Source organism: Agelaius phoeniceus, assembly GCF_051311805.1.
Source record: "Agelaius phoeniceus isolate bAgePho1 chromosome W unlocalized genomic scaffold, bAgePho1.hap1 SUPER_W_unloc_1, whole genome shotgun sequence".
In the NCBI taxonomy this organism is placed as follows: Eukaryota; Metazoa; Chordata; class Aves; order Passeriformes; family Icteridae; genus Agelaius; species Agelaius phoeniceus.
In genome coordinates, this window is record NW_027509866.1 from 1,786,515 (window position 1) to 1,890,568 (window position 104,054).

General features: G+C 52.2%; 1 protein-coding gene and 1 pseudogene across 1 annotated transcript; both read right to left on the bottom strand.

Annotated features, from left to right (window-relative positions):
- Positions 1 to 239: 239 nt before the first annotated feature.
- On the bottom strand, positions 240 to 100,434 carry LOC143692433 (uncharacterized; annotated as a pseudogene).
- On the bottom strand, positions 21,220 to 22,152 carry LOC143692364 (olfactory receptor 14J1-like). The gene has a single exon (XM_077172599.1). The coding sequence runs from the start codon at positions 22,150 to 22,152 to the stop codon at positions 21,220 to 21,222; it is 933 nt and encodes a 310-aa protein (XP_077028714.1).
- Positions 100,435 to 104,054: the final 3,620 nt, after the last annotated feature.

Consider the following 104,054-nt stretch of genomic DNA (forward strand, 5'->3'; position numbering starts at 1 on the left):
CGTGGCAATGATCTGACGTGGGACTGAATGTAATGACACAGCCATGGCCAGAACCTCATGTTCTTCAATTCCACATCATCTCACTGGCAGGGGCAGTAAAAGCTGCAGGTGTCTTCCCAGCCTGGATAACAGGTAACATGGATCACCAGGGCTCTTCCCAATGCGGGACCTCCAATGGGGGATGAAGCTGGAGCTGGGCACGAACTCCTCCTGCAGTTGCGGCACTTGCAGGGCTTCCCTTACCGGTGCCTCCATTGGTGTCTGGTCAAGTGAGAGCTGCTGGTGAAGCTCTTCCCACACTGGGGACACTCGTAGGGCCTCTCCCCAGTGTGGATGCGTTTGTGGATGACGAGGGCAGAGCTGCAGCTGAAGCCCTTCCCACACTCCCCACACTCGTAGGGCCATTCCCCAGTGTGGATCATCTGGTGGTGGATCAGGGTGCTGCTCTGCCTGAAGCTCTTCCCACACTCCAAGCACTTGTGGGGCTTCTCCCCATCATGAAACTGCCCATGGACCACCAGCTCTGAGCTCTGGCTGAAGCTCTGCCCACCATCCTGGCTCAGAGTGGGTCTTTCCTCCTCAGAGCACCCTGGGCTGGGCTTTGAGCCCCTCCTCCTGTGAGATCTCTGCGGCTTTTCTTCCCTGTGGGATTCCTGTGTCCTGGAGTCACTCAAAATGGCCTCTTCCATGAGGTTGTGCCACAGGGATTTGCCTTCCCTGGTCTCCATCCTCAGATCCTTCCCGGGGGGAGGAAGGACAAGGAGAGGATGGGGTCAGAGGGAAGGGGAAGGAGATCCCTCCAGTGCATCCCCGGCAGGACGGGGTTGGCAGCAGGGTTGTCCTGCAGCCGGGGGCTGTGCTGGGCTGGGAGATGGAGCAGGAGAGAGGGGGAAAGGGGCACTGACTTCCTCCTCACCTGCCTGGGTGTGCAACGCTCCTTCCTCTTCTTCACAGCCTCCTCCTCCATCCAATCAAGACTTGGGAATGGGAAATCCTGTTCTGGGAAGAAAACAAAGGGTGCGCACATTGTCGTCTTTTCTGGTTTGAAGGCAAACCTGGGGGAGAGTCTAAGCCAGAATTACAATTTAATAAGAAAATGAAGATCAAGGCAATGATGCAGAAACACTGCCTTAAACTGACAGAGTCAGGATGTAACCTTACACCCTGTTGCTGCTCAGGGTGGTGACTGCAGTCCCATTAAATGGTGTCTGCAGTCCTGTGGGAGTGATGAACGTGATTCTGTCCAAGCAGTGATCCTGTAGAAGGGTCTGGTCTTCCTCTGAAGGTCCAGGGGTGGTTCTGGAGCTCTTGTCCTCTGGGAATCCAGTAGGCAAGCTGCTCCTGCTGTTGCAAGGCTCACCTTATATGCAGGTAGGAATGCTTGGATCCTCCCCCTGGGCGGAGCATCCCACAATGGGAGGATGGAATTTGATCAGTCCTGCAGTGACACTCAATGGCCCATTCCCAGAAGATATCTCCCCTGGAGGGCGTTATCAGGGCTGAGTCATGGAAGAGATCAAGAACACTGCCCCACCTGTTTCTAGCAGTTGATGAAGATGGAGATTGAAAACATGCATTTGGTTCCATCTTACACTGCAACCTGAAACAGTGGGGGAATCCCTGCTCAGGGGGTGAACACCACCCCCCTTACCCAAACTGGCTCAGGTGTAAAACCCCCACCCCGGGAAGGCCACACACACAGGGGACAATGTCACACTTGCCCTGCCCCAGGGGAGGTCTCTCTCCCTGTCACTCCCTTGCTCTCTCCCCTTTTCTCTTTCTTTCCATCTCTCTCTCTACCTCACATTTACTGTTCAATAAAATCCACCTTGGATTTGGTCTTGTTAGCACCTTAATTGAGACGGAGGCATCTCTCTGAAAATTTTCTTATCCAGATTGCAAGATTATTTTGGCACAGTGAGTTTAGGCACTCTTCTCTGACCCCCACGTGCCTTTGACAACAGCATGGTTCCCTCCTCTGAGGAGGTTGTGGCTCTTTCTGGAAGAACTCTCGGAAACTTGGACACTGTCCCTCCTTCCTCCTAGGGAACCTATGGGAGAAATGATGAGGAAAATGGGTGTTGTGGGTGGCCAGTGAAAAAGAAAATATTTTGTTGTCCTTCCTTGAAAAGTTTGTTAAAATCACAGGAGGAAAGGGAGCAAATGATACCAGCGAGACTGACAGGGTTCATCCACCCCATGGTGAGGAACACAAGGCTGCTGAAAGTCCCAGAGGAAGCCCAGCTCAAGTAGCTAAATTCCCAAATAACTCCAGCCAGGGGTCTCTGGGAGGATTTTTTTGGAGCGTGTTCGGAGCCGGCAGATCCCGGACTCGAGCCCCGGGTATCTCCGGGCTCCCTAAGAGGAGCTTTTTCGGGGGCAGAGGAGCCGCGATCGCCCCTCGGGAGGGTCCCGGGGGGTCCCCGTGGGGATGGCCCGGTACCGACGGGGCGGGACATTGGTTTTGGGGATCCCCGTGAGAGCCGGGGCTGTGGAACGGGGGACCCCCGGGGCGGGGAGAGGGGAAGGGGCGATACCGGAGCTGGGGCACCCCCGGCAGCCCGGAGATGAGGCGGGGACGGGACCCCCTGACCCTGACAGGGGCGCGTCCTGGGGTGACTTCTTGATGCTCGTGCCCCATCGGTCCGTTTAGCCCAGAAATGAGTTCTGCACCTTTAAGGCTGGTTCTGAGAGCCAAGGGGAGGAGGAAGAAGCTGCAGTTTGTTTTCAGACACTGCACTCACTCCTCCACATTCCGGCTCCTGGATGGGCAGAGGGCAGGATAGAGCTCTCCTTTGCTTTTAGTTAGTTTTTAGCTCTCTGAGGCAGAGAAGTTCCCTGGACTGTGGTTTTTCTTTTTCTTTGGAGCTGTTTAAACCTGCTCTGCACTGAACACCCAGAACACCACCAGCAGCTCCCACCTGTGGCCCACCAGGCTGAGCCTGGGCCGCTGGAAGTGGCATTTCCAGCGCTGGAGGGACTGATAAGAGACTGATAAGACACTGAGTGAGCCGAGCTACAGCCCAAGGAAGGACTTTCAGAGTTTCCCATCTATTTTGGAGCAGCTGGAGGTTTATTACTTAATATTGTTCAATTTTTGTGCTGGTGAATGCTTTGCCTGTTTAATAAAGCATTTTTTTCCACTTTTCTCCAAGGAAATATTTTCCCGAACTGGCTGAGGGTGGGGCTGCTGAATCTGCATTCTAGAGGAAACTCCTTTTGGAGGTTTTCAACCAAATTTGCCCTAAAGCAGGACAGGGCGGTGGAAAGAAGGGGGAACCCCAAGTGGCTGGATTGAGGGGAGGCTGGAGAGGGGGACCCTGGGACTCCAAAACCTCCCAGAATCCAAAAGCAGGACCCTGTAGAGGGGGGATCCCCAGGACATATGGGATCCCCTCCAGCCCTGAGATGGGGGACCACCAGAACCCGAGAGGGATGAGACTGGATATGGGAAACTCCTGCTGAACTTCTTTTATTCACTCTTGATTTTTGGAGGTTTTTATTGACATCAGGTGACTTCTAGAGATGGACTTGTGTGAGAGGAATCCCCAACCCAAGGCATTCACACCTTGTTTTTCCCCAATCCAGGATTTTCCCCAAACCTTCCCACAGTGACATCCCCCCTGTCCTGCTCTGGGTGAGCTCAGTCCCAAACCTGACCCTGATCCGGGTCTCAATCTCACTCCATGTTTAGACACACTCACAGTTCTGTATTAAATCACATCCAAGCCCCAGACTCGTCTAGCCCCAGACCCAATCCCAACCCCAGCCCTAAAGCCAATCCCATGTCTAGCCTTAACCCCAATCCCAGCTCTAATCCAAATCTCAGCCCCAACTCCAAGCCCAGCCCCAATTCCAGCCCCTTCCTAAATCCTCAGCCCCAAACCAAATCCCAGGTTCAGCCCTTCTGGGGGTTTGGGGGTGTCTCTGTCCCTGTGACCCCGATGATGTTTGGGTGGGGTCCCAGCAGGGCTGAGAGGGACAGAGACCCCCCGGCCTCCCCAGGGGTGAGAAGGTGGCAGAGCCCCCCCAGCCCCGAGCAGCCTCAGCGGTGAGAGGGACACAGAGCCCCTGGTGCCCAGCCCTGCACAGGCATTGCCTGAGGCCAGAGGGATGGAGACCCCCCGAGCATCCCCCAGGGCCAGGGGATAGAGAGCCCCGAGCATGCCCTGGGCTGAGAGGGACAGAGACTGCCCCGAGCACCCCCTGGCACAGGGGAGAGAGGGAGGGAGACCCCCCAGGCATTCCCTGGGGTGAGAATGATGGAGACCCCTGGGGAATGGCCTGGGGTGACAGGGACAGGGACACCCCTGGGGAATGGCCTGGGGTGACAGGGACAGGGACACCCCTGGGGAATGGCCTGGGGTGACAGGGACAGGGACAACCCTGGGGAATGGCCTGGGGTGACAGGGACAGGGACACCCCTGGGGAATGGCCTGGGGTGACAGGGACAACCCTCCCAAGCCCCTCCCAAGAATCCCCCAGGGCAAGAGGCACAGAGACCCCTCGAGGATCCCCAGAGCATTGGACAAAATAAACTTGGCAGAAATCAAAATTAACTCTGCATAAATCACTTTCATGAATATTTGATTTTCCCACAAGTCACATGTAATGAAAACACAAACAAATCCCAAACATGAATAAACTGACAATAGAAGCAATTCTGTGGCAATTCCAAGTTTCATTGGTTCCTGCACAGCTCCAGATCAGCTGCTGGCAGGTTCTTAGAAAAGAAAAGAGGGAATTCAGCCCAATACAGATTATGAAAAGGAAGGGAAAGTTCTGTGTAGCTGTCACAAAGGTGACAAGGATAATGAGAAAAATGATTCTCACATTTGGCAAAGCCCCCAAGCCTGGGAATTCAGGAGTTATTTGGGAATTTAGCTACTTGAGCTGGGCTTCTTGTGGGACTTTTAGCAGCCCTGTGTTCCTCACCTTGGGGTGAATGACCCTTGTCAGTGTCGCTGGGATCTTTTGCTCCCTTTCCTCCTGTGATTTTAACAAACTCTTCAAGGAAGGACAACAAAATATTTTCTTTACACTGGCCACCCACAACAGCCATTTTCCTCATCATTTCTCCCATAAATCCCACAGGAGGAAGGAGGGATTGTGTCCAAGTTTCCAAGAGTTCTTCCAGAAGGAGCCACAACCTCCTCAGTGGAGGTAACCGTGCTGTTGTCTAAGGCACTTGGGGTCAGATAAGAGTGCCCTAAACTCACTGTGCCAAAATAGTCTCGCAATCTGGATTAGAAAATATTCAGAGAGATGCCTCCGCCTTAATATAAGGTGCTAACAAGACCAAATCCAAGGCAGATTTTATTAAACAGTAAATGTGAGGTAGACAGAGAGATGGAAAGAACGAGAAAAGGGGAGAGAGCAAGGGAGTGACAGGGACAGAGACCTCCCCTGGGGCAGGGCAAGTGTGACATTGTCCCCTGTGTGCGTGGCCTTCCCGGGGTGGGGGTTTTACACCTGAGCCAGTTTGGGTAAGGGGGGTGGTGTTCACCCCCTGAGCAGGGATTCCCCCACTGTTTCAGGCTGCAGTGTAAGATGGAACCAAATGCATGTTTTCAATCCCCATCTTCATCAACTGCTATAAACAGGTGGGGCAGTGTTCTTGATCTCTTCCATGACTCAGCCCTGATAACGCCCTCCAGGGGAGATATCTTCTGGGAATGGGCCATTGAGTGTCACTGCAGGGCTGATAAAATTCCATCCTCCCATTGTGGGATGCTCCGCCCAGGGGCAGGATCCAAGCATTCCTACCTGGACATAAGCTAAAGCTTGCAGCACCAGGAGCAGCTTGCCTACTGGATTCCCAGAGGACAAGAGCTCCAGAACCACCCCTGGACCTTCAGAGGAAGACCAGACCCTTCTACAGGATCACTGCTTGGACAGAATCACGTTCATCTCTCCAACAGGACTGCAGCCACCATTTAATGGGACTGCTGCCACCAGCCTGACCAGCAACAGGGTGTCAGGTTATATCCTGCCTCTGTCAGTTTAAGGCAGTGTTTCTGTATCATTGCCTTGATCTTCATTTTCTTATTAAATTGTAATTCTGGTTTAGACTCTCCCCCAGGTTTTCCTTCAAACCAGAAAAAAAGACAAGGTGTGCACCCTTTGTTTGGTTCCCAGAACAGGATTTCCCATTCCCAAACCTTGACTCAATGGAGAAGGAGGCTGCGAGGAAGAGGAAGGAGCCCTGGGAGCCCCAGGCAGGTGAGGAGGAAGTCAGTGCCCCTTTCCCCCTCTCTCCTGCTCCATCTCCCAGCCCAGCACAACCCCCGGCTGCAGGACAACCCTGCTGCCAACCCCGTCCTGCCGGGGATGCACTGGGGGGATCTCCTTCCCCTTCCCTGTGGCACGGAGGCCAATCCCATCCTCTCCTTGGACTTCCTTCCCCAGAGAAGGAGCTGAGGATGGAGACCAGGGAGGAGAAATCCCCACAGCAGAACCACCTGGAAGAGGCCATTTTAAGTGGCTCCACACTGCAGAATTCCAATGGGGAGGTAAATCACCAGAGATCCTGCAGGAGGAGGAGCTCCAAGCCCAGCCCAGGGTGCTCTGAGGAGGAAAGACCCACCCTGAGCCAGGAAGGTGGACAGAGCTTCAGCCAGAGCTCCGAGCTGGTGGCCCATGGGCAGCTTCACAATGGGGAGAAGCCCCACAAGTGCTTGGAGTGTGGGAAGAGCTTCAGGCAGAGCAGCACCCTGATCAGCCACCAGATGATCCACACTGGGGAATGGCCCTACGAGTGTGGGGAGTGTGGGAAGGGCTTCAGCTGCAGTTCTGCCCTCATCAACCACCAACGCATCCACACTGGGGAGAGGCCCTACGAGTGTCCCCAGTGTCAGAAGAGGTTTCGGGCCAGCTCCAATCTCCTCCAGCAGTAGCGGATGCACACCAAAGAGAGGCCCTTTTTGCCTCCCTGATTGCGGGAAGGGCTTCAAGCGCAACTCCACCCTCATCACCCACCGGCGCATCCACACTGGGGAGAGGCCCTACAAGTGTTCCCAGTGTGGGAAGAGCTTCTCCTGGAGGTGTAGCTTGACCCAACACAAATGGAGGCACCGGTAAGGGAAGCCCTGCAAATGCCCCGACTGCAGGAGGAGCTTTGTGCGCTGCCCCAACTCAATCTCCCATAGGAGTACCCATACTGGGAAGAGCCCTGGTGATCCATGTTCCCTGTGATCCATGCTGGGAAGACACCTGTCCCTTTTACTGCCCCTGCCAATGACATGCGGTGGGACTGAAGAACATGAGGGTCTGGCCATGGCCCTGTCATTACATTCACCCCCACTTCAGAACATTGCCAGGGGCAGGAAAGGGACCCTCTCTCTCACTCCCCAAGGAGAAGGTTGTCCTTTCCAGGCAGGGAAAATTGTGGCCGGGAATACCCAGTGATGTTGTAGTTTTCTCTATAAATAGTTTTTCTTATCCCTTCTCTTATCAATATCCTTTCTGTTTGTCCTTTATCTTGTTGCTGTTCCCAATAAATTGTTCTCATCCCAGCCCGGGATCTTTGCCTTTTGTGCTTTCCATGGGAGGCGGGAGGGCAGCGCGGTTTTAGCGGGAGCAGGAAATTGGGGAATCCCATTGCTGAAGCCCGGCCCGTGGAAAGCGAGCATCCCAGCTGGTGCCAGCCCTGGTGGCCATGGCAGCAGCCTTGGGAGCGGGTCCCTGGCTGGGGCTGTGGGAACCTCTTCCCTCTGGTGCCCAGGGACAGGAGTGGAGGGAGCGGCTGCAGCTGAGTCGGGGCAGGCTCAGGTTGGATGTCAGGAAAAGGTTTTTGCCCAGAGGCTGCTGGGGCCCTGGCCAGGCTCCCCAGGGAAGGGTCCCAGCTCCAGGGCTCTCTGAGCTGCAGCAGCGTTTGGCCAGCGCTGCCAGGCCCAGGCTGGCATTGTTGGGGTGTCCTGTGCAGGGCCAGCAGTTGCACTGGAGGATCCTGATGGGTCCCTCCCAGCTCAGCCAATTCTGTGCTTCTGGGATCCCATCAGCCTGGGGATGGGGGCTGCCAATGGTTGCCATGGCAACGGGCTCTGGCTGCAGGCCTGAGCTGGTGTCCATGGCAACCACCCCTGGCATGGGGTCTCCATGGAGCTGCCAAGGGACTGAGCATAGCAACAGGGGCCTGGTGATGGTTGCCATGGAAACTGACCATAGCAACAGGGGGCTGGGGATGGTTGCCTGCTAAGGATCAGATTTGTCACAGGCCCTCAGAGGGGCTCCATGGGGACATTCCAAGAGTCTCCAGGCTGTTCCAGAGCTGGAATGTCACACACAGAGCCAGGGGCTCCATGGAGACCTCCCAGGGCTTTCTGGGGATGGTAAAGAGCCCTGGGGTCAGAGGCAGTCACAGCCATCCCATGGTGACATCCCAGGAGTCCCCAGGCTGCCAAAGAGCCGGGATGGCGCAGACACTCACAGGGGTTCCTGTCATGGGCACAGTGGGAGCTTCAGGCAAAAGCTTTATTAGAGGAGCTCCTGTTGGGTCACAAGGGGCAGAAAGGATCCCCAATAGCCCCCACAGATCCCCAAATGTCACCTTTGAGTCAGAGATGACACAGACTCAGAAAGGCTAAGGGCTAAAAGCCACCTGTTCTTTCAATCCTCTTCTTTTATGTCATGTTTTGCTACAGGTAGACGTCACTGGTCATTTAATCAACACATTTCACATGATTGGCCAATTAAGACAACACCCTTCAGTAAACAACATTCTGGAAAAAAGTCAACCTATTACAAACATTTTTGGGGCACCAGTTATTGATGTTTGTTTTATGTTGGGCCTTTCTGAGGGCTCCCTGGATGGGGGAAACCCTCCAGTAGCAGTTCTGTGCCAGGTGAAAGGAGATGCACGGGACTTTTTTGGTCTCCAGCTTTGTGTTTATGGTTATCTTATCTAAAGTTTTGCATTGCTGTCCACACCAGGCTCAGCGCGCTAGAAAAGCACCACAAAATGGCTCCAAAATATACAGTTTCAAGGTCTTTTAAAGTTGTCTCCTCCAATTCACTCTTAAAACCTACATTATTTCTACTTATCTACCAATAACTCATTCCTTGACTGTCCATATGACCTCTGCACTGTGCTTTCCTTGACCAATCACCCTGTGCCACCAACACTGCAGAAAATGGAGTCGATGAAGGAGACAGGGACTACACCCAAATCCCTGCATCTTGCTTCCTATCTACACCGTACTAAAAATCCCAAAACGTAATTTCTCACCCAAGTGACCTGCTGTACTACCCTCTAATCTATTTCACACTTTGGTAAATTCTAATCTGTCTCAAAGTCCTGGAAGTCCACTCCATTGGCAAAGGTGAAAGGCAGCGTTTCCCTTGGGGTCAGGACCCCTCAGAGCAGACAGAGAAATATACCCTGTGCCCTGGATTCCCACACATTTAACCTAAAAAACTTTAACCTTTAAGATTTTAAGTTGCCCAAAAATGATCCAGGTAAGTAGGATTAAAAGGAGAAGAAATAGAGACCAACAGGAAGACAGAAGATCCATAGAAAGACACGCACATGGGTACCAACAGCTCAGGTTCCAGCATCACCAACAGAGAAACCCCAGCAGAAGGCAGGATCCAGACCCTGGGCCGGCCTCGTGCTCCAGCTTTTAACACCCTGGGCCTTCATGGCCCCGCCCCTGGGGTGGGACTGCCAGTTGCTTGTCCAATCAGAGACAGGGTAGCACCAGCTGCTGGTGTGTGATTGATTGACAGCTCAGCCAATCAGAGCTGGGTTAGCAATGCCCCTGCTGTGTGATTGACAGCTCTGCCAGGCCAGGGCTGGGGGCGGGGCTCTGTCCCACCACAAACCAAGGCCTGACCCAGCCTGGGCCCCACATGGGACAGGTCTGCCTGGCTTTGCCTCCTGGGGGCTGTCTGACAGGTCCCACTGAATTTGGCATGTCAAGGGCCACTTCCCATCTGACTGTGAAGCACTGGGGCTCCGTGCTTTTATTCCTATGGGAAAGAACTGTCTTTCTTGTCTAGGCACCCATGGCCAAAATTGGGATTCTGCATCTAAAATTCCCTATATCCAAGGGTTACTCCCAGACAAAATCTGCCCATAGAGACAAGTCTGGGCAGCCTTGGTCTCTGGTGGCTGCCTCTCATCTGCCCCTGCACCACTGGGGCTCACTTGTTTCCTTCCTATGGAGACCATTGTGACACTGCGGGGCGTTGTGGAACCAATGGGCCATGGTGATACTGCAGGCCCTTGTGGACCCTGTGACACTGTAGGAACTTGTGGAACCAAGGGGAACATTGTGACCCTGCAGGGTACCATGGATCCAAGGGGCCACTGTGACACTGTGGGGCCTCGTGGAACGAAGGACATCTTTGTGGCTCTTTTGGGCCGTATTGTCCCAAGGGGCCAGTGTGAAGCAGCAGGGCTTTGTGGAACCAAGAGGCCATTGCTGCATTTCAGGGCCTCATGGAGCCAAAGGGCCGTTGTGATCCTGCAGGGCACTGTGGATCCATGGAGAGCATTGTGGCATTGCAAGGCCCCATGGAATCATGGAGACCCTTGTGACACTGTGGGGCCTCATGGAAGGAAGGGGCCGTTGTGACACTATGGGAACTTGTGGAACCAAGGGAATCATTGTTGCACTACTGGGCCCCAATGGAACCAAGGGGCCATTGGACACAGCCAGGCTTCATGGAGACAATAGACAATTATAAGACTGTGGGGCCTTGTGGAACCATGGAGACCATTAGGATCCTTAAGGACTTGTGTAATCAAGGGGCCATTATGACACCTGGGGGCATCATGGGAGCCAGAGAACCATTGTGACACTGCAGGGCCCTGTGGAACCAAGGGAACATGAAACAGGTGTGGCTGCCTTGGCCTCCCAGGGGTAACCTGACAGGTCTGGCTGACCTTGGAATGTGGAAGGCCACTCCCATCTGCCCCTGAAACACTGGGGCTCTGGGCTTTCCTTTGCATAGAAAATAACTATCCATCTCTTCCAGGTATCCATGGCCAAAATTAGGATTCCACCTCTAAATTTCTGTGTATCCAAGGATTGCTCCCAGACAAAAGCTGCCAGAACAGACAGGTCTGGCTGGTCTTTAACTCCTGAGTGCCAGAACTCACCTGTTTTCCAAACACTGGAAAGGGCTGTCTGCTTTTCTTTGTATGGAAAAAATCATCCTTCTCCAGGCACAAATGTCTGAAATTAGGATTCCACATTCATAATTTCAAATATCCATGGGTTGCTCCAGGCAAACCTGCCAGGACAGACAGGTCAGGCTTGCCTTGGCCTCTGGTGGTTGCTGTTCATCAGCTCCTGAAACATGGGGGCTCCGTGGTTTCCTTCCTATGGAGACCAATGTGACACTTGGGAGCCTTGTGAAATGAAGGGGCCATTGTGACACTGCAGAGCACCATGGATCCAAGGGACCATTGTGACACTGTGGAGCCTCGTGGAACCAAGGACATCATTGTGGCTCTGTTGGGCCACATGGTCCCAAGGGACCAGTGCAAATCAGCAATGTGGGAGTTGGCCCAGCTGTAACTCAGAGTCAGACAGATTTTACCCCAAAAGAATTGGGCATGAGTTTCAAGCCCTGGGAATCATTTGTTTAAATTAGGTGAGCTTGAAAGTTCTCCAAAAAGCCTTTAGTGTTGCTATGCTAAGTTGTCCAAGTTCTCCTCCCCTATTGGTTACTTGTTTCCCCTATAGGGTAGTTGTTCTAGAGTGTTCTACCCTCAAGTGTACATGTTGTTGCTCCCCTTTGTCTTGGGTCTTTGGATCCTGCCCCTCATACTGTTCTTGACTTCTCCATGTTTATTGTGTTTCACCCTGTTATTAAAGTTCCTTTTAAACAATTCCATTGATCCTGCTCCTTTCCATTTTCGCCACCCTTGCCCTGAAGTCAGGGAACCAGAGAGGTTTGTCACAGCCACCCTCATTGTGACCTTTGGCGCCCGAACAGGGACCAGGACACTCAAGGCACCCTGTGTCAGTCACGTGAGCTGGGGTTAGCTGATGGATAGGCCAGGGCTCCCCGGGATTTTGGATTGTGCTGGGCCCAGCGGATTCATCGTTGCTTCGAGGGACCTTGACAAGGATTGGCAGGGACCAGAACGGTTTCACCTGTGTAGGATTGCAGGTGGGTTTGGGGAAATGCAAGACATTTATTGCCCTTTTTGCCACTGTGTTTTTACACTATGCACCCATGTCCCATTATTGATTTGGGGTGTTCTGATGGCTCTTCCCCATAAGGCAGAGAAAGAGAAAAATGGGCAGCCAGATGTCCAAAGTAGAAAGGAGCATATATGGATGCTTTAATTCTCACAGATCATGACAAAGTATTTTCAAAGAATGAATTCAAATCAATCATGAGGTGGATCATTAAAAATTTTCCAGATGCCTCTGCTGACGAAATCCATACCACTGACATTTTGGGACACACTGGGAGTTAAATTGTACAACCTTTCGATCAAAAGAGACCCAATTGCACCCCACACTCTCCCCGTCTTCCACACCATCCTTGATCAGCAAGCAGTGTGTTGAAAACTCAATCCGTTGCTCACTCCTAACTTGGGGCCACCCCTCAAACCTGCCTTTCTCAGACCTTCCACAATGGTCCAAGATGGCAATGGCCACGCTGTCTTGGAGCATCATGCCCTGGAGACTCAAGATGGAAGGAGCCTGAATGCGGCTCGGGAGCCTGACCATCCTCCCTCCATCTTGGCTCCTCCACTTCCTGCTACCACAGCCTTCTCTTCCGCCCTGAACGAACCTCCAGACTCCACCCCCACAACTGCGGGTCACGCCCCCACTGTCAATCATCCTCTCTACCCTGGGCCATGCCTCCAGTTAAGGAAGGAGACTGGCAAATAACCTCGAAACTCCTCATTGTCCCCATATGTTATAAAACAAGAGGGCAGAATCCCAGGTGTCAGCCATTGGTTTACGGGGAACTCAGGGAGCTCTGCAGGGCAGCTAAAGACCATAGGAAGGACTTAGCTTGTTTTAATGGCCTAATGAGGGCCATGTTTACAGCATGTCTTAACCCCCTTTGATTTAAAATATATTATGACCATGTTGTTGTCACCTACAGAATACACCCTGTGGGAAGGGGGATGGAAGTGTTTACTAAATCAATTAATAGCAGACTATGCTATAATGAGGCAAGGGCAGAATTGACAATCAACCATTTAGCTGGAGAAGGACAACACAGCCTACCAGATGATCAAGTAGCAGGTAGCCCCAGAGAAGTATTGGATGATATCAAAGAGATGGCTTTGCAAGCTTTAATCAAGGTATTGGATGGTAGCATCCCCAGTTTGGACTACCTTGGGTGGCTGCAGCTAAAGCTTTAGGGCAATCAGACCATCCTGGGTGCCTGTTAAGTAAGCAAACCAATGCTGCCTCCCTCACATTGAGTGGCTGCTCTCAGACACAGAGACCATCAGACACGCCACCTTGCAGAACAGCGATAGAGTTTTTACTCTGGGCACATGGGCATGGCTGTGTAGACTCTGAGGCCATGTGCTGCATGAACCTCTCCAGCCACAGTGAGTCAATCCACAAGAGCATTCAGGTACTGAAGGAAGGGTGCAAGAAGCTTCAAGTGGAAAACAAAGTCTGGTTCAATAAACTCTTCCAATCCAAGGGACTAAAGGGTTGGGTGATGTCTAGCTGAAACAGGACTATTGATTCTCTTATTGGTTGTTGTTGTATTGTTAATTGCCCCATGTTTGTTTGGATGCTTTTAGGAAGTGTTACAAAATTCTTTCATTTCCATCTTCATTATAAAACGGAAAGGGGGAAGATACCCAACACAGGCTCCTCATGGACTCCTTGCAGGAGACATTTGGAGGCCAGGATGGCACAAAAACCTCCCAGAGACTCAGGGTGGGAAGGAAAATCCTTGAAAGTACCTAAAAGTATTCTTAGACCCAAACTACCTTAAAAACCTTGAGTATCTAAAGGCATTAATGAGCCCCACTGAGTGTCAGTACAAAGCTCTCAAGGGACTCATTAAAGCAGATAATTGTAGCCATGACTGCACAAACCTCTCAGAGTCTGTATCAAAAGGGAAACACCAAGAACCTTAAAATAACTAAAGTACCTTGAAGCATTAATGAGCCCCACTGAGTGTTGTTACTGATAACGGCTCTCCAGGGACTAATTACAGCAGATAATTGGAGCCTGTAAATGCACAATCTTTCTCATAGAGTCTGTATCAAAAGGGAAAGGGGAAGTAGCTTAAAAAACTTAAGTACCCTGAAGTATTAATGAGTCCCAATCAATGCTGCAACAGGCAGAGAATCTCCAGGGACTAATTACAGCAGATAATTGGAGGCCATGATTGCACAAACCTCTCAGAGACTCCAAGGCAGAAGCCAAAGCCAAAGTCCTTTGAAAAACCTGCAGTCCCTGCAGGGAGCATGAAGGAGCCCCCAGGGCCATTGCTGAGCAAGGCTCCCCAGGGACTCCTTGCAGCAGATCCTTGAGGCCACTGGGATGTGGGCTAGGGGGGGATGCTGAGGGCAGCACAAGGGGCTGACAGTGCCCAGCCTGGCTGGGGCTGTGCCAGGAGGCCCCAGGGCCTCAGCACAAGGTGTCTCCTCCCAGCCCTTGCTGGCACAGACCCTGCTGTGCCCCAGGGCACCCAGACTTGGCTTCTCTTTGTCCCCACCTGTCATCACTGCCTGCAGTTCTCTGCTCTGCTTCGGGCCTGGGGACACTTGCTCAGTCGTGTCCATCTCTGGAACCCATTAAAAGTCCAAGAAACTTTGGAGTTGGATTCTGCCTTGGAGTTCTGCAGAGGTTTCTTCAGCTGCCTCTCAGGGCCTGATGTTCAGGGCCTGAGCACAAAGCCCCAGAGGCTGATTAAAGTCCTTGTGCTGTGTCTGTGCTGCTGAGCTGGGCTGGGCTCCTGGCACAGAGGCAGCTCCTGCTCACCAAGAAGAGCTTCAAAAGCACATTTCTCTTGATGAGCAGCTCTTCTGCCAGCCCAGCAGGGCTGGGGCACTGCCTGCAGCCAGCCCGGGCACAGCACAGAGGCACAGAGAGCTTCAAGCACTCAGGGCTGGGAAGGGGCTGAGAAGTGCCTGGGGCACAATCACTGCCAGCCCTTGGCACAGGAACCTCTGGCTGCAGGACAATGCAGCTGCAGCTCCTGGAGCCATCTCATTAAGCTGGAACATCCCAATGCCTTCAGACTCTGTGAGTACAACTCTGGGTATTTCTGCTGCACGGGAGGTGAAATGCTCATGAATCTCTGACATGCTGAGGGGTTCTGATCAGTCATAGAATATTTCCAAGACAAGAACTTTGTAAAAAATGAGGAATCTTTCAAAGACTTTGTATTCAGTTTCCTACTATTGGAGAATGGCAGGGAGGGGGGGATAAGTACAAAGGTTGATTATGAACTATAATTATGAATTTTGACAAGTGCCTGAGACATCCCAACTGTTTCTTTTAGTGATCAGTAGGAGATCCCTAATGTGCTTTCAGCCACTCTGCCCATGGACAGCAGCAGCATCACCTTTGCTGGAGCCATCAGGCTCAGTCTGAGCTCTCCTTTCTCCAAGCTGCAAACAGAACCTGCCCCCAGCCAGTGCCCTGCAAACAGGCAGGGTTCTGTAGCGCCAAGGAGAGTGCACAGAGATTTGGGGTCTGTGAGTGCTGGCAGGGAGAGATCAGGCACAGGGAAACACCTGCAGGAGGAAAATCTGCAGGAAGCAGAGAGAAGATCAGGCAATGAGAGAAAACAAAGCCCAGCAATGCTGAGGCAGGGAGAGTTTAGAGATGCCCACAGGAGCCCCTGCAGTGTGCAGTTTGAATGGATATGCAAATCAAGACCCTTCATGGCTGACAATCAATCAGACTCTGTCCCTTTTCCCACCCCACCATTTCCCCCATCCAAGCCCTGGCACTCAGAGCAGCCTTGTGCAAATCTGAGCTCCCTCCAGCCCAGGCTGCACCTGCAGCTTTCAGCTCCTTGACTCCAACTCCCACCTGCTTTCCTTGGAGAAGGAGCTACCCGAGACACAGAGGGATGTTCATTTCTTGTCAGCCAACAAAGCCAAGGGAAGGCACAGCTCCATCAAATGCCAAAGTCATTCTTCTCCCTGGATCTGCCCCTGATCCCCCCAGCCTGTTCTGTTTCCTTCATCCCTGCATTGCCAGGGACTCTCTGGGACAAGGGAATTCTGCTCTGGGGATGGAGGGAGGTCCAAGTGCCACCACTGGAGTGGGAACCACAACTCATCAGGTTTGTGTCCTTTGGGGGTCAGGAACTGGTGAGACTCAGAGGAACAGAAAGTTTCTCCTAGTGCCCTAGAGATCACAGTTGAACAGGACACAATTTAATAACAATCACGCTCTTCCCTGAGCTATGTGCAACGTCCCAGCAGCATCTGATGAGTCCTCCATCCACAAGGGATTTCCATACTAGAATTAATTTTAGACAAAACGTGGTTCTGTGACAGATATAAACACAATTAAGTTCTTGTATCAGGATGCTCATCCTGGAGTGGGTGCAAAACAGCTCCAACAATTCCTGATTTGCAAAGCTGTCAGTGGTGGATGGAGAAGGGAGATCAGGCTGCTCTTGGTGTTGAGGAAATGCTGAAACCAGCCTGACTCATTTCATCTCCTCCTGTCCTGGCTGATCTCCCCTCTTTCCCCTCCCACCCATTGGCTTTTGTCTCCCACCAGGCCCCCGGTGAAGAGCCTGGCTCTGTGTTCTCCATCCCCTCCTCGCTGGCACTGCCAGGCTGGGATGAGGAGCCCCTCAGCCTTCCCTGCTCTGGGCTGGACAAGCCCAGCTCCCTCAGCCTCTGCTCACAGCCCAGGGGCTCCAGCCCCACCTTGGGGGCCCTTCCCAGACCCAGCTCCAGATGCCAGACATCTTTCCTGCCCTGGGCAACCCAACCCAGGCCACAGTGACCTGGATAATCCCCATCCTTGATGTCCTGGTCACACAGCCCTGGCCCCTTGTCCCCATGTCAGGCTCTGGGGTGGATCCTGTGGAACATCCTTTGGTGGAGGCTGTGGCTCCAGGTGGGCCGGGGGGATCCCGGGGGACAGGGACCCCGCTGGGCATGGACAGCATTGGACTTGTTGGGAGAAACTGTGAGGGGGAGCTGGGGCAGAGTGACCAACCCAGTGACCTGACACAGCCCTGCTGGGATGTCACACAGCCCCTCTGGGATGTCACAGCCTGCTCTGTGATGTCACAGCCCCTTCTCTAATCTCGCACAGCTGGTCTCTGATGTCACAGCCAACTCAGTGATGTCATAGTCTGCTCTGTGATGTCAGACATCTGCTCTGTGATGTCACAGAGGCAGCCTATGATGTCATAGCTTCTCCATGACCTCACATGCCCCACTCTGTGATGTCATATCCCACTCTGTGACCTCATGTTACCAGATGATCAATTGCCTACACCAGGTGAGCTCACACCTGGAGCTTGTTCTCCACATCCCCAGGCCTATGGAAACCACACAGTGCCCATTGTGTGAGAAGGGGAACTGGAAGTTCAGCAGCCTCAGGGTTCTGCCAGCTCAGCCAGGCCCACTGGAACATTGGGGTCCACGACCACCAGGGACCACCAGAGAGACCCCCAGGACAGAAGAACACATGGGTAAAGGGGAGGGGAAATATGTTAATGATTTTGGGGAAATGATTATCATATGTATGTTTAGTCCAGGACAATCAATGGATATGTGTGCAAAATACAGAAAATAAACAGAAACTTTCCTGTACTCAGCATGCAGGGCTTTGGGAGGAGCTCTCCCCTGTGCATCCAGCTGAATAAAGAATGCTGCTTCTTAATGCTACACTGGGGTTAAAAGGAGTTTTCTGTTTTACTGAATTTTTGGTAACACTCCCACTGCCAAGGAAAGCTCTGTCTGCTGCTGCTCACAGACAGAGAAGGGCTGGGGGCAGATGTGGGGCTCAGAGGCTGCCTGGGGCACAGTGACCATGAAATAATCAAGTTTTCAATGTTCTGTGAAAGAAGGAGGGGCAGCAACAAAACTTCTACACTGGAATTAGGAAGGGCAGACTTTGGCCTGTTTAGGATGCAGATTTGGGGAGTACCAAATCAGGCACTGATTTTTTTAAAGAGAAACAGCCCTTAAAAAAAAAAGGGTCCAGGAAGGATGGATACATTTCAAGAAGGTAATCTTAAGGGGGAAGGAGCAGCCTGTGCCAGTGTGGAAAAAGATGAGCTGGTGAGGAAAAGGACTGGCCTGGCTGCCCATGGAGCTTTTGTGGGAACTCGGGAAAGAAAAGGATGCATGAACTTTTGACAGAAGGTCAGGCAACTTAGGAAGTTTTTAAGGATGTTGTTAGGTTATGCAGAAAGAAAAGTTGAGATGTGAAAGCTCAGTTAGAGCTTAACCTGGCCACTTGTGTGAAAAATAACAGAAAATGTTTCTATAAATAAATTAATATCAAACGAAAAGATAAGGAGAACCTCTACTCTAGATTGAGTGCAGTGGGGAATACAGTAACTAAAGATAAGGAAAAGGCTAAGCTACTTTACACTTGTTTCCCTCAATTTTCAGTATTAGGGCAGGTTGTCCTCAGGACAAGTGTTCTCCTGAGCTGGTGGATGGGCACAGGGAGCAGAACAGCCCCCTGGAATCCAGGAGGAAGCAGCTGGGGACCTGCTGAGCCACTCAGATGCTCACAGGTGTGTGGGATCAGATGGGATCCATCCTAGGGGGATGAGGGAGCTGTGGATGAGCTCCCCAAGCTGCTCTCCATCATTTACCATCAGTCCTGGCTCAGCAGGGAGGTCCCAGAGCACTGGAGGTGCCAGTGTGAGCCCATCCCCAGGAAGGGCTGGAAGGAGGAGCTGGGGAACTCCAGGCCTGTCAGCCTGACCTGGGTGCCTGGCAAGGTTATGGAACAGATCACCTTGAGTGCCATCACAGGGCACCCACAGGATGGCCCAGGGATCAGAGCCAGCCAGCATGGATTTCAATAACTGCATTGATGGTCTGGATGAGGGGATTGAGTCCAGCATCAGCAAATTTGGAGATGGCACCAAGCTGGGTGTGAGTGTGGATCTGCTGGAGGGTAGGAGGGCTCTGCACAGGGCCCTGGACAGGCTGGATCCAGGGCCCAAATCCAACAAGGTGAGGTTTAACAAGTCCATGTGCTGGGCCCTGCACTTTGGCCACAACAACCCCTGCAGCTCTACAGGCTGGGGACAGAGTGGCTGGAGAGCAGCCAGGCAGAAAGGGACCTGCAGGGACTGATGGACAGCAGGCTGGACATGAGGCAGCAGTGTGCCCAGGTGACCAAGAAGGCCAATGGCTCCTGGCCTGGATCAGGAATGGTGTGGCCAGCAGGAGCAGGGCAGGGATTCTTCCCCTGTGCTTGGCACTGGTTGGGCAGCACCTCGAGTGCTGTGTCCAGTTCTGGGCCTCCAATTTAGGAAGGACATGGAGGAGCTGGAGTGTGTCCAGAGAAGGGCAACAAGGCTGGGGAGGTGTATGGAGCACAAGTCCTGTGAGGATTGGCTGAGGGAGCTGGGGTTGTTTATCCTGGAGAAGAGAAGGCTCAGGGGACAGAAGGCGGTGTCAGGGCACAGGTTGGACTTGATGATCTCCAAGATCTTTTCCAACCTTGCTGATTCTGGGATTCTCTGAAACCACCACTGGAGCAGTTGCAGGATGAGCCCTGGGCCTCCTCTGCAGAAGCTCCAGCAGCCCAGGTCCCTCAGCTTCTCCTGGCAGCCCCAAAGCCCATCCTGTCAGTCCTGCAGAGCCTCTGCAGCTGCTCCTCATTGCCCAGAACAGGGAGCCCCAGAGGCAGACACAGCAGCCCAGATGTGCCCCCCTGGCCTGGGGTGCCTCTGGCAAGGGAGCAGCACCAGGCACTGCAGGAGCCTGCAGACAATTCCTGCAGCACTTGTAGGATGATCCTGCTGCCCAAGGGACGTTCCCATGGGGCCAAGCCAGGAACTGCAATGGGGAGTGGGGCCAGAGAGGAAAGGGCAAACAGGGATGGGCTGTTTGCAGGGGAGGGAACAGGGCTGGGCAATGGGAAGAAATCTGAGTTAGGAAAGAGTAAAGAAAGCAAAGGTGAAGCCAAGGAAATGCTGAGGGCAGTTTGGGGGTGGCTGCCAGGCAGCCCTGGCTCTGAGCAACAGCGTCTGCAGTGGCACAGGAAACTCCCAGCTGATGGGAACAAACTTTCTGGCTGACTGCAGAGGCCAGGACAAAGCTGAGTGGTTTCCCTGGTGTCCCGCAGGCCTTGCTGGCCCCAGGGGCTGATGGCATTTGTGCTCCCTCAGGTTCATGTCCCCACAGCAACAGCATGGGGGTGCTGGCCCTGCTGTGTGCAATGCAAACAGGGGCTGCTGAGGCAGTGCTGCTGTGTCTGTGCCTGCAAGGATGGGGCACCTGTGTGAGCTGGGGGAGAGGCCAGGGCTGCAGAGGGGGGATGTTGTTGGCAGCTGCATGAGGACGCGCTGGGACGCTGCCCTGGGCTGTGCAGCGCACTGGGCATGGATCAGCCCCTGCTCTGCTGCTCCTTCCCGTCTGGCCCAGGGCCCTTGCAGAGCCCCAGCCATGCTGTTTGCCCCCAGCCTGCCCACGGCCAGCCTGGGGCTGCTGACGGGGGTTTCTGTGCTGAGCATTGGCCTGGCCGTGTTCTTGAGAGAGCCTGGGCAAGGAGCCTGGAGCCCCCAGGGCCTGGCCTGAGGCGTCAGCGCTGCCCCAGCAGTGCCCATGGCCTGTCCCTGCTGCAGCCCCGGCACTGCCACCCCCAGGGCTGTGCCCGGCCCCGAGAGCACTCAGGCCCTGCAGCAACACCAGGGCCACCAGGGCAGCGGGGCAGGGCCACGGCAGCAGCACTGGCAACACCAAGTGCTGCTGCTGCTGCTGCTGCTGGGCACAGCTGCTGGGCCAGCACTGATCTGCCCCAGCTCTGCACACAGACATTGCTGCTGCAGCTCCAGAGAAGGCAACACAAGGGCATCTCTGCAGAAAACTCTGCTGGGACATCCTTTAGTTACTTTAAAGCCACCAAGAGTGCAGCCCCTCATTGACACAGTCTGTGGCCACAGGGAAGGTGGAGAGAAAGAGAATGAGAAATAGCACAAAAAGTGACATTTCTCTGTGGACAATATGGAAAACCTAAACTTAGGAAAAAAACCCCACAATCAAACTAAAAGGAAGTATAGAAGATGGCTTTTATTTCAATTGATTTAGAGAAACTGTCCAGCAGTTTAATATTTGTGAAACCATCCAGTCATCAGTCTCCACACTGCAGCCTTGAGCTCCTGGTTCCTCAGGCTGTAGATGAGGGGGTTCAGGGCTGGAGGCACCACCGAGTACAGAACTGACAGGGCCAGATCCAGGGATGGGGAGAAGATGGAGGGGGGCTTCAGGTAGGCAAACAATGCAGTGCTTACAAACAGGGAGAGCACAGCCAGGTGAGGGAGGCAGGTGGAAAAGGCTTTGTGCCGTCCCTGCTCAGAGGGGATCCTCAGCACAGCCCTGAAGATCTGCACATAGGAGAAAACAATGAACACAAAACAACCAAGAGCTAAGCAGATGGAAAACACAAGAAATCCCAATTTCCTGAGGTTGGAGTGTGAGCAGGAGAGCTTGAGGATCTGTGGGATTTCACAGAAGAACTGGCCCAGGGCATTGCCATGGCACAGGGGCAGGGAAAATGTATTGGCTGTGTGCAGCAGTGAATAGAGAAAGGCACTGGCCCAGGCAGCTGCTGCCATGTGGGCACAAGCTCTGCTGCCCAGGAGGGTCCCGTAGTGCAGGGGTTTGCAGATGGACACGTAGCGGTCGTAGCACATGATGGTCAGGAGGCAAAACTCTGCTGAGATGAAGAACATAAAGAAAAAGAGCTGAGCAGCACATGCAGTGTAGGAGATGCTCCTGGTGTCCCAGAGGGAATTGTGCATGGCTTTGGGGACAGTGGTGCAGATGGAGCCCAGGTCAGCGAGGGCCAGGTTGAGCAGGAAGAAGAACATGGGCGTGTGCAGGTGGTGGCCGCAGGCTACGGCGCTGATGATGAGGCCGTTGCCCAGGAGGGCAGCCAGGGAGATGCCCAGCAAGAGGCAGAAGTGCAGGAGCTGCAGCTGCCGCGTGTCTGCCAATGCCAGCAGCAGGAAGTGCCTGATGGAGCTGCTGTTGGACATTTGCTGTGCCTTGGCATGGGGATCTGTAAGAAAAGTAATCATGGAATAGTTGGGTTTGTAGAGGACTTGAAATATCCCAGCACAGCCTGGGGGCACTTTCCCCCCACTGCCTGCCCAGGGCTCTGCTGCCTGGAGCTGTCCCTGCCAGCAGCTGCTTCCCTGTGCCCAGGGCTGGGCCCTGCCAGTGCTGCCAGAGCCCAGCCCAGCCCTGGGGGCTCAGCTCTGCCCTGCAGAGCCCTCCCAGCTCAGGCACTGCCCAGGGGCAGCTCTGGCTCTGCAGGATCTGATGGCAATGTCAGAGCAACCCTGAGGAGGCTGAAAAAGCAACACTGATGCTGCCTCTCAGGGGCCATCTGTTGATCTCTGTAAATGCGCAGTTTATTCAGATCTAAGAGAATATTATTATTTATTTTTCTCAGCCTGAACTGAGATATGAATATCTATGGGCAGATTCCCAACCAGGAAACCCAGAGCAGTAGATTAAAAAAACAGGATTTTCCCCTTTACGCAACCCCTGCCTTGCTGTGCTCCCTGTATAATCTACTTGGAAATGTTCTGAACCTAAATGCCATGCTGGGAGCAGTCCTGAACAATGCAGCATCCTCCCCACACAAGGAGAACACTTCCAAGCCTCACCAGCTGTCTCCTCCCAGCCAGATCTTGTCCCCCAGTGCTGGCAGCAGCTGCCAGGGCTGGCTGAGAGCTGTCCCTGGCAGGCAGCAGAGTCCCTGCCCCAGCACAGCGCCCTGGGCTGCAGGACCCTGCTCTGCAGGACAGCCCTGGGCACCCCTGGCTGCTCTGCACAAGAGACAAGCAGAGGATGGACTCACAGGCTCTGCAGGCATTGGCATGTTCCAGCTGCAGGAGATGGCTCCAGGAGCTGCAGCTGCATTGTCCTGCAGCCAGAGGTTCCTGTGCCAAGGGCTGGCAGTGATTGTGCCCCAGGCACTTCTCAGCCCCTTCCCAGCCCTGACTGATTGAAGCTCTCTGTGCCTCTGGGCTGTGCCTGGGCTGGCTGCAGGCAGTGCCCCAGCCCTGCTGGGCTGGCAGAAGAGCTGCTCATCCAGAGAAATGTGCTTTTGAAGCTCTTCTTGGTGAGCAGGAGCTGCCTCTGTGCCAGGAGCCCAGCCCAGCTCAGCAGCACAGACACAGCACAAGGACTTTAATCAGCCTCTGGGCCTTTGTGCTCAGGCCCTGAACATCAGTCCCTGAGAGGCAGCTGAAGAAACCTCTCCAGAGCTCCAAGGCAGAATCCAGCTCCAAAGTTTCTTGGACTTTTAATGGGTCCCAGAGAGGGACATGACTGAGAAAATGTCCCCAGGCCCCAGGCAGAGCAGAGAACTGCAGGCAGTGATGACAGGTGGGGACAAAGAGAAGCCAAGTCTTGGTGCCCTGGGGCACAGCAGGGTCTGTGCCAGCAAGGGCTGGGAGGAGACACCTTGTCCTGAGGCCCTGGGGCCTCCTGGCACAGCCCCAGCCAGGCTGGGCACTGTCAGCCCCTTGTGCTGCCCTCAGCATCCCCCCCTAGCCCACATCCCAGTGGCCTCAAGGATCTGCTGCAAGGAGTCCCTGGGGAGCCTTGCTCAGCCATGGCCCTGGGGGCTCCTTCATGCTCCCTGCAGGGACTGCAGGTTTTTCAAAGGACTTTGGGTTTGGCTTTTGCCTTGGAGTCTCTGAGAGGTTTGTGCAATCCTGGCCTCCAATTATCTGCTGTAATTAGTCCCTGGAGAGGCTTTGTCAGTAACAACACTCAGTGGGGCTCATTAATGCTTCAGGGTACTTCAGTTATTTCAGGTACTTGGTGTTTCCCTTTTGATACAGACTCTGTGAGAGATTTGTGCAATCATGGCCCCAATTATCTGCTTTAATGAGTCCCTTGAGAGCTTTGTACTGACACTCAGTGCTGCTCAGTAATGCTTTGAGATACTCAAATTTTTTAAGGTACTTTGGATTTTTCTTTCCACACTTAATCTCTGAGAGGTTTTTTGTGCCATCCTGGCCTCCAATTCTCTCCTCCAAGGAGTCCATGAGGAGCCTGTGTTGGGGATGGACCTCAGTGGGGCCCATTCATGCTTTGAGGCACTCTGAGTTTTTCCTCTTACTTTGACTCCTGGAAAGGTTTGTGCAATCTCCTCTCAGGCCCTGAGGTTCCAGGGCTCAGCTCCAAATGCACCGCGGGGCTCATTAGGATGCAGCAAGTTCTGACAAACCATGGCTCTGCCTTGATTTCCCTCTGGTCTTTTGCAGTTCAGCAGGAAGGTTTCCTTTTACAATTATGGAGAAATATTTCAAAGAGCTTCTAAGTAATATTTAATACTATTTTAAAGAGTGCATTTTATTACTGTTCTCTTTAGAGAAGAGCTGATTGCAGCTTTCTGTTATTGATATTGATCCAGGGTCTCTCCCGAGGAGATCTGGCCAGGTCAGTGAAGTTGTACTTTGGAGCTGACCCAGTGTGGACAACCTTGACCCACATTCCCCAGTCCCCTGTTAGAAACGATTTTCACTTTAAAAAATTTAGATGCTTTATTAAGACCTTTACAGAATACAACAGAAAACTGAATAATGAAAAGACTACTGCGCCAGGAGCAAAGGATTCAGTCATTGTGTTCTCATCTACAAAATGGATGTTCTGTCTTTTATACCTCTGGCCCCTCCCAAAGTCTTGTCAATCGACTCCTTCTTCTCTGTCCAGTGGTGGAGATCACTGTCTCACACCTTGATTGGAGGTCAGGTGCTGCCATAGGAACAAGCCAACCCTCCCAAATGCCCCAACTACTGAGGCCATCCTGTGATAGCAATGCAAGGGGGAGGGGAAGGATAACTATACATCTACAAAACTTCTCCAAACATATATTTAATATTCACCCCTTAATTGTGAGAGCCAACCATAGGATTACTCATCTATAACAAACCCCTCTTTTCTTTATCTATAAGTAATTTTGCTTGAACAATTGAGTAAAAACATTTCTCTCTCTCTTGAATGAGTCATACCAGTATCTGTTGATGTGGGCAAGGACAGTGGGAATAGGAGAAAAAATCTCAGGTTTTCCTTAGACACACTTATTTGGAATGGTCAAAAGGGCATCCCAGAGGTCCAGTGTGGCTTTGACTCCCATCTACGGTGCCTGTGTGGCTGCTACCCATAGTTGGTGCATCTTAGGGGTGAGCACAGAGGCCAACTCGGTCCTGCCCTCCAGTCCCTGTTGAATTAAAAGACAACTGAGGAATTACAGAGGTCTGGAATGGACTTTTGTCCCTACCTTACCATGCCTACAGGGTTGCTACCCACAGCAGGGCTATGGAGCCTTCTTGGTAGCAAACAAAGGGGCCAACCTGGTCTTGCCCTCCTTCTTTTGTCTTATTTTTTTGAAGAAGCTGTCCCATTACCTTTTACAGTCCCTTGTGTACTTCCCCTCAACAGATGCTGGTAATTCTCACCCATGAAAACAGCAAGACAGTTCTCAAGCTGGTTGGTGGAAGTTTGACTCTGCTTTTTGGGCATCTTGGTGTTTTCCTGGTTGTCTCTCAGTCTCTGCTTGAGAGTCAATCTTGTTTCACCCAGCCTGGATGTTATAGTCCACTCTTTGGGTTCTTCTCCTGGGCCTTTGACTCTGTTGCCATGAGTCCATCCCCGCTCTGCAGCTCGCACGGCCGATTCGGTGCTGAGCAGTGCCTGAAAGGGACCTTCCCACTGAGGAGTTAGAGGCTGATCTCTCCATGGCTTAATCATCACCCAATTCCCCAGGATTAATATTATGGATTCTGAAATCCAGGGTGGTAGTTTGAGGAATTGCCCCTTTATGTCTTAGCCCTCCTAAGGTTTGTGCTATAGACATCACTTATTCCTTGGCATTGGCTTCCCCTTCCTCATAGGTGGCAGCCTTCTGGGGTGAGGTCAGGAAGGGAAACCCAAACATCATTTCATAGGGTGACACCCCCAGATCTGACTGGGGTTGGGTTCTAATTCTTAATAAGGCCAAAGGGAGACATTTTATCCATGACATTTGGGTTTCAATCATTAGCTTAACTAGAGCTCTTTTAAGAGTTTGATTCATTCTCTCAACCTGACCAGAACTCTATGGGTGTGTAATTCCAATTTTACTGCCAGGGCCTGAACAACTTTCTGCAATATCTTTGATATGAAATGAGTTCCCTGGTCTGAATCAATCCTGTTTGCCATCCCATATTGGGGTGTCCTGGTTTAGGGCAAATTTGGGAGAGAATCTCCAAAGGAGGGCCCCTCCAGTAAGCAAACCCACACGGCCCCTCCCCACAACCTGTTTGGGAAGAATTCCTTGGAGAGGAGTGGAAAGAACCTGTTTATTTAACAGGCACAGCACCCCCAGCACACAGAATTAACAATACCGGATGACACCGCTCTTTCACCACTCTGAAAAAAGATGGCAAATTCAGAAACTCTCTCTTGGGGGTGGTCACTCAGTCCCTCTGGCGCTGGGGCAGCTGCTGCAGGCCACAAGGTGCAAACGCTCGGTGTTCCCAAGTCCCAGTCCAGAGCAGGTTCAAGATGGTTCAAAAAGGAAAGGAGAAACAGTCCAGGAAGAAATTTGGACAGTTTAGCTAAACTAGCTAATGAGCAGAAGCAAGAGCAAGCAGAAGTGAAGCAGAAGCAAGAGTGAGAGAGCAATGAAAAAAGCGAAGGCAAAAAGCAAAAGCAGCACTATGTACTGCCCTGTTTCTGTGTCCCGCCAGGCTGATAAGAAAACCCAAACAAAACTTTCACTCTTCAGAGCCAGTCTTAAAGGTACAGAACATAATATCCAACATTAACAGGACACATGAGTGGGGATACAAGCATCATAACATCACCCTAGGACATTCCACCCCTTATCCCCATATCATCAACATACTACCACACATCATGCATTTATTCACGCAAAATTTCCATCTGTTCCCCCAAAAATTACAAGCAATACCCATCATGCCCTCATCACATCCCCACACTGGACCACTGAATCCAGACCCTATACTACAGAGCTGCAGGATTTCACCCCTTTCACCTTACTCACTCAAAGCTCCATCTATCACTTGCTCAGACCTTCAAAACTTGCACATTTCCTTCTCCATCTTCCGCTTGCCCAGATCTTCAACACTTACACATTTCCTTCTATCTCATGTCTGTATGGTGTAATGTACAGACAATGGCAGTAACATCCAACAAATAGTGATATTTGCATATCATTCTCACCCCACAATCAGATCTCCCTGAGGTACACATCGTGTTGTTCCATCTCTTTGCATTATCCGCCATGTGCAACCTGCTCCCTGAGCAAAGACAACCCCACAAATGTGTTTGTCTGTACTTGAGGCAGAATTGATCCACACAGTCTTCCCCAACAAACCTCTGACATGTACCACTGGGACTTTATTTCCATCTGTTATATTCAGGGGCTCAGACTGGGCAAGACCTGCTCAGTTGGTGGAACCTCGGGTGTTAACTGACCAGGTGGCCTTTGCTAAATGCTGCTCCCAGTTTTTGAAAGATCCCCCACCCAAAGCTTTCAGCTGGGTTTTTAGTAGTCCATTGTACCTCTCCACTTTGCCTGCAGCTGGTGCATGGTAGGGGATATGGTACACCCACTCAATGCCATGTTCCCTAGCCCAGGTGTTGATAAGGCTGTTCTTGAAATGAGTCCCATTGTCTGACTCAATCCTCTCAGGGGTGCCATGTCTCCACAGGACCTGGTTTTCAAGGCCCAGGATGGTGTTCCAGGCAATAGCATGAGACACAGGGTAGGTTTCCAACCATCCAGTGGTTGCTTCCACCATGGTCAGCACGTGGCGTTTGCCCTGGCGTGTCTGGGGCAGTGGGATGGAGTCAATCTGCCAGGCCTCCCCATACTTGTACTTGGACCCCCGCCCACCATACCATAGGGGCTTCACTCGCTTGGCCTGCTTGATGGCAGCACACGTCTCACAGTCATGGATAACCTGAGAAACACTGTCCATGGTTAAATTCACCCCTCAGTCTCGTGCCCACTTATAGGTGGCATCTCTGCCCTGATGGCCTGAGGCATCATGGGCCCATCGAGCTAGGAATAACTCTCCCTTCTGTTCCCAATCTAGGTCTATCTTTGACACCCCTATCTTTGCTGCCTGGTCTACCTGCTCATTGTTTTGGTGCTCCTCATTGGCTCTACTCTTGGGGACATGGGTGTCTACATGGCGGACTTTCACAGGTAGCCTTCCTACCCTGGTAGCAATGTCTTTCCACTCATCAGCAGCCCAAATTGGTTTTCCTCTACGCTGACAGTTGGACTCATTCCACCTCTCCAGCCATCCCCACAGAGCATTGGCTACCATCCATGAATAAGTGTAGAGGTAGATCTTTGGCCATTTCTCTCTTTCTACAATGTCCAGCGCCAGTTGAACGGCTTTGAGTTCAGCAAGTTGGCTTGATCCACCTTCTCCGTCGGTAGCTTGTGCGACCTGTTGTGTGGGGCTCCATACGGCTGCTTTCCACTTCCGGTTCATCCCTACGATGCGACAGGAACCGTCAGTGAAAAGAGCGTAGCGCGTTTCCTCTGGGGGCAGTTGGTTATATGGAGGAGCCTCTTCAGTCTGTGTCACTGGTTCTTGCTCTTCATCTGTGACACCAAAATTTGCACCTTCAGGCCAATTTGTAATTACCTCCAAAATCCCAGGGCGATTCAGTTTACCTATACAGGCGCTGTCTCTGTCCCTCTGGGAGCCTCTCAGGAACCCTGGGCCAGTCCCGAGTCAGCAGACACCGGGGGCAGCCCCGACACGGCCGACAGCGGGGAGACACTCTCTGTGCCCCGAGGGTACTGAGGGCACCTGGGCTGGTCGCCTGTGCAGCACAAGAGACACCAGAGACATCGGTAGAAGATAAAGGGCTGACTCTTAGCAGGGGTTAATCCAAGGTTTTATTCTAGGAGTCCCAAAGGAGCCCCTACACCTCAGGGGCCTCCTGCCCAGAGCCCCGGGAGATGTGCCAAGGTTACATTTAAAGGGAGGTGGAAACCCAAAGTAGATAACATTTTACTAACCAAGAAGTGACCCTAAGGGATGGGTAGTGGGGAATTGACATTTAGGACAGCGTATGGGGCAGGGCTTGGGGGGCTGACCCCTGGCCTCTGGCTGATCACTCAACATCCTGGAATGAAGCTTCTGGATGGAGGGGATGGGATGCTGAGTGATTGACAGAGAGCCAGGGTGGGGGTTTGGGGATGATCTCAGCAAGGGAAAGGGATTACACAGGTAAAGGGAGGGGGGTACCATCTGGGATGAACCATTTGGGAAAAATACGGGGATTCAAAAACAAAACTATTACAAAACTATTACAAAGTATAAAAACACACTACAACACACCACCCAGATCTGGTGTTTGCTGTGCAAGTGCCCAGATCCGGAAATTTCCCAGGGCTTACACAGCCCAAGTCCAGCAATTTCCTGGCACAGAAAGCCAAAATCTGGCAATTGCCCGATGCCAATACAGGTGCCCACACCTGGTGTTTGCTGCCACTGCCAGTGCCCAGATCTGGATATTTCCCTGTTCTGGCAGAGCCAAGTCCAGCAATTTTCTGGCAAAGAAAGCCACAACCCAGCACCGCCCAGATCTGGTGTGTTGGGGTTGGTTTAAAAGAAGAGGGAGACCTTGGCTTAAGGCCCTGGGAAAACCCTCTTTATTTGGGGTCAGCAGGAGCTCCCGCCCATAATCCTCTTGTTCAGTTATGCAGATTGTTACGAGAAAGTTCTGAGTTCTCTTTGCTGCCATTGGTTACTTTATACTGCAAAAATTGTAATATTCTTAATCCCTCCTTCCTCTTGGATCCTTCCCTCAGATCCCACCTTAACCCTTCCCCATAAATAAATGGATAAATATCCCTGCTAGACCCTGGACCCAGGCTTTTTTCTGCTTTGCTCTCTCTACTGTGCACGCCGTCCTGTTTGTTGTGTTTGCCTTCATTAAAGTTCTGTTTCCAGAGCACCAGATGAAAGCAGTCTCTGTCTGTAAAGTGGCCAGAGCTGGTTCTCAGGGAAACCACTGGCCAATGGTCCGGACGAGGGCCAGAAGGTTTCACTGGTGTTTGCTGGCACCGCCAGTGCCCACATCTGGAAATTTCCCTATTCTGCACAGCCCAAGTGCAGCAGCAATTTACTGGCACAGAAATCCAAAACCCAGCAACTTTCTGCTACTGGCTCTGGCACCACCCACATCTTGTGTTTGCTGTGCCAGTGCCCAGATTGGGAAATTTCCCGGTGCCAGCGGAGCCCAAATCCAGCAGATTTCTGTCGCTGGCAACGACACCACTCAGATCTGGTGTTTGCTGGCAGTGCCAGCGCCCAGATCTGAAAACTTCCTGGTGCTGGCACAGCCCAAGTCCAGTGATTTGCTGGCACAGAAAGCCAAAATTTGGCAATTTCCAGGTTCTGGCTCCAGCACCATCCAGATCTGGTGTTTGCTGGGACCACCAGTGCCCAGATTTGGAAATTTCCCAATGCCTTCACAGCCCAGGTCCAGCAATTTGGTTTTAGCTAGCTTAGGCAGAGAAGTTCCTGGGACTGTGACTTTCCTTTTTCTTGGAATTGTTTAAACCTGCTCTGGACTGAAAACCCAGAAAAACACTGGCAGCTCACACCTGTGGCCCACCGAGCTCTGGGACGCTGCATTCCAGCACCAGAGGGACTTAGAAGAGACCGAGTGAGCCAACTACAACCCACAAAAAGGACTTTCTGAATTTGCCATCTCTTCAGCACTGTCAGAGGTTTCATTTAATATTATTCAGTATTCATGCTTGTGAATAGTTTATTTGTTAAATAAACTGGGGTTTTTTCACTTTTTTCGAGGGAAGTCTTTTCCTGAACTAGTAGGGGGAGGGGCTGCTTGAACTTGCTTTCTAGACGGATCCCTTTTGGAGGTTTCCTCCCAAAATTTGCCCTAAGCCAGCACAGTCATCATGAAAATTTCACCAGTGGCATAATTTCCTGCTGGCAAATCTTGTGACAGAAGCTTGACCTTGTTCTCCATGAGACATTCTTGGGAAGAGCAGACAGGAGAAGATTCCTGGAAAACTGAAACAGCTTTCCAGAAGGGAAATGAAAATGAAAGAAACAATCCAAGATCTTTTCCCCTATTTATTTCTATGCTCCCCTTTTCCATGTTGCACTACTTCTCCATCCCAGGAATTCCAGATGCACCGCACCTCTCTAAGATCGGTGACTCAGTGATTTTTAGACACTCGAAAATACCATGAGCCACACAGAGTTTTCCTTCCCCTGGTTTTACTGGAAGGCAAGACTGGAGATGTAAGTGCAGTGCTGGGCTCAGGTAGGAATCCTACAGCAAGGGAAGGTGGCCCGACAGTGTTTGACCCTCAGCCAGGCCAATGCAGAGCAGCAAGCGAGGGGATTGCTGTGCCAGTGTGCAGGAGTCAGGGCTCTGCATCTGGGCTCACCGCTGCAAAGTTCCCGTGTTTGGACAGACTCAGGGGCTGTGCCCGGGGCGCGCGGGGCTCGAACGTGGGGCTCGTGGGGCGAGCGGGGAACGGACACGGGGACGAACGGCCCCGGTGCTTCAGTTGCAGCGGCGGCAGCGGCGGCAGCAGCAGCGGCGGCAGCAGCAGCGACAGCAGCAGCAGCGACAGCAGCAGAACAGATATTTTAGATCACTTTTTCTTTCTTTCTCTTTCTCTTTTTCCTTCTCTTTCTGTTTTTCCTTCTGTTTTTCTTTCTCTCCCGTTCCCGCTGTCGGGCACCCTTCTCTCGGGGTCCCTTGCCCGGCGTCCCTCTCCTCTCCCCGCCTCCCTCTCCCCTGCCGGGCCGGGCCATGCCCCCGGCCCGCCCCCGGCCCCGGCCGGGGCTGCCCCGTGCCCGGCCCCGGCCGTCCCGCCGCGCTCTCGCCTCCGCCCGGCTCTGGCCGTACTGGCGGTGGCGCTGCTGGGCGGGCGTCAGTGCCTGGTGCGGGGGCGGCATCGCCGCCCTTCGGCTCCGCCTGGCCCGAGCCCGGCCCCGCCCCCGAGGCAGGGTCCAGTCCCGGCCCCGGCCCCGGCTCCTCCCGGGGCCCGCGGAGGACACAGGCGGCGCGGCCGCTCCCGCCGCCTCCGCTGGGGCTTCCCCGGCCCGAGCTCCGCCGCTCGGCAGCGCGGCCGCCGGCCCCGAGCCTCCCGTGCCGCGTTCCGAGGAGCGAACGCCTGGGCATGGCCGGCCCGGGGCGGCTGAGGGGCGCTCGGGGGCCGTTGCTGGCCCCGGGCCGAGCGCTGACAGCCGCGTCCCGCCCGCAGGGAAGGCGCAGGAGGCCCTGCAGGAGCGGTACCGCCTGGGTTCGCTGCTGGGGCGCGGAGGATTCGGCAGCGTCTTCGCGGCCACGCGGCTCTCGGACGGCGCCCCGGTGAGCGGCGGGGCCGGCGGCGGGCGCAGGAGGAGGGGGCGGAGGAGGAGGAGGAGGAGGAGGAGGATGGGGCTGGGCAGGGCGGGCGGCGAGCTGAGCCCGCTGCTGTCCTTGGCTTGCAGGTGGCCATCAAGAGGGTGCCACGGAACCGCGTCCGGCACTGGGGCGAGCTGGTGAGTGAGCGAGGCCAGCGGCAGCAGCCGGGGCTGCCGGGCGGGGATGAGCCGAGGCCCGGCACGGTGGAAGCCGCCAGGACGCCTCGAGGGAGAGCGGGCGTGGGTCCAGCGCAGGGCGCAGAGCATCCCGGGCTGGCTGAGGGCTCCCCGAGCCCCGGCACGGCATCAGCCCCACTGAGGGCATCGTGCTCCTCCTGCAGCCCGACGGCAGCAGGGCCCCTCTGGAGATCGTGCTGCAGGCCAAGGTGTCCACTGGCTTCCCTGGTGTGGTGCAGCTGCTGGAGTGGCTTGAGCTCCCCGAGCACATCGTGATGGTGCTGGAGCGGCCAGAGCGGTGTCAGGACCTGCAGCGTTTCATTGGGGCACGGCGGTTCCTGCCCGAGGAGGTGGCGCGGGAGCTGTTCCGCCAGGTGCTGGAGGCCGTGCGGCACTGCACCAGCTGCGGGGTCCTGCACCGCGACATCAAGCCAGAGAACATCCTGCTTGACCTGCACACCGGGAAGGCCAAACTGATCGACTTTGGCTGTGGCACCTACCTGCAAGAGACAGCCTACACCCACTTTGCAGGTGAGCCCACGTAAGGGTGTACTCCTGGTCCCGGCATCTCATGGCCCAACATCTCCCAGCCCAAGCTGGCTGTGGCAGAGGGGATTCTCCCTTTTGCTGCCAGTCAGGGGACTGAGTCTTCAGCTGAGTTGCTTTAGAGCGGGGCTGGGTGGGGAGCCATCTTCCAGCCCTGCTGGCAGCCTTTGCCAGCCACTCTGCCCAGGACTGGGGCTGGGCTGGGGCAGCCAGCCCGACCAAAGCCCCAGTGGGTGGGGGTAGCAGAGATGGGGGCAGAACCTGTGCCCCAGCCAGTTTGGTGTGCAGGCGAGAGGAAGGGCTTGGACTGATCCACTCGCCCTGTTTGCCTTGGCTTCCTAATATTTTTGGGGCAATGCAGGCAGGGAGGATAAGGGCATGTTTTTTCCCCAGCATGGAGAGGGTTTTTCCTTTACAGGTCAGGGTCAGGCTTAGCCAGGGCTTCCTCTGCCCTCTTCTGACACCAGTGGCTTCTTTTGCAAGCCTAAGTTTGTGCACAAGTCCCAGGTGCTGGCGAGAGGGCAGTGGTGACCCTGTGTGCCACTGATGCAGCCCCCGCAGGCCCAGGGATGCTGGGGCCAGGCTGTGGGAGCAGCAGCATCCCCCTGCTGAACTCCATCTGTATTCCACAGGAACACTGTCCTACAGCCCCCCGGAATGGAACGACTTTGGCTGGTACCATGGCGAGGCAGCAACGATCTGGTCCCTGGGCATCCTGCTGCACCAGATGGTCTGCGGGGAGCACCCGTTCAGGAGGGGCCGGAACCTCAGCTGGGGCCAGCTCCCGCTGCCACAAGGGCTCTCTCAAGGTGGATCCTCTTCTCTGGGCATGGGGGGAATCCCAGTGCTGGGAGCCAGCAGCGGGCTCGTGAGCATCCCGCTCTGGCAGCTGCTGAGGAGGTGGCACATGTCCTGCTCTCCTCCAAAACAGGGAATTGATGGGAAAGTTTAGGCCCAACCCTGAGCTCATCCAGAATGGCCTGGCCATGGGAATAGTGGGGCAAAGCAGACAGGAGCCTTCTCTGGCTGACCGGCAGTTTCTGCTTTCTCTCCCCAGAGTGCAAAGATCTGATCAGGTGGTGTTTATCCGTGAACTCCTTGGAAAGACCCACATTAGAAGACGTGTTCTGTGATCCTTGGGTGCAGGATATTCCTCTGCCATAGAAGAAGGGAGAGAGCCACAGGCACACTTTGATCCAGGGCCCTGGTAAGTTGCAGCTCCACACATGCCGTGGCAATGAGAAGCAAAGGAACCCAGACCTTTTTGTGCTGCCTGTGTCACTGCACCGGGGCCATGGGATGGGCACACGCAGCCCTTGTGCTGGAGCTGAGCTGCTCTGCCCAGCACTGGTGGCCGCCATCCAAGCTGGTTTTGCTTGTGCTGGTTCCCTGACAGCTGGGGCCCTGGGCAGAGCCCTGAGAGCCTGGTCTCCCCCCAGGGAAGGAGCAGGAGCCCCTGGAGAAGCTGTACCGGGTGGGGATGCTGCTGCTGCTGCTGCTGCTGCTGCTGCTGCTGCTGCTGCTGCTGCTGCTGCTGCTGCTGGAGACAGCCAGGATGACATCAAGGATGAGAAGCTCTTCCTCAGCCTGGCCACTGGAGGCTGAAGGTGATGGACTTTGATTCTGGCACCTTCTTCAAAGGCAAACTCCGCAGGGAATTTGCAGATGAGTCCCCAGCCGGGGAAATTCTACCAGATTTGGGCATGGCCCAGCCTGGCTGGGAAGCAAAGGTTCCCCCTTTGCTGGGGCAGATGCAACTCATCCTTCAGTCGCTGCCCAGCTGCTTTTTGGCAGGGCTGGGGGCATGGGCTGGGCTGGGTATGAAATGGGAGTGGGCTCCTGGCCCTGCCAACAGCCCCCAGCACCCACCGTGCCCCGGGCTGGGGCTGGGGCTGGGGCTGGGGCAGCCAGCCCGACACAAACAAAGCCCCGTGGTGGGAGCAGAGGTGGGACTCCAGAACCTGTGCAGGGGCTGCTTTGCTGTGCAGGCAAGGAAGGGCTGGGCTACTGCACAGCCCTTGTTTGCTTTGGGATCACCGTGTTTTTTTGGGAGCAGTGCAGGGGGGAAGAGAGAAAGTGTGGGCTTCCCTCAGCCATGGCTAGGTTTTTCCCTACCATGGAGGAGTTGGGCCTTCCTCAAGGCCCTGACAGAGATAAGAGTTTTTCCCGTTTTTCGTGTTTTCCCTTTTTGCATCTAATCTCTTTTCAAGAATGTGTTGTTTGTTTTTCCAGAGGAAGTGTTCTAGGTGGTCCAGTGTGGATGGGGAAGTGCTTGGGAGCAGCTGTGGTGTGGATGGGCGGTGGCCTTGGAGAAGGCTGAGGCCATGGTTTGGGAGCAGCTTTTCTTGCAGCCGTGGGTGGCGTGAGGTGGGTCCCTGTGTGCTCAGCAGGGTGGGATCAGAGCTTTTGGGAGATGGCAGCGAGCACAGGAGCATCCTGCTCTGGGCAGCTGCTGAGGGCTGGATGTGCCGTGGCTGGCTGCAGGCTGGGCACATGTCCTGCCCTCCTGCTCTGCTGCCAAAGGCAGCAGGGATGGGCAGCTCTGGGCACAGCTCTGGGCACAGCCAGCACGGCCTGGGCACCGCAGGCCTTGGCACAAGGGCACAGGAGCCCTCAGCTGACGAGCGGTTTCTGCTTTCTCTCCTTGCAGCCGGGCTCTGCGGCTGCTGAGGCTGCTCTGGGCTCTGCCAGGGCTCTGCTGGGCTCAGCCCTGGGCCCAGCTGGGCTGGCTCTGCCCTCACATTGCTCTGACAGCTCTGCATCAGATGAGCCCCTTGCGAGCACAGCGCCTGAGCTTTCTGCTTTGGCAGCTGAGTGAGGCTCTGCTGCAGGCCCAGAGATTGCAGCTGGGGACACACATCCAATTGGCAAGGACCCAAACTCTCCACAGTCCCAGCTGAACGCCTGCATCTGCACAGGGTGTTTTGTCTGTCCCATTCTTCCTTCTTGATTGGCTGGAATTGTGCAGTTGCACTTTCTTCCTCCTCTAGCAGTGCCACGAGTGGGCCAAAGCTGGCAAGTGGGCCGTGCTCCTGAGGCAGTGCAGTCTGGAGCTGGTGGATGGAGAATTGCCCTTCTGCACTGCCAAACCAGAGCAAAAAGCTGTCAGTGGGACTTGGTGCCTTTAAGAAACCCCTGAAAGTTTCAAAGGGAATGTGCAGCTCATTCACAGGGTGAGAAGGAAGGGCATCTTCTAAAGGATTTGGGGTTTGACAGAGTTTCCATTCCCAGTCCTGCTTGGAGCTGGAAGGGCACAAAGCAATTTCCTCTTGCTTCAACCACAATTTCAAATACCAACGATGGAAACAAAGTCCAAAATCTTTTAAAAGGCTGCTGAGGTCAGTAAGATGGATCCATGCCATCAGAACATTTACAATGTAAATAACTGAGTTCTCTTTTTAAAAAGATCATTTAGCTCTTAATGCAAAGAATGTAACTTTGCATTTTTGTTTTGTTTTTTTCACTAACATTATGTTATGTTTTTTCACTAACACTTGGATTTTATTCTTATCTTTTAACAATTTACCTATTTTTTTTCCCTTTTTCGTTTTTTTTCCTTTAAATAGAAAACCTGTCCTATCAAAGGAGTGTCCTTTGCTCCTGGTTCCCGTGTGGAGCAGCTCCCTTCCTGCTGGCTGAGCTGCTCAGGCAGAGCTCGGCAGCTCCTGGCCCTGCAGGGCTGAGGCTTTTCCCCGTTGCTGGGCACAGACTGATGGAGCAGCACTGCTGAACACGGGCACACAGAGGGACCAGGAGCAGCTGCCTTTGCCCACCTGAGGCTCCAAGGCCCAAACTCTGAGCAGCCAGGGCTGGAAGAGACTGGCAGGATCTGATCCCTGACTCTGGGCCAGGGCTGCACAAATGACCCCACAGCAGCAGCAGCAGCAGCAGCAGATGGAGCTGACTTTCAGCACAGCCCCTGCCCCTGTTCCCTCCCGTGTGCAGCGGTGTCACAGCAGCCTGAGGCACCTGGGAGCCCCCAGTGCCAGCAGGGACTTGAGATGGCAGCCCTGGGCTCCTGGAGGCTGTGCAAGGAACGGAGATGGGCACTCCCTGTCCATGGGGAGCTTGCAGATGGAAAAGGCTGCTGTGCCCAGGCAGCTCCAAGGGCACAGAAAGGAGGCTCTGGAGCACTGGGTCTGTGCCAGTGCCACAGTCCTGGGCAGCAGCCAGCCAGCCCTGGGGGAACAGAGGGCACAGCACGAGGGACAGAAGCAGGCAAGGGCAGAGACTGGAGAGAGCCAGAGGCAGGAGCAGGAACAGCTGCTCCATTGCACTCTTGGAGAAAGCTCTTGGCTGGTTCCAAGCGCTGAAAGGCGTGAAGGGCAGAGAGGAGGCCACAGCAAACAATGCTCCTGTTTGCACAGCCTCCCCTCTGCGTGTCCCAGAAGGAATTGCATGGACTGTGCTCTTCTCTCCGAGTCGTCTCGTTCAGCATGAGCAGCTCAGCACCAGGAGCTGAAGGAGCTGAAGCCTCAGGCCACAGGAGCTGGGCAAGAGGAGACTTTCTGAGCAAATGAATGCTGCTAACATGGACCCAGCTGAATGCAGTGGATAGAATCATGGAATCACAGAATCCTTTCTGTTGGAAAAGCCCTCTGAGCTCACCCAGTGCAGCCGCTCAGCCAGCAGTGCCAAGCCCAGCACTAAACCACGTCCCTGAAGTGCCAAGGCCTGGACAGCAGCCCTGAGTGAGGCCTGAACAGCAGGCCCTGAGCCAAAGGTGGCCTCTGGATGAACCTTCCAAGCAAAGGTTATCTTTGTATCTGCTCCCTGATGAAATGTGCATGGTCATTAGCACTGTGATAGATGTAGCCACTCATTAGTGAAACGTGTATTGACCTTTGTGTATTTAGAAGCCAGACCAGGCCATGAAATCTGACATCTGGCCTTGTTTGGGGCTGAATGGTCAAAGTCACCTCCCTTGGTTCCTCCTGGGGCCCTGGCCAGGTTTTGGGAGGAACCCAAGAGGAGGCTGAAACCAGATGTTGCCACACTAGCAGTGCTGTCAGTTTGTCCATTCAGCACTGTCAGAGCTGGGCCCTCTCCCAGCAGGGTTGGAGCCTCACTTGGGGCTGGAGGCACCTGCAGGAATTGCCAGTGCCCAGGAGTGGCTCTGCAGCCCTTGGCTGTGACAGCTTCCCCAGCTGCTGTGTGGGTCTGGGGGATGGTAAAGGCTGAGGGTAACTGGGGCTGGATCTTTCTCAATCACTGCAGGCAATCTTTGGTGGGGATGGTTGGGTGCATTGCTGAGCTGCTCCTGTTGTGATTCTTTGCTGCTTTGAGCTGCAGGAAATGACACTGATTCCTTCAGTTGGAGTCTGTGTCTTTGGTGCTGACCCTGCCCACTGGCAAAACAAAACTGGCCCAGTCTGGCCAGATCCCAACAAAATGTCACTTGTTCAATGTAAATGTGAGGAATCAGTGCCATCAGAAATTCCCAGATGGGAAGCCCTTCCCTGGAGTTCCCTGGCTCTGGAGTGGGCTGAGGTGGGAGCCCCATGGGAGCAGTGGGGCAGTCGGGTAAAAGAGGCTGCACCCCTGGATGGCTTCAAATGCATCCAAAAATTGCACATGGAAAAGGAAAAGAACGTGTGGGTTTGGGCAGACAAAGATGAATTTGTTAAGAGTACATTGGAAACAGGAGCAACAGAAGGAAAACCTGTTGTTGGAATGCTCCCACATAGAGCAAGAGAAGAAGGTTTTAATCTTGAGCTCAGATGCATTTGTGCAAGTGAAATATCAATATAAATAATAACTATATATGTGTTTATAGTACAATAAGACCTTCATATATATTTTTATATATTTTTATATGTATGTCTAAGTCTGTCTATCTATATCAATATGTTTATCTACATATAAAATTATAATAATGTGAAGTAGTGCTGACAATACTAATTTGGTAGCTTTGGCTGCTCAGGGATGTAACCCTAAGTACCCTACAGAACAGGATTGGCCAGGACCCTAATGTCAGTGGTCAACTTTGTGAGATTGTATACAATGAAAAAGGAGGAAGGGAGGAAATTGGCTGTTTTTACAGGGTTTGCTGATACTGTGATGCAGAGTGCTTTGTCTGTTCCTGTGAAAAATTCAGTGATGAAGCCTGCAGGGTTTTTCATGTACCAGACAATCCACAAGCTGCAGGATTGGTTGCACGGGCAAAGGGGTTGTTAAAAGAGCAGCTGAAAAAATGAGGAGATGGGAACCTTTGCCCATGGAGAACCCATCTCCCAGATGTGCTCCATGCCCTTAACAATGGCCCATGGGGAAATGGAAACCCCCTGGCTGTGCACAGCTGCCCCCAATTTGCAAATCCAACCATGGGCAGTGAGACTTGGGCTGCCTGGGAAATTGTTCTGGCTGTGATGGCCCCTGGCAGGGCCAGCCCAGAGGCTGCAGGGCTGGGCCTTCATGCACTGGAATTAGTTTGGATAAATTCAAAGCAAATGAGAGCTATCAATACTGAAACAGGAATTCAGATTCCTCCAGGACACTTTGCTTTGGTAACTGCTCCCTTGGAGCTTGGCCTTGCAAAGTGGTCATGTCATGAGAGGAGGAATTATTGTTGCAGATATCCAGGAGAAATTAAAGGAATTGTGTTAAACAATAGTGACCAGGATTGGATTAGTCAACCCCATGACAGGGTAGCACAATTATCAATATTGCAATTTTAAGAAGGATTGTGAAAAAAGGAGATCCACCTGCAATCACCACCGTTTGTGGAGATAAAGGGTTTGGATGCAGCAGCCCTAATAATGGAGCCAGAGTGTGGGTCCGGAGGCCAAATGGCCCTCCCGAGGCAGCTGAAGGAGCAGCTCCTGGGAAAGACAACTCTGAGTCCTGGAACCTGGGCAGGAACAATGGCAATGTGTCCCTGCAGCCAAGTGTTCTGTGTGAGAACAAGTAGATCTGACAGGATACTGTTTTACACATGCTGCCAGACCAAATCTCCCTGTTTGCCCCAAGGGCCCCTTTGGGAAATGCTCTGATCCACGGGGCTCCATGGGAAGGCTGCTGTGACACTGAGGGACTTGCACAGGAATTGCATCCAGGAGCCCGGGTGCCCCTCAGGGACTGGGACCCGGCCCCTTCCAGCCCGAGGGGAAAGGGCCCCCCCAGGCCTTGTTAGCCACAGACAGCATGGTAAAGCTGAACAGCAAAGGGCCTGGGGCATTATTCCGGAATTAACATGGTGCCAGCTCCATGGACAGCAGAATTCTTGTTCTTATCTCAAATGAGAGTGAGGAAAATGGATGATTAACCTGTCACTGAAGTACTGCTGATGTCCCTAAGTTGTATCTTGATAGTCAGCCAGAATCTTTGTCTGCCACAAACGCCTCTAGTGTTTCACCAAGGGGTTAGTCATCAAAATGTAATGATGAGTTCTGATGGCTTGCTGAGCTTCTTTTGTAATTCTTTCCTAATGATGATGTGCTTTGCTGAGCTTTTCCTTTTGTAATTCTTTGCAGCTGTGCATGATATAAATGCCACAATTCCTTCAGTTGGTGTCTGTGTCTTTGGTAGTGACCCTGCCCACTGGAGAAACAGGGCCCCCTCTTGCCCAAGTGTTACCTGGGAAGGCAAAAACCCTCCCTCCAAAATTCCCCCCTTCCTCCTTGTTCCCCCCCTTCATACCCTGAGCATGATGTGCTCTGGTCTGGGCTGTGCCCGGGGTCAGTTGGGGTCACCTGTCCTGGCTGTGTCCCCTGCCCAGCTCCCCCGCAGCCCCAGCCCCTCCCCAGCGTGGCTGGACGAGGGGCAGGACAGGCCTTGGCTGTGCTGCAGCTCAGCAAGAACAAAACCATCTCTGCGTGCTCAGCCCTGTGCTCAGCACCCGGCCCAGCAGTGTCTCAGTGCCAGGGGCTGTGCCCTCAGTGCCTGCCAGGGCTTTCCATGGCAACTGCCAGGCCAGGTGACCCAGGTGTCCCCCCAGTGCCAGTTGCCATGGAAACAGTGCCCAGCGCTGCCCCTTTCTGTCTGGCTGACCTGGCCTTTGGCCCTGGCAGTGCCCTTGGCTGCTGGTTCCTGGTGCCCGAGCGGCCAGCGCGGCACAGGGCAGGTGGCCATGGCACAGCCCCCAGCAAGGGATCCCCTCTGGCTCTGGGCACTGACACCAGCCCTGAGCAAGGGGCCCAGGGCAGCTTTCCATGGCCACCAACCACCACAACGGCTCCGGGCACTGGTTGCCATGGCACCAGTCTAAGGAACGGGTCCCTGTGGCCGTTGCCATGGCACCTGGTGGCACCAACGAGTGTCACTGCAATTGTACCTGGAACAGCCCTGGCACCGCTTTGTCCTCAGGGTTGCCATGGCAGCCGAGGGCAGCAACAGCTCTGCAGGCAAGGGGCCATGGAACCTGGCTGCAGAAATGGCTCCTTGGGCTGGTTTCCAAGGAAACCTGAACTGATGGGGGTTGCCATGGCAGCCAAAGCCAGCAGTGGGGTCCCTGCAGTGTCCATGGCAACAGTCCCTTGCAATGGCCCAGTGTAGGTTGGGATGATGATCCACCCTCACAGCTGGCCCAGGCAGGTCTGGAGTGCTCTTGGTGGCAGCTTGGGCTTGGCACACACTTGAGGAGGATTTCTGTTTGCAATGGGGAAACTCAGGAGGTTTAGATTGCTTCAAAAAATTAAAAACTCAAAATCCCTCTTCAGCTGAGTGAAGCCAGTTCACCAAGCAAAGCAGGTCCTAGGTGAGTGAGGTGAGACAGGATGGGGTTGGGGAATGTGGAGCAAGGTCATCCACACTGATCAGACCTCAAGGCACAGCTTCTCTGACCAAGCCAGACTTCCTCAAGAGTGTCCCTGGGTCAGTATCAGTCACTGAATGCTGCAATCCCCTCTTGTATACTAAGAAAAGTAATAAAGGACACTATAAAATATGATACACATTTCCTAGAAGCTCTTTGAAATATTTTTCCATACCTGCAGCATGAAAGCTTCCTAAAGAACTGCCCCAGATCAGAGGGAAATCAAGGCAGAGCCATGGTTTGTCAGGACTTGCTGCAGCCTGATGAGCCCTGTGGTGCATTTGAAGCTGAGCCCTGGAACCTCAGGGCCTGAGAGGAGATTGCACAAACCTTTCCAGGAGTGAAAATCAGAGGAAAAACCCTAAAGTGTCTCAAAGCATGAATGGGTCCCACTGAGGTCAACGCAAGCTCCTCATGGACTCCTTGGAGGAGAGAATTGGAGGCCAGGATGGCAACAAAAACCTCACAAAGACTCAGAGTGAAAAGGAACATCCAGAGTGAGATGAAGGACTACATTTTGTTCATCACGAAAAAGAGACCAGTGTGTTACAAGAGTTGTCTGCTGACTATTTCTGTACTACTTCATGAGATATAAGCTACAAGGATACCAGGGAAGGGGTTGCAGGAGCCCACACATAGTCCCACCCAGCAAATGGTACAAACAGATAACTAACAGATATAACGTCCAGGGAAAGGCTGGGGAAAGGGCAGGGGCAGATTAAGATCCAACAGGGAAACCTTTCCCGCTGACAAATGGTACAAGCAGATAACTCACAGAGATAACGACCAGGGAAAAGCTGGGGAAGGGGCAGGGGCAGATAAACAGTCTGCAAGGCAGGATATTTGCTTGCTGAAACTTGATAGGGCGCATATTGCGTTAATCATAAGATTTTGGTAATTTTCCACGGAGAAGTCACCAAATAAAGACATAGGGTGAAGAAGACGCAGCTGAGGAAGACTCCGCAGCCTTTTATCACCGACCACCAGGAGACAGAAGGATGACCCTCTAGCAACAACCAGCGCAGGAGCAGAGAACTCCGAGATAACATGGACTCCTGAAGGATGGAGAGGATAAAAGGACTGAATCAGAAACTAGTTGGGGCGGCAGTAGGTGGAGCTGAGACTCCCCTGTTGCCCAGCGCTGAGCCTTTGCTTACGTAGTATAACTGCTTCAATAATTAATAAATTCTTTGATTGGAAATTGCTCGTTTTGAGTCAATTTTATAACAATTTGGTGCCGTGACTCGGATGAGAGTTTGGATCGGGTAGGATCTACCCAGAGTGGGGGGGCGCCTCATCCAGTGCTTTCCGGGTGGCCCCTCTGGGAAGACCTCCGCCACTCTCACCGACGACCCTAAAATATATACTAGTAAGCAAACGGGACAAATTATACCGGTGAACCCCTTAATAATCTGTGCACGGAGTCCGGACGAAGACGCAGGACGCGTAAGTATAAAAGGGAATCCGTTCGGGCGGGGTTGGGATCCCGGAGTGTGGCGGTGGACAAGTGTGAATGAGAGGAGGGCCGGCAGCCGGACTCTCCAAGTGAGTGCGGACCCTGGAGTAGTGCGGTTCCCGTAGACCCGCGAGGGCTCGGGCCACGAAAAAGGGGAAGTGAAAGGAATTTGAGAGTGAAAGAAGGCACTCCGGACGAATGGGGCAGGGGAAAAGCAAGACCCCAACCCAAGTCAAACTCCCCCCCATTCCAAGGGACAGTCCCCTAGGATTTATGCTTAGTAATTGGAAGCATTACCCGGGGACCGAGACTAAGGATAGGGCCAGAATGATACATTATTGCATGGAAGTATGGGGTGGGAAAGAGATTTCCAAAAAAGTTTTTTGGCCCGTGTTTGGATCATCTGAAGACTGTGTTCGACAGGACTTGAACCTATGGGTAAATTCTAAAGAGCCCTTCTCGCAAGAGGAGAGTGATTATGCCAAAATATGGGTAGCAAGACCTGAAGTGTATGTTTTCCAATTAAGAGAAGGGAAAGGGGATCCGGACAAAAAGGGGAAGAGGGACAATCATTTGGGCGACTTAATTATAGCACCGCCCCCATATGTCCCACCGCTAGCACCCAATGCCCCACCACCTCCACAACCACCTGCACTGAACAATGATGAAGAGGGTAACCAAGGGGAGGTTAACCAAACCGGTTACCAAGGCCTGATTACAAGGAGCCGCAGTAGGGTTGAGACGGGGCTATTCCCTCTACGGGAGATGCCCATGCGTGGACCACAGGCGGGTATAGGATTTATTACTGTCCCCTTGAGTTCGGCAGATGTACGAGACTTTAAGAAGGACATGGGACATTTATTAGAGGACCCTTTTGGGGTAGCCGAGAGGGTCGACCAGTTCTTAGGACCAAACATCTATACCTGGGAAGAAATGCAGTCCATTTTGGGCATTCTGTTCTCTACTGAAGAACGGAATATGATAAGAAGGGAAGGAATGCGTATTTGGGACACGCAGCATGTCCAAGGCCCGGCTGCGGACACTAAATGGCCCCTACAGAACCCCCATTGGGACCACCAAAATGCGGCACACAGAACACATATGCAGGATTTAAGGACCATAATTATTCAGGGGATTAGGGACTCAGTCCCAAGGGGGCAAAATATAGATCGGGCATTCAATGATAGGCAAAACAAGGACGAGTCACCTACGGAATGGCTCGAGAGATTACGGAGGAACTTACGATTGTACTCCGGAATGGACCCCGATAGCCAAACTTTACAGTCAATGCTGAAAGTTCATTTCGTTTTAAAATCGTGGGACGACATAAAGAAGAAAATCCAGAAGTTAGAGGACTGGCAGGACAGGGGGCTGGATGAACTGCTTAGGGAGGCACAGAAAGTATATGTCCGTAGGGACGACGAAAGAGACCGCAGACAAGTAAGGTTGATGGTCGCAGCAACAGGTGGGGGGAGGTACCAAAGAGAAGGGTGAAAGGGAGGTTCGAATGAACAAAAAGAGAAAAGTATAGGGGAGTCAGAAGGGGTGAAGGTGTGTTTTTATTGCGGAAAAAAAGGGCATTTTAAGCGAGAATGTAGAGTCCGAATCAGAGACGAGAAGCAGTTCCAAATGGACTAGGGGGGTCAGGGGCTCTATTTGGTGGGGACCCGGAAAAATCATAAAGAGCCCTTGATAAAACTTAAAGTGGGTCCCCACAACCAAGAAATGGAATTCTTGGTAGATACGGGGGCAGAAAGATCCATGGTACAGAACCTACCAAAAGGATGTACCATCTCTAAAGAAACTGCCACTGTCATAGGGGCGAAAGGGGAACCTTTTGAAGTACAAATCATAAAAAATGTGACTATAGAATCAGGATCCAAAATAAAGATGGGAAATCTATTATTGGTACCCGAGTCAGATTATAATCTGCTCGGGCGAGACATGATTATAGAATTAGGGATTAGTATAGGTGTAGATAATAAGGAATTAAAAATTAAATTATGCCCTTTAAGGGTAGAAGATGAAAAGCAAATTAACCCCGAAGTCTGGTACACGCCTGAGAGCGTGGGACAGCTAAAAATCACTCCATTTTCGGTAACTATCAAAAATCCGGATGTCCCCGTCCGAATTAAGCAATACCCATTATCCCCAGAAGGGAGACGAGGATTAAAACCAGAAATAGAAAGGTTGTTGAATAATGGATTGTTAGAACCCTGTATGTCTCCGTTCAATACTCCCATCCTATCAGTTAAAAAGCCAAACGGCACCTATCGATTGGTGCATGATTTAAGGGAAATAAACAAGCGAACTGTAGCCTGGTTCCCGGTGGTGGCAAATCCTTATACCCTCTTGACTAAACTGGGGCCTGAGAATTTATGGTACAGTGTTATAGATCTCAAAGATGCCTTTTGGGCATGCCCTTTGGCTAAAGAAAGCTGGGATTATTTTGCATTTGAATGGGAAGACCCCGATACGGGAAGGAGACAACAATTAAGATGGACGGTACTCCCTCAAGGATTCACTGAGTCCCCTAATCTTTTCGGGCAGGCTTTAGAGCAAATTTTACAGGATTACCAAGCAGGGCCAGGGGTTACATTAATCCAATACGTAGATGATCTACTCCTGGCGGGGCAGCAGGAAGAGAATGTACGGAAAGAAAGTATTAAGTTATTGAACTTTTTAGGATTAAAGGGATTGAAAGTCTCCAAGGCAAAACTACAATTTGTCGAAGAAGAAGTAAAATACCTAGGCCATTATCTAAAGAAAGGAGAGAAGAGAATAGACCCCGAACGAATACAGGCGATTTTAGCATTACCAATTCCAAGAAATAAGAGACAAATCAGGCAAATACTTGGACTAACTGGTTATTGTCGTCAATGGATTGAAAATTACAGTAGTAAGGCGACTTTCTTGTATCAGAAACTTACTCAAGAGGGACTCCTAAAATGGGATCAGGAGGACACCGAAAGGCTGCAAGAGCTTAAAGAAAGCCTAATCCATGCCCCGGTATTAAGTTTACCTAATACTAATAGACCCTTCTTTTTGTTCATAAACGTAGACAAGGGGGTCGCATATGGGGTCCTTACTCAAGAATGGGCAGAGAAAAGGAAACCGGTGGCTTATCTATCAAAGATCTTGGACCCAGTAAGCAAAGGATGGCCTACGTGCTTACAAGCAATTGTAGGATGTGCTCTTTTGGTAGAAGAAGCCCGGAAAATTACATTTAATAGCAGCCTGAAAGTGCTGTCCCCCCATAACATACGGGGAGTCTTACAGCAAAAGGCTGAAAAATGGATCTCAGACGCAAGGCTTCTAAAATATGAAGGAATATTAATTGAGGCTCCAAATTTAACTCTAGAAACTACTAATATCCAAAATCCAGCTTCCTTCTTATATGGAGGACCAGAAGAAGCACTAACACATGATTGTATAGTGACTATAGAAGAACAAAAAAAATCAGACCAGATTTGGAAGAAGAGGAATTGGAAAAAGGAGAAAGACTGTTTGTGGATGGATCCTCCAGAGTAGTTGAGGGAAGGAGAAAATCAGGATATGCTATCATAAGGGGACCCAACCTGGAAGTGATAGAATCGGGACCCCTTAGTGGATCCTGGTCCGCCCAAGCATGTGAACTATATGCTGTACTACGAGCCCTGGAATGGTTAACAGGAAAAGATGGGACTATTTTTACGGACTCGAAATATAGCTATGGGGTAGTCCATACATTTGGCAAAATATGGGAGGAAAGAGGACTAATAAATTCACAAGGGAAAGATTTAGTTCACCGTAAATTAATATTAGATGTGCTCAGTGCCCTACGAAAACCCCGAAAAATAGCTATAGTTCACCTGAAAGGTCACCAAAAAGGACTGGATTTGAGAAGTAGGGGAAATAATACAGCTGACCAGGAGGCTAAACGGGCTGCCCTGAGACTCCTCACTTTGCAGGAAAACATAAAACACTCCCAAATGCCAGAACCTGACCCCGACATCAAGTTTAATAAAGAGGAAGAGAATAAAATACAAAAACTAGGAGCTAAAAGGGATGCACAAGGAGCATGGAAATTAGCAGATGGCAGAGAAATAATACCCAGAGCATTGGCACATAGATTACTGACTAAAATACATCAAAAAACACATTGGGGATCACAGGGACTGGTAGATTATTTTGCTGCAAAGTATGTGAGTGTGGGAATCTGGGACATTGCCAAACAAGTAACCAGAGGATGCCTAATTTGCTTACAAGTAAATAGAAAAAATTTGAGAAAATTACCGGAGGGAGGCCGACCGCTAGCAAAAAGGCCTTTCTCCCACATTCAGATAGATTTCACCGAGCTCCCCAAAGTAGGGAGAACCAAATATTTATTGGTCTTGGTGGACCACCTAACACATTTTGTGGAGGCCTTCCCAACCGTAAGAGAAACAGCCAAAGTAGTTACGAAAATATTGATGGAAGAGATAATCCCGAGATATGGGGTCCCAGAAGTCATTGACTCAGATAGAGGGCCGCATTTTATTTCCCAAGTTACCCAAAACTTAGCAACAGCTCTGGGCATACGGTGGGAACAACATGCCCCCTGGCATCCCCAGAGCTCTGGACGAGTTGAACGAATGAATGGGGAAATAAAAAAGCAATTGACCAAACTGGTAGCAGAAACCAATTTGACCTGGGTTAAATGTATTCCTCTAGCGTTGCTAAATATAAGAACAAGACCTAGAGCTGATTTAGGGGTATCACCCTTTGAAATGATGTATGGGATGCCGTATAACCTAGAAAATCCTAACGAACATCCTGTCATTAATGACACATGTACACAAAAATATTTGGTGGAATTGACAAAGTACAGAAAGGCATTATGGGAAAAAGGTATGTTAGCACAACGGCCTCCTTTAGATTTTATCTTACACCAGGTACAGCCAGGAGATTGGGTGCTTGTGAAAAGCTGGAAAGAAAACCCCTTGACTCCAAGGTGGGAAGGACCGTTCCAAGTACTCCTCAGCACAGAAGCAGCCATACGAACCGCTGAAAAAGGATGGACTCATGCTAGTCGCATAAAAGGACCGGTAAAACCCCCTCACAGCTGGGAGGTTTGCAGTCTTCCGGGAGAAACCAAATTAAAGCTGAAACGAACTGATAAATGATTTGGATAGTAATCTGGGTTGGAGATAACCATTATCTCCAAACCCAGCTAATAGGGAATCGGGAGGCTCTTGGATATTGCAAACTCTTAGAGGACGAGTTAAGAAAGCCCTACTTTAAGTCCCCGAGATTAGAACATAAAGGGCACCCATGGTGGAAGGGGGCAAAAGCACAAAACAAAGATATAAGGTTAAAGTGTAACTGGTTAGATTGTGACTGTCACCCCCTTGTATGGTTTTCCTGTAAATTGTGTCACGAACCTTGGTGGTCTCATTGTCGGAGTGGTAGAACACCTAGGGGAATTTGCACGCCGTGCTATGAGAAAGAGAGGAGACTAACTTCTATCATTCTTAGTAGCAGAGTTGCTACGGGGGAGGTAAAGCTTGGATCTGACGAGTGGTGGGAAACCTTTTCCAAAGGGGTAAATCCTGATCGGTTCTGCTACCACCCTAACGAACCGATCCCCTTTCTCCTGGACATCCTGGAAGTGGTGTGTCAGAAGAAAGCCCCCGATTTGCGGCGTGACCTCTCATTAATAAAAGCTGATAACTGGGCCGCCAGTGCTAAAAAGTGGAAACGGGAGGTTTATCCGGCTCCTGACGAATACCCCTGCTGCCGAGAAGATGGTAAACCCCGAGGCTTGCAGCAACCGAGTCGTCGGGCGAGGCAGAGAGGTAATAACCAGTGGAGTCCGTCGGAAGCCTCAACCCCCATATGGGATGTCCAGGAAATGTTGGCTGTCCTGCCCCAGGATTGGTAACCCACCACTGGGGAAACCAAAGGTAAAATTTAACCTGAGCTCCGACAATGACAGCCCCAAATTACAAGCCTTAATTCTTTTCTGGTGCATTGTAACAAGTTCAGGGGCAGAAGGGTATTCACATCAACCCTTCAAATGGTCACTGATTAGATGGGAAGACCAGTATGTTATCCAGACCAAAATCACATCTGGCGCACCCAGCTTTTTATGTACTTTGTGTGATTTAATACCTGTAAATCCATGTTTAAATCAGTTTGGATATTATTTTTGTCCAAGCTCAAACCCGGGAAAAGGGTATTGTAACTATCCAGGACACTTTTACTGTGCTTATTGGGACTGTGTATCAGTAAGCTCCTTTGGGGGGAACGAGGACGGGTTTATCAGAACTGGATGGGGTCCATACGGGTGTACACAGCCCACTTCCACATATACCCAGAAAGAAGGAGGGTTAGATGGAACATGCAATATGATTTACATTAATGTGACAAAACCACATGACCAAGTCTGGTTATTAGGGAAAATGTGGGGAGCCCGATTATGGGAACCAGGGACAGACAGAGGGGGGCACTTTATAATCCAAAAGACAACCGTGCCACACGACCCCGAACCAATTGGACCAAACCAGGCGATAGCTGGAGAACTAACGCTAGGAGAAAATAATGGAAATGAATCAGAAACAGCCCCAACCACTAGTCTTCCAGAAATGTATACGCAAAACTTTACTAATTCGACCCGAGGACCTGAAAACCCGGGAGAAGGGGACTTGTGGAAAATATTACAGGCCACTTTCCTAGTCCTGAATGAGACCCATCCAAATCTAACTAAGGAATGTTGGCTGTGTTACACCGTAAACCCCCCGTTCTATGAAGCCATAGGGGTAACAGCAAAAAGCAGACGAGTAAATGGGACCAACCCAGCTAGGTGCCTATGGAAAAAAGAAGGAGAAGAATCAAGAGGGATAACCTTGGCAAGGGTAACGGGGAGAGGAAGATGTATAGGACGAGTACCAGTGGAAAAACGACATCTATGTCAGGTTATGGGGAATTTGAGTGACCCTAAGAAACCTGCCAGCTGGATACTGCCAGCAGCAAATACTAAATGGGTCTGTAACACTCTCGGAGTCACCCCATGTATAAATATAGACCGATTTAATGAATCCAGTGACTTTTGTATTCAAGTATTGATAGTACCCAGAGTCCTTTACCACCCCGTAGACTACGTTTACGAACAATATCAAAATATAGGACCCCACATAGTGAAACGGGAAATATTCACAACCTTCACTGTAGCAATGTTACTAGGAATAGGTGCAGCCGGGACAGGAACAGGAATAGCCTCACTCATACAGCAACACCGAGGATTCCAAGAGCTAAGAGCCTCTGTAGATGAAGACCTCAGGAGGATCGAAACCTCCATCAAAGACCTCACAGAATCATTAGATTCCCTAGCAGAGGTAGCCTTACAAAATCGAAGGGGGTTAAATCTATTATTCCTGCAACAAGGAGGACTATGTGCTGCTTTAAGAGAAGAATGCTGCACATATGTAAACAAGAGCGGAATTATACGGGACTCAATGGCAAAACTACGGGAGGGGCTAGAAAGAAGACAAAAAGAAAGGGAAAAACACCAAAGCTGGTATGAATCTTGGTTTAACTATTCTCCTTGGCTTACAACTTTATTATCAACGATAGCGGGTCCACTACTTCTCTTACTATTGGGACTCACGTTTGGCCCTTGTATTTTTAATAAATTGATTAGCATTGTAAAAGGCAGATTAGAAGCTGCTCACCATATGCTCATACGAGCAAAATACGAAACCTTGAAGATGGATGATCCAGAAGAATCTCTGGAGCTCAGCAAAAGGGAATTAGAGTGTTTTGATGAACAAAATTGAGTATCAAAACAAAGGGGGGATTGAGATGAAGGACTACATTTTGTTCATCACGAAAAAGAGACCAGTGTGTTACAAGAGTTGTCTGCTGACTATTTCTGTACTACTTCATGAGATATAAGCTACAAGGATACCAGGGAAGGGGTTGCAGGAGCCCACACATAGTCCCACCCAGCAAATGGTACAAACAGATAACTAACAGATATAACGTCCAGGGAAAGGCTGGGGAAAGGGCAGGGGCAGATTAAGATCCAACAGGGAAACCTTTCCCGCTGACAAATGGTACAAGCAGATAACTCACAGAGATAACGACCAGGGAAAAGCTGGGGAAGGGGCAGGGGCAGATAAACAGTCTGCAAGGCAGGATATTTGCTTGCTGAAACTTGATAGGGCACATATTGCGTTAATCATAAGATTTTGGTAATTTTCCACGGAGAAGTCACCAAATAAAGACATAGGGTGAAGAAGACGCAGCTGAGGAAGACTCCGCAGCCTTTTATCACCGACCACCAGGAGACAGAAGGATGACCCTCTAGCAACAACCAGCGCAGGAGCAGAGAACTCCGAGATAACATGGACTCCTGAAGGATGGAGAGGATAAAAGGACTGAATCAGAAACTAGTTGGGGCGGCAGTAGGTGGAGCGGAGACTCCCCTGTTGCCCAGCGCTGAGCCTTTGCTTACGTAGTATAACTGCTTCAATAATTAATAAATTCTTTGATTGGAAATTACTCGTTTTGAGTCAATTTTATAACAAGGAGGACACAAGCACAACCAGCTGAGAAGGTGGCACTCTGAAAACAGACCAGAACTGACTGAAAAGGAATATGAGAGAAAGAAATAATTTTGCCCCTTTTATTTCCTATCAAAATACAATTTTTTCCCCTTCTCACAAACCTTTTGCCGTTGTCATTCAGCAGGGCTGTCAGAAAGTCCTTAATTCTGGGTGGATGTTCCAGACTGCAGCCACAGGCAAACAGGGAATGGGGATTTTCCTGCTCCTGGGGAGTGACATCCTCAGCTGAGGAAAGGAGGAGACACCAGAAGAAAATGGCAGCCGGGCTTCATCCTCCCACAGGAAAGAGAGGGGGGAAATCTCTCATCCTGTCTGCAGCTGCTCCCACAGGGATGTGAGGGCTGATCCCCGAGCCCCAAGGGTCACAGTCAGGGCTGCCCTCAGGGAATGCTCACCTGGTATTGAGGGGCAGCGTGGGAGCACCTGGATCTTGGAGCACTCAGCTGCCCCCCATGTTTGGAGGTGCCTGAGGAGGGCTGGGACAATGCCAGGGACATCCTGCAGTGACATCCCCCCTGTCCTGCTCTGGGTGAGCTCAGTCCCAAACCTGACCCTGATCCTGGTCTCAATCTCACTCTATGTTCAGACACACTCACAGTTCTGTATTAAATCACATCCTAGTCCCAGACTCATCTAGCCCCAGACCCAATCCCAACCCCAGCCCTAAAGCCAATCCCATGTCTAGCCTTAACCCCAATCCCAGCTCTAATCCAAATCTCAGCCCCAACTCCAAGCCCAGCCCCAATTCCAGGCCCTTCCTAAATCCTCAGCCCCAAACCAAATCCCAGGTTCAGCCCTTCTGGGGCTTTGGGGGTGTCTCTGTCCCTGTGCCCCCGATGATGTTTGGGTGGGGTCCCAGCAGGGCTGAGAGGGACAGAGACCCCCCCGGCCTCCCCAGGGGTGAGAAGGTGGCAGAGCCCCCCCAGCCCCGAGCAGCCTCAGCGCTGAGAGGGACACAGAGCCCCTGGTGCCCAGCCCTGCACAGGCATTGCCTGAGGCCAGAGGGATGGAGACCCCCCGAGCATCCCCCAGGGCCAGGGGACAGAGAGCCCCGAGCATGCCCTGGGCTGAGAGGGACAGAGACTGCCCCGAGCACCCCCTGGCACAGGGGAGAGAGGGAGGGAGACCCCCCAGGCATTCCCTGGGGTGAGAATGATGGAGACCCCTGGGGAATGGCCTGGGGTGACAGGGACAGGGACAACCCTGGGGAATGGCCTGGGGTGACAGGGACAGGGACAACCCCCCCCAGCCCCTCCCAAGCATTCCCAGGGCATGAGGTACAGAGACCCCTCGAGCATCCACTGAGCACTGTGTTATAAATGAGAAGCTTGACTAGCCCAATATTCAAGCAACAATCAATTTATTAATTAATATGTTAAAGCATGAGCAATACAGCGCTGGGTACCGTGGGGGAGGTTTTCCCTCCAACTGCACACCCATAGTTGAGGCTTACGGGTATTTATAGGGGTACTCATCAGCTTTCTCAGCAGTTTCTATTCCCAATTTTTACCTCACAATTCTATACACTATTGTGATTTAGTCTTTCTCAGGATGTTTCCCAGAAAGGAGTATCCCCAGATGGTGGTGGTTCGGTTTCTGAAAGAAGGAAGAAGTCTCCCACATGGTGGGGTCCGGCTCTGCAGATGTGGGTCCACATTTTAATTGCAAGGACTATAAATCTCATCTAATTCCATGAGCCCCTGCAATGTCAAAATGGACCTTTGGATCCATGGGGGCCCACAGTGTCACAATGGGCTCTTTTGGTTCCACAGCTTCACTATGGCCCCTCGGTTCCATGTGTCCTGCACTGTTCCATGAATCCTTAGTTCCATGGGGTCTGTAGGGTCACAATGGTCTCCTTGGTTTCATGGTGCCACAGTTGCCATAATTTCCATGGAATCACAACTGCCCTTGGATCCCAAGAGGCCCCATCGTGTGACAATGGCCCCTTGCTTCCATGGCGCCCTGCAGTGTCACAATGGTGCCCATGATTCCATCAGGCCCTGCAGTGTCACCATGGACAGTTGGTTCAATGACACTCCACAATGTCACCACGGCCCCTTGGTTCCACAGAGCCCCACTGTGTCACTGTGGTCCCTTTGGTTCCAAGGCTCAGCAGTGCCAGAATGACCCTTTGGTTCCATCAGGCCTTGAAGGTTCAAAATGGTCTCCATGGTTTCATGAGTACCCCCTGTGTCACAAGAGACTCTTGGGTCCCTGAAGTTCTTCAGTGTCACAATGGGCCCTTGGTTCCATGAGGTTTGGCAGAGTCCCAATTGACTCCTTGGTTCCATGAAGCCCTTCTGTGTCACAATGCCCACGGTTCCATGAGTTTCCATGGTGTCACCACGGTCTCCATGGAACCCCAGTATCACCATGGTCTCCTTGGTACCATCCAGGCCTTGTAACAAGAGACACTGAGCCATTTTGTGCCTTAGATGAAAGGCTGCAGAACTCATGGTTGTGAGGCTCTGTCACTGATAAGAAACAAAAGCCAGCTGAATCTGAATGCAAAATATCATCTCAAGTACCTTCAATCCAGGCCTCGACAGAGGTAGAAAATACAAACAGAGATTCCACAGTAAATCAAAAACAGGGACCGTACTTTGAATGCATGCAAAATGCATTGAATGCATTCCAATGCACTCGGTATGATGGGAGGTGATGATCCCCTATTCCAAGAGTGAACCTAAGAAGGGCTGACTATTGAAGGAACCACAGAGAAGCACAATAGAAGAAAAGCAGGTGGCATAGGTAATTCTGGGATAGGCAGACCAGGAAGCAAGAGCAGATGAGCCAGTGTAGTCGCCACCAAGGAGATCACGCTCACATGCTGTGGGCAGCAACCCCATCAGGCTGTGCCACCATCCCCTGGCACAAGGGGGGTCACGATGGTTCGTTTTACTGATCTCAGAGCCCAAAGACTCACAGCAGGGGACCTTCAGTATTAACCAAAACAAATGCACCTTTCATTGAGTGCCCACAGCAGATGCAACACAAGGATTGGAAAGCAGATAAAGGAGAGAGAGACAGAGAAAAGGAGGGGGGGAATAGCTGCCAAGAGAGAGATGAAATCCTCGTGGTCCAGCCAATAGATCTGTCTTGTCACATCGGGGAGAATCTCAAAGTCTTTGGTTAACTCAGGGCTCTTTTATAATCTACCACCGGGAGGGGAGCAGGACGGCACATGGAGGGAACAGTGGAGAATAAACCCATTGAGAACAGGTACAGACAGCCCAGTTCTGAGCAGCACAAACCGGTGCCAGCAGTGAGCGGGGCCCGTTGTTTCAGGACTGGTTCCTATGGGAAACATCAGCTTCCCATGGCAGACATCCCGCTCCAGTCAGGTCAGCACCCCTGGGTTAGAATTTGAAGGGTCTCAGTCTCAGTCCTCAGGGAGGGCTTCAAGCTCCGTCCTTGACAGCAGTTGTGAAGCAGATGAGGGATCTTTGGACCATCTCTTACAGACTGACGTCCCAAAACATAATTATGCATTTCCCTTTAAAAGTAAAATTTACTGAATTATTAAAATAATAATTATTTTTCTTATTTATAAAAGAATTATTCTATATTTGTATTACCAAATTTGAATGTTTACATTAAAAATCCATACCTTTTTAGCAAGCAAAAAATTTATTGCTCATTGGTTCTAAGGAACACAATTCCCTTCATTGATTCATTGACCAGTGTGGCTATTGATTTCTCCTTCTTTATGCTAATTAGTCCCATTTTAAATCCTTTTGTCATCTTTTTTATCATTTCCACAGACAGGATAAAAGGGGCCACTTTGGGGTCAAGGGAGACATTTCTGAAGCACATTTGGGGCAGTTCTGGTCTGGGGAGGGAATTCAGAGAAAGCTTGAGGGTCTGGAGAACCCTTGGGGGAGCCGGGTGGGCACTTGGAGGGGCACTCAGGGATTCCGAGGGACAGTTCGGGGTCCGGGGCAGCACTTGGGGGGCTCTGATGGGGCTCTCTGGGGCGCGGGGGGTGATGGGAGTTGTAGGCGCGGGTCTGATACGGTTTAACAAGGCCGGGGAGCATCACGGGAGTTCGAGGCGCAGCTGCAATGGCTCTCGGTGTAAGCGCGGGGCATGACGGGAGATGAAGTCCCGGTTTGAAGAGCGCTGGAACTGCGCCGCGGAGGTTGATGGGAGCTGTAGTCCCGGAAGTGGCTCCAACGCATTGTTTAGGGGTCTGGGAAGGCTCTTCGGGGACACTTCTGCGTCCGAGCTGCAACTGCAGATCTTCGTGGTAACGTAAACGGTTCGAGAGAAATTTCGGGGAGTTCGGGGAGTTCTAGCCGGGCTCTTTAGGGCGCGGGGGACATCAGGAGTTTTAGGCGCGGGACTATTCTGAGGGGCTCTGGGGCCGCGGGGGAGGAGAGGAGATGAATTCCCAGAAGTGGCTGTATCGGCCATCTGTGGGCTTGGGAGCACTGGGGGGTCCTGAATGGGCGCTGAGGGTGCACTGAGGGATCCTGGAGGGTCTGAGGGACACTTAAGGGACAGAGGGGCGGCGGATCCCGGGGTTCTGTGGGGCGCGGGGCATGACGGGCGTTGTAGTTCCGGCTCCAATGGGGCTCAATCGGCCCGCGGGGCATGACGGGAGTGTAGGCAAAAAAGAAAGATGGCGCCCAGCCGAGGACCGCCTTCGAGGCCCCTTTCCAGGCGCTGATTGGCTGCGGGTGCTGATGGGCGGAAGCCTCGGCAAATGGGATGCGGTGGAGGCGGGAACAGCTCATTCAACCTCTCCAGTCCCTCCCAGTACAGCGCAGTTCATCCGAAGTACAGCCCAGTTCATCCCCAGTACTACTCCAGTACAACCCCAGTGCCCCTCCAATCCCTCCCAGGACAGCCCAGTAAAACCCCAGTTCCTCCCCAGTCCCTCCCAGTACAGCCCAGTCCCTCCCAATACACCTGAGTTTACATTCCCAGACCCTTGCAGTTCCCACCCAATGTCATCCACAGGATGCCCCAGTGTCTCCCAGTCTTCCCCCCAATGTTCCCAGTGTCCCCAGTATATCCCAGTGTGTCCCACAGCACTCCCAGTGTTCCCCAGTATGTCCCAGTCCTCCCCAGTGTTTCCAAGGACAGTTTAATTTCTCTCGGTGCCCGTGGCAGCCAAACCCAGCAGTGGGGTCAGTGCAGTGCCCATGACCACAGCCCCTTGCAGTGGCCCAGTGCAGCTTGGGCTGATGATCCACCCTCACAGCCGGCCCAGGGCAGCTCTGCAGTGGCTTTGGTGGCACCTGGGGCTGGCACACACCTGAGCAGTGTGTCTGTTTGCAGTGGGGAAACTCAGGAGTTTGAGATTGCTGCAAAAAGCACAAAAAGGGAAAACCCCTCTTCGGCTGGGTGCAGCCAGCTCTCCAAGCACAGCAGCTCCCAGGGCAGTGAGGACAGACAGAATGGGGCTGGGCAATGTGGAGCAAGGTTGTCCACGCTGGGTCAGAGCTCCAGGCACAGCTTCTGTGAGCAGGCCAGGGCTGCTGAGGAGAGACCCTGGGTCAATATCAATCACAGAATGCTGCAATCACCTCTGCTCTAAAGAGAAATAAAAGACACCCTTTAAAATAGGAATGTGTATTTCTTACAAGTTCTTTGAAATCTTTTTCCATAACTGGACTAGGAAAACTTTAATGACCCTCTCAGGGCTTTGGTGTTGTTTACATCAGACTCAGTGCCTGAGAGTGTCTTGAAAAAACTTGTCGAAAACTCCAAGTCAGTTTCAAACTCCAAATTTTCTTGAAGTTTTAATGGATCCCACTGAGGGACACAACTGGGAAAATGTCCCCAGGTTCCAGGTAGAGCAGAACACGGGAGGCAGTGATGACCGCTGAGGACAAGCAAGGCAAAGGTGTCTCTGATAGTGGAGTCCTGGAAAATGTTAAAAATAGTCTTTGAAAATATTGGGCTTTGTGTTTTCTCAGATCACTGCACCTGTGTAGGCAGTATGATAAAAGATATAATTGTTAGATGTGGTGATTGTTTAGTAATTAAATATAATTATTATATAACCATAAAAGAATTGTGAGAAACTATGTTGGAAATTTAAAGGGGGCTATGTTTAGCTGAAATCTGTGTATACAATAGATAAATATAAGTTTAATAATTAACATGAAAGTTATGTAATGATAAAGTATAAAACACGTTCACCTTGAATGTATGGTCGGAATCAGATTTGGGTGGAAACTACCCCGATTCCCAGAGCTCTTAAATAAAAAGCACCGCATATAATCGCTGATGTGATTATGTGTTTGTGAATGCGAACATCTCTGGTGCTGAGCAAACCTGGATGTGGTTCTGGAATGCAAAGGGCCAAGGCCTGAGCCCCAGCCCCTGGCCAGGCAGATCCTGTCCCTCCCTCCTTGCTCAGGGCTCTTCCCGGGATGGGCACTGGGATGTGGGGATGGGCAATGCCAAGGGCAGGAGCATGGGGCAGCCCCTGCCAGGCTGCTGAGCAGGGACAAGGAGGCAATGAGGCCCCAGGCCTGCAAGGGTCACTTGTCCCCTCGTGGCCTCAGGCCCAGGGCCAGCAGCCATGGCCAAAGTGCTGCCCAGGTTGGCTCTGTCAGGGCTGTCTTGCAGCTGCTGCCCATCCCTGTGCCCTGTGCAGCCCAGGCTGTCCTACGGTGTCCCTGCCCTGCGCCTCTGTCCCTGCAGGCTGTCGGCCCTGAGCAAGGAGGGAGGGACAGGATCTTCCTGGCCAGGGGCTGGGGCTCAGGCCTTGGTCCTTTGCATTCCTGAAACACATCCAGATTTGCTCAGCAATACAGACACCTTTGCCTTGCTTGTGCCCAGCTGCCATCACTGCCTCCCGTGTTCTGCTCAGAGTGGAACCTGGGGACATTTTCCCAGTCGTGTCCCTCAGTGGGACCCATTAAAACTTCAAGAAATTTTGGAGTCTAAATTTAAATTTGAGTTCTTGAGAAGTTTTTTCAAGACACTCTAAAGGACTGAGTCTGATGTAAACAACACCAAAGCCCTGAGAGGGTCATTAAAGTTTTCCTAGTCCAGTTATGGAAAAAGATTTCAAAGAACTTGTAAGAAATACACATTCCTATTTTAAAGGGTGTCTTTTATTAAATTTCTCTTTAGAGCAGAGGTGATTGCAGCATTCTGTGATTGATATTGACCCAGGGTCTCTCCTCAGCAGCCCTGGCCTGCTCACAGAAGCTGTGCCTGGAGCTCTGACCCAGCGTGGACAACCTTGCTCCACATTGCCCAGCCCCATCCTGTCTGTCCCCACTGCCCTGGGAGCTGCTGTGTTTGGAGAGCTGGCTGCACCCAGCCTAAGAGGGGTTTTCCCTTTTTGTGCTTTTTGCAGCAATCTCAAACTCCTGAGTTTCCCCACTGCAAACAGACACACTGCTCAGGTGTGTGCCAGCCCCAGGTGCCACCAAAGCCACTGCAGAGCTGCCCTGGGCCGGCTGTGAGGGTGGATCATCAGCCCAAGCTGCACTGGGCCACTGCAAGGGGCTGTGGCCATGGGCACTGCACTGACCCCACTGCTGGGTTTGGCTGCCACGGGCACCGTGAGAAATTAAACTGTCCTTGGAAACACTGGGGAGGACTGGGACATACTGGGGAACACTGGGAATGCTGTGGGAGACACTGGGACATACTGAGAGTGACTCTGGGGATGACTGGGATATACTGGGGACACAGGGAACATTAGGGGAAGACTGGGAGACACTGGGGCATCCTGTGGATGACATTGGGTAGGAACTGCAAGGGACTGGGAATGTACACTCAGGTGTATTGGGAGGGACCTGGCTGTACTGAAGGGACTGGGGAGGAACTGGGGTTTTACTGGGCTGTCCTGGGAGGGATGGGAGGGGCACTGGGGTTTTACTGGAGTAGTACTAGGGATGAACTGGGCTGTACTTCGGATGAACTGCGCTGTACTGGGAGAGGTTGAATGGGCTGTTCCCGCCTCCACCACATCCCATTTGCCAAGGCTTCCGCCCATCACCACCCGCAGCCAATCAGCGTCTGGAAAGGGGCCTCGAAGGCGGTCCTCGGCTGGGCGCCATCTTTCCTTTTTGCCTACACTCCCGTCATGCCCCGCGGGCCGATTGAGCCCCATTGGAGCCGGAACTACAACGCCCGTCATGCGCCGCGCTCCACATAACCCCCGGTATCCGCAACCCCTCTGTCCCTTAAGTGTCCCTCAGACCCTCCAGGATCCCTCAGTGCCCACTCAGCGCCCACTGGGGACCCCCCAGAAGCGTCCCCGGATCCCCCAGAGCTCCCAACCCCACAGATGCCCGGTACAGCCACTTCTGGGAATTCATCTCCTCTCATCCCCCGCGGCCCCGAGCCCCTCAGAACAGTCCCGCGCCGAAAGCTCCTGCTGTACCCCGCACCCTAAAGAGCCCGGTTAGAGCTCCCCAAACTCCTCCCAATTTCTCTCGAACCGTTTACGTTACCACGAGGATCTCAAGTCGCGGCTCGGACGCAAAAGTGTCCCCCAAGTGCCTTCCCGGACCCCTAAACAAAGTGTTCGAGCCACTTCCGGGACTACGGCTCCCATCATGCTCCGCGGCGCACGTCCAGAGCTTTTCCAGCCGGGACTTCATCTCCCGTCACGCCTCGCGCTTCCACCGAGAGCCATTGCAGCTGCGCTTTGAACTCCCGTGATGCTCCCCGGCCCCGTTAAACTCTATTAGACCCGTGCCTACAGCTCCCATCACTCCCCGCGCCCCAGAGAGCCCCATCAGAGCCCCCCAAGTGCTGCCCGTGACCCCGAACTGTCCCTCGGAATCCCTGAGTGCCCCTCCAAGTGCCCACCCAGCTCCCCTAAGTGTCCTCCAGACCCTCAAGTTCTCTCTGAATTCCCTCCCCAGACCCAGAACTGCCCCAAATGTGCCCCAGAAAGTTCTCCCTGGACCCCAAAGTGGCCCCTTTTATCCTGTCTGTGAAAATGATAAAAAAGATGACAAAAAGATTTAAAATGGGACTAATTAGCATAAAGAAGGAGAAATCAATAGCCACAATCAATCAATATTCAATGAATTAATGAAGGGAATTGTGTTCCTTAGAACCAATGAGCAATAAATTTTTTGCTTGCTAAAAAGGTATGGATTTTTTAATATAAATATTCAAATTTGGTAATACAAATATAGAATAATTCTTTTATAAATAAGAAAAATAATTATAATTTTATTAATTCAGTAAATTTTATTTTTAAGGGGAAATCCATGATTAGTTTTATGCTTTGGGATGTCAGTCTGTAAGAGACGGTCCAAAGATCCCTCATGTGCCTGTGAGATGCAAAGCTGTGTTTCATGTCAGGTACAAACAGGCCAAGTGTGTGCTTGTGAATGAGAAATGTGTGGACATAGACAATGGGATAGTTGCAAATTCTAATAATAACTGAGGAAAATAAAGCATGGAAAAAGGCCTTTGAACCTATCTTATGTTTGCAATTAACTCTGGTTGATTTAGGAGCATTGGAATGAAGGTGTTAAGGATGTTGCTTTTTGCTTCTATTTAATCCATAAAAGAGCTCTGCAATAATAACCTTTTGAAGTATAAATTTAGAATATTACTTGTATCCTTGAAACTATAGCTTTGGATCATATATATAGGAAATATGCTTATCTCACGCCTTATTGAAGCAGAGAAAAACAGTTTGAGAAAGGAAGATGAACATCACCTCAAGGATTTATGGTTTTGACCAAAGGGAAGCTGGACATCACTGTTATGAGATTTATAGTCTCTGCAATTAAAAGGTGGACCCACATCTGGGGAGCTGGACTCCACCAGATGGGATTCGTCTTTCTTCTTTCGGAAACCGGACCATCACCATCTGGGGATACTCCTTTGAAAATACATCCTGAGAAATTAAAATCACAATAGTGTATAGAATTGTGATGTAATCATTTGGAATAAAAATTGCTGATGAGTAAAAATTGGGAATAGAAACTGTTGAAAAAAACTGATGAGTACCCCTATAAATACCTGTAACCCTCAATTATCGGGGTGCAGTTGGAGGGAAAACTTCCCTGACTGTACCCAGCACTGTATTGCTCATACTATACCATATTAATTAATAAATTGATTGCTGCTTGAATATTGGCCTAGTCAAGCTTCTTATTCATAACATGCCTCACAACCGCTGTCAAGGATGGAGCTTGAAGCCCTCCCCAAGGACTGAGACTGAGACCCTTCAAATTCTAACCCAGGGTTGCTGGCCTGACTGGAGCGGGATGTCTGCCATGGGAAGCGGGATGTTTCCCATAGGAACCAGCCCTGAAACAACAGGCCCCGCTCACTGCTGGCACTGGTTTGTGCTTGAATATTGGCCCAGTCAAGTTTCTCATTTATAACAGTCCCAAAGGGATCTGGGCTGATCTGGATCCAATGGCTGCAGTAGGTGTGCCATTCCTAAATCCAGTTTGGGAGAGCCACGGCCGTGTTGCTGTGTGAGCTCTGAGGTATCTGATGGTGGGAGATGCTCAGGTTTGTCCTGTTTGAATCCCCAGCTCCTGCCGAGCCGCTGTCAAACAGCGCCAGGGGATGCTCTTGGCACTGACCCTGGCATGGCTCAGGGCTCAGCTTTCCTCCATCAATCCCACTTCAGAGCTTCACTCTGGGGGGAAGGTGTTGGTGGGTTGGGAGGAGCACAATCCAGAGAATTGGAGGATGGCTTTATGTTGGTAATTCTGGGAATGGGTTTCTCTGGAAGGATGCTGGACACCAGGGATTTCTGCCCTCCTTTCTCAGGAGAGTTTGGGTTTCTCGTGTCAGTGCTGTTCCACAGCTCCCACCATCCCTACTCCTTTCACTGACACTTCCCCAGCTTCCCAGTGTCCTTTCTGAGGGGAAGAAAGGAACATCCATGGTGGCACCCCTTGGCTGCCTGGGGCTCCAGCTGCTCCTGGGGCTGCAGCGTGTCCGGCACAGCTGCTGTCAGTGGGGCTGGGCCTTGGTTCAGGCCCCACAGTCCCTGTCAGTGCCCACTCCGCACTGGGCTCACGCTCTGGCCGTGTGGGGCTGCTGAAGGCTCAGCGGCTCTGGCTGAGCACTCCCAGCTCTGCAGCTCCTGACTCATCCCAGGGATGGGGTCCCGCAGCCCCGGTCGGGGCCGTGTTGCCAACGGGGCCCTGCTTTGGGGTGGCCATGGGTACCTGCTGCTCCTCCACCCTCAGCAGCCCCACAGCAGAAGGGTCCTCTGGGAGCCCAGGCAAGGGATCCAGCTGTGCCATTCCCTCTGTGTCCACAGCAGCTCTCCCCAAAGTCCTTTGGGCTCCCTGAAATCCTGTCTCCTGAGGTGATCCATGCCAGGGAGTCCCAGGGTCTCTGGGCCAGTCCCAGGGGGTGTTTTTGCCATTCCCAGTCGTGGTCACTTCAGCTGCTGATGTGCTCAGTCCTGAGGGGCAGCCCTCAGCCAGAGCTGGCTTACAGGACAAACCCTGGGCATTATGTGACTAACACCATCAGTTTTAGTTAGCTAAAAATAGATGACCAAGGTGCTTCTGCAGGTGTTTAACACCAAGCCAGCTGCTTTGGAGACTTTCACATAATCTTGTGTAGTTACCTGCAAGAAATGTGTCATTCTAAGAAATTTTCCCAACTGACATGAATAGAGGCTTGTAGGATATTTTAGGGGAAACCCTCCAAGCCAGGGACTGGGCTCTGGCCAAGCCCTGGGTCCTCCTGGTCAGCAAAAGTGCCAGGAGACCCAGGAGTTCATGGGCAAAAAATATAATCCAGTTCCTTTGACTTGCTGATTTAGGCCTAAAAACCTGGACCCACTTTTGGAGCAAATTTGGAGACCTCACCTATGGGTGGATGCACCACGTGGGATTTTCCCAAGTGCTTGCAAGAGTTCTCCAGGTCCTTGCTGTGAAATGGGGCTCCCCAGCGACTGTAGACTCTGGATGATGGTAAAGTGTTTAGGCAATTGGGGATGTGTCTTTCTCAGTCCCTATCCTTTCTCTCCTATAATAATGATTAGGTGCATTACCTTGCTTCTTTTTGCTTGTTGCTAAAGCCAAGCATGTAGTTGTATTGAATGTATAATTTTAATTTTGTGTTGCCTTAACACTCACAGTAAAATAAGACCATTCTTCCCATTGGTTTCTGTGCTCTTTAAATCAGCCCGTCAGCTGGCAGAACAGGTATCAGAACCTGATGAAAGCCAGGCTCTGCTGTGATCTAGCTGGGCCCATGGAATGCAGAGGGCCACTGTCAGTCCATGGAAGCCATGGAAGCAAGGCTCAGATGGGAGAAAGGCGTGCACCAAGGAACCCCAGAGACCCTGATGGAGCCAGGGCTGCAGGGTGTCACAGAGGGAGGGACCTCATGGCAGCAGGAGAGCACTGTGAGGCTGGGGAACAACGTGGCACCAAGGTTCCACTGGGACTTGACAGAACCCCATGGACGTGGATGGCCCCAAACGGGGCCCAGAGACACTTCCCAGACAAAGCCCAGGGAGGGGAATTTGCTTTATTCAGCGCCGGGTGTGCGGGGATATCTCCTCCTGACAGCACACAGCACACAGAGATTACAATGGATGGTTATACTCTATGCACATTCATGGTTTTCCTTAGAAAAGGTGCGGTTATGCAAACGATCTCTCAGCACTCATTACCATCATTAGCATGCGCCAGGCGCAGGCGCAGCCCGCACTGGTGCTGGCACTGAGGAAGGCTCCGCGTCTTCCTCGAGGGTCTCCTGATGAAGGCTGGACGTCTTCATCACCGTGCCCTTTGCACCTTTCTCCTCTAGGCATGCACAGTCTCTTGTTGGCTGTTTCAGCAATTTCCTCACTGGTTTTAGCAAGCTGTGCCTTTCATTTCTGCCAATTTTGTTCCCTGTTTCTTGCCAACATTCATCCTGTGTCTTGAGCTTGTGGCTGAATTTTTGCAAGCTTCCATATTGGGTGCAGTGTCTCTTATTCTTGCCCAGGTATGCCTGGGCACAGTGCTTTTAACCCTTTCACAGCCAAGGACTGGAGAGCCACTCCTGGACCCTGGGAATTCCTGCAGGTGCACCCACCTTTGCAGACAATGAGGCTCCAACCTCACTGTGAGAGGGCCCAGCTTTTACACTGTTAAACAAACAAGCTGACACCACTGCTGGTGTGGGAACATCTGGTTTCATTCTCCTGATTGGCTTCTCCCAAAGCCTGGCCAGGGCTCAAGGAGGAACCAAGGGAGGTGACTTTGATCCCACAGCCTCAAACAAAGCCAGATGGGATCTGGCCTGCTTTCTAAATACAGGAATGTAAATCCATATTTCACCAATGAACACATACAGAGATCATATTGCTAATAATGATTCATTGATGAGTGGATACAAATATTACCTTTGGTTGAGAGGTTCATCTGGAGCTCAGTTTGCCTCAGGGCCTGTTGTTCAGGCCTCAGTCAGGGCCTGGTGAGGCCTCAGTGCTTCAATCAGTGCTTTGACCTAGAGATGAACTGCAACCTTCAGAACAATTTCAATAACACAGTTTAGATTTAGGTATTAGGCACAAAGGCATCACCTCTTGTTCTTCAATTAAGTGCTGCTCAAGTTCATTACTCAGAGCTATAATTTGCATTCCTTTTAAAACATGCCTAATTAGTTGCTATTCTCTGTTCTTTATCAAATGCCCGTTCTTTCCTTGAGACTGTGTCTCTTTTTAGACAAGTCCCAGTGCTCCATTTCCAGCACAAGGTGTCACAATAACTCCAACATGGAATCATAACACACCAAGTGCTCACAATGCAATGATTGCAGTGACTGCCACGAATGCATTTCACAGCAGCCTCCAATTTGGGAGCCAATCCCACTATGAGGAATTTTCTTCTTTCTGCCTCTCTTCTCCTGATCTTTCTATTGAGGTGATTCCTGATTGTTGGACCTCAAACCCAGCACTGATAGACATTCCTGCAACATTCCTGTCCTGGAATAGCCCAGGATCCTCCCTGGCCAGCAAGCAGATAATCCAAGGCCGTGCAGTTCTGCAGAGCCTCATTTGTGTTTGTTGGAGCTCGCAGGATGTGCTGTTGGATATTTTAACAGCATCACTTCTTACTTCTTCTAATAATTGATTTAGTTCATTAATGTAAATTGGGTGCAGCCATGCACAGCCAGGGGTTTCCATTTCCCCAGTGGGCCATTGTTAAGGGCATGGAGCACATCTGGGAGATGGGTTCTCCATGGGCAAAGGTTCCCATCTCCTCATTTTTTCAGCTGCTCTTTTAACAACCCCTTCACCCATTCAACCAATCCTGCAGCTTGTGGATTGTCTGGGATATGAAAAACCCAGCAGTCTTAATCACTGAATTTCTCACAGTAATAGAAAAAGCACTCTGCATCACAGTATCAGCAAATCCTGTAAAAACAGCCAATTTCATCCCTTCCTCATTTATTCCTTGTATACAATTCACAAAGTTTACCACTGACATTTGGGTCCTGGCCAGTCCTTTTCTGTAGAGTATTTAGTGTCAGAGTGAGCAGACAAAGCTGACAAATTAGTATTGTCAGCATTATTTCACATTATCAATTTTTAATTACATAGATAAAAATATAAATTATTGTGTTATATTACATATAAGTATTACAACAACAACAACAACAACAACAACAACAACAACAACAACAACAATAATAATAATAATAATAATAATAATAATAATAATAATAATAATAATAATAATAATAATATTTCACTTGTCCAAATGAACCTGAGCTCAAGATTAAAACCTTCTGTCACTCCATGTGGGAGTGTTACAACAACAGTTTTTCCTTCTGTTGGTGCTGTTTCCAATGTGTTGTTAACAAAATTCACCCTCGTCTTCCCACACCCACAAGTTCTTTCCTTTTCCATGTGCAATTTTTGGATGCATTTTAAGCCATCCAGGGGTTCAGCCTCTTTTACCCAACTGCCCCACTGCTCCCACGGGGCTGCGACCTCAGCCCACTCCAGAGCCAGGGAACTCCAGGGAAGGGCTTCCCATCTGGGAATTTCTGATGGCACTGATTCCTCACAGTTACACTGAACAAGTGACATTTTGTTGGGATCTGGCCAGACTGGGCCAGTTTTGTTTTACCAGTGGGCAGGGTCAGCACCAAAGACACAGACTCCAACTGAAGGAATCAGTGTCATTTCCTGCAGCTCAAAGCAGCAAAGAATCACAACAGGAGCAGCTCAGCAATGCACCCAACCATCCCCACCAAAGATTGCCTGCAGGGATTGAGAAAGATCCAGCCCCAGTTACCCTCAGCCTTTACCATACCCCAGACCCACACAGCAGCTGGGGAAGCTGTCACAGCCAAGGGCTGCAGAGCCACTCCTGGGCACTGGCAATTCCTGCAGGTGCCTCCAGCCACAGCTGAGGCTCCAACCCCGCTGGGAGAGGGCCCAGCTCTGACAGTGCTGAATGGACAAACTGACAGCACTGCTAGTGTGGCAACATCTGGTTTCATCCTCCTCTTGGGTCCCTCCCAAAGCCTGGCCAGGGCCCCAGGAGGGACTAAGGGAGGTGACTTTGACCATTCAGCCCCAAACAAGGCCAGATGTCAGATTTCATGGCCTGGTCTGGCTTCTAAATACACAAAGGTCAATACATGTTTCACTAATGAGTGGCTACATCTATCACAGTGCTAATGACCATGCACATTTCATCAGGGAGCAGATACAAAGATAACCTTTGCTTGGAAGGTTCATCCAGAGGCCACCTTTGGCTCAGGGCCTGCTGTTCAGGCCTCACTCAGGGCTGCTGTCCAGGCCTTGGCACTTCAGGGACGTGGTTTAGTGCTGGGCTTGGCACTGCTGGCTGAGCGGCTGCACTGGGTGAGCTCAGAGGGCTTTTCCAAGAGAAAGGATTCTGTGATTCCATGATTCTATCCACTGCGTTCAGCTGGGTCCATGTTAGCAGCATTCATTTGCTCAGAAAGTCTCCTCTTGCCCAGCTCCTGTGGCCTGAGGCTTCAGCTCCTTCAGCTCCTGGTGCTGAGCTGCTCATGCTGAACGAGACGACTCGGAGAGAAGAGCACAGTCCATGCAATTCCTTCTGGGACATGGAGAGGGGAGGCTGTGCAAACAGGAGCATTGTTTGCTGTGGCCTCCTCTCTGCCCTTCACGCCTTTCAGCGCTTGGAACCAGCCAAGAGCTTTCTCCAAGAGTGCAATGGAGCAGCTGTTCCTGCTCCTGCCTCTGGCTCTCTCCAGTCTCTGCCCTTGCCTGCTTCTGTCCCTCGTGCTGTGCCCTCTGTTCCCCCAGGGCTGGCTGGCTGCTGCCCAGGACTGTGGCACTGGCACAGATCCAGTGCTCCAGAGCCTCCTTTCTGTGCCCTTGGAGCTGCCTGGGCACAGCAGCCTTTTCCATCTGCAAGCTCCCCATGGACAGGGAGTGCCCAGCTCCGTTCCTTGCACAGCCTCCAGGAGCCCAGGGCTGCCATCTCAAGTCTCTGCTGGCACTGGGGGCTCCCAGGTGCCTCAGGCTGCTGTGACACCGCTGCACACGGGAGGGAACAGGGGCAGGGGCTGTGCTGAAAGTCAGCTCCATCTGCTGCTGCTGCTGCTGCTGCTGCTGCTGCTGCTGCTGCTGCTGCTGCTGTGGGGTCATTTGTGCAGCCCTGGCCCAGAGTCAGGGATCACATCCTGCCAGTCTCTTCCAGCCCTGGCTGCTCAGAGGTTGGGCCTTGGAGCCTCAGGTGGGCAAAGGCAGCTGCTGCTGGTCCCTCTGTGTGCCCGTGTTCAGCAGTGCTGCTCCATCAGTTTGTGCCCAGCAACGGGGAAAAGCCTCAGCCCTGCAGGGCCAGGAGCTGCCGGGCTCTGCCTGAGCAGCTCAGCCAGCAGGAAGGGAGCTGCTCCATACAGGAACCAGGAGCAAAGGACATTCCTTTTATAGGACATGTTTTCTATTTAAAAGAAAAAAAAAAAGAAAAAGGGAAAAAAATAGGTAAATTGTAAAAGATAAGAATAAAATCCAAGTGTTAGTGAAAAAACATAACATAATGTTAGTGAAAAAACCAAAACATAAATGCAAAGTTACATTCTTTGCATTAAGAGGTAAATGATCTTTTTAAAAAGAGAACTCAGTTATTTACATTGTAAATGTGCTGATGGCATGGATCCATCTTACTGACCTCAGCACCCTTTTTTGAAAAGTTTTTGAGGTTGTTTCCAACATTGTTAAATTGTGGGTGAAGCAATGGGAAATTGCTTTGTGCCCTGCCACCTCCAAGCAGAACTGGGAATGGAAACTCTGTCAAGCCCCAAATCCTTTAGAAGATGCCCTTCCTTCTCACCCTCAGTTAATGAGCTGCACATTCCTGTTGAAACTGTCAGGGGTTTCTTAAAGACACAAAGTCCCACTTAGGGCTTTTTGCTCTGGTTTGGCAGTGCAGAAGGGCAATTCTCCATCCACCAGCTCCAGACTGCACTGTCTCAGGAGCACGGCCCACTCACCAGCTTTGCCCCACTTGTGGCACTGCTAGAGGAGGAAGAAAGTGCAACTGCACAATTCCAGCCAATCAAGAAGGAAGAATGGGACAGACAAACACCCTGTGCAGATCCAGGCATTCAGCTGGGACTGTGGAGAGTTTGGGTCCTTGCCAATTGGATGTGTGTCCCCAGCTGCAATCTCTGGGCCTGCAGCAGAGTCTCACTCACCTGCCAAAGCAGAAAGCTCAGGCGCTGTGCTGGCAACGGGCTCGTCTGATGCAGAGCTGTCAGAGCAATGTGAGGGCAGAGCCAGCCCAGCTGGGCCCAGGGCTGAGCCCAGCAGAGCCCTGGCAGAGCCCAGAGCAGCCTCACCAGCCGCAGAGCCCAGCTGCAAGGAGAGAAAGCAGAAACCGCCCGTCAGCTGAGGGCTCCTGGGCCCTTGTGCCAAGGCCTGCGGGGCCCAGGCCAGGCTGGCTGTGCCCAGAGCTGTGCCCAGAGCTGCCCATCCCTGCTGCCTTTGGCAGCAGAGCAGGAGGGCAGGACATGTGCCCAGCCTGCAGCCAGCCACGGCACATCCAGCCCTCAGCAGCTGCCCAGAGCAGGATGCTCCTGTGCTCGCTGCCATCTCCCAAAAGCTCTGATCCCACCCTGCCAAGCACACAGGGACCCACCTCACGCCAGCCACGGCTACAAGAAAAGCTGCTCCCCAACCAGTTCCTCAGCCTTCTCCAAGGGCACGGCCCATCCACGCCAGAGCTGCTCCCAAGCACTTCCCCATCCACACTGGACCACCTAGAACACTTCCTCTGGAAAAACAAACACCACATTATTGAAAAGAGATTAGATGCAAAAAGGGAAAACAAGAAAAACGGGAAAAACTCTTATCTCTGTCAGGGCCTTGAGTGAGGCCCAACTCCAACATGGTAGGGAAAAACCCAGCCATGGCTGAGGGAAGCCCACACTTTCTCTCTTCCCCCCTGCACTGCCCCCCAAAATCACAGTGATCCCAAAGCAAACCAGGGCAGTGGAGCAGCCCAAGCCCTTCCTTGCCTGCACAGCAAAGCAGCCCCTGCACAGGTTCTGGAGTCCCACCTCTGCTCCCACCGTGGGGCTTTGTTTGTGTCGGGCTGGCTGCCCCAGCCCCAGCCCCAGCCCCAGCCCGGGGCACGGTGGGTGCTGGGGGCTGTTGGCAGGGCCAGGAGCCCACTCCCATTTCATACCCAGCCCAGCCCATCCCCCCAGCCCTGCAAAAAGCAGCTGGGCAGCGACTGAAGGATGAGTTGCATCTGCCCCAGCAAAGGGGGAACCTTTGCTTCCCAGCCAGGCTGGGCCGTGCCCAAATCTGGCAGAATTTCCCCGGCTGGGGACTCATCTGCAAATTCCCTGTGGAGTTTGGCTTTGAAGAAGGTGCCAGAATCAAAGTCCATCACCTTCAGCCTCCAGTGGCCAGGCTGAGGAAGAGCTTGTCATCCTTGATGTCATCCTGGCTGTCTCCAGCAGCAGCAGCAGCAGCAGCAGCAGCAGCAGCAGCAGCAGCAGCAGCATCCCCAGCTGGTACAGCTTCTCCAGGGGCTCCTGCTCCTTCCCTGGGGGGAGACCAGGCTCTCAGGGCTCTGCCCAGGGCCCCAGCTGTCAGGGGAACCAGCACAAGCAAAACCAGCTTGGATGGCGGCCACCAGTGCTGGGCAGAGCAGCTCAGCTCCAGCACAAGGGCTGCGTGTGCCCATCCCATAGCCCCGGTGCAGTGACACAGGCAGCACAAAAAGGTCTGGGTTCCTTTGCTTTTGATTGACACGGCATGTGTGGAGCTGCAACTTACCAGGGCCCTGGATCAAAGTGTGCCTGAGGCTCTCTCCCTTCTTCTATGGCAGAGGAATATCCTGCACCCAAGGATCACAGAACAGGTCTTCTAATGTGGGTCTCTCCAAGGAGTTCACGGATATACACCACCTGATCAGATCTTTGCACTCTGGGGAGACAAAGCAGAAACTGCCGGTCAGCCAGAGAAGGCTCCTGTCTGCTTTGCCCCACTATTCCCATGCCCAGGCCATTCTGGATGAGCTCAGGGTTGGGCCTAAACTTTCCCATCAATTCCCTGTTTTGGAGGAGAGCAGGACATGTGCCACCTCCTCAGCAGCTGCCAGAGCGGGATGCTCACGAGTCCGCTGCTGGCTCCCAGCACTGGGATTCCCCCCGTGCCCAGAGAAGAGGATCCACCTTGAGAGAGCCCTTGTGGCAGCGGGAGCTGGCCCCAGCTGAGGTTCCGGCCCCTCCTGAATGGGTGCTCCCCGCAGACCATCTGGTGCAGCAGGATGCCCAGGGACCAGATCGTTGCTGCCTCGCCATGGTACCAGCCAAAGTCGTTCCATTCCGGGGGGCTGTAGGACAGTGTTCCTATGGAATACAGATGGAGTTCAGCAGGGGGATGCTGCTGCTCCCACAGCCTGGCCCCAGCATCCCTGGGCCTGCGGGGGCTGCATCAGTGGCACACAGGGTGACCACTGCCCTCTCGCCAGCACCTGGGACTTGTGCACAAACTTAGGCTTGGAAAAGAAGCCACTGGTGTCAGAAGAGGGCAGAGGAAGCCCTGGCTAAGCCTGACCCTGACCTGTAAAGGAAAAACCCTCTCCATGCTGGGGAAAAAACATGCCCTTATCCTCCCTGCCTGCATTGCCCCAAAAATATTAGGAAGCCAAGGCAAACAGGGCGAGTGGATCAGTCCAAGCCCTTCCTCTCGCCTGCACACCAAACTGGCTGGGGCACAGGTTCTGCCCCCATCTCTGCTACCCCCACCCACGGGGGTTTTGGTAGGGCTGGCTGCCCCAGCCCAGCCCCAGTCCTGGGCAGAGTGGCTGGCAAAGGCTGCCAGCAGGGCTGGAAGATGGCTCCCCACCCAGCCCCGCTCTAAAGCAACTCAGCTGAAGACTCAGTCCCCTGACTGGCAGCAAAAGGGAGAATCCCCTCTGCCACAGCCAGCTTGGGCTGGGAGATGTTGGGCCATGAGATCCTGGGACCAGGAGTACACCCTTACGTGGGCTCACCTGCAAAGTGGGTGTAGGCTGTCTCTTGCAGGTAGGTGCCACAGCCAAAGTCGATCAGTTTGGCCTTCCCGGTGTGCAGGTCGAGAAGGATGTTCTCTGGTTTGATGTCCCTGTGCAGGACCCCACAGCTGGTGCAGTGCCGCACGGCCTCCAGCACCTGGTGGAACAGCGCCCGCGCCACCTCCTCGGGCAGGAACCGCCGTGCCCCAATGAAACGCTGCAGGTCCTGACACCGCTCTGGCCGCTCCAGCACCATCACGATGTGGTTGGGCAGCTCAAGCCACTCCAGCAGCTGCACCACACCAGGGAAGCCAGTGGACACCTTGGCCTGCAGCACGATCTCCAGAGGGGCCCTGCTGCCGTCGGGCTGCGGGAGGAGCACGATGCCCTCAGTGGCGCCGATGCCGTGCCGGGGCTCGGGGAGCCCTCAGCCAGCCCGGGATGCTCTGCGCCCTGCGCTGGACCCACGCCCGCTCTCCCTCGAGGCGTCCTGGCGGCTTCCACCGTGCCGGGCCTCGGCTCATCCCCGCCCGGCAGCCCCGGCTGCTGCCGCTGGCCCCGCTCACTCACCAGCTCGCCCCAGTGCCGGACGCGGTTCCGTGGCACCCTCTTGATGGCCACCTGCAAGCCAAGGACAGCAGCGGGCTCAGCTCGCCGCCCGCCCTGCCCAGCCCCATCCTCCTCCTCCTCCTCCTCCTCCGCCCCCTCCTCCTGCGCCCGCCGCTGGCCCCGCCGCTCACCGGGGCGCCGTCCGAGAGCCGCGTGGCCAAGGGTGCCCGACCGCGGGAAAGGGAGAGACAGAGAAAGAGAAAGATAAAGAGAGAAAGAGTGCTCTAAAATATCTGTTTTTCTGCTGCTGCCGCTGCTGCTGCCGCCGCTGCCGCCGCTGCAACTGAAGCACCGGGGCCGTTCGTCCCCGTGTCCGTTCCCCGCTCGCCCCACGAGCCCCACGTTCGAGCCCCGCGCGCCCCGGGCACAGCCCCTGAGTCTGTCCAAACACGGGAACTTTGCAGCGGTGAGCCCAGATGCAGAGCCCTGACTCCTGCACACTGGCACAGCAATCCCCTCGCTTGCTGCTCTGCATTGGCCTGGCTGAGGGTCAAACACTGTCGGGCCACCTTCCCTTGCTGTAGGATTCCTACCTGACCCAAGCACTGCACTTACATCTCCAGTGTTGCCTTCCAGTAAAACCAGGGGAAGGAAAACTCTGTGTGGCTCATGGTATTTTACAGTGTCTAAAAATCACTGAGTCACCGATCTTAGAGGTGCGGTGCATCTGGAATTCCTGGGATGGAGAAGTAGTGCAACATGGAAAAGGGGAGCATAGAAATAAATAGAGGAAAACATCTTGGATTGTTTCATTCATTTTCATTTCCCTTCTGGAAAGCTGTTTCAGTTTTCCAGGAATCTTCTCCTGTCTCTCTTCCCAGGAATGTCTCATGGAGAACAAGGTCAAGCTTCTGTCACAAGATTTCCCAGCAGGAAATTATGCCACTGGTGAAATTTTCATTGTGACTGTTTGTGCTGGCTTAGGGCAAATTTGGGGAGGAAACCTCCAAAAGGGGTCTGTCTAGAAAGCAAGTTCAAGCAGCCCCTCCCCCTACTAGTTCAGGAAAAGACTTCCCTCGAGAAAAGTGAAAAAACCCCAGTTTATTTAACAAGTAAAGTATTCACAAGCATGAAAAATGAATAATATTAAATAAAACCTCTGACAGTGCTGAAGAGATGGCAAATTCAGAAAGTCCTTTTTTTGTGGGTTGTAGTTGGCTCACTCGGTCTCTTCTAAGTCCCTCTGGTGCTGGAATGCAGCATCCCAGAGCTCGGTGGGCCACAGGTGTGAGCTGCAGGTATTTTTCTGGGTTTTCAGTCCAGAGCAGGTTTAAACATTTCCCAGAAAAAGGAAAGTCACAGTCCAAGGAACTTCTCTGCCTAAGCTAGCTAAAACCAAATTGCTGGACCTGGGCTGTGAAGGCATCGGGAAATTTCCAAATCTGGGCACTGGCGGTCCCAGCAAACACCAGATCTGGATGGTGCTGGAGCCAGAACCTGCAGATTTCCAAATTTTGGCTTTCTGTGCCAGCAAATCACTGGACTTGGGCTGTGCCAGCACCAGGAAGTTTTCAGATCTGGGCGCTGGCACAGCCAGCAAACACCAGATCTGGGTGGTGTCGTTGCCAGCGTCAGAAATCTTCCGGATTTGGGCTCTGCTGGCACCGGGAAATTTCCAAATCTGGGCACTGGCGCAGCAAACACAAGATGTGGGTGGGGCCAGAGCCAGTAGCAGAAAGTTGCCGGGTTTTGGATTTCTGTGCCAGTAAATTGCTGCTGCACTTGGGCTGTGCAGAATAGGGAAATTTCCAGATGTGGGCACTGGCAGTGCCAGCAAACACCAGTGAAACCTTCTGGCCCTCGTCCGGACCGTTGACCAGTGGTTTCCCTGAGAACCAGCTCTGGCCACTTTACAGACAGAGACTGCTTTCATCTGGTGCTCTGGAAACAGAACTTTAATGAAGGCAAACACAACAAACAGGACGGCGTGCACAGTAGAGAGAGCAAAGCAGAAAAAAGCCTGGGTCCAGGGTCTAGCAGGGATATTTATCCATTTATTTATGGGGAGGGGTTAAGGTGGGATCTGAGGGAAGGACCCAAGAGGAAGGAACGATTAAGAATATTACACTTTTTGCAGTAAAAAGTAACCAATGATAGCAAAGAGAACTCAGAACTTTCTAGTAACAATCTGCATAACTGAACAAGAGGATTATGGCTGGGAGCTCCTGCTGACCCCAACTACAGAGGGTTTTCCCACAGTCTTAAGCTGAGGCCCCCCAACACACCAGATCTGGGTGATGCCAGTGTCAGCACCAGGAAGCTGCTGGGCTTTGGCTTTTTTTGCCAGAAAATTGCTGCATTTGGGAGGTGCTGGCACCAGGAAATTGCCAGATGTGGGCACTGGCGGTGCCAGCGCACACCAAATCTGGGTGGGGAATGTGCCAGCACCGGGAAATTGCCAAATGTTAACTTTCTGTGCCAGCAAATTGCTGGAATTATGCTGTGCAGGTATCTGAAAAATTCCGGATCTGGGCACTGGCAGTGTCAGCAAACACGAGATCGGGTTGCTTTAGGTACCAGGTATTTGCTTGATTTTGGCTTTCTTTGCCAGCAAATTGCTGGAATTGGGCTGTGCCAGCACCAGGAAATTGCCAGGTCTGGACACTGGCAGTGCTGGAAAACACCAGATCTGGGTGGTGCCAGACCCAGGTATTTGCCGGGTTTTGGATTTCTGTGCCAGCAAATTGCTGCACTTGGGCTTTGCCAGCACTGGGAAATTTCTGCATCTGGGCAATGGCAGTGCTGGGCAACTCCAGGTCTGGGCAGCGACAGAGCCAGCAATGGAAAATTACCAGATTTTGGCTTTTTTTGCCTGCAAATTGCTGCACTTGGGCTGCACCAGCACCAGGAAATTTCTGGATCTGGGCACTGGTAGATCTGGGAAACATCAGTTTGTGAGAGCCAAAATGAGGGATGTGGCACTCCAGGCAGCTCTTCAAAATGCAGTTTATTGTTTGCAAGGTGTTACAGCAGTCCAGGGTCGTGGGTGACAAAGCTGTGCCCACAGCTGTCAGCTCCAGCTGCAGGCCTGGAGACCCTTAGTTTAGGTTACAAATGCATTATATACTTTTCTTTGCTGAACATCTTAATACAGTAGAACCAATCTATACCTATACTTTTATTTATAGCCAATTGTAACTACTATAATTACCATATTCATGTTACTATTCTCCAGTAACTAAAAGTTAGTACATTACAGTTTAAGCTAGAAGTTGTTTTCCAGTTTTCTTACAGTGGAAAATTCTGAGACCTTTTTTCTACCTGCAGCATTTGCTGACTTGTTTGCCTGTGCTATCTTTCTGCTTGGTAAAAACATCTTCTTGTTTGAGGTGGGTTTATCCTATGCTCTAAGTCATAAAAACCCTTTCTAATTAACATATACTTTGCCTTCTTAGCTATCCAGTAAGACCACTCCAGCAATTCTTTTCTTTTATATCAAAACTTGCTTTCATTTCTATTCCTTCTTCAGATTCTACATTCAAAAATCTTTCTGCCAAGCATACATATCTGTGAGACTTTCTTGTCAAACTTTCATCCTTCCCAACATCCCTGTATAGTGGTCAAGTGCCTGAGGCCAAGAGCACCTGGACAAGAGGCACAGTTCTTTTCTATAGGAAGGAAACCACAGAACCCCAGGGTTTGAAGGCAGATGAGAAGCAGTCACCAGAGGCCAAGGCCAGTGAGACCTGTCTGTCCTTGCAGCTTTTGTCTGAAAGCAGTCTTTGGATATATGGGGAGTTTTGGGGGTGGAATTCCATTTCAGCCATGGGTTCCTGGACTGGAATGACAGTTCTCCATAAAAAGGAAAGGGTGGAGCCCCAGTGTTTCAAAGGCTGATTAGAGGCAGCCCCAAGGAGGCCAAGGCAGCCAGATCTGCTGTCAGGGAAGAATCCTTGGAGAGACAGAATTTGGGAGGTCAAACCCCACTTTTGTCTATGGGCATCTGGATGAGAAGGACAGTTCTTTTCCATAGGAAGGGAAGTACGGTGTTGCAGACATCGTTTTATGAAAATCCTTTCATTAGGATTTTTTCCTGCTGAGAAGCTGAGAGGCTTCAGCAACAAAATGTAAACAATGGTTATCTGCTGCTGTGGAATGCAACAGGTGCATCTGTGATTGGCCCATCTTGGGTGTTTACAATTAATGGCCAACCACAGCCCAGTTAGCTTGGACTCTGTCCGAGAGACAAACCATTATTATTCATTCTTTTCTATTCTTAGCTTAGCTAGCCTTCTGAGATGAAACTTTCCTTCTATGCTTTTTAGTATAGTTTTATTGTAATGTAGATCATAAAATAATAAATCAAGCCTTCTGAACATGGAGTCAACATTCTCGTCTCTTCCCTCACCTGAAAACCCCTGTGAACACCATCACAGTACAGAGCCCCAGTTCTTCAAAGGCAGATGAAAGCTGGCCCTCAGGAAGCCAAGGGAATCTGGACAGTCCTGGCAGCTTTTGTCTGGGAGCTATCCTTGGATATAAAGAATTTTGGAGGCAGATTCTCAGGTTTGGCCATGGATGCCTGGACATAAAAGATGGTTTTTTTAATGGGAAGAAAAGCACAGGTCCCCACTGTTTTGAAGGCAGATGAGAGGTGGCCCCCAAGAAGGTGAGGCCAAGACCAGCCAGAGTTTTCTGTCCTGGCAGGTTTCATACAGGAATAGTCTTTGGATATAATCAGATTTGGAGGAGGAATCCCAATTTCGGCCATGAACCCCTGGAGGAGAAGGACAGTTTGTTCCCACAGGAAGGAAAGCACACAACTCAAGGGTTTCAGGGGCAGATGAGAAGTGACCCTCAACATGCCAAGGTCATCTGGACCAGTCAGGCAGCCCCCAGGAAGCCCAGCCAGCCAGACCTGTTCCATGTTCTTGGATCCTTGGGGGCCTGCAGCATCACAGTGGCCCCTTGCTTCCATGAGGCCTTGCAGTGTCAAAATGGTTTCCTTGTTTCCATGTGACTGAGAATGCCACAATGGCCCTTTGGTTCCATGAGGTCACAGCGTCTCAAAATGGCCCCTTGGTTCTATTGGGTTCCCCAGGGTCACAATGGGCCCTTGGTTCCATGGGGACCGACATTGTCACAGTGGCCCCTTGCCCCCATGAGACCTTGCAGTGTCACAGTGGTTGCCTTGGTTATACAAGGCCCTGCAGTGTCGCAATGGCCCCTAGGCTCCAGTGGGTCCTGAAGTGTCATAATGGTCTCCATGGTTCTATGAGGCCCCACAATGTCACAGTGGACTTCTGGTTCCATGAGCTTTTGTACTACCAACAACAGTCTCCTTGGTTCAATGGTGCCACACAGTGTGACAACTGCCCCTTGGCCTGCCAACACTCCATAGTGTCACAATGATTCCTTGCTTCCATGAAGCCTTGTAGTGTCACAATGGCCCCTTGCTTCAGTGAAGCCTTTAGTGTCACCATGGTCTCCATGATTCCCTAGGGCCTCGCAGTGTCACAACAGACCATTGGTTTCACTGAGCCCCACTGTGTTACTGTGGTCCCCTTGGCTCCACAAGGCTCTGAAGTGCCTCAATGGCCCTTTGGTTCCATGATGCCCCAGAGTGTCACAGTGGTATTCTTGGTTCCACTGGACCCTTCATCCCATGGACACCCAGAGTGTTCACTGTAGTCCCCTTGATTCCATGAGGCCCTGCCATGCTGCTATGGCCCCTTGGTTCCAGTGAGTCCCAAAGTATCAGAATAGTGTCCATTGAGGCCCGGCAATGTCACTGTGCTCCCCTTGGTTCCCCAGGCCCCCACAGTGTAACAATGGACTCCTGGTTCCATGAGGTTCCTAAGTCACAATGGTCTCCTTGGATCCGCAGTGTCACAGTGGCCCCTTGGCTCCATGTGGCCACGCTGTGTCACAATGGCTCATGGTTCCATGAGGCCACACAGTTTAACAATGGACCCTTGGTTCAACAAGGCCTTGCTGTGTCACAATGGATTTCTGGTTCCATGAGCTTTCACACAGCCAACAGCAGTCTCCTTGGTTCTGCAGTGTCACAATGGACCATTTGTTCCATGAGGTTCCATAGAAGAACACGGTCACCTTGATTCCGTGAGGTTCTGCAGTGTCACAATGGACTCATGGTTCCAGCAGACCTTGCTGTGTCACAATGGCCCCTTGGTTCCAAGAGGTTTTTCAGTGTTACAATGGTCTCCTTGAATCTGCAGTATCACAATGGACCATTGGTTCAATGTGGCCACGATGTACCAAAACAGATTTTGGTTCCATGGGGTTCTGCAGACTCACAAAGGACCCTTTGTGCCCTGACTTTGCTCAGTCTCACAGCTGACTCCTTGTTCTGTGAGGCCCAGCCACTACCAAATATCCGAAATATCAGAATAAGACTCCTTAACACTAATTTCCTATTTAAGAGGATACAATTTATTTGGGTCTGAGGTCTAGTGAGGGATAACTCATAACATTATGTGGACATGTAATTCTACCAGCATCACTACATGCATATTACAATTTACCCATTACCATAAAACCCACCCCAAGTTCCCAGATTCAGTCCTTCGATTTTCTGTCACTGCATTCTTGAGCCAAATGTCTTCTTCTTGTCTTCCAACCATGCTTGGTGAGAAAGCAGCCCCTGAATGCCTTGTTCCCGTACTAAAAGTTCACAGGCACAGGAAAAATGGAATGAACCCTTTTGGTATCAAGGCCAAGGCTTTGTGTGGGCAGGCAGAGGCAGGCAGGAGGCAGAGCTGTCAGCAAAGGAAGGGCCCAGCCAGGTGGGGCAGCCGGGGGATGCCCACAGCCTGCAGGGACAGAGGCGCAGGGCAGGGACACCGTAGGACAGCCTGGGCTGCACAGGGCACAGGGATGGGCAGCAGCTGCAAGACAGCCCTGACAGAGCCAACTTGGGCAGCACTTTGGCCATGGATGCTGGGCCTGGGCCTGAGGCCATGAGGGAAAAAGTGACCCTTGCAGGCCTGGGGCCTCATTGCCTCCTTGTCCCTGCTCAGCAGCCTGGCAGGGGCCGCCCCATGCTCCTGCCCTTGGCCTTGCCCATCCCCACATGCCAGTACCCATCCCGGGAAGAGCCCTGAGCAATGAGGGAGGGACAGGATCTGCCTGGCCAGGCCCTGGGGCTCAGGCCATGGCCCTTGGCATTCCTCAAACACATCCAGGCTTGCTCAGCAGCTGAGACACCTTTGCCTTGCTTGTCCCCAGCTGTCATCACTGCCACCAGTGTTCTGCTCTACCTGGAACCTGGGGACACTTTCACGTGAGTTGAGTCCCTGAGTGGGACACATTAAAAGTTTGGATTTTAATCTCACTTTGAGTTTTTGAGAAGTTCTTCGAGCACACTCTGAGGGACTGAGTCTGATGCAAAGAGCACCAAAGCCCCAGAGGGTCATTAAAGCCCTTGTGCTGTGTCTGTGCTGCTGAGCTGGGCCGGGCTCCTGGCCCAGAGGCAGCTCCTGGCAAGGGCAGCAGAGCTGCAGAGAGACAGCTCTGGCCAGGAGCAGCTCCTGTGCACAGCCCAGCAGGGCTGGGGCACTGCCAGGGCCCCTCAGGGACACCAGCAGGGCACAGACAGAGCTCCCAGGGGCTCAGCACTGGCAGGGGCTGTGGCATGTCCCAGAGGGGGCTGTGTCCCAGCAGCTCCTCTGTGCCTGTGTCATGGAGGCACAGAGCAGCTGTGATGTCAGCAAGGGGCTGTGTGACAGCACAGAGTGGGCTGTGTGAGGTCACAGATTGGGCTATGACATCACAGAGTTTGTTCTGTGAGGTCATTGAGCAGCTACAGCATCATAGAGGGGACTGTGTGACATCACAGAGCAGGCTTTGACATCATGGCATGGCTGTATGACATCATAGAGCAGGCTGTGAGGTCAAAGTGTGTGCTGTGACATCACAGAGTGTCATTATGACATCACAGAGAGGGTTTTGTGACATCACTGAGGGGATTGTGACATCACAGAGCTGGCTGTCACATCATATAATAGGTTGTGTGGCCATAGACCAGACTGCCATCATAGAGGGTGGCTCTGTGACATCAGAGAGAGGGTTATGATATCACTGGGTGGCTGTGTGACATCATAGAGCAGGTCGTGACATCACAGAAAAGACAGTGACATCACATGGTGACTTTGTGACATTATAGAGTCTTCTGTGACATCATAGAGAAGCTGTATGAAATCACAGAGTGACATCTCAGGAGGCTGTGTAACATCACAGGATGTTGTGTGACATCACAGGGGACTGTGTGACATCACAGGGGCTGTGTGATGTCACAGAGATGGTTGTGTGACATCACAGGTTGCTGTGTGACCTCACAGGGGTTGTGTGACATCACAGGGGCTGTGTGACAAAGCAAGGGCTGTGTGACATCACAGGGGCTGTGTGAGGTCACTGGGGAGGTCACTCTGCCCCGGCCCCCCTCACAGTTCCCCCCAGAGCAGTCCAACCCTGCTCGTGCACAGCGGGGTCCCCTGTCCCCCCGGGTCCCCCCGGCGCCGCAGCCTCCCCCAGAGGATGTTCCACGAGATCGACCCCAGAGCCTGACACGGGGACGGGGGGCCGGGGCCCTGGGGGTGGCACAGGGGGACAGGGACCCCCCGGCAGCGTCCCCGTGTCCCCCAGGGCCAGAGCCTGGGCCAGGGCTCCTTCACCCTGGTACCAACGAGGCCTTGAGAGTGCTGAAAAAATCCCCAGCAAGGGATCAGCAAAAACCAGATTTAATTTTAAGCAACAGCAGCACAAAGTTCCTTGGCAAGAGTCACTCTGCTCCTGACTGGACATTTCAGGCACACCAAGGAAACAAAGCAACAACAAAACCAAACAAAATCCAGGCAATCAAACCAGAAGTGAACCAAGAACTGTCCCTGTGCATGTGTGTGACAAAAGGACAGTGGGGGCAAGGATAAAAGGAATATGGCCCGAAAGCTTAACAGAGCTCAAACTTAACAGGACTTAACTTACACTTTAACCTTAACTGATTCCTTCAACTTGACAATTTAGCAAGAGAACAGCACTTAACTTTGACGCCAGCCAGGGGTTTATTTACAGACGCGAACAACACGGGGCTGCTATGCAAAGTGTCTCGAGCTGTTCATTTTCTCAGCATCAGTCTCATTACATGATTATGATAATGGGAAGATGCTAGCAGCTCACAATCCAGGCAGCAGGCCAGAAAACTTCATGTTACAACATACTTTATAAGCTTCTTGACCAATCACACAAAGCAAAAGCATATTGACAGTAGTTCTATCCCATCACCATAAGCACACATACCTTTGGTTAAAACAATGCTTGCTTATTTAGAATACAATACCTGTTTGTAAGAGACAACGCACAGAGCTCCATTATTAAGCTTTAACCTTGCTAATATCTTGCTAGATAAACTTTCTGCAACTTAGAGAGCTATTCAGACAAGCATTAATACATAGGCTATTGTTCTATTTGCCCTTGCCTTTTCTACAGTTTAAATAATTTTTCTGCTGACCTATCTTATGACTGTTGCTTTAGCACTGTTCACAATTCTGCTGTATCTGAGACCTGTCTTTTGCAGCTTTCCTAGAACCCTCTAATTTTATGGATTCCCACAATCAGTATTTAACCTAACTTACAACCTATCACTAAAGGATTTAATGGTAGAATAACATTAAATAATATTCAACTTAGCTTATCTCATATTAAACTTTACTTAGCAAAAAAAAGCTCTTAACACCATTTAACTTATTCCTTATGATGTAACCTTACTTCCAGGCCTGACTGACTCAGCTATCCAAGGCTCTCAAACCCCTCAGAGAGCAGCATTTCTGCCACATTTCCCCAGCACAGGCATGCCTGTGTGCACACAGACACAAAGAGTCACCGCCAAAATTCCCTATATCCAAAGACGGCTCCCAGACAAAATCTGCCATTCCTGACAAGTCTGGCTGGCCTTGGACTAGTGAGGCTCTCACCTGCCTTCCAAACACTGGGGCTCTGTGCTTTCCTTCCTATGGAAAGGAAATGTCCTTCTCATCCAGGCACCCATGGCCAGAATTTGGGATTTCACCTCCAACATTGCCTGTTGTGACAGACTGGAGGAGATTGTTGGCTGGAAACATTTTGTGTGTTGGGGAGAGGAAGGGGCAGGTCCAGCCTTGCCCTGCCCTGGAACCCCAGCCCTGCCCTGCCCTGGAACCCCAATCCTCCCAGAGCCTCTATCCCAGCCCAGCAGTGGCTGCCAGTCCCTGGCACAGCACAGGCAATGCTCCACAGCCACCTCTGCAGCCCCAGCCCAGCTCCTGAGGGACCAAATGAGCCCAAGCCCCACCTGGGGGAAGGGCCCAGGGAGACCAAGGGGTATTGAAGGCTGACCACAAGGCAAGCACACATCTTGCCCCTACCTCCTCTTGGAATTTCCTTCTGAACATTGCTGGAATCCAGGAGTTGGTAGCTGTGTATGCTTCTCTATATCACATTTTTCTCTCTTCCTGTGTCTTCTTCTATTTTTGTCCCCTTGCAAATTTTGAGTAACTTAAAATTGAACAAGCTATGAATTTTTGAGGTTGAATGGGCCAAGTCAATGCTTTGAGAAGTGTTTTGTGTTGATTGAATGTTGTATTAAACCATTTGCCAAAGTTTCTCTGATTTTCTAAAGTTGCCAGTAAAGACTGTTTTGTTGTTTTGACCTCTTGAGGATTTCTAGCCAGGATTTCTCCAGCACATCCAATTAAGAGGAAACAAACAACTGTAAATTCCTTTTAAATGTCTCATTAAGAGAGTTGTTTGGGGAATGGGAGTCAGGGCTTGTGTGTCCTGCTTGGCCCAGCCCAGGCAGGGCTTTCCCAGCCACATTCCACACTCCATTGCCCAGCTGGAGCCGCTGGTGCCTCTGAGTTGTGCTGCCCCAGCCCCAGGGACGCTCTCCTTGTCTGCCCATTCCCCCACGGTCTCTGGGCAGGGATGGCCTCAGTGGGGGCTGCTGATATCGTCAGCAACTTGGAGGCTGCTGCTGAATTTCACTGCTCCAGAGGCTTGTTCAGCCTTCAGCACTTCAGTGCAGGAATTCAGTGTCCCAGGGCTCATGAACATTGAGAACACCTGAACAAGCCAAGCCTCTGGGAATCATTTGATTTAATTTTCAAATCTTGTGTGGTTAATAAGAGGGATTTCAGAAGTGGATTCAGCTGAATATGTTCTATTTAAAAAGACAGTGAGAAAACATTTTTAGGTTCTGTTTAGGTTTTTGTTTTTCCACTGTTAATAGCCATCTCCAATTGACACTGAATCCAAGTGCCTCCTCATGCAGTTGGAATAGATATGAAATTCAAGACCCTTCATAGCTGACAATCAATCAGACTCTGTCCCTACCCCCACCCCACCATTTCCCCCATCCAAGCCCTGGCACTCAGAGCAGCCTTGTGCAAATCTGAGCTCCCTCCAGCCCAGGCTACACCTGCAGCTTTCAGCTCCTTGGCTCCCACTCCCACCTGCTTTCCTTGCAGAAGGAGCTGCCCGAGACACAGAGGGATGTTCATTTGTTTTCAGGCAGCAAAGCCAAGGGAAGGCACAGCTTTATCAAATGCAAAAATCATTCCTCTGCTGGATATTAAATCCACTTTGCACAGCAGACAGTCTCAGAGCAATGGAAAACACCTTCTGTGCCCAGCACAGATCCCAAGGTCCCCCCAAACCCTCCCTGCCCCAATTCTGCCCAGATTTGCTCTTTGCACACACGAGTCACAGGCTGAAGTCAGGAGCTCCCTCCATGCCCAGAGGGAGCAAAAGAGAGAAAGGGGATGAAGAGCTCTCCTGTGCAGAGCCAAGGTCCAAGTGCAGCCCCTGCAGTGGGAACCACAACTCATCAGGTTTGTGTCCTTTGGGCTCAGGGCCTGGTGACACTCAGAGGCACAGAAAGGTTTCTTGCCAGCAAACAGAACCTGATCATTTGAACAGTTTAATAACCATCACAGCTCTTCCCTCAGCTCTCTGGGATGTCCCAGGAGCTTCTGACATGTCCCCTATCCCCCAGGTATTTCTGTACAGGAACAGTTTTAGATAAGGACAAAAGAAAAAGCAATTCCGTGATAAATATAAACACAATTGAGGTGATGATTATTTATATATTTATTTGAACTTCAGAAATATTGGTCAACTTCTTGAACCTTAAAGCATAAAACCAGTCAATTAAGAGGTACTTGACTGACCAGAAAGGACCTAGAGGAGCAAATCTGGGAGCAGCAGGAAGTACAAAGATCCACCAGCTCTAAATGAAGAGATGTTCTTAGACATGGCCATTTAAACAGAAGAGCAGGAAACATCTGAAGGAAGAGTGAGATTAAACATTAGACTAAATATTGGTGACACAAGTAGAAGAGAAGATGAATATTTCTTCTCCTTCTACCATCAGTACGCTTCCAGGAAATCAGCATTCCTGATGGGAAAATTTTGCCATTTCTTAACAGTACTCAAATGACCCAGATAATAAAGATTTGCCTGTGTATTACGAAACTAACAGGTATTAAAACCTGTGCCCCTTTCCAGGCAGACATCAGCTGTGTGCCCATGAACAGGCAGTGCCACTTGTGCCCTGAGGTGCCCAGCTGGGTTTGGAGCTCTCCCAGAGCACCTGAGGGAGAGCAGAGCACCTTGCAAGCTGCAGGTCCCTGACAGCCCCGCAGGGCTCATGTCCCATCAACATCTGCTCTGCTCCAGTCTGAAACAGGGCCCAGCATGGTGCTGGGATCATCAGAGAGCTGAGGTGTGTGCTGGAATTCAATGGCCTCCCCATCCCGCAGCAGCCCTGCATTTCCCTGCTGCAGCCTTGGTCTCCAGCCCAGCCATGGAGGCTCTTTGGGCTCTGGAGTGTTGCTGCAGCCCCCAAGGGCAGCTGAGCTCTGCCTTTGGCACAGTCAGGCCTGGCCAGCGCAGGCCATGCTCAGCAATTGCTTGTGTGTGCCTGGCCTTGCTGTCAGCCCTGTGAGCGGCTGCGTGGCCCCTTTGTGGCCCTGTGCTGGCCCAGCCATGGTGGCCCAGCCCCTGTGCAGGCCCAGCCCAGGCCGATGGGCCAGCAGAGAGGCAGCCAGGGCTGGCCATGGCCGGGAACAGGCCCTGAGCCCCGCAGGGGGATGGAGCTGGGCCACAGCCAAACTCAGCCCAGGCCAAAGCTGGGCTCAGCAGCCAGGGCTGCCAACGCATGGGCACAGAGGCTGGTGCTGACAAATGTCCTGGGCCCCCTCCCTGCTCTGTCCATGCCACCAAGGGCACAGAGCAGCCTCCTCTCTGGGCCACTTGCCTGTTTGCAATGCCTTGCACAGGCGCTGGCCCTGCCCCACAAGGCCTGGCCTGAGTCCTGCCCCTGCACGCTCAGCCAGGCTGAGATGGACACTGATGGTTTCTGGGCCAGGCTCTCGGAGCCCAGCCCAGCTCCCTGCAAGCTCTGCCAGCTGCCCTGAGCTCTGGGCAGCACCAAGGGCCTCTCTGAGCCCAGCCCAGCCCAGCGGGCTCTGGCCCCACAGCTCTGCTCAGGCCAGGCTGCTCTGGGCACTGGCCCCACGGCCTCAGCCCCTGCCAAGGCCACAGCAGCAGCTGCAGCTGCCACAGGACTCAGCCCCAGCCATGGGGGAAGGTGCTGGGCCAAGGCCAAAGGAGGCTCCCTGGCTGCCCTGCTGCCCTCGGGCTGAGGTGCTGAGAGCTCTGCAGCCCCTGCTGCCATCCCATCTGCCCAGGGCAGCACAAGAGCCCCGGCCTTGGGGCCCTCAAGAGCTGCTCCTGCTCCAGGCCAAGGGCCCATGCCAAAGCTGGGGCAGCCACAAAGCTGTGCCCATTGCTGTTCATTGCTGTTTTGATGGGGATGGATCCTCAGCCACTTGGGGGTTGCTGATGAATTTTATTACTCCAGAGGCCTCTTCTTTCTTGAGCTCTTCACTCCAGGAATTCAGTGAGAAAAGCTCATAAATATTTGTTCGAAACACCTGAACAAGACAATCCCCTGGGAATAATTGAAGTTTTCAATTCTTCTGTGGCTAATTAGTCAGATTTCAGAAGTGTATTCAAAGTGAATATACTATATTGAAAACAATACAGAGAGAACTCTTTTGTCCTTTTCAGTTTTCTTTTCCTAATTATAGATTGATATCAGCCATGTCCAATTGACATGGACCCCCTGCACCTCCTAATGCAGTTTACAGATATGAAAATCAAGACCCTTCATGGTAGACAATCACACTTTGTCCCTACCCACACCCCACCATTTCCCTCATCCAGCCCCTGGCACTCAGAGCAGCTGAGGAATGGAGTCACATCCTGGGGTGTCCCCAGGGCTCAGGACTGGGGCCAAGTCAGTTCAGTCTCTTTATTGCTCATCTGGACGAGGCCATTGAGGATACTCTCAGTCAGTTCCCAGGTGAGCCCAAGCTGGGTGGGAGTGTGGCTGTGCTGGAGGGCAGGAAGCTCTGCAGAGGGATCTGGACAGGCCCAGGACAATGGGATGAGGTTCACCAAGGCCAAGGGCCAGGTCCTGCCCTGGGCTCACAACCACCCCAAATCCCAGCCATGCCCTGCCCCCGATCCACCCAGCCTGTCCTGTTTCCTTCATCCCTGCATTGTCAGGGACTCTCTGGGACAAGGGAGCTCTGCTCTGGGGATGGAGGGAGGTGCAAGTACCACCACTGGAGCAGGAACCACAACTCATCAGGTTTGTGTCCTTTGGGGGTCAGGAACTGCTGAGACTCAGAGGCACAGAAAGTTTCTCCACATGGCCTAGAGACCCCAGTTGAACAGGACACAATTTAATAACAATCACACTCCTCTCTGAGCTATGTGCAACATCCCAGAAGCATCTGATGAGTCCACCATCCACAAGTGATTTCCATACTAAAATTAATTTCAGACAAATGTGGTTCTGTGATAGATAGAAACACAATTAAGTTCTTGTATCAGGATGCTCATCCTGGAGTGGGGGCAAAACAGCTCCAACAATTCCTGATTTGCAAAGCTGTCAGTGGTGGATGGGGAAGGGAGGTCAGGCTGCTCTTGGTGCTGAGGAAATGCTGAAACCAGCCTGACTCATTTCATCTCCTCCTGTCCTGGCTGATCTCCCCTCTTTCCCCTTCCACCCATTGGCTTTTGTCTCCCACCAGGCCCCCGGTGAAGAGCCTGGCTCTGTGTTCTCCATCCCCTCCTCGCTGGCACTGCCAGGCTGGGATGAGGAGCCCCTCAGCCTTCCCTGCTCGGGGCTGGACAAGCCCAGCTCCCTCAGCCTCTGCTCACAGCCCAAGGGCTCCAGCCCCACCTTGGAGGCCCTTCCCAGACCCTGCTCCAGCTGCCAGACATCTTTCCTGCCCAGGGCAGGATAATCCCCTACAACAGGGGAGGCTCAGGCTGGACAATAGGAAGGAGTTCTTCACAGAAAGGGTGAGTGGGAACTGCAATGGGCTGGCCAGGGGGGAGGTGGCAGAGTCACTGTCCCTCTCCAGTGGCACTCAGTGGCATGGTCTGGGTGACAAGGCAGTATTGGGGCATTGGTTGGACTTGATGATCCCAAAGGTCTTTTCCAGCCTATTTGATTCTGTCATTCTCTGATGATTGGGACACTCTGGGGCCATTGTGACACTGCAGGGCCTCGTGGAACTAAGAGGACCATGGTGACACCGTGCAGCCCCACAGAACCAGGGCTCCATGGTGGTGCTCTGGGGCCAAATGGAACCAGGGAGTGCCCCGTGACACTCTGGGTCCTCTTGGAACCACAGAGGCCATTGTGACACTGCTGGGCCTCGTGTAACCAAGGGGTTTCACCATTTTGACACTGCAAAACCAAGGGGACCATTGGGAGACTGCAGGGCCCAGTGGAACCAAGGGGCCATTCTGACACTGCAGGGCCTCATGGCACCAAGGGGACATTGTGACACTGCAGGATCCTGTGTAACCAAGGGGCCACAGTGACACGATGGGGCCTCAAGGGATCTGGAATAATGCTGTGACACTGTGTGGCCTCGTGGAAACAAGGGGTCTGTTGTCACATTTTGAGGCCCCATGGAACCAAGTAGACCAGTGTGACAGTGCAGGGCCTGGTGTAACCAAGAGGCCATTTTGACACTGAGGGGCCCCATGGAACCAAGGACATCTTTGCAAATGTCACCAAGCTGGATGTGAGTATTGATCTGCTGGAGGGTCGGAGGGCTCTACACAGTGACTTGGACAGGCTGGATCCAGGGGATAAATCCAACAAGGTGAGGTTTAACAAATCCAAGTGCCAGGCCCTGATATTTGGCCCCAGTGCTACAGCCTGGGGACAGAGTGGCTGGAGAGCAGCCAGGCAGAAAGGGACCTGCAGGGACTGATGGACATGAGGCAGCAGTGTGCCCAGGTGGCCAAGAAGGCCAATGGCTCCTGGCCTGGATCAGGAATGGTGTGGCCAGCAGGAGCAGAGCTGCTGTGCCAGCACTGATCTGCCCCAGCTCTGCACACAGACATTGCTGCTGCAGCTACAGAGAAGGGAACGCAAGGGCATCTCTGGAAAAAACTTCGCTGGGAGATGCTTTAGTTCCTTTAAAGCCACACGGAGTGCAGCCCCTCACCCACACAATCTGTGGACACAGGGAAGATGGAGAGAAACAAAATGAGAAATGGCAAAACCAATGGCTTTTCTTTGTGGACAATATTAAAAAACTTAAACATGGGGAAAAAAAGAACAAACCCACAACCAAACCCAAAAGAATTATCAAAGGTGATTTATATTACATGGCCTGTCCCTGCTGCAGCCCCGGCACTGCCACCCCCAGGGCTGTGCCCGGCCCCGAGAGCACTCAGGCCCTGCAGCAACACCAGGGCCACCAGGGCAGCGGGGCAGGGCCACGGCAGCAGCACTGGCAACAACAAGTGCTGCTGCTGCTGCTGCTGCTGGGCACAGCTGCTGGGCCAGCACTGATCTGCCCCAGCTCTGCACACAGACATTGCTGCTGCAGCTCCAGAGAAGGCAACAAAAGGGCATCTCTGCAGAAAACTCTGCTGGGACATCCTTTAGTTCCTTTAAAGCCACCAAGAGCGCAGCCCCTCATTGACACAGTCTGTGGCCACAGGGAAGGAGGAGTGAAACAAAAAGAGAAATGGCACAAACAATGACATTTCTTTGCGGAAAATATGAAAAACCTGAAACAAAGAAATAGAACCTCTGAAACCAAGAAGAAGTATCAAAGTTTACTTTTATTACAATCTATTTACAGATATTCACTAGCAGTTTAATGTTTCTGAAACCATCCAGTCATCAGTCTTCTCACTGCAGCCTTGAGCTCCTGGTTCCTCAGGCTGTAGATGAGGGGGTTCAGGGCTGGAGGCACCACGGAGTACAGAACTGACAGGGTCAGATCCAGGGATGGGGAGAAGATGGAGGGGGGCTTCAGGTAGGCAAACATGACAGTGCTGACAAACAGGGAGACCACAGCCAGGTGAGGGAGGCAGGTGGAAAAGGCTTTGTGCCGTCCCTGCTCAGAGGGGATCCTCAGCACAGCCCTGAAGATCTGCACATAGGAGAAAACAATGAACACAAAGCAACCGAGTCCTAAAAAGGCACTGACAGCCATGAGCCCAAGTTCCCTGAGGTGGGATTCTGAGCAGGAGAGCTTGAGGATCTGTGGGATTTCACAGAAGAACTGGCCCAGGGCATTGCCATGGCACAGGGGCAGGGAAAATGTATTGGCTGTGTGCATGAGAGCATTGAGAAAGGCACTGGCCCAGGCAGCTGCTGCCATGTGGGCACAAGCTCTGCTGCCCAGGAGGGTCCCGTAGTGCAGGGGTTTGCAGATGGACACGTAGCGGTCGTAGCACATGATAGTGAGGAGAAAATATTCTGCTCCAATGAAGAAGATCAGGAAAAAAACCTGAGCAGCACATGCAGTGTAGGAGATGTTGCTGGTGTCCCAGAGGGAATTGTGCATGGCTTTGGGGACAGTGGTGCAGATGGAGCCCAGGTCGCTGAGGGCCAGGTTGAGCAGGAAGAAGAACATGGGCGTGTGCAGGTGGTGGCCGCAGGCTACGGCGCTGATGATGAGGCCGTTGCCCAGGAGGGCAGCCAGGGAGATGCCCAGCAAGAGGCAGAAGTGCAGGAGCTGCAGCTGCCGCGTGTCTGCCAACGGCAGCAGGAGGAAGTGCCTGATGGAGCTGCTGTTGGACATTTGCTGGGGCTGCACATGGGCACCTGTTCATGGAGAAAGGAGAGTGAAGAGTTAGAGGAGATACCTGTAAACAAAATCAAAGCCTTTTCCCATACACCTACCCTGGAACACACATAGATACACTTTTTTTTTGAAGAATTCTGGTGTTTACTTTAAAGCTTCCCCATACCTCTGCTGGTGTTCTTGAATATCAGAAACCCTCACCATTTCTACTGCCCTTAGGGAATAGAGAGCATGTTCTGAGAGGCAAAGTGATAAATGGAGATCTAGTGGACATCGTCTGTCATTCTGACCTGTTCAGAATTTCGCTGGGCTTTAACCTTTGCCAGTTGGAGGGTGATCACCTCTCCATGTTTCCCTTTAAAATTCCCCCAGGTATTGCTGAGAGCAGATGTTTCCACCACAGCCCAGCTCCACTTTTGTAGCCAAGGACTCACATTGCTCATTTCACCAACCCAGCAGCATTTTCAGTGTCACATCACCTCTGCCTTTCCCCATTAATCTCATAACTCAGAGATGCTCTAGGACAGGTTTGCATCCTGGATTGAAGCTCCCAGCTTGGACTGAAATCTCAGGGAGACTTCCAAGTGTCCTCCTGATGGCACTGGATGAAGGGAGATGCAGCTCCTTCCCTGGCTGCCCTGACAGCATTGCCCAGAGCCGGGCCCTGGGGACAGCGTCACCCTGAGCCAGCTGTGCCCCCTGCCAGAGCCCCCAGGGCCGGGCAGCTGCTCCCAGCCCTGTGCTCTGCAGAGGGAACTGGGCCCGGGGCTGCAGAGCTGCCCCACGGCTCTGCTGCAGCTCTGCCTGCACAGGAGGGGCTGCATGCCTTGGAGCCCCGGCCCTGAGGGCAGAGGCTTGGCTGGGCCACAGGAGGGAGGGGGCTTGTTCAGAGGGAGGGGCTGCACTGCAGGGGTTCCTGTGGGCATCTCTAAACTCTCCCTGCCACAGCATTGCTGGGGTTTGTTTTCTCTCATTGCCTGATCTTCTCTCTGCTTCCTCCAGATTTTCCTCCCGCAGGTGTTTCCCTGTGCCTGATCTCTCCCTGCCAGCACCCACAGACCCCAAATCTCTGTGCACTCTCCTTGGCCCTACAGAACCCTGCCTGTTTGCAGGGCACTGGCGGGGGGCAGGTTCTGTTTGCAGCCTGGAGAAAGGACAGCTCAGGCTGAGCCTGATGGCTCCAGCAAAGGTGATGCTGCTGCTGTCCATGGGCAGAAGGGCTTGAAGCACATTAGGGATCTCCTGTGAACCTATTGGTCACTAAAAGCAACAGTTCAGATGTCTTGGGAACTTTCAAAATTTCATAAATAATAATTCATAAGCAAAATTTACCAGGTCAGATATTACAGGCAACTGTCAAAATTTATAATCATCCTTTAATATTTATCACCACCTCCCAACCATTCTTCAATAGTAGGAAACTGAATACAAAGTCTTAAGAAATTTCTTATATTTTATCAAAATCCTAGACTTGGAAATATTCTATGACTGACCAGAACCCTTGAGCATGTCAGAGCATCATGAACCTTTCACCTCCCCTGCCCCAGAAATACTCAGAGTTGTACTCACAGAGTCTGCAGGCATTGGGATGTTGCAGCTTGAGGAGATGGCTCCAGGAGCTGCAGCTGCATTGTCCTGCAGCCAGAGGTTCCTGTGCCAAGGGCTGGCAGTGATTGTGCCCCAGGCACTTCTCAGCCCCTTCCCAGCCCTGACTGATTGAAGCTCTCTGTGCCTCTGGGCTGTGCCCGGGCTGGCTGCAGGCAGTGCCCCAGCCCTGCTGGGCTGGCACAAGAGCTGCTCATCAAGAGAAATGTGCTTTTGAAGCTCTTCTTGGTGAGCAGGAGCTGCCTCTGTGCCAGGAGCCCAGCCCAGCTCAGCAGCACAGACACAGCACAAGGACTTTAATCAGCCTCTGGGGCTTTGTGCTCAGGCCCTGGACATCAGTCCCTGAGAGGCAGCTGAAGAAACCTCTCCAGAACTCCAAGGCAGAATCCAACTCCAAAGTTTCTTGGACTTTTAATGGGTCCCTCGGAGGGACACGACTGAGCAAGTGTCCCCAGGCCCCAGGCAGAGCAGAGAACTGCAGGCAGTGCTGACAGGTGGGGACAAAGAGAAGCCAAGTCTTGGTGCCCTGGGGCACAGCCGGGTCTGTGCCACCAAGGGCTGGGAGGAGACACCTTGTGCTGAGGCCCTGGGGCCTCCTGGCACAGCCCCAGCCAGGCTGGGCACTGTCAGCCCCTTGTGCTGCCCTCAGCATCCCCCCCTAGCCCACATCCCAGTGGCCTCAAGGATCTGCTGCAAGGAGTCCCTGGGGAGCCTTGCTCAGCAATGGCCCTGGGGGCTCCTGAATGCTCCCTGCAGGGACTGCAGGATTTTCAAAGGACTTTGGGTTTGGCTTTTGCCTTGGAGTCTCTGAGAGGTTTGTGCAATCATGGCCTCCAATTATCTGCTGTAATTAGTCCCTGGAGAGGCTTTGTCAGTAACAACACTCAGTGGGGCTCATTAATACTTCAGGGTACTTCAGTTATTTGAAGGTACTTGGTGTTTCCCTTTTGATCCAGACTCTGTGAGAGGTTTGTGCAATCATGGCCCCAATTATCTGCTTTAATGAGTTCCCGGAGAGCTTTGCATTGGCACTCAGTGGTGCTCAGTAATGCTTTGAGCTTCTCAAAATTTTTAAGGTAGTTTGGAATTTCCTTTCCACATTGAGACTCTGAGAGGTTTTTGGTCAATTCTGGCCTCCAGTTCTCTCCTCCAAGGAGTCCAGGAGGAGCCTGGGTTGGGGATGAACCTCAGTGGGACCCATTCAAGCTCTGAGACACTTTTGGGTTTTCCTCTGACTTTGACTCCTGGAAAGCTTTGTGCAATCTCCTCTCAGGCCCTGAGGTTCAAGGGCTCAGCTCCAAATGCACCACAGGGCTCATCAGGATGCAGCAAGTCCTGACAAACCATGGCTCTGCCTTGATTTCCCTCTGCCCTAATGCAGTTTATCAGGAACGTATCTGGAGTGATTTTGGTTTGCTAATTTGAGATTTCTCAGCCAATGCATCTATTAATGCAGTGGGATCAGTGTTGGCTAATTACCATTGCCCTCACTGGAATATATTTACTCATTTCCTGCTGTGAGAAAGGATTAGGAGAAAGGGAAAGTAGGCTCAAAATTTTAAAGGGGTATATAGAAATGTTTATTACCAGTAAATAGAAGAAAGAGTAATAAGAATCTGAACACTTCTCCTCTCCCTACAATCTTTTCTTTCTTACTGACAATGCAAGGAGACAAAACCTGAAAGTTTCAGTCAGTTTACACCATCTAGAACATTCTTTCTTCAGTTCACTTAGGCAGAGGAGTCCCTCTTTCATGCTATGGAGACTTCTCCATAAGAAAAAAGTTCTCTTGTGGCTCTCAATTCCCACGAATAGCAGCTGCCCAGAAAATCTGCAAGTGTGAAGTCCCTTCCATTTTTCATAGCTTTTCCCACAGCTGTTTTCATGGGCCATGTCAACTTATGGGGTATGAGTTTAAAGATGAGCCGTTCAAGAGCAAAGATTCTCTTCATCTATTTCTGAAATCATCTTCATCTCTGAGAACAGAGATCTTCTTCTTCTCTCCCTGAGGGCACAGGATCTCACCACTCTTCTCTCTTTCTCTGTTTAAACTTCTCATGGGATCACAGCTACTTCAACATTTGCCTACTTTAGCATGGAGGTTTTTGCTGAACAAGTCATCTACCCATATTTTCAATTAGTTATAGGGAAAAAGAGAGTCTGATATATTAATTGCATCCTTCCCCATAGCTTTACAAGAGGATTTCAGCCCCAAGATCAAGGCATATCCTCGTGCCTTCTATCAGGGACTCAACTTCCCCTTCAGTGACCTCGGTGTCTTCATGTTGTTCCTCTCTGTGCCTGCACTTTGTCCTTTTCTCTCACTGGAGGGAGGATGGAAGCACTGAAAGAGTTCATATCTCACCCGGGGCCTGCAGATGGTTCCGTGCCCCCGGCCGGGCTCGGTGCTTGCGGCCGGAGCTGTTTTACGATGGAGGTTTCTGCAGCGGCTGCGCTGGGGCTGTGTCAGGATGGGCCGCGCTGGGGCAGGACCAGGATCTCAGCAGCCAGGCCAGAGCACAGCAGCAGCACGGCTGGGGGCCGATGGCTTCTCCTGCCCCTGCCCGGGGCTTGCGGCTGAAGCCCAAGGGTGGCAGAATCTTGGCCGAGCCGGCCCGGCCCGGGGCTGCTCCTGGGGCCCGGCGGATCCTGGCTGGGCCCGGGCTGGCGGCGGGGCAGGGCTCAGCAGGGCCCAGATGTTCCCAACTGCAGCCATGGCCCGGCCCGGCCTCGGCCCCGCGGCCTCCCCTGCCCTGCCCGGCAGCCGATGGGGCCTGGCGGGGTCCCTGGGAAGGGGCCCGGCCCCACGGCAGGAGCCGCCCGGCCTGGCCTGGCTGAGACGGGGCCGGGTCAGCCTTGTTACCTCTGTGCCAGCCAGAAGGGAAAGAGACCCTCCCAGGCTTTCCCATCTTTAACATGTGTCTTCACAGAGGCGAGTACAGTTTCCTTAGTGGTTTAACAGATTGTCAGATCTCAAAGCTAATTACTGATTGGTTTTTTGTCAGACATGGAGGAAACTGCTAGCACCTTCTCTTAGAACATCACTTCTGTGATGCAAAACCACCACAACTGCACAGAGCACAGAGCTCCTTTGTCCATATGTATCGGTCATGTGCCCGAGGCTTCAAAACCCCACCTTGGGAGATCTCTGGGCCCTCTCCAAGGTGTTTTCAAATGAAAACATTCAGCTCAGAGTCTAAGAAAATCACCAGAGGACAGGGCCCGCCTGACCTTTCTGTCCTGGCTTCTTTTGTCTGGGAGCAATCCTTGGATATATGGAATTTGGGAGGCCAAATTCTAATTTTGGCCATTGACCCTGGACATGAAAGACAGTTCTTTTCCATAGGAAGAAAGGAACAGAGCCCCAGTGTTTGCCAGGCAGAAGAGAGGTGACCACCAGAGGACAAGGCCAGGTAGAGCTGGCAGGATTTTTTCTGAGAGAAACCCTTGCATATAGGAAAATTTTTAGAGAGAATACCAATTTTGGAAATGAGCATCTAAAAAGAGGGAGGGTTCATTTCTATAGCAAGGAAAGCACGGAGCCCCAGTGTTCCAGGAGCTGATGAGAGGCGGCCCTTGACATTGCAACATCAGCCAGACCTGTCAGGGGCCCCTGGGAAGCCAAACCAGCCAGACCTATTCCATGTTCCCTCAGTTCCATGGGGCCCAAGAGTGTCCCAATGGTCCCTTGCTTCCATGAGGCCCTGAGGTGCCATAATGCCCCCTTGGTGACACCAGGCCCTGAAGGGTCCCAATGGTCTCCATGGTTCCATCAGGCCCCACAGAGCCATAATGGTCTCTGGGTTCCATGAAGCCCCGCTGTGTCACCATGGCCCCTTGGTTCCATGGGCTCCAGTGGTGCCACAATGATCCCCTTGGTTCCATGAGGTCCCCACAGTGTCCCAGTGATCTCCATGGGAAGGGAAGAACCCAGCCCCAGTGTTGCAGGAGCAGCCACCAGAGGCCAAGGCCAGCCAGACTTGATGGTACTGGCAGATTGTGCCTGGGAGCAACCCTTGGATATACAGAATTTTGGAGGTGGAATCCCAATTTCAGACATGGACACTGGAGGATAAGGATGCTTGTTTTCCATTGGAAAGAAACCACGGAACACTGATTCAACGGTGACATTTGGGGATATGTGGGGCCTATTGGGGACCCTTTTTGCACCTCGTGACCCAACAGGAGCATCTCTAATAAATGTTGCCTGAAGCTCTCACTGTGCCCATGACAGGAACCCCTGTGAGTGTCTGGGACATCCCAGCTCTTTGGCAGCCGGGGGATTCCTGGGATGTCACCGTGGAGCCCCCGTGAGTGCCTGTGACAGATGGGTGCCTTTGCAGCCCAAGGTGCCCTGGGATGTCACCATGGAATGGCTGTGACTGCCTCTGACCACAGGGCTCTTTACCATCCCCAGAAAGCCCTGGGAGGTCTCCATGGAGCCCCTGTCTCTGCCTGTGACATTCCAGCTCTGGAACAGCCTGGAGACTCTTGGAAAGTCCCCATGGAACCCCTGTGAGGGCCTGTGACAAATCTGATCCTTAGCAGGCAACCATCACCAGCCCCCTGTTGCTATGGTCAGTTTCCATGGCAACCATCACCAGGCCCCTGTTGCTATGCTCAGTCCCTTGGCAGCTACATGGAGACCCCATGCCAGGGGTGGTTGCCATGGACACCAGCTCAGGCCTGCAGCCAGAGCCTGTTGCCATGGCAACCATTGGCAGCCCCCATCCCCAGGCTGATGGGATCCCAGAAGCACAGAATTGGCTGAGCTGGGAGAGACCCATCAGGATCCTCCAGTCCAACTGCTGGCCCTGCACAGGACACCCCAACAATGCCAGCCTGGGCCTGGCAGCGCTGGCCAAACGCTGCTGCAGCTCAGAGAGCCCTGGAGCTGGGAGCCTTCCCCGGGGAGCCTGGCCAGGGCCCCAGCAGCCTCTGGACAAAAACCTTTTCCTGACATCCAACCTGAGCCTGTCCCGACTCAGCTGCAGCCGCTCCCTCCTCTCCTGTCCCTGGGCACCAGAGGGAAGAGGTTCCCACAGCCCCAGCCAGGGACCCGCTCCCAAGGCTGCTGCCATGGCCACCAGGGCTGCCACCAGCTGGGATGCTCGCTTTCCACGGGCTAGGCTTCAGGAATGGCATTCCCCAATTTCCTGCTCCCGCTAAAACCGCGCTGCCCTCGCTGCCCTCCCGCCTCCCATGGAAAGCACAAAAGGCAAAGATCCCGGACTGGGTTAAGAACAATTTAATGGGAACAGCAACGAGATAAAGAACAAACAGGAACAGAAACAATATTGATAACAGAAGGGATAAATAAAACTATTTACAGGGAAAACTACAACACAACTCACAGGGTCTGCCTGGCTACAATATTTCTTGCCTGGAAAGGACACCCTTCTCCTCAGGGAGAGAGAGAGAGTCCCTTTCCTGTCCCTGGCAATGATCTGAGGTGGGACTGAATGTAATGACAGGGCCATGGCCAGACCCTCATGTTTTTCAATGCCACATCAGGTCATTGGCAAAGGGCAGGAAAAGGCACAGGTGTCTTCCCAGCATGGATCACAGGGAACATGGATCACCAGGGCTCTTCCCAATGTGGCTTCTCCCATGGGGGATGAAGCTGGAGTGGTGCATGAAGCTGTTCCTGCAATTGAGGCACTTGCAGGGCTTCATTTACTGGTGGCTCCGTTGGTGTCTTGTCAAATGAGAGCTGCTGGTGAAGCTCTTTCCACACTGGGGACACTCGTAGGGTCTCTCCCCAGTGTGGATGCGCTGGTGCCTGATGAGGTGGGACTTGCGCTTGAAGCCCTTCCCGCAATCAGGGCAGTGGAAGGGCCTTTCTTCTGTGTGAATCTGCCAGTGCCTGGCGAGATCAGGGCTGGTCTGAAACCTCTTCTGGCACTCAGGACACTCGTAGGGCCTCTCCCCAGTGTGGATGCACTGGTGGGTTAAAAGGGTGGAGCTGCAGCTGAAGCCCTTCCCACACTCCCCACACTTGTAGGGCCATTCCCCGGTGTGGATAATCTGGTGGCTGATCAGGGTGCTGCTCTGCCTGAAACTCTTCCCACACTCCAAGCACTTGTGGGGCTTTTTGCCATCATGAAGCTGCTCATGGGCCACCAGCTCCGAGCTCTGGCTGAAGCTCTGTCCACCTTCCTGGCTCAGGGTGGGTCTTTCCTCCTCAGAGCACCCTGGGCTGGGTTTGGAGCCCCTTCTCCTGTGGGATCTCTGGGACTTGTCCTCCCTGTTGGAATTCTGCACTGTGGAGCCACTGGAATTGGCCTCTTCCATGAGGTTCTGCCACAGGGATTTGCCCTTCCCGGTCTCCATCCTCAGCTCCTTTTCTGGGGGAGGAAGGCCAAGGAGAGGATGGGATTTGCCTCCGTGCCAGAGGGAAGGGGAAGGAGATCCCCCCAGTGCATCCCCAGCAGGACGGGGTTGGCAGCAGGGTTGTCCTGCAGCCGGGGGCCGTGCTGGGCTGGGAGATGGAGCAGGAGAGAGGGGGAAAGGGGCATTGACTTCCTCCTCACCTGTCTGAGGCTCCTGGGGCACCTTCTTCTTCCTCACAGCCTCCTCCTCCATCTGGCCAAGTTTATGGGATGAAAAATCCTGTTTTGAGAAGAAAACAAGGGATAAGTACATTGAATTTTGTACTTGTTTGAAGGCAAACCTGGGGAGGGTCTAAACCGGGATTACAATTTAATAATAAAATGAAGATCGAGGCAATGATGCAGAAACACTGCCTTAAACTGACAGAGTCAGGATATAACCTGACACCCTGTTGTTGGTCAGGCTGGTGGCTGCAGTCCCATTAAATGGTGGCTGCAGTCCTGTTGGAGTGATGAACGTGATTCTGTCCAAGCAGTGATCCTGTAGAAGGGTCTGGTCTTCCTCTGAAGGTCCAGGGGTGGTTCTGGAGCTCTTGTCCTCTGGAAATCCAGTAGGCAAGCTGCTCCTGGTGTTGCAAGGCTCACCTTATATCCAGGTAGGAATGCTTGGATCCTCCCCCTGGGCGGAGCATCCCACAATGGGAGGATGGAATTTGATCAGTCCTGCAGTGACACTCAATGGCCCATTCCCAGAAGATATCTCCCCTGGAGGGCGTTATCAGGGCTGAGTCATGGAAGAGATCAAGAACACTGCCCCACCTGTTTATAGCAGTTGATGAAGATGGGCATTGAAAACATGCGTTTGGTTCCATCTTACATTGCAGCCTGAAACAGTGGGGGAATCCCTGCTCAGGGGGTGAACACCACCCCCCTTACCCAAACTGGCTCAGGTGTAAAACCCCCACCCTGGGAAGGCCACACACACAGGGGACAATGTCACACTTGCCCTGCCCCAGGGGAGGTCTCTGTCCCTGTCACTCCTTTGCTCTCCCCCCCTTTTCTCTTTCTTTCCAACTCTCTCTCTACCTCAGATTTACTGTTCAAAAAAATCCACCTTGGATTTTGTCTTGTTAGCACCTTAATTGAGGCAGAGGCATTACTCCAGAAATTTTCTTAACCAAATTGCAACATTATTTTGGCACAGTGAGTTCAGGGCACCGTTGTCTGACTCCAAGTGCCTTTGACAGCATCATGGTTCCCTTCTCTGAGGAGGTTGTGGTTCTCTCTGGAGGAACTCTTGGAAACTTGGAAACAGTCCCTCCTTCCTCCTGGGGAACTTATGGGAGAAATTATGAGGAAAATGGCTGTTGTGGGTGGCCAGGAAAAAGAAAATATTTTGTTGTCCTTCCTTGAAAAGTTTCTTAAAATCACAGGGGGAGAGGGAGCAAATGATATCAGAGTGACTGATAAAGTTCATTTACTCCAAGTGAGGAACCCAAGGCTGCTAAAAGTCCCACAAGAAGCCCAGCTCAAGTAGCTAAATTCCCAAATAACTCCAGCCAGGGGTGTCCGGGAGGATTTTTTTGGAGAGTGTTCGGAGCTGGCAGATCCCGGACTCGAGCCCCGGGTATCTCCGGGCTCCCTAAGAGGAGCTTTTTCGGGGGCAGAGGAGCCGCGATCGCCCCTCGGGAGGGTCCCGGGGGGTCCACGTGGGGATGGCCCGGTACCGACGGGGCGGGACATTGGTTTTGGGGATCCCCGTGAGAGCCGGGGCTGTGGAACGGGGGACCCCCGGGGCGGGGAGAGGGGAAGGGGCGATACCGGAGCTGGGGCACCCCCGGCAGCCCGGAGATGAGGCGGGGACGGGACCCCCTGACCCTGACAGGGGCGCGTCCTGGGGTGACTTCATGATGCTCGTGCCCCATCGGCCCCTTTAGCCCAGAAATGAGTTCTGCACCTTTAAGGCTGGTTCTGAGAGCCAAGGGGAGGAGGAAGAAGCTGCAGTTTGTTTTCAGGCACTGCACTCACTGCTCCACATTCCGGCTCCTGGATGGACAGAGGGCGGGACAGAGCTCTCCTTTGCTTTTAGTTAGATTTTAGCTCGCTGAGGCAGAGCAGTTCCCCCAACTGTGGTTTTTTCTTTTTCTTTGGTGCTGTTTAAACCTGCTCTAAACTGAACACCCAGAACACCACCAGCAGCTCCCACCTGTGGCCCACCTGGCGGGGCCTGGGTCTCAGCATTTCCAATGCAGGAGGGACTGATAAGAGACTGATAAGAGACGGAGTGAGCCGAGCTACAGCCCAAGGAGGGACTTGTGGAGTTTGTCATCTATTTTAGAGCAGCAGGAGGTTTTATTGCTTAATATTGTTCAATTTTTGTGCTGGTGAATGCTTTGCCTGGTAAAAAAAGTTTTTTTCCACTTTTCTCCAAGGAAATATTTTCCCAAACTGGCTGAGGGTTGGGCTGCTGAATCTGCATTCTAGAGGAAACTCCTTTTGGAGGTTTTCAACCAAATTTGCCCTAACACAGGACAGGGTGGTGGAAAGAAGGGGGAAGCCCAAGTGGCTGGGCTGAGGGGAGGCTGGAGAGAGGGGGACCCTGGGACTCCAAAACCACCCAGAATCTCTAAGCAGGACCCTGGAGAGGGGGGATCCCCAGGACCCATGGGATCCCCAACAGCCCTGAGACGGGGGACCACCAGAACCCGAGAGGGATGAGACTGGAAATGGGAAACTCCTGGTGGATTTTTTTATTCACTCTTGTTTTTTGGACATCAGGTGACTTCTAGAGATGGACTTGGGCAAGAGGAATCCCCAACCCAAGGCATTCACACCTTGTTTCTCCCCAAATCAGGATTTTCCCCAAGCCTTCCCACAGTGACATCCCCTCCTGTCCTGCTCTGGGTGAGCTCAGTCCCAAACCTGACCCTGATCCTGGTCTCAATCTCACTCCATGTTTAGACACACTCACAGTTCTGTATTTAATCTCATCCCAGTACCAAACTCGTCTAGCCCCAGACCCAATCCCAACCCCAGCCCTAAAGCCAATCCCATGTCTAGCCTTAACCCCAATCCCAGCTCTAATCCAAATCTCAGCCCCAACTCCAAGCCCAGCCCCAATTCCAGCCCCTTCCTAAATCCTCAGCCCCAAACCAAATCCCAGGTTCAGCCCTTCTGGGGCTTTGGGGGTGTCTCTGTCCCTGTGACCCCGATGATGTTTGGGTGGGGTCCCAGCAGGGCTGAGAGGGACAGAGACCCCCCCGGCCTCCCCAGGGGTGAGAAGGTGGCAGAGCCCCCCCAGCCCTAAGCAGCCTCAGCGGTGAGAGGGACACAGAGCCCCTGGTGCCCAGCCCTGCACAGGCATTGCCTGAGGCCAGAGGGATGGAGACCCCCCCGAGCATCCCCCAGGGCCAGGGGACAGAGAGCCCCGAGCATCCCCTGGGCTGAGAGGGACAGAGACTGCCCCGAGCACCCCCTGGCACAGGGGAGAGAGGGAGGGAGACCCCCCAGGCATTCCCTGGGTGAGAATGATGGAGACCCCTGGGGAATGGCCTGGGGTGACAGGGACAGGGACACCCCTGGGGAATGGCCTGGGGTGACAGGGACACCCCTGGGGAATGGCCTGGGGTGACAGAGACAACCCCCCCAAGCCCCTCCCAAGCATCCCCCAGTGTGAGAGGCTCAGTGACCCCTTGAGCATTCCCTGGGCACTGGACAAAATAAACTTGGCAGAAATCAAACTTAGCTCTGCATTAATTACTTTGGTGAATATTTAATTTTCCCACAAGTCACATGTGATGAAAACACAAACAAATCCCAAACATGAATAAACTGACAATAGAAGCAGTGCTGTGGCAATTCAACATTCCATCAGACCCTGCACAGCTCCAGCTCATCTGCTGGCAGTTTCTGATAAAGGAAAAGTGCAAATTTGGCCCCATACAGATATTATTAAAAGGAAGGGAAAGCTCTGTGTAGCTGTCACAAAGGTGACAGGGATGAAGGGAAAAATGATTCTCACATTTGGCAAAGCCCCCAAGCCTGGAAATTCTGGAGTTATTTGGGAATTTAGCTACTAGATCTGGGCTTCTTGTAGGACTTTTAGCAGCCTTGTGTTCCTCACCTTGGAGTGAATGAACCTTGTCAGTCTCACTGGTAACATTTGCTCCCTTTCCACCAGTGATTTTAACAAACTTTTCAAGGAAGGACAACAAAATATTTTCTTTTTCACTGGCCACCCACAACAGCCATTTTCCTCATCAATTCTCCTGTAAGTTGCTCAGAGGAAGCTGCGTCCAAGTTTCCAAGAGTTCCTCCAGAGAGAACCACAACCTCCTCAGAGGAAGGAACCATGCTGTTGTCAAAGGCACCTGGGGCCAGAAAATAGTGCCGAAACCCACTCTGTCAAAATATTGCCTTGCAATCTGGTTAAGAAAATTGTAAGAGAAATGCCTCTGCCCCAATTAAGGTGCTAATGAGACCAAATCCAAAGTAGATTTTATTGAACAGTAAATGTGAGGTAGAGAGATGGAAAGAAAGAGAAAAGAGGGCAGAGCAAGGGAGTGACAGGGACAGAGACCTCTCCTGGGGCAGGGCAAGTGTGACATTGTCCCCTGTGTGTGTGGCCTTCCCAGGGTGGGGGTTTTACACCTGAGCCAGTTTGGGTAAGGGGGGTGGTGTTCACCCTCTGAGCAGGGATTCCCCCACTGTTTCAGGCTGCAGTGTAAGATGGAACCAAATGCATGTTTTCAATGCCCATCTTCATCAACTGCTATAAACAGGTGGGGCAGTGTTCTTGATCTCTTCCATGACTCAGCCCTGATAACGCCCTCCAGGGGAGATATCTTCTGGGAATGGGCCATTGAGTGTCACT

What these genes read in the sequence shown, in the direction of transcription:
- LOC143692364 (XM_077172599.1), bottom strand. Translation starts at nt 22,152, where the DNA reads ATGTCCAACAGCAGCTCCATCAGGCACTTCCTGCTGCTGGCATTGGCA.